Genomic DNA, 144,179 nt, shown 5'->3' with positions numbered 1-144,179 from the left:
TTTGGGGGAGCCTGCAGCATTAGCATGAGACCAGCTAGGCTGTCCTTATTCTTCCCAAGCCCTAGCACACCTAATTCACAGGCACCTGCTACAGCAAAGGAGAAGCTGCCTGGCTAAAATAACCTAGTTACATCAGCCTGCTAAAAATGGTCCTGGGGATAGATTTTGCTCAGCATTGAGTTCTTTGAACAACAACAAAAAAAAACTCAGCAACTTATTCTGCAGTTTTAGGGTTTGCTGACTTTTTTTTACCAGGCGTAACTATGCTTTTATTGCCAAGTCTTACTTTGAAATACCAAAGACAACTTTTCAAAAAGCGGAGGTTGGATATCAACATTTCCTTACCAAAAAAAAAAAAAAAAAGCATTTGTTTTGTTTATTAGTAATAAACCTGAATAGGGGTGCCTTCAGATACTTTCCTTGGAAAAGCTCATGGTGATTTGGCCTTTTTTCTTTTTTTGAGACGGAGTCTCACTCTGTCACCCAGGTTGGAGTGCAGTGGCATGATCTTGGCTCACTGCAACCACTGCTGCCCAAGTTCAAGCAATTCTCCTGCCTCAGCCTCCCGAGTACCTGGGATTACAGGTACCTACCACCGCGCCTGGCTAATTTTTGTAGTTTTAATAGAGACGGGGGTTTCACCATCTTGGCCAGGCTGGTCTTGAACTCCTGACCTTGTGATCCACCTGCCTCTACCTCCCAAAGTGCTGGGATTACAGGCGTGAGCCACTGCGCTGGGCCGATTTGGCTTTTTTTTTTTTGAGTGTACCATTATATAGGCTCTATCATGCCACTGTATTTTAGTTCACTATCACTGACAGAGAATCCCACTGACCTTTCACAGCAACTCACGCCTTGGCCCTTCTTAAGACTGCTGAGCTATGCATATTTTTGTGTGCCTTCAGCAAGACACACTCTGAACAGTAATGCCTACATGTATCACTAAAGTCAATTGAGCCTTTTTGTCCTTTCTCTTGATGTCCCTCCCCTCAGCAAAGCCAAAGTGTACCTTCAAAGTAGCATAAGGATGTCCTTATAAAATTACTGAAGGTGTGAGCATCTCATTGCTCCTCCTGGTTCAGAGGTATTCTGGTTTTCTTATCCTGGAGCTGATATTTTCACACCCAGATTATGTGCTCCTTAATGCCCCATTTTGCTCCCGTGGCTTCTGCCATCTGTTATTTTTACTATTGCTGCACTTTTCTAGCTTTCTGTGTTTCTTTCTCTCTCCTGCCTCTGTCCCTACCGTATCTCCAATATATTTTGACTTTCTTTCCAATAGGCTTGACTTCTATAGTCATCAATAGCCAAGAAGACTCCTGTTGATCTGCACATGATATCCCTCTGGTCTCTGCATGTTGAGTATGGATCTGAATCCTCTCCCTTTCTCAACTATTTCCTCCATTCCGTGCTACTCAGGGGCTGCTTTTGCATGGATGCATGCATTTTCTTTTTTACAGTTTTCAGTACTGGCAAAACTCTAGAGTTCTGTCCTCTGAATAATGCTAATTTGTGTGGTAATGGCTGAGTACAGGTGCCTATGCCTGTAATCCCAGCACTTTGGGAGGTCTAGGAGAAAGGATTGCCTGAGCCTAGGAGTTCAAGACCAATCTGGGCAACATAAGGAGACCCCGTCTCTACAAAAAATAGAAAAAGTTAGTTGGGCATGGTGGTGTGTGCCTGTAGTCCCAGATACTTGGGAGGATGAGGTTGGAGGATTGCTTGTACCCAGGAGTTCGGAGTCGCAGCGAGCTATAATTGCACCACTGCACTCCAGCTTGGGTGACAGATTGAGACCCTGTTTCTAAAAAAAACAGTGTGGTCACTAGCTCCATTTTTAAGTTCATTAAATCCTTCTAAAAAATACCCTAAATATGTTTCCACATCTGTGTTGTTCTGTGTGTTGGCACATCCAATTCTTTTTTTTTTTTCTTTCTTTTCTTGAGACAGAGTCTCACTCTGTTGCCCAGGCTATGGCACAGTCTTGGCTCACCACAACCTCCACCCCCCGGGTTCAAGCGATTCTCCTGTCTCGGCCTCCTAAACAGCTGGGAATACAGGCATGCACCACCATGCCTGGCTAATTTTTGTATTTTTAGTAGAGACGGGGTTTCTTTATGTTGGCCAGGCTGGTCTCGAACCCCTGACCTTGTGATCTGCCCTCCTCGGCCTCCCAAAGTGTTGGGATTACAGGCATGAGCCACTGTGGCCAGCCAGCACATCTAATTCTTAATTTCCTGCTTTAAGGAAGAAGTTGAGTTCTGATAAATAAAAGCCCTATTGGAACATCACAGGAAAAAAAAAAGAACGTGGAGTTTTTCAAGTTCCAAAATTATTGGCTGAGCCATCCTTCTTTCAAGAGCCTATACAAAGTATAAAATGAGTAAAGTTGGTATTGTTTGCCTCTTTCAATTCCACCCTTGCGCTTCTCCTGGGTGGCTGTCAAGCCATCCAGAGAAGACACAAGCACTCTGATGCACACCAACATGTTCCTATCCACCTACTGCAATGTCATCCCCATGACTTCTTCCCTCACTCTCTAAGCAAATTATTCCCAAGATCTATGATCGTGTGGTATACTTTGTTTCCATGTATGTTATTTCATTTAAAACATTTTAATGTAATTTTTGCATAGAGCTACCCCTCTCCCTTCATGAGATCTTTAAGGGCATACACTACTGATTTACTGAATCAGTGAGTGCATGAATAATCAATGAGAACAATTTCATTTACTACATCACACTAGTCAGAGACAAAAATACGTCTTCATTAAGTGCAGTGATATTTAAATTGCCACATTTGTCGATATTACATAAATGGAAGAAAATTAAAGAGTATGACCCTCCCTAAAGGCCATAGCCTTGTGATCCTTTCCTGAATCGTTAACTAGTCTTCATTACCTGAATGTGCTGGAGTGAAACTTATTGGCCTTTCCAAAGGCTGACATTTCTCTTGGTGCCTATTCAAGGGTAAGATGACTTACATGTTCTTTTCAGGGAGTTTGATTTCAAATGTTGGCAGATTGGACCTTATTATCATGGATGGGACTAAAATTTGCACATTGTTATCAAAGATAAATTATATGAATCTGAGGCTAGACACAGTGGCTCATGCCTGTAATCCCAGTGCTTTAGAAGGCCAAGGCAGGAAGATCACTGTAGGCCAGGAGTTTGAGACCAGTCTGGGCAACATAGCAAAACCCTATCTCTAAAAAAAAAAATTTTTTTTTTTTTTTAGATGGAGTCTCGCTCTGTTGCCCAGCTGGAGTGCAGTGGTGCGATCTCGGCTCACTGCAAGCTCCACCTCCCAGGTTCACACCATTCTCCTGCCTCAGCCTCCCGAATAGCTGGGACTACAGGTGCCCGCCACCACACCCGGCTAATGTTTTGTATTTTTAGTGGAGATAGCGTTTCACCTTATCAGCCAGAATGGTCTCCATCTCTTGACCTCGTGATACGCCCGCCTTGGCCTCCCAAAGTGCTGGGATTACAGGCGTGAGCCACCGCGCCCAGCCTACAAAAAAATTTTTTAAAGTAGCAGGGCATGTTAGCACACCCGGTAGTTTGAGCTACTTGGAAGGCTGAGGGAGAGGACTTCCTGAGTCCAGGAGTTCCAGACCAGCCTGGGCAACATAGCGAAACCCCATCTCTACAAAAAATTCAAAAATTAACCAGGCATGGTGGCACGTGCCTGTGGTGTCAGCTACTAGGGAGGCTGAAGTGGGAGAGTCACTTGAGCCTGGGAGGCCAAGGCTGCAGTGAGTTGTGATCACACTACTGCACTGCAGCCTGGGTGACAGAACAAGATTCTGTCTCAAAAAAAAAAAATGTAGCCAGGCATGATGGCATGCAACTGTGTTCCCAGCTACTTGGGAGGCTGAGGTGGGAGGATCACTTGAGTCCAGAAGGCTGAGGCTGCGGTGAGCCATGTTCATGCCACTGCGCTTTAGCCTAGGTGACAAAATAAATAAATAAAAACACAATTTAATATTCATCTAAGTGACAATTGAATCTGGTAATTTTTTTTTTTAGCAATAGAGATCAAAGTAAAAAACCTGACAACGTTTTAGTCCAGTCTGAGTACCCTTTTATTTGATTCCCTGTCAGTCTTATGGAACTGTCGGTAAAATCTAAATCCAGAGCCGGACTCACAAGTACCTAATTATTTTTTAAAAGCTGTTTTCAAATACTTAAGAAAATGCAAACTATTTTTTCCCTACAAATTATTTTCCCCTATTCATTGGGAAAAAAATTAGAGAAAGGGCCAGAAAACATTTTGTTCATGTGATAAAAGCAAATTGCAAAACAACATACACTATATGCTAACATTTATACAAATCTTAAAAACATACAAATCACACACACACACACACACACACACACACACACACACACACACAACAATACTTGGTATTGCTTATGGACAGCTACAATTGCAATAAAAGCCTAAAGACTTGAATGAAAAATACCCAAAACAACTTCAGAATAATAGTTACCCCTGGGGAGAAAGGAAGGGGGAAAGAATTGGAATGGGGAACAAAAGAGCTTCAATTTTGTCCATAACATCATATTTAAGAAAGAAAATATGCGAACAAAATATGGTGAATCTGTGGATGTTTGTAAAATTACTCTGATATTTTTTGCATCTTAGATATATTTCATGAAAGTAACAAGTAAATGCAAATTTTTCACTTGAAAATTTTAGAAGAAATTGTGATGTGAATACCTTTGAGAAGAAAACCAATAAACTTATTAATTACCTCTAGGTAATATTGACATGAAACAAGAAAACCTTAGATTCATTCTTATTTTCTGCTCTTATCCCAAAGCATTTGTGAAACATAGGCACTATTAGCTAAACATTTAAAAGCCTTACTATATAAAACATAATTCTTTGTTAAGTGGAAAAAGTGAAGCTATGATTTCTACCTCTATTTATGGGCATGACTGCTCTATTCTTCCACTGAGAAGACAATAACAGATCCTAGGCATTTATAAGACACGTGGAATTTGAAGTCTAGGGGCAGGCAAATGCTTCTGTAATGCTGTAAAGAGCATACACGGAAATGGCAATGAGACGGATATCAAAGTTCTCCTCTCACCCCTAAATCGTCCTTCTGTCAGTTGCTTTTCTAATTGGTTCCATATTCTTGAAAGGGGAGTTCCCTGACCCCCCTCACTGGACGTGCGACAGGGGTGTGTCTCCTTATGGGAGGGGGAGCACGCAGACAGGCAGGTGCAGGAGCTGGGGTGAGCGCTTTTGGACTCCAGCCCCATTGTAGGATCTAGGGGTGGGTGCCTGCAACTCCTGAAGCCCCAGCAGGCATGTTACAGTGCTCTTTTAACTCTGCCATCCGCAGACAGCTTAAGTGTTAACCAGCTCAGTGCCCTCTTGGTACCCGGGTTCTTGTCTGGCATCCAGGAATAATCAGGTCACATGGACAAACTGAAGGATGGTAAATGCAGGGGATTTTATTGCCAGACGGAAGTGGCTCTCAGCAGAATGAATGGAGAGCTGGAAAGAGGATGGAGTGGGAAGATGATCTTGCCATGGAGTTCAGCCATCCCGCAGCCAATCTCCTATCCAACCATCCCCAGCCGAACTTCTCTCAATGTTTAAACGTTGCTTCTCTTCTCTCCTTTTCTTCCATGCCACGTCACTCTTTTGCTCCTCTGCTCTTCTGTTCATCTGCCCATGGAGCCTGGGGTTTGGGGTTTATATGGGTACAGGATGGGGGGCGTGGCAGGCCAAAAGGCGACATTTGGGCATGAAAACAGGAATGGCTGTTTTCATTTCGGGCCATGGGTTTCCAGGCTTGGGGGTGGGGCCCATCATTTCCCTGGCTCCTGTCCGTATCACTCTCAGAATGTGTACACAAAGCAAAGAGATACATGGCTGACCTGTTACAAAACAGTACCATTCAATGACCAAGCACAGTGGAGGGCCCAGGGAGCCCAGAAATACATAAGGAGAAATGCACAGGATCCCAGCCTGCTTTATGGACATACGGCAAAGTCTGTGGTCATACTGCATCAAGTGCCCACATTCTTGATCCATATGCTTCCTGCAAAATAAATTGCAAATATGTTGTTAGGGCTAATGAAGCCTCACCAGGCTCTAAACAAAAAGCTAAATAATTATTAATTATTTTACTTTTGCCTAAAAAGTGTAAAAGTCTTGTGAAAAAAAAAGAAAAGGCATCACTTATTTTAAAGGAGTGCCAGAGACCTATGTCAAAAGCACCACCCAACATAAAGAAATCATTCTGGGATAATATTAGATACCTGATGAGAAGGAGAGCTAGTAACACCAAAGCACACTCAGAGGGCTTTTGCTAGCTGAGAACATCCTGGGTTCTGTGCAAGGCATTCTACCTTTTCCCATGCTGGTCTTTACTTGCCTCAGGGGAGTAGATGGCAACTTAGAACTCAAGGTAGATTTGTTTTTCCTTAAAGAAATGTTCAGGTAACATCTAAAGGCCTCTTCTACAACACACAGATCAAAGGCTCATTGAAAGCATTTACAGGCAGTGGTTCACAACCTTAGCTGCACTTTACAATCACCTAGGGAGTTTTGGAAAAGTAGGATGCATAGTGACGGCCCCAGAGCAACTGAATTAGAATCTCTGGGAGGAGGAGCCCAGGTATGGGTGATTTTGATGAACAATGAAGAATTACTGCCAAAGGGACAGGGAGTGCTGGCCAAAGTGCTGGTCTTGGGGATGGGGGTGGGCTATGCAGGGAAGCTTGATTTATATCACGTTTGCCTATTTCATGGTGTAAATACTCCCATCGTGGCCAATTTCAAGCTACTAATGTGAAGCTGGGAAGAGATGCGCATAATCTGCTCTCACTAGCACCTGAGCGCCAGCTCCAGCACACCACAGTCAGGAGCTTTTGATGATGAAGTTACAGTAAGGGATGGAAAGGCAACATAGTATGTCCTGGTGCTCTTCTGTCCCCTTTATAACATCTCACCCCTGACAGGAGGATGAGAGAAGAATCAACTGGAACCAGCGGCTCCCAGGTCAGGCAGGAAGGTAAGCCAGAAGATCCCAAGTGTCTGTTAGTGTGAAGGACACCAAGACAAGGTCTCTCTTCCTCTTGTAGAAGATCCACGTTGAGATGGAGTTGGCCTCCCGATGAAGGGAGCCTTTCTCTGGGTTCCTGACCCAACGACGGCAGCACATGATTCATACAAGATGCTGAGCCCTGGATCTCCATGACAGTACAGTTGAATGTTCCTTTTTCCCTGGGGATCTGGTCATCCAGAGGATTCCCTAGTGATCCTCTTGGGCCTCTGCCAAATATCCCATTTGGAATATAAGGATTCTTTTCCAGACATCTGAATGTATGCATTTTCTCCTCTTAAATTATCAGGGTTTCTCTTAACCAACACAGCTCCCAGCTCATTATCCTAAGCCTTTCTTTTATAGGTAATAAGCTAGCTTTGATAATAGCCAGCTTTTCTTTTGGATTTTTCTGAAAGAATTTGGTTTCTATTTTATAGGTGTTCAACTCTTTACATGCGTGACTGATCTTTACATCTGCTTTCAAAAGATTCTTCTCTGTATTTACAGGGCAAACTTTCTCTGAATTGTTTTTTCAGTGAAAATTCATTTTTTTCCTTGATGCAATTCTGAAAGAACTTAAAAGTTTCTGCCAAAGCTTTGGCCTCTCCCTTCCTGTTTTGTTGTTGTTGTTGTTTGTTTCCTGCAATGACACGTACTCATTTGGAGACTTTTAAGATGATCTTTAAGTGTGCCAATTAATTTACCTTCTTTCAGTTAGTGTACGTTTGGTTTCTTTTTTCTTCAAGAGGTTTTTGTTTTTTGTTTTTTGTTGTTTTTTTTGTTTGTTTGTTTGTTTGCTTTGTTTTTTTTTGAGACGGAGTCTCACTCTGTCGCCCAGGCTGGAGTGCAGTGGTGCGATCTCGGCTCACTGCAAGCTCCACCTTCTGGGTTCACGCCATTCTCCTGCCTCAGCCTCCCGAGTAGCTGGGACTACAGGCGCCTGCCACTATGCCCGGCTAATTTTTTGTATTTTTAGTAGAGACGGGGTTTCACCACGTTAGCCAGGATGGTCTCGATCTCCTGACCTCGTGATCCGCCCGCCTCAGCCTCCCAAAGTGCTGGAATTACAGGCGTGAGCCACCGCACCCGGCCAAGAGGTTTTAAATAATTAACTTATCAGTACCAATCCATTTATTCAAGCTCCTTTTTGTTTATCTTCATGATATCCAATTGTAAGTTCCCACCATCTAGGCTTGCTTCTTCAAGAACCGCAGCCTAATCTCCCACTTTTAGCACATGTTCACCCAGAGGCTTGCTTTTTATCATTTAGTGCTTGTCCCTTGTGGCTGGGCCCAGTGGCTCATGACTGTAATCCTAGCACTTTGGGAGGCCGAGGCAGGAGGATCACTTGAGCCCAGGAGTTTGTAGACCAGCCTGGGCAATATAGGAAGACCCTGTCTCTACAAAAAATTTAAAAATGAGCTGGGTGTGTGGGTGCACAGCTGTAGTCCCAGCTACTTGGGAGGCTTAAGTGGGAGGATCGCTTGAACTGGGGAAGTTGAGGCTACAATGAGCCAAGATTGCGCCATTGCACTCCAGCCTGTGCAACAGAGCAAGACCGTGTCTCAAACACAAACAAACAAAAAGCCTTGTCTCATGTGCAATTTAGAGTTTCTAATTTTTTTTTTCTGTTAGATAAGGCAATTTACTCTCCCATTCCACTTTTCGCTTTATGTTTCCTTTTTTTTTTGTTTTGTTTTGAGACAGAGTCCCGCTCTGTCACCCAGGCTGGAGTGCAGTGGTGCAATCTCGGCTCACTGCAACCTCCGCCTCCCGGGTTCAAGTCATTCTTCTGCCTTAGCCTCCTGAGTAGCTGGGATTACAGGTGTGTGCCACCAGGCCTGGCTAATTTTTTGTATTTTTTTTTTAGTAGAGATGGGGTTTCGCTATGTTGGCCAGGCTGGTCTCAAACTCCTGGACTGAAGTGATCCACCCGCCTCAGCCTCCCAAAGTGCTGGGATTATGGGATTACACTGTTAACAATGGATGCCACCATATCCAGCCCTTTATGTTTTCTTGAAAACCAGAATTTTCATCCAAAGCATCTTTTAGTGCTTCTGAATTTGTTTTCATTCTTGTCATGTATTTTGAAAGCCGTTTTGGTTGCAGCTACTTGAAGTTGTATGTGTTTTGATGCATCTTCTAAAGACTGAATCTGTCTTTTAATGACAATCATACCTCAACTTGTTTTAAATGTTCAGATTTCTCTTCTGTCAGTCGTTTTCTCAAACTCTTTAAGCCCAATAAAAGAGTTGAAAATTTCCAACTCTTTATTAATGGCCTCCAGTTTTTCTATTTTTGATCATTTGTTCTCAAATGTGACTTGCGTTAAAATTATTCAAGGTCTCTCAATTCCTTTTTTTTTCTTCTTGAAGTGGATTCTTTATTTTGCCTTATTACTGGGACCACTGATGAAATTTAATGAGCTTTCAGGATTAGATATCACTAATTACCAATGTTAATTCCCTGATTTTTTTTGTGATTAAATAGGAGAGTGTTCTATGTAAACCCCCGAAAATATTTGGAGGTGAGTGATAGGGCATCACAAATAGTGATTACTCCCAAACAGTTTTAGATTTGTTTTGTTTGTTTTTTGGTTTTTTGTTTGTTTTGTTTTGTTTTTGAGACAGAGTCTCACTCTGTCACCCAGGCTGGAGTGCAGTGATGTAATCACAGCTCACTGAAACTTCTGCCTCCCAGGCTCAAGCGATTCTCCTGTCTCAGCCTCCCGAGTAGCTGGGATTACAGGCATGTGTCTCCATACCCAGCTAATTTTTGTATTTTTAGTAGAGACGGGGTTTCACTGTGTTGGCCAGGCTGGTCTTGAACTCCTGACCTCAAGTGATCCGCCTGCCTCAGCTTCCCAAAGTGCTAGGATTACAGGCGTGAGCCACTGCACCCAGCCAATATTTTTTTTTAAAGGTTTCTGGCCGGCACAGTGGCTAAAATACTAAAAATACAAAAAAATTAGCTGGGCGTGGCGGCACGAGCCTGTAGTCCCAGCTACTCTGGAGGCTGAGACAGGAAAATCGCTTGAACCCAGGAGGTGGAGGTTGCAGTGAGCTGAGATCGCACCACCGCACTCCAGCCTGGGTGACAGAGTGAGACTCCATCTAAAAAAAATGGTTTCTGTACTGCACTTGCAACTTTAGTGTAAGTTTCAGGTTAAAAAAAAAAAGATTTTTTTTAATGCAGTTTTTAGGTTCACAGCAAAATTAAGCGGAAAGTACAGAGAGTTCCCATATATCCACATTCCCACATATGCACAACCTCGAGCACTGTCAACATCCCACACTACAGTGATACATTTGTTACAACTGATGAACCTACATTGATACATCATTATCACCCAAGGTCCATAGTTTACATTAGGTCTCACTCTTGGTGTTATATATTCTTTGGGTTTTGAAAAATATTTAGTGGAATGTATCCACCGTTGCAGTATTGTACAGAATAGCCTCACTGCCCTAAAAGTCATTTCTTTGTGCCCTGACTATTCATACCCTTTCCTCCAATCCCTGGTAACCACTTATCTTTTTACCATCTCCATAATTTTGCATTTTCTAGAATGTCATATACTTGGAGTCATACAGTATTTAGCCTTTTCTTTCTTTTTTTTTTTTGAGACAGTCTCTGTCGCCCAGGCTGGAGTGCAGTGGCACAATCTTGGCTCAGTATAACCTCCACCTCCTGGGTTCAAGCAATTCTCCTGTCTCAGCCTCCCAAGTAGGTGAAATTACAGGCGCCTGCCACCATGCCCGGCTAATTTTTGTATTTTTAGTAGAGACAAGGTTTCACCATGCTGGCCAGGCTGGCCTCGAACTCCTCACCTCGGGTGATCCGCCCACCTCAGCCTCCCAACGTGTGCGATTACAGGTGTGAGCCACCGTGCTCAGCCATAGCGGCCTTTTTAAAATTCTTCTGAATGAGGTTAAGATTGTAAAATATTTAATGTCTTTCTCCAGAAGGGCAAAAGTGGCCAGTTATTTGTCTCTACTTGCATAAAGTAGACTTCTAATAATTAGAAATATGACTAGGAATAACACCATTTTCCACAGCAATCCATGAGGACCTGGGCCTGGGATGAGGTACCTGGTTATGCCGCCACCACCTGGCACAGTGTCCCCAGGACAGGTGTGACACAGAGCATCATCACCATCACTCTGAACCCCTCAGGTTGCCGGGACACTGCCAGCCACATCAGATGCAGAGAGCACCAGCAAGCATTGCACCTAGAACCAAACCAGCAGCTGGCAACAGGCACAGACTTCAGTGGAAGCAGGGGAGGGAAGCCCATAAAATGCTGGCCAAAAGCTCCTCCTCTCCTGAGTACATATTTCACTCCGAGGCCATGAGGGCTTTATTCTGCCACAAAGGTCAAAGAAAACTCCCCATTCTCAGCTCCCTCCTTGATTTTTGTCTAGCCTTTGAATGTGAATGGGGCAATTTACTGGAGGAGTCATACAAATTGTTTCAACTTACTTCACTACTTTTAACTTTAAAAAGCTAATGACAAGGTGGGGCGCGGTGGCTCATGCCTATAATCCCAGCACTTTGGGAGGCCAAGGAGGGTGGATCACAAGGTCAGGAGTTCGAGACCAGCCTGGCCAATATGGTGAAACCCCATCTCTACTAACCTGTAATCCCAGCTACTCGGGAGGCTGAGGCAGGAGAATTGCTTGAACCCGGGAGGCAGAGGTTGCAGTGAGCCAAGATCTCGCAACTGCACTCCAACCTGGGCAACAGAATGAGACTCCGTCTCAAAAAAAAAAAAAAAAAAAACACGCTAAGGACGAAGCAAGTGGTACTTTCAAAGTCTTCACATTTCTAGAATGTGGAGTCCAACTGTGATCAAGGAAATAATTAATAATTCTCACATGATTCCTGCATGCGGGGTGAAATGTTTGACGACAGAAGCCCTTCAGGTTGCTACTGTTCAAAATAATAATCTGAGGGGGTATTGAGTGCTGGAGGGATCTCCTCTCTCTCACAAAGGCAAGAGTATTGGGCCAACTGAGTATCTTTTCAATGTGGCACCTGAAAAGTGCCACAGTCTCCAGTCCTGGAGCCACGACTGGTCCAGTTCAATGAGTAGCTCTATCTTGTTAACAATGAAACTGTGGCTCAGCTGGGGATTGGTTGATTTTAACTGGGTAGGGATGAGTAAGTTTGCTGACCTCAGCTGGCTTTGCTCATGTGTCCCAGGGTTACCTGGGGGTCAGCTGATCTGGGCTAAGCTGGGCAGCTCTTCTAATCTCAGCTGGACTTGCTCATGTGTTTTGGGGTCAGCAGAGGGTCAGCTGATGTGGGCTGGGCTGGGCAAGCTCAATGTATCTCTGGGTCTGCAGGGAGTCAGTTGATGTAGGCTGGCCCTAGCTATGCACTAGGACCTGCCTTACCTGTCTCTCATCCTCTTCCTAGAACAACAGGAGAGCTTACTCGTGTCTTCCCTTGGCTATAGCAGAGGCACAAGAAAGCCTTTGGAGGGTAATGATCCAATCTGCATTTTGAAATATTTTCTCTGGCTGCAGGATGTCAGCAACTATTTTGATGGCCTTTTCTCTCCATGAAGTCCTCATCCTCAGAGAAACAAAAAGTTATCTGGAACTGGGATATAGAGTAAGTGCAGATGTGAATGTCCATTGCTTCTTTCGTTTCTGTGGTTCACTTCACCAGCTCCAGAACCACACCATCTTTGCCAGGATCTGCACCTGCAAAATGCAGGCCCTGTACTCTCCTTCCTTCCCCATGTAACTCCATCTTGAAACAAACGCTTGAGTCTAGTTAGTGGAATCTACATCACCCATATGCACCCTAACAAGAAGGAAATCTTGGAAAGGGAGTTTGGGGTTCTACATCGAGAAGGCAGGATTTCTACTGAGGAACTATGATAATGAAGAGAGACTATTTGGAAGATTTTGGGCAGCTGCGAATGACAGATGTTCATGACAGTTGCCGTACTTGTCTCATGTGATCTGGCTACTCAGGGCAAAGCTGCTCATCTATAGACTGGACATAAAGCAAAGCATTGCCATTTAAGACGGCTTGTAGCAGAACTCTGCCCAATAGGAACAGGGAAGGATAAACTGGCCCAATTTAATCCTCTTTCAGGGAATCTGAAAGTGAGACATACAAAGAGGGTCAGCAGTGAGCAGGCAGAGAAAGTCAGGTTACAAGAATGGGAGTCAGACAAAAGTAGGAAGTAGAGCGACACCGTCATCTGAGTCAGATGCGATAGTTACAAAATCTGTTATGGTGTCACTACATTTGCCACAGTATCTGGACTAAGATTCTAATTTTATGTAGAGCCTGATGTAGAACTCCCATCACATCAGACTTGAAAACATCTCTGCTCTTGTAATCTATAAAGATCCAACTCACTGCACCCACTAGAAAAGATAAAAATCAATATAAAGCAGCAAATTCTATGTCCAAATGTTGCCCACCAGATTTGAGCTCCTAAAGGGGCCATGTGTGGTTAATTTGTGTATCATGCCCAAGCATCTAGTACTTTTGGGAAGCACTCAGGAGATGGTCGTTGAAAATTGAAATGAGGGTTTTAGCAATAAGTGCTATGGGATTCAGAGTAGAGAACAATCACTGTTATAACTGTAGTGCACTACATATGCTGGGTTTATCCTCTCACCACAGATCCATCTGCCTTTCCTCTGCCCTCCTCTGTATCTTACAAGGATGATTTCCAAGGACTGCATGCCCTGTCCTCCCTTATTCTGTAGCTTCTTATTGGGAATGGCCAAAGAGAAGCCCTACTCCTGGTAGTGGGAAGAGGGAAAGAGGAATTGGTTTCCTATCACCCTCTATGGCCACAGCTACTGCCAGGTTGCCTCTTTTCCATGGCTCTAGCTGCACAGTCTCTGGTGACACTGTGCCTTTCCCTTGTCTCTTCAGGCCTGCAGTGGTAATAGATTTTAGCTGTCATTAATCCCTGGGTACTTTACTAGCCTTTGATAGGTCTCTCAATCCTGTCCACCCCTCTGAAAATAGTCCCTCTATTAAAATTTTCAGTAAAACCCATTAAGTGTGTCATCTATTTCTAGCCAGCACCCCGACTGATACATTGTATTCATATTCCAAAAAGGAGGGAATAGTTCTGTACTTGTCCCCAAGTAGTCTTACTACCTGGCCTTACCAAGTAGGGCAAGTTCACACAGTCTGAAAGAATGTACAAAACAGCCTTTTGCTTCTAGCACTGGAGATACAGGAGTGATTCCTCTGTTTCTTCTAGTAGTTTCTACTCCCCTAGATTCTCTCACTGTGGCCAGGTCTCAGCCTCTCCTTCTCCCATCCCCTTCACAGAGAAGCCTCCTCCCCTGTAATCTCTCTCTCTCTCTTTCTCTCCCCCTCCCTCCTCTCTCTCTCTCTTTAATCTCTCTTTCTCTTGACTTCAGGGACCCACTACTCCTGGTGCTGACTGTCAGTCTTTGGACCTTGTCTGGTTTTTCCAGATGGGGTTGGGGTTTCCAATACTGGAAGCTCAAGGTAGAAGGATAAAAAAGAGGCCTTCTTGGTGGTCTGCCCTCAGGTTGTGGTGTCTATAAAATAATCAGATGGTTTTAACAGGTAAGATTAAACATCCTGTAGGTATTTCCTGCATTTGCTGGAAGGTGTGCTAGATGGCTGGGTGTCTTTGATTAGGTTGACTCTAGGAAGAGAAAGGGAAAAAGTGGAGAGCTGACCCCCATCTTACCGCCTTAGAAACTGAGGCCGGGTGCGGTGGCTTATGCCTATAATCCCAGCACTTTGGGAGGCTGAGGCGGGCAGATCACAAGGTCAGGAGTTCGAGATCAGCCTTGCCAATGTGGTGAAACCCTGCCTCTACTAAAAATACAAAAATTGACTGGACGGGGTGGCATGCACCTGTAATCTCAGCTATTTGGGAGGCTGAGGCAGGAGAATCGCTTCAGCAGGGAAGCAGAGGTTGCAGTGAGCCAGATCGCACCATTGCACTCCAGCCTGGGCATGGCAGTGAGACTCCTTCTCAAAAAAGAAAACAAAAAGCCAAAGGAAAAACAAAGAAACTGACTGGGGCTGAGCTTTGAAAAAGAGATAAAATTAGGCTGGGTGTGGTGGCTCACACCTGTAATTCCAGCACTTTGGGAGGCTGGGATGGGCGGATCACTTGAGTTCAGGAGTTTGAGACCAGCCCGGGCAACATGGTGAAATTCCATTTCTACAAAAAATACAAAAATTAGCCAGGCATGAAAATTAGCATGGCACAGTCCTGTTGTCCCAGCTACTCAAGAGGCTGAGGTGGAAAGATAGCTTGAGCCTGGGAGGCAGAGGTTACAGTGAGCTGAGATCATGCCACTGCACTCCAGTCTGGGTGGCAGAGCGAGACATAAGACCCTGTCTCAAAATATAATAATAATTGAAAAAGAGATAAGATTAAACATGTAAGAGGACAGAGGGCATTTCACAAAGAGGGAGCAAAGAAGGTGGGCAAATATAGCATTTGGGAAGAAATTGGTACACCACTTTGTCCAGTTGATGTAAACAAGTAGGGGGAGATGGGTTTGGAGAGCTAAGTAAAGAACCAATTTGGGGGCCTTAAGTGCTACGATAAGAGATTTAAGAAGTCTTTAAAGGTTCTTAGCAGGGCTGTTTTTCATAATTCACATATAAAATGAGTTGTAAGGGTAGATAAAATGACAAGTTAAAAAATAAACACACTTATTCAGATGTGAGATTGTGAAGGGCTATGTCCTAGTAGTGGTCCTTGAAAACTTTATAGAAGAAACTACACTTTGCTTATGGGCTAAATGTGGTAGAAAAGGAAAAGTAGAAGATAAGAATGACCTCAAAGTTTTAAAATTGAGAGATTGAGAGAATGACATGCTTAGGTAACAATAGAAAAACTTAGAGACAGCTATTAATAGTTTCGGATGAAAGATTTCAGTTTGAGGTGTACTGCCTTTAGATCACTACAGTGCCTCCTAGTGGAGTTGGAAATGGAGCCCTGAAACACAGTAAGAATTGGAGACAATTGCAAAGGTGATTATTTGAAGTTATGAGTGAGTGACACCTCTGAGAAAGACTTCACATTAAATCTGTGGGTCAAGAACTAAGCTTCGTCATTTGCAACAGCATGGATTTACCTGGAGGACATTATATTAAGTGAAATAAGCCAGGCACAAAAAGAAATACCACATAATCACATTCATATGTGGATTCTAAAAATTTGGAATACCGAGAAGCAGGAGTGTAGACTGATGATTGCCAGAGCTGGGGAGGGAAGTGGAGAGATGTTGGTCAGAGGACACAAACTTTCAATTGCAAGGTAAAAAAGTTTGGGGAATCTACTGTAGAGCACAGTGACTATAATTACTAAAACTGTATTGCATAATTGAATATTGCTAAGAAAGTAGATTTTCAGAGTTCTTACCATAAGAGAATGATGTGTATGAGGTAATGCATATATTAATTAGCCCAATTTAGGCATTCCACAATGTATACATATTTCAAAACATCATACTGTACACCATAAATATATACAATTTTAATTTGTCAATTAAAGAAATAATTTTTTCATTGGAAGAACATACAAGATTTTTTTAAAATGAATTTAAAAAATAAGATGTAAAAAACAAAACCAAAAAACTAGCACCTTTCAGGAGCTGGAGAAGAAAACAGATTTGTGAAGGGAGTCAGTACAGAAACAATTTGAAAAATGGGCAAAGAAAAAGGTAGAGAAATGAGACAGTAGAGAAATGAGACAGCATAAGAAAACCAAGGAGTGATTTTCCAGAAAGGGTAAGCTTCACATTTGAATTTTAACACATCCATCGCAGCCTTTACAAAACCATCCTTCAAGATTTAAAAAATAAAATAAGAGAATAAAGCAATGGGACAAACTGTGTGAAAAAGTTGTGTTAAATTGGGACGGTTTGAACATGAAAATAAATAAGACTGGGTGTGGTGGCTCACACCTGTAATCCCAGCACTTTGGGAGGCCAAGGCGGGAGGATCACTTGAGCCCAGAAGTTCAAGATCAGCCTGGACAACACAGTGAGACCCCATCTCTACAAAAAATTATTTAAAAAATTAGCCAGACACGGTGGCACATGCCTGTAGTCCCAGCTACTTCGGAGGCTGAGATGGGCCCTTGAGTCTAGGAGGTCAAGGCTGCAGTGAGCTATGATTATACCACCACACTCCAGCCTGGGTGACAGAGTGAGACCCCACTCACACGCACACACACACAAAAAAGATAGCAAAAGGTGATCACATACTGAATAAAATAGGAATCCATTACAGTTGTGTTCAACCTGGTCAAAAAAATAAAAAAATACTACCTAAAAATGTCAATCTACATTATTAAACATTGATGTAATCCTGAAGACACTGGAAGGTATATCAGTTATACGACCTTGGATACAATGAACAGAAAACTCAATTGAAATTAGCTTAAACAATATAACTGGATGATTGCTGGCTCATTCTCTGAAAAGACCACAAGTTAGGCAGGTTTTAGGGTTGGTCGAATCTGAAGGAAAACACCCACAATTCTTTTATTTCTACCTTCCTCGACCAGCCAGCCATATCTTCAGCCTGATTTCTCTAAAGCTACATGCTTCCGTGTTTATACCTGGGCTACATCCTTCCCTAAGAGAGGGCGCCTCTCCCAAACCTCCCATGATTTGTATCTTAGGGAACCAGCCACTGGGGCTAGGGGAAGGCTATAAGCTGACTGGCTTAGGCACTCATTGCTGAACAGACCACTACGGCCCTACCCCCTACAATGAAATCACCCTGAGGGGCACTAAATCAATCAGGGCCTGCCTCTGGATGTGGGGTGAATGGCCAGTCTCACTCAACTTTGAGACTGGTTAGGTAGGATCTGCAGATAGATACTGAATGTATACATTAGGTTGTGATTGGCCAAGTCAAAATATCAGTGGCTTAGCTGGGCGTGGTGGCCTGCACCTGTGGTTCCAGCTACTCGGGAGGATTAGGTGAGATCTCTTGGGAGGTGAGGGCTGCAAAGCACTAAGACTGTGCCTGTGAATAGCCACTGCTCTCCAGCCTGGGTGACAAAGCGACATTCCGTCTCTTAAAAACATCCAGTGGCTTTTGAGTTTTCTGAAGTCTGGACTTTTGCAGTCCGGATAGATATGGTAGCTCTGCCCCATAAAGTTATTTGGACCCAGGAGCCTCCTTCTAGCTCACCACCCTGATGACATTCCTTGGGTAGAGCCCTAATTCTCATTATACAAGGCAGGCTTTCTGCTCCAGGAAGCAGGATGGAGGAAGTGACAAAAAAGGAGTACAGGGGGCACATTTGAAGGAAGGTTCCCAGGAGCTGTCAGCATCGCTACTCTTTATCACATGGCCATACCCACCTGACAAGTAGGGTAGGAAATGAACTTTTTTATTTTTTTCTTTTTCCTTTTTTTTTTTGAGACAGAGTCTCATTCTCTCGCCCAGGCTGGAGTACAGTGGCGCAATTTCAGCTCACTGCAACCTCTGCCTCCTAGGTTCAAGTGATTCTCCTGCCTCAGCCTCCCAAATAGCTGGGATTACAGGTGTGCCCCACTACCCCCTGGCTAATTTTTGTATTTTTAGTAGAGACAGGGTTTCACCATGTTGGCCAGGCTGTTCTTGAACTCCTGACCTCAAGTGATTCACCCACCTCGGCCTCCCAAAGTGCTGGGATTACAGGTGTGAGCCACTGCTCTCGGCCGGAAATGAACTTTTTTCTGAGGTGGCCATTTGTCTGGCTAAACATTCTATTACTACGCAATGCAGGGGAAATAAATACTGGGGGACAATAGGCACTTTCGGCAACTTGAATAAATGAACCTATTAGAGTTGATTGATCTAAGCCTAGGTGACAAAATTAGTAAATTACATAGGAGAGTAGTTATTCATTTATAATCTGTCAAACAGGACAGGCGAGATGAGAAAAAATCCCGATTCAGAGGAATGAAATAATGAAAAGAGAAGAATAAATGGTAAGTTAAAATAACTCTGTTTATATACCGTTTCTGCCACCTAACAGTTGGGCAATCTTTAACAAGTTGCATAGCTTCAATAAGCCTACGATCTGTCTGTAAAATGGAGATAATATCATCTACTCCACAAAGCTGGGAAAAAATTGAGATAATATTTATTAGGTGCTTTGTAAACAATAATGCTCATACAGATCAAAGTTATTATTAGTAATAACAAAGCTTACAATGATGTAGTAAATATTTTAGAAAACACTGATTGAGTTAAAAGTGATATGAGACTTTTGTTATCTTTTAAAATCACTTTTTTAAAACATAACTGAACTTGTAGTTAATTTTTTTTAATTCTCACTAATTTTTTTCCTGCTGGTCAGGTCTCATTTGTTAAATTGTGTATTCAAAAAGCAGTTGAGCAAATATTCTCGCTGTATCATAACAAACTCATGAAACGCAAAACCAGAAACTTCAGATTAAAAAGAAATTTTAATTCCAATATTACAATATACATTCATTTCTATAGAAAAATAAATTTCACAAAATTATAATAAATTAAATAAATGGAGTCCCAAATTTCATACACACTCTCTTTTGCATAAAGAATAGGAATTAGTTTAGAAAAGGGTCTCACTGGCTTTGTGTAGTGCATTTACAAGTTATAGTGGGAAAAGCAAAGGGGCTAGTCTCATTTCTACTACACAATGGCCTCCATGTAAAGTGATGTCTTGGTCTGCAAGGCAGCCATAAGGTCAGGAGATTGGTTACATACAGGGAGATTAATTAAGTGAGTGTATTGAGATGAGAGCCAGAGCCGGGTTTTTCTCTGTCGCAGAAGGGAATTAACATTTCGGAAAGGGTGAAAACTAAACCTGGAAGCAGTGATCTCCTAGTAGCAATGATCACACCCAGCACCCAGATGGAGGCTTCTGAATACCATTCTCCACTAACAGAATCCAGAAGTCCTCGAAGAAATGGTTGATTTTAGGACTGGAACAAGGACAGTACAAAACGTTTCTGGAACATCTTGTTCGTCACAGAAGTAGGAAAGCAATCAAAGAATGATGAGGACATGTTAGAAGGAGAAGTCCTAATCTGAAGGGCTCTCATTAGCTAAATCTGGAAAAATTTGAATATCAAAATAAATGATAGCAACAGATTATCATCCATTGAATAAAACAGATAAGGGAGAAGGGAAAGCTTTCTTTTTTTTTTCTTTAAGAGACAGTCTCACTCTGTCACCCAGGCTGGAGTGCAGTGGCACAAGTACGGCTCACTGCAGCCTCGAACTCCTGGGCTCAAGTGATTCTCCTGCCTCAGCCTCCCCTGTAGGTGAGACTACGGGTATGCACCACCATTCCCAGCTAATCTTTTGATTTGTTTTCTTTTGTAGAGATGAGGTCTCACTATGTTGACCAGGCTAGTTTTGAACTCCTGGCCTCACAAGTGCACCTGCCTTTGCCTCCCAAAGTGCTGGAATTACAGGCATAAGCCACTGAGCTAGGCCAAGGAAAACTTTACCTTATAATAGAATGCCAACTAATAAATGTAGAAATAATAATGGAATTAGAATAGCATCATTTGCCAACTATTATAGTAAAATTGATTTAGGTAAGAACCAATAATGGATGCTAAAGCCAGTGGCGGGGGAGCTGGGGAATGTGATGAAGAACACGATATGCATATAACATAAAAGTAGCTCTCGCCGGCCCCCGCCAGCTGCGGAGCAAACCGCGAGCTCACACCGGTTTCTCTCCATCCTCAGCTTGTGCGCCACCATCGCCGTCGTGCTGGGGCAGCTCTCCGCCGCTGCGCGGTGACTGCAACCGCCCGGGCCGGCCCTCGGGGCCTCCTGCATTCCGCCCAACCCGGCCCCGCTGCGACTATCCACTCAGTTCACTGCTGTTCCCATGGGTCACATGAGACAGATGAGGAGTTTGATGCTCGCTAGGTAACATACTTCAACAAGCCAGATATAGATGCCTGGCAATTACGTAAAGGAATGAACACACTTGTTAGCTATGATCTGGTTCCAGAGCCCAAAATCGTTGATGCTGCTTTGCGGGCATTCAGACGGTTAAACGATTTTGCTAGTGCAGTTGGCATCCTAGAGGCTGTTAAGGACAAAGCAGGACCTCATAAGGAAATCTACCCCTATGTCATCCAGGAACTCAGACCAACTTTAAATGAACTGGGAATCTCCACTCCAGAGGATCTGGGCCTTGACAAAGTGTAAACCCCATGGATGGGCTTCGAAAGGATTTATTGATATTGCTACTTGTGTGTGAACAGTTACCTGGAAATACTGGTGATAATATATTACCTTATTTGAACAAGTTTTCCTTTATTGAGTACCAAGCCATATAAAGGTAACTTGGACTTTAATAAAAGGGAAATGAGTTTGAACTGAAAAAAAAAAAAGTAGCTCTCCACAAAATACCTATTAATAACTTTTAACCTAGTAAGTACAAAATACTTATTAATTAATTTTGCAGTGAAGAAATTCAGCAGACACCATCTTAACCAAGTGATAAAAGTCAACCCTAATAGAAATAGAACAAATTACATTGTTGCCTTCTGATGCTGCAGTGAGAACATAGCATCACTTCTGTGGTACGCCTCCATAAAAACCCACTACCAACAAATAACCTGAATCTAACCATGAGAAACTTAAGGCAAACTCAAGTGTAGGGATAGTCTACAAATTAATTGCCTGTTCTCTTTTAAACTGTCAACATGAAAGACATGGAAAAACTGAGGAATCTCCAAGTTGAAGGAGGTTAAAGAGACATAACAATTAAATTCAACACATGATCTTCTTTTGGTTCCTGGGTCAGAAAGGAAAGGGTGATTATAAAGCACATTATGGAGACAATCAGTGAAATATGAATCTAGTCTGCAGATTGGATATTAGTATTGTATCAATTTTAATTTATTGATTATAATGATTTTACTGGACTTTTATATGTTTTATATACAAAATGAGAGAGAAAAAGATAATATGGTAAAATGTTAATTGATTAGGGAATCTAAGTAAAGGATAAAGAGAAGTCTCTGAATTATTCCTGCAATTTGCTGTAAGATTGAAATTATTTTAGAATTATTTTTTAAAAGCATAATGTATCATATAAAATATATTAAATTTCAGTTCCCTGAAAGTTACAGGGCTTCTAGAAACATGACAGTGAGAGCATGGTTTTGGATCTTCTCAAACCCCCTACATATAAACAGAGAAACTAGACAACAAAATTAAAACTCATGGATAACATTTACAGCAAAAGAAGATGGCAAGGCATCCCCACAAACCACAGAATACAAGCATATGGGGACACACCATCATCAGCCACAAGACCTGCATGATGTTGGAGTGTGTGTAAGAGATAGGAAAGGGAGCCCATGGGACATTTGATAGACTGAGAACAGGATAATCCAAAGAGCAACAGCATTCACTGGAAAGCACAATGGGTCAATCCATGATTGGCAACTGAAAACTGGTAGGGGTTTTGCCCATTTTAATTGCAGATGAGCACAAGGAAACCCAGTAAGACCTAAAGGGGTGGGGACATTCTAGCCCCTCTGAATTTACAATACTGACTGTCCAAATCTCACTTCCAGGTCACAGGTCTGAGAGAAACTGCTGGGTGTGGGATCAAAATTGATCAAGATAGACACAACACATAAAAAGGAGATCCAGGCCGGGCGCGGTGGCTCACACCTGTAATCCCAGGATTTTGGGAGGCCGAGGCGGGTGGATCATCTGAGGTGGGAAGTTCAAGACCAGCCTGATCAACATGGAGAAACCCCGTCTCTACTAAAAATACAAAATTAGCCAGGCGTGGTGGCGCCTGCCTGTAATTCCAGCTACTCGGGAGGCTGAGGCAGAAGAATCACTTGAACCCGGGAGGCCCGGAGGTTGCAGTGAGCCAAGATCGCGCCAGTGCACTCCAGCCTGGGCAACAAGAGGGAAACTCCATCTCAAAAAAAAAAAGGAGATCCAGATAAAAAGTAAATAAGGAGAGCAGAGCCAGGAAATCTCAAAACTGCAGACAGCTATATATTTTAAACTTTACACAAAAGCAAAGAAGTACCTCAGTGATGTTAGCAAGATCTATCTGAACCTAGCCACCATTAGAAGTTCAGAAAAACTAATTTTACTTAAGAACGAACAATAGAAAAATACTAAGGTCAAATTCCAAATTTAGTAAGAGAAAAAAAGAGAATACGGAGCAGAATAACATTCCTACAAAAAATGACAGTACACCATAAAGACATATTCAAGAAGCAGATCAAAACTATAATGCGAAAAAAAAAACCCAAAAATTATAATGTGGCCAGACGCAATGACTCATATGGCTCATGCCTATAATAATCCCAGCACTTTGGGAGGCCAAAGTGGGTGGATCATTTAAGCCCAGGAGTTCCAGAACAGCCTGGGCAACATGGCGAAACCCCGTCTCTACAAAAAATTAGTTGGGTGTGGTGGTGCACGCCTATGGTTCCAGCTACTTGCGGGGCTGAGCCAGGAGGATCGCTTGAGCCCAGCAGTTCGAGACCAATCTGGGCAACATAGAGAAACCCCATCTCTAAAAAAGAGGAAAAAAGAAAAAAAATTATAGTAACGATTAACACTAAACTAGAAGAAAAAAGGGAAACACACTCACACACACACACACACACAAAATGCCTTAAGAGAAGTAGTAGATGAAAGGAGGAAGTTGCCTGTAGAACTAAGACAAAATAAAATTTAAAAGGGAGGCAGATGATAGAATATAAAGGTTATGTGATCTGACAGGGTAGCTATGATACAACAATTTAAAACTGGGGTAAGAATGGGGATAACATATGCAAAATTGTTTACCATTTTCAGTAGTTGGTGGTGATTGTATTATGAATATTAATTGTCAGTAGTAACATTGTTATTCTAAAATAACTACTATTATTATTCTGAGACTGCTGGTTTTATGTGGGAAAAAGTAAATGAAAGTCATGAAATTTTCAAATTCTATCATCCCCTGTTACCTTGAGAACTAGGGTTCTTGGCATGGAGGAAAGGAGATATAGATGTAATATAGAAGTTAACTAAAAACCTTGTAGTTATAATTTAAAATGGAAATGTTAGTATAAACTCTGGAAAGGAAAATAAATCTCTGGGCCCCAAAATCACTCAAGCTGGGAACTGCTTAGGGAAAATCTGCCTCCCCTTCTATTCAAAGTCACCCCTCTGCTCCCTGTGATAAATACATACATATCTGATTGCCTCATTTGGAGAAGCTAATCAGAAGTTCAAAAGAATGCAACCATTTGAATCTTATCTACCTGTGACTTAGAAGACTCCTCCCTGCTTAGAGTTGTCCTGCTTTTGCCTCAAGTTGTCCCACCTTTCCAGACTGAACCAATGTACATCTTACACACATTGATGTCCCATGTCTCCCTACAATGTACAAAACTAGGCCAGGCACGGTGGCTCACACCTGTAATCCCAGCACTTTGGGAGGCCGAGGCAGGCGGATCATGAGGCCAGGAGTTGGAGACCAGCCTGATCAACATGGTGAAACCCCATCTCTACTAAAAATACAAAGATTAGCCTGGTGTGGTGGCACATGCCAGTAATCCCGGCTACTTGGGAGGCTGAGGCAGGAGAATCATTTGAACCCAGGAGGTGGAGGTTTCAGTAAGCCGAGATGGCGCCACTGCACTCCAGCCTGGGTGACAGAGCAGGTCTCAAAAAAAGGACAAAAGCATGCTGTGCTCCTACCACCTTGGGCCCATGTTGTCAGGACTCCTGAGGCTGTGTCACGGGTGTGGGTCTTCAGCCTTGGCAAAATACACTTTCTAAATTAACTGAGAACTGCCTTAGATTTTTGGAGTTCACAACTCATAAGACATTATACCTATTATATGTAGTTCTTTCCACTGAAAAGACCTAGAAACAGTGACTCCATTGTGGTCTTGAAATATCATTTCCCATTAGAAGAAACCAGGGTTTCTTGGAGAAATGGCTGATTCCAAAATTCCAAGGTTTGGTTTTAATTTTATTTTATTTTTAATTGACAAGTAATAATTGTATATATTTATGGAACACAAAGTGATATTCCCTTTTTTTTTTTTTTTTTTGAGTCTTGCTCTGTCACCCAGGCTGGAGTGCAGTGGCACCATCTCAGCTCACTGCAGCCTCCATCTCCCAGGTTCAAGTGATTCTCATGCCTCAGCAAGAGGTTAGCTCTGTCACCCAGACTGGAGTGCCGTGGCCTGATCTCTGCTCACTGCAACCTCCACCTCCCAGGTTCAAGCGATTCTCTTGCCTCAGCCTCCTGAGTAGCTGGGATTACAGGCATGTGCCACCACGCCAGGCTAATCTTTGTATTTTTAGTAGAGATGGGGTTTCACCATGTTGATCAGGCTGGTCTCCAACTCCTGGCCTCATGATTTGCCTGCTTCGGCCTCCCAAAGTGCTGGGATTACAGGCGTGAGCCACCGTGCCTGGCCCCAAAGTGATATTTCAATACATGTATAAATTGTGGAATGATCACATCAGAGTAACTAGCATATCCACCATCTCAAATATCTATTGTTTCTCTGTGGTGAGAACATTAAAAGCCCTCTCTTTTAGCTCTTTTGAAGTATACAACACATTATTATTAGCTATAGTCACCTTGCCGTGCAGTAGAACACCAGGACTTACTCCTCCTATCTAGCTGTAACTTCGTACCCATTGATAAATTATCTCTCCTTTCTGGTTCACCCCCCGCCCCTTCCCCAAGACTCTGGTAACGACGATTTTACCCTCTACTTCTAGAAGTTCAACTTTTTTAGATTCCACATATAAGTGGATCATACTGTATTTGTCTCTCTGTGCCTGGCTTATTTCACTTAACATAATATCTGCTAGGTTCATCCTTGTTGTCACAATGATAGAACTCTCTATTTTTTTAAAGGCTGAGTAGTACTCCATTGTGTGTATACATCAATGGGTTTAAAAACCCATTCATCTGTTGATGAACATTTAGATTGTTTCTATACCTTGGCTAACATGCATACTGCTGCAATGGACACGGGAGTATAGATATTCTTTCAGCATACTGATTTCATTCCCTTTGTGCCCACGCCCCATAGTGGGATTGCTGGATTTTATGGTAATTATATTTTTAGTTTTTTGAGGAACCTCTATACTGTTTTCCGAAATGGCTGTAGTAATTTACATTCCCACCAACAGTGTACAAGTTTCCTTTTACTGCACATCCTCACCAACACTTGCTGTCTTTCATCTTTTCGATAATATACAGTCTAACAGGTGTGAGGTGACATCTCATTGTAGTTTTTATTTGCATTGCTCTGATAATTAGAGATGTTAAACATCTTTTCATATATCTATTGGCCATTTGTATGTCTTCTTTTGAGAAGTAGCTATTCAAGTCCTTTGCCCATTTTTAATAGGGTTACTTGATTTCTTGTTATTGAATAGTCTGGGGTCCATGTATATTTTGGATATTAGCTCCTTATGTCATGTGTAATAATGAGTTCTTACAGCTTAGTATTTTCTAAAAATGACTTCTTGAAACATTCATTCACAGGAGGTTAAGAAGCACTATTCCGGCCAGGCATAGTAGCTCACGCCTCTAATCCCAGCACTTTGGGAGTCCGAGGCAGGTGGATCACGAGGTCAGGAGTTCAAGACCAGGCTGGCCAACACGGTGAAACCCTGTCTCTACTAAACATACAAAAACTAGCCGGGCGTGGTGGCGGGCATCTGTAGTCCCAGCTACTTGGGAGGCTGTGACAGAGAATTGTTTGAACCTGGGAGGCAGAGGTTGCGGTGGGCTGAGATCGCACCACCGCACTCCAGCCTGGGTGACAGAGTGAGACTCTGTCTCGAAAAAAAAAAAAAGAAGAAGAAGAAGAAGCACTATTCCAAAAGAGAAAAATGAAGTTTAAGTAGTCAAATAAGTCAAACAGATTCCTTTATTGTGTAATATCTTTAATAAGCTATTGCTATTCAAAATAAGCTATTGCCATTCAAAATAAGCTATTGTGTATTTTGAAGCATTAAAAAGGGACTATAATTGCATTATTTCCCAAATTTATTTGACCATAGTTTTTTCTTTTTTAAGGACACAAGTGTAATATCTTTATTAAACAGGATGTATGCCTATCTTTAACAGCAGCAAAAAAGGGTTCTATTATGCTTATTATTTTCTAACACATTCTGTTCAATGAGGTCAGAAACTTTGTTCTACTTACTACCCTATTCCCAATGCCTAAAACAGTGCCGGATTCACAGCAGCTTAACAACTATTTTGTGAATGAATGAATGAATGATTTAATTCTCAACATGGAAAGCAGGTAAGATTAAAGACCGTTGGTCAGAAATCAAATGAAATTCAGTTGCAGGTTTTGTGGAAACTCGGAGTAATGGCTTCATTAACAGATTGCCAGTCTGTAAAGTAATTGTCCATGCTGTCCTAATTGCAGCCTAATGTGTATCTCTCACATTAATGCATTTCCAGCAATAAAACTGCAGGGACGGTTATTTAAAGAAACGTATAGTATACAAGTGCTAAATTAATATTACTCTGATGAATAATGTGTAAGTTAACTGCTTCTAGAAATTTGCTTAAACTTTTATTGTACTGTCTGAAAGTTTACCTTTGCACCTTACAGATCTGGTGAGGCAGTCAACGTCAGAGTTAATTAAGATCACAGGCTTCGGGAGTTAGGCAGTGACACCCCATTCTACTTATTTCCTTCTATTCTCTTGGAGGAAATTTTAATCCCACAACATACTGTGACTTCATGGCAGAAAAGGAACCAGAGATTGTTGGCTGAATTAATATATGAACCTCAGCCTCCACCACAGCAACTCTGCTTCCATGGTGTCCCACTCTTCTATTTATTTCAATGTGGCATTTTGACAGAAAAAATAAATCTCATGAGTACAACCTTGGACTAAAATTAGAGTACTATATTTCATTTCCAGCACTACCTCTGATAAGCGCTATTGCCATGGGAAAATTATTTAACCTGAAGTGCATTTATTTCTTTGTTTATAACAATGACAAAAGTCTGATACTCAGGGAAACAGATAAAATGAGAAAAAATAGCAGAATGTGATATTTTAAACATCTCAGCATATTAAGGAAGCAGCAGGGCATGGTGGAAAGTGCAGTGGGCCAAAAGAAAATTTGGATTGTAGTTCTGATACGTCACTAGAAGCCTGGGTAGCTTTGGACACATTACTTAACCTCTATGAGTTAGAATCTAGCTGCTAGATTATCTCCAGGATCCCTTCTGACTCTTAAAAATGTCTAAGAATTTAATTATTACTTTGGGCATTATTATTGCACATGTCCAAAACTTTTTTGTAAATTGCTGCTTCTCCTGTCTCATGCTGAAGTCTTTGAGGGGGCCAATAACTACCATGCCTTTCAAATTCTGAATCAAACGATAAAGTATGAGATAAAATATAGCCTGGATGCAGTGTTTCATGCCTATAATCTCAACACTTTGGGAGGCTGAGGTGGAAGGATTGCTGGAGGCCAGAGCTCAAGACCAACCTGGGCAACCTAGTGAGACTGTGTCAGTACCAAAAATTTACTAATTTAAAAATTAGCCAGGCATGGCGGTGTGCACCTGTAGTCCCAGCTACTTGGGAGGCTGAGGCAGGAGGATCACTTGAGCCCGGGAGTTTGAGGTTGCCATTAGCTATGGTCACACCACTGCATTCTAGCTGCAAGACTCTGTCCTGCCATCCCCCCAACCCCCTGCAAAAAAAATAAAGTCTAAGACATTAGGGATTGAGTGGAGGCCATATATCATCTTTATTATTAATAAAGACTTGAACAGATAATATGACAGTATGAACAGATAATATGACATTAAGAACAGATAATATGACGATCTGTAGGCAGATCGACTTCTTAAAACAACTTCACACTTACAAGACTGTCTTGCCTGTGTAGGTTCAGATATTTCTGGCCTAACCCAGCCCTCTTCCCATGGAGTCAAGTACAGCAGGTCCTTGAATAATGTCCTTTCATTCAATATCATTTTGTTGTAAAGTTGATTATGAAAAAAAATCAATTCCTAGTGGGGCTAGTCTCTGTGTGGAGTTTGTATGTTCTCCCCACATCTGCATGGGTTTTCTTCTGCATCACAAAGATGTGAGTGTGAAGTTCATTGGCGTGCTACATGGTCCCAATCTCAGTGAGTTTGGGTGTGTGTAAGCTCACCCTGCGATTGGATGGCATCCTGGCCAGGGTGGGTTTCTGCCTGGTGCCCTGAGCTACTGGGAGAGGTTCCAGCCACTCACTACCCTGAACTGGAATAAGACGGTTGGAAAAGGAATTAATGAATAATACAAATCATTGTCAAGTAAAAATCTGTAAAGTCTGCAAATTTGTATGATTGTCATGTAATCATACAAATGCCTGACAATAATGCCATATAAAAGCACTTGGCAAGCCCACCATATCTGTTATTTATTTATTTATTTTGAGGCAGGCTGGAGTACAACGGAGCAATCTCAGCTCACTGCAACCTCTGCCTCCTAGGTTCGAGCGATTCTCATGCCTCAGCCACTCGAGTAGCTGGGATTACAGGTGCGTACCACCACACCTGGCTAATTTTTGTATTTTTAGTAGGACGAGGTTTCCCCATGTTAGCCAGGCTGGTCTCGAACTCCTGGCCTCAGGTGATCCACGCGCCTCAGCCTCCCAAAGTGCTGGGGTTACTGTCATGAGCCATCGTGCCTGGCCTAATGTTTTTGAACTTTGTGGTGGTAGTAGGTGCTCCTTAAAATTTCCACTTTGTAAACATTTATTCCTAGATTTCACCTCCACCGCAATGACTGCCATCACTCACTGATTCATCAAAAATTGGGTAAATAATTACCTTGCTTGTCTTTATTAATCTTTCTTTAATATATGATAACCTCACATTTATTTTAATGTTTAATGTTAGAAGTGTTTTGGGTCTTTATTTAGAAGTTTAGTGATGTTTTGTGATAGAAATATGCTAAGAAACTTAACTCTTGTTATATCAATTAGCCCATGGTAAAACTGGTTTCATTATGTATCATTTTGCTTAAAGTCAGTTTCCAAGAACTTATCAACAATGTTACGGGAGGACTTATTGTATAAGTAAAATTTATAGAATGGAAGAGCAAAGGAAAGTGTGGGCTCCCTGCAGAAAGCTCAGTTCCCAGAGAAAGAAAGAAAGGATGTGGCTAGGTTATGCCTGCCCACTATCTTCTCCAAACTCATTAATCAATTACGGTGTGTGAGAGGAGTGAGAGCATGCATAGAACCAAGGGTGTTAAAATAATGCATGATTCTCCACAGCAGGGGAAACATCAAGTTAGTCAACAAATGTTCTCTGGCCCCCCAAAATACTCAGCTTTTTGTTCGCTTTACCCATTGAGCTTAAAAATTAAGCTCATGGTCAAGAAGAGAGCGAGCTCTTCGCCTTGGAGGAAGAATCAATATGATTTCACTAGAGGCTGCTCTTCCAATCCCAACTACTGCTATTCCCTCTGACCAAAGCCTCATCAACAATTATTCTAAAAGTGAGTGGTGATTTGATATTTGGCAGAATCCATGACCCCTAAATCCTCAACCAGATACCTACCCCAGGTTCTTGAGATAAATATTTAGAGAAACTCTTGACCACTGGTTTCCATAACAGGTTTCAACCAGTAGGCAGAACAAGTTTGTTTGTTACAAGGAATTGGCTTACACAATTGTGGGGCTGGCTAAGCGGGGCTGGCTAAGCAAGCCTGAAATCCACAGAGCACGCAGTCAGCAAGGGAAGATCATGAGCAGGCTGGAACCCTATGGGAACGGGCTAAAGCCTGTTGTGTGCAGGCAGTCAGGAAGGAAGATCCAGGAGGAAGGGAGTGCAATTGCAAGCACAGCTGCTGTTTGGAGTCTCTGAGTTCAGGGGAGATGTAACCCTTCCCTCCCTGCCTTTTAAATAATGGCTTTATTAGGATATAATTCACATATCATACAATGCACCTATTTAAAGTATTCAGTTGATGACAGTCTATTACAAAAGTTGTGCAACCATCATGACAATCAATTTTAGAACATTTGCATCACCCCAGGAAAAAATCTGTATCCATTAGCATATAGTCCCCATTTTCCTATCAGCATCCTCCAACCCCCACACCTCCAGCCATAGACAACCACTTTCTGTCTCTGTAGATTTGCCTGTTCTGGACAACTCATATAAATGGACTCATAGAATATGTGGTCTTTTGCATCTGACTTCTTTTACTTAGCAAAATGTTTTCAAGGTTCATCTATGATGTAGCATGTATCAGTGCTTCATTCCTTTTCATTGTTGAATATTCTATTGTGTAAATATATCACATTTAAAATGGTATTTATTCATCATTTGATGGATATTTGAGTTGTTTTCACTTCTGGACTGTTATAAATAATGCTGCTCTGAACTTTTGTGTAAACGTTTTTGTGTGGACATATATTTTCATGTCTCTTGGGTGTATACCGAGGAGTGGAATTGCTGGGTCATATGGTAACTCTATGTTTAATTTTTGAGGAAGTGCCAACCTGTTTTCCAAAGTAGCAAGACTATTTTACATTCCCACCAGCAACTAATAAGGATTCCAGTTTCTTCACATCTTCATCAACACTTTTTATTGTTTATTTTATTTTATTTTATTTTATTTTATTTTTGAGATGGAGTCTCCCTCTGTTGCCCAGGCTGGAGTGTAGTGGCTCAATCTTGGCTCACTGCAACCTCCGCCTCTTGAGTTCAAGCGATTCTCCTGCCTCAGCCTCCCGAGTAACTGAGATTACAGGTGATTGCCACCACGCCTGGCTAATTTTTAAAATATTTTTAGTAGAAACGGGTTTCACCATATTGGCGAGGCTGGTCTCGAACTCTTGACCTCAAGTCATCCGCCCGCCTCAGCCTTCCAAAGTGCTAGGATTACAGATGTAAGCCACCATGCCGGGCTTGTTACTGTATATTTAAAAAAATTTTTTTAGCCATCCTAATGGATGTGAAATGGTATCTCACTGTGGTTTTGATTTGCATTTCCCTAATGACTAATGATGTTGAATACATTTTCATGTGCTAACTGGCCATTCATATATCTTTTTTGGAAAATGTCTTTTCAAATCCTTTGTTCATTTTGTAAATGGGGTTGTCCTTTTATTGTCGAATTGTAAGAGTTATTTATATATTGTAAATACAAGTCCCTCATCAACTACATAATTTGCAAATATTTTCTCCCATTTAGTAAGCTGTCTTTTCACTGTCTGGATGATATTCTTTGAAACACAAACTTTTTAAATTTTGGTGAAGTCCAATTTATATAGATACATTCTTCTTTTGTCACTTTGGTTGTTAGTGTTGTATTTAACAAATCATTCCTTAATCCTAGATCAAGAAGATTTACTCCTATGTTTTCTTCTATGTGTTTTATAGGTTTAGCTTTTATATTTAGATCCATAATCCCCTTAGAAATAACTTTTCTATACAATGTGAGATTGAAGGTTTAACTTCATTCTTTTATATGTGAATATCCAGTTGTCTCAATCACACGTGTTGGAAAGAGTATTCTTTCCCTCGTTAATTATCTTGGCACCCTTATTGAAAATCAGTTGACCATAAACATAAGAGGGTTTATTTCTGGACTCTCAATTCTATTCTATTGATGTATATTTCTGTCTTCTGTCAGCACTACAATACCTTTATTACTTCAGCTTTGTAGTAAGTTTTGCAATCAGGAAGTATAAATTCCCCAACTTTGTTCTTTTTAAAGATTGTTTTTATTACTCTGGGTCCCTTACATTTTCATGTAAGTTTTAGGACTAGTTTGTTAATTTCTGTAACAAAGGCAGCTAGAGGTTTTTTGTTTGTTTGTTTGTTTTTTGAGAAGGAGTCTCGCTCTTGTCGCCCAGGCTGGAGTGCAAAAGCACGATCTCAGCTCACTGCAACCTCCGCCTCCCAGGCTCAAGCGATTCTCCTGCCTCAGCCTCCCAAGTAGCTGGGATTACAGGTGCACACCACCATGCCCAGCTAATTTTTGTATTTTTAGTAGAGACGGGGTTTCACCATGTTGGCCAGGCTGGTCTTGAACTCCTGACCTCAGGTGATCCGCCTGCCTCAACCTCCCAAAGTGCTGGGATTACAGGTGTGAGCCACCACGCCCAGCCAATTTTTACTTGTTTCTATTCAGTCTGGATGCCTTTTATTTAATGTTTTTGTCCAATTGCCCTAGATATAACCTCCAGTAAAATGTTGATTAGAAGTGGTGAGACAAGACATTCTTGTCTTGTTCCTAATCTTAGGAAGAAAACATTCAAACTTTTACCACTAAGTATGATGTTAGCTGTTGGTTTTTCTTTTCTTTTTTTTTTTTTTAGACTGAGTCTCACTCTGTCACCAGGCTAGAGTGCAGTGGCACGATCTCGGCTCACTGCAACCCCTGCATCCCGGGTTCAAGCAATTCTCCTGCCTTAGCCCCCCAAGTAGCTGGGACTACAGGTGTGCGCCACCATGCCCAGCTAATTTTTGTATTTTTTTTAGTAGAGATGGGGTTTCACCATGTTGGCCAGGATGGTCTCGATCTCTTGACCTCATGATCTGCCCACCTCAGCCTCCCAAAGTGCTGGGATTACAGGCATGAGCCACCGCACCTGGCATGGTTTTTCATAAATGCTATGCTTTTTATTAGGTTGAGGAAGTTTCCTTCTATTTCTTGTTTGTTGATTTCTTTTATTATGAAGAGTTGCTGAATTTTGTCAAATACTTTTTCTTCATCTATTGAAATGATCATATGGTTTTGTCCCTTATTCTACTATATAGTATATTACATCAATTGATTTCAGGTGTTAAACCAACCTTGCATTCCTGGGATACATTTTACTTGGTCTTGGTGTATAATCCTTTTTTTATTATGCTGCTGGATCCAGTTTGCTAATATTTTATTGAGAACTATTGCATTTATATTCAAAACAGATATTAGTCTTGTTTTTTTCTTGTGTTGTCTTTGATTTTGGCATCAGGCCTTACAGAATAATTTGGGAAGTGTTTTCTCCTCTTTTACATTTTGGAAGAATTTGTGAAGAATTGGTTCTTCTTTAAATATTTGACAGAATTCACTAGTAAGCCCTGGCCTGGGAAAAGCCCTATTTTAAAGGGCTTCTAACTGATTAAATCAGGGCCACCCTGGATAATCTCCCTTTTATCAACTTGAAGTCAACTAATTAGGGACTTTAACTACAACTGCAAAATCCCTTCATGATAACACTCAGATTATGTTTGATTGAATAACTGAAAGAGTGTGTATACTATAATACAAAACATCTGCTGCCTCCCTTTCATCTTCCGACTCTTGCAAGAGATCTGTTGCCATTCACTCAAATGGGAAATATACTAGAAAGGGACTTCTGGGAACTGTAGTTCAGCCTAGTCAAGTTTATACATCACAAAGCCATCAATTTCCAAACCCACAAATGCATTAGAATCATCTAAGAATTCTTTTTTTAAGAGGCAGAGTCTCTCTGTGTTACCCAAGCTGGCTTTCAGCTCCTAGGTTCAAGCCATTCTCCTGCCTCAGCCTCCTGAGTAGCTACAACTCATGCTACTTCACCTGATAGGTAGATTTTGGGGGGGCCACAAACCTACTGAATTAGAGTCTCCAGAAAACTTAATTTTTTATGTATCCAGAAAATATAATTGGACTGGGATTTGAGAATCACTGCCTGATAACAATTATAATGGTGCAAATGATAACTAATATATACTGAATCTATGTGCAAAGCTAAGCACTTGTATCAATTATATCATTTAGTTTTTACAACAAATAGGTATGCTATTATTCCCATTTTACATATGAGAGAACTGATACTCCAAGTTACACACTCAAGATCACATGGTTGAACTTGAGATTACAAAAAGGGTGAAGGTTTTTAGTCTCTAACTCTAACCACCAGTTTATAGAAAATGCATGGGGCAGAAGAACATGTTTAATGACACCACAGGAATCAATCAGTAAAATCCAGAATGTGGGAAATTCTGTAAGACAAATGACTTGGTTTTTTCAACAATTAAATTGAAGGGAATAAAATAGAGGAAAGGAGAGACTTGTAGAGTAGCACTGTCCTACAGTGCTTTCTGCAATGATAGAGATATGTATCTGTACTATCCATGTGGCTATTTGGCACTAGAAACATGGCTACTGCATCTGAGAAATGGAATTTTTAATTTGATTTAATTTTAATTAATGTTTGAATTGAAATAATTACATGTAGCTAGTGGCTACAATGTTGGACAGTGCAGTTACAGATTAAATTAGACTAAAAAGACAAATCAGCCAAAAGCTACCTGTAGACCTTATTTAAATCCTGAGTCAAACAAAACAATTTTTCTCTTTTTTTTTTGAGGTAGGGTCTCGCGCTGTTGTCCAGGCTGGAATGCAGTGGCATAATCATAGCTCAATGCAGCCTCAATTCCTAGGATCAAGTGATCCTCCTGCCACAGCCTCCAGAATAGCTGGGACTACAGGAACACACCACCATGCCCAGATAATTTTTATTTATTTATTTATTTTTTGAGACAGGCTCTTGCTCTCTCACCCAGGCTGGAGTGCAGTGGCACGATCATAGCTCACTGCAGCCTCAACCTCCTGGGCTCAAGCAATTCTCCCACCTCAGTCTCCTGAGTAGCTGGGACTACAGGTACATGCCATCACCCTTGGCTAATTTTTTTTAAATTGTTTTAGTAGAGATGAGGTCTCGCTGTATTGCCCAGGCTGGTTTCAAACTCCTGAGCTCAAGTGATCTTCCTGCCTTGGCCTCCCAAGGTGCTGGGATTATAGGCATGAGCCACAGTGCCTCAACTGTGGTGAAGTGAAAAAAAAAAAATTGTAGAGACTGGGTCTCATATGTTGTCCAGGCTGGAAGTAAAATAATTATTTAAAAAATTTTGTGAGACAATTAGGGAAATAGACACTTACTGGATATTTGTTGAATTTTTAAAGTGTGATAATGGTTTTATAGTTATGCCTAAAAAAATACTTTACCTTTTAGAAACACGTACTAAAATATTTAAGCAGGGAAATGACATGATGTCTGGAATTTGTTTTATATTCCTTTTGAGAAAGGAAGGGGAACTGGGTGGAGTATAGATGTAACAGGATTGGCCATGAATGGATGATTGTTGAGGCTGGGTGATGGGCACACGATGGTACAAGATAATTTTCTCTTGACCTAAGAATTGAAATTTTCAATAATTAAAGTTTTTTTCAAAAGGTATTTGCGTGATGCTTTTCCCATGCATTACATCATTTAATCATAACTACTGTCTTGTGAGGTAACTAGAATGACTGCATGCAGACTAATAATCTAAGGCTCAGAGAGATTAGGTTACATGACTAGGATCACACAGCTAGTTAGAGGCTGGATTCAAATCCAGGCTCTCCACCTCAAAATCTCAATCTTCTATCAACCCTTACTTTGTATGATTAACAGTAAAGTTATTATGGATTGCTTTATGGAGAATAGGGTGAGAAGAATCAGAGGAATGGATTTAACACCTTTGCTCTCATGCAGAATGATAAATTTGTGGCATCTGCTTCTCTAATTAGGAAGAGAGTAATACCAACCCCCAGCTGCTATGAGTTATCATCAAGCATGGAGAAAGCATGCTACTAATGAGGATTGATTTATAAGTTCCAGATGTGAAAAGAGAGGATCTATTTTTTCCATATAGCATCAAAGACGATAGTAAAAATAATTTACGCTATTAAATTCATTGACTGAAATTCCTCTTTGCAGGACTAAAAGCTTTTATTATCTTCCTTTTCCTTCAAAATATAGTCAATAGGTGCTGAGAAAATTTTTTTTTACTAGGATAACATCTGAGACTGGGATGAATAATGAACTCATACTTGAATCTTGTTAATACATCTATTGTAAAATTAAATGACTTTTGGCCAGATGCAGTGGCTCACACCTGGAATCCCAGCATTTTAAAAGGCCAAGTCAGGAGAATTACTTAAGCCCAGGAATTTGAGACCAGCCTAGCCAACAGAGTGAGACCTCATATCTACAATTCTTTTTTTTTTTTTTAATTAGCCAGGTGTGCTTGTGTGTGCCTGTAGTCCCAGCTACTTAGGATACTGAGGTGGGAGGATTGCTTGAACCTGGGAGGTCAAGGCTGCAGTGAGCTGTGATTGTACCACTACACTCCAGCCTGGGCAACAGAGCAAGACCCCATCTCTAAATAAATAAATAAATAAATAAATAAATATTTTTTGTCCTTGATCACTTATGATTTCCTAAAAGGCCTATGCCTATGGGGGTATGATGTATGTTTACATTTCATACATAAATGATTTTACAAAGCATAACTTTGCCAATGCTTTTAGCAAAGATTTTCACTCCTTGACAATTATAATACAATGAAGTGTTTTTCTTAAGCTAATAAATTTACCACTTAATATCTTGTAGGAAATACAAAGAAGGTATATTAATATACTAATTATTACTCTTTGTATCTAGATCTTTGGTCTTAGGCCTCACTACTTATAGGTGATATCCTATTATAATAGTCAAACTCAGCAATTGAATGAAAAATTACATGTAGCTTCATATCCTCTGAAAAGATTTGCAAAGCTTTGACTAGTTCTGTGTCAGAATATAATAAAAGAGACAAAAAACAATGGACCATTAATGATGAGACTTAAATAGTAAGAAAGAAAGCTTGTGAAGTCAATCCTGAAACAAACCAAGTGTCCTGTGGAATGTTATTTCTAGGCCGAGATAGTAATGGCCTTGAAGAACCTTAGCCTTCTTATCTAGCACAAATGCCTGCTTCCCAAGCAGCTGCTTTAAATCCAACATCTCCATCATCAAAATCAGCGGTCATTTCCTGCTTCACACCTGAGTTTATCCATTTCACCTGAGAGCTGAAGTCGGAGGAAGGCAGGAATCAGGGATCAGCGAGTCAGGTAGACGCTAAATGGCACACACCGATTTCTGGAACAGTGAGTGCCAATAATAAAAGAACAAAACACAAATGAGAGATGTTGCAGCACAAGATGTAACCAAGAGTGCCTTGGAGTTTCCTTGGAAAGAATAGAATATAATACTTTATCATAAGAGTGTGAGAAGGCTTCATCAACTAGAGATGTCTCTCCATGTGTCTTGAGTGAAGACTTATGTGTTTTCTTTAAATGCTTTTTATTTAAAAACCAAGGTCTGGCCAAAAGGGTTTAAAGATTTTCCTATCTTCTAAAAATTGTGAAAACTGAAAAACAAAATCACTATCCCTATGCAGGACAAACTTTTTCTAAAAGTTTTCTAAAGAAAACTTTTTTTTTTTCTTTAAGAAAAAGAAAATTCACACATAAATTGGGAGAATAGTCATCTCAAGGCAAAAATTCTTCATTTAGGCACATATACATGATGAATAAAGTAATCCTTACCCTCACAGTCAGGAATAGTATAGAAAACTGTTGTTAGATCTTATACTGTTACGAAATATCTTTTACAAAAAGGGTTGAATGTGTAAGATAAAACACCTCTTTGTTTCAGAAGTAAGCACACCATCAGTTTATGTCAAGAAGCCATTCCTGATTTACCACACCTGCTACATTCCTGCCTTACTCTGTAATTTATTGTTTTTTTAAATACAGGACAGCTCAGCAGATGTCACATCTAGGTATCCTACAGGTTGGAGTTTTAGTTTGTTTTTAGCTGGATGGCGTGACAGAGTTTAATGCCTTGGATAAGCTTATGCTGCAAACATTTTTAGCTTGAACTATGTTACATCTAAGATTTTCCTGAGACTTTAAGACTGACCTGATAAGGAAGAAAAAGTCAACACTATTTCAAAAGGAGGAGGAGGAAGATGGGGGAAAGAAACAATAGTTTGGGACCTACCAGATTAACTGTGTACCCTGGACCTGATACGATAATTAATGCTCCATTAGATAACCCAGTTCTGTGCAATGAGCAAAAACTGTCAATGAACAATGTCTGGCTATTACACACAGTATTTAGTGCAGTCTCCCAAACATGGTTTTCTGAATTTAATTTGATTTAACTTTTGGCCCCTCTTAATACTTGGCAGGCAAAGCATTGTACAATATAAATAAAATCCTGTTGTAGGATTACCAGATTTGTGGGCTATTAGCACTATTCTCTTTTCTTTTCATCATTGTGAAACAAACTGTACTTGCAACTTAAACTGGAATAACCATTAATAAATGGCTACCAAATGCCAGTAGTAAATATACTACCAAAACTAAACAAGACAAAAATAATCTCTAAACATGACCACACACACACACACACACACACACACCCCACAACACACACAGGCTAGGAGTCATAAAGCAAAGTTTGATAAATTACACTACTGTCAAAAACACACAACCTCAAAACAAAAATACCAGAGGCAGAAAGGATGTGAGTAAACAGTAATCTTCACTGCTGACTGAGTAGCAATTATATGACGTAGCCTTTTTTTTTTTGAAACGGAGTTTCCTTCTGTCAGCCAGGCTGTTGTGATCTCAGCTCACTGCAACCTCTGCCTCCCGGGTTCAAGCAACTCTTGTGTCTCAGCCTCCCGAGTAGCTGGGATTACAGGCGGGCACCACCATGCCTGGCTAATTTTTTTACTTTTAGTAGAGACAGTTTTTCACCACGTTGGCCAGGCTGGTCTCGAACTCCTGACCTCAAGTGATCCGCCCACCTTGACTTTTCAAAGTCCTGGGATTACAGGCATGAGCCACCGCACCAGGCCTGATGTAACTGTTTTGAAGAGCAATTTGGCAATATCCAGTAAAGAGGTGTGCAAACCTTATAATCCATCAGTTTCATTTGTAAATAGATAACCTAGAGAAATCAGACATTTGCATAAGGAGGTATGTTCAAAGCAGCATTGTTTTTACTAATGAAAAAAAGGAGAAATAATCTAAATGTTTATTAATTTTAGAATAGAAAAATAAATTCATAAAACGTAATAATATTCATTAGCTAAAATAAATAAACTCCATCTACATGTATCACCATAGATAAGTTTTGAGGTCATGTTGAATAACAACGGTGAATTCCAGAATGATAGGCAAAGTAGATGCAATTTATATAAATGTTAACATTTTACAAAAATATATTATTTAAAAATGTTAGGGTCAGCCATCATGACGCACACCTGGAACCCCAGCACTTTGGGAAGTCGAAGCAGGAGGATCACTCGAGCCCAGATGTTTGAGACCAGCCTGGGCAACATAGTGAGACTCCATATCTACAAAAATAAAAATAATTAGCTGGGTGTGGTGGTGTGCATCTGTAGTCCCAGCTACTTTGGAGGCTGAGGTGGGAGGATCCCTTGAGCCTGGGAGTAGAGGCTGCAGTGAGTCATGATGGTGCCACTGCACTCCAGCTTGGGTGACAGAGCAAGACCTTGTCTCAAGTAATAAATAATTCAAAATTTAAAAAACATGGATCTGTGGAAGGAAGTATAAAACCATAGAAGTATTGCAGGACTTCAAATAGTTCATGAAAACAATGGAATTAAAATATAAAATAAAAACTATAAACTTTATTTCTCAACATAAGTTCCATCATGTTCAAAACACTTTTGTAAGAGATAATACTAGCCATTTAGTCCATCCCTAAAGAAGTGAGTGTTCTGGAAATTTATGCAGTCTTTTTTACATCATTAACTGAAGAAAAATGGGTGCCCATTAAAGATTTTTTTTAAGATTAGGAAACAAAAAAAGTCAGAAAGAGCCAAGTGAGGACTGTGAGGTGGATGTCTAATGGTTTCCCATGGAAACAATGACAAGATTGCATTGTTTGAACGAGGAATGAGCAGGAGCATTGTTATGGTGGAGAAAGACTCTCTGGTGAAGCTTTCCCAGCCATTTTTCTGCCAAAGCTTTGCTAACTTTCTCAAAATACTCTCACGATAAGCAGAAAGTCAACCAGCAAAATGCCTTGAGTATCCCTGCAAACTGTTACCATGACCTTTGTTGTTGACCAGTTTACTTTTGCTTTGACTGGCCACTTCCACCTCTTGGTATCCATTGTTTTGATTGTGCTCTGTCTTCAGGATCATACTGCTAAAGCCATATTTCATCTCCTGTTACAATTCTTCAAAGAAAGGCATCAGGATCTTGATCCCATTTACTTAAAATCTCCACTGAAAGCTCTGCTCTTGTCTGCAGCTGATCTGGGAGCAATGGTATTGGCACCCATCAAGTGGAAAGACTGCTCAACTTTAAATTTTCAGTCAGCATTGTGTATACTGAACCAATTGAGATGTTTGTGGTGTTGGTTTTTGTTTCTGTTGTTCATCACTGGTACTCTTAAAGTATAATTTTTTCCTTGCAAATTGATGTGGATGGTCTGCCACTGCAAGCTTCATATTCAACACCATCTCGTCCTTTCTTAAAATGAGCTATCCAGTTGTAAACTGCTGATTTCTTTGAGACATTGTCCACATAATCTTTTCATAAAGCATCAGTGATTTAACCGTTCTTCCACTCAAGCTTCACCATAAATATGATGTTTGCTTTTGCTTCCATTTTAGCAGAATTTATGTTGCTCCAAGAGGGGCTCTTTTCAAACTGATGTCTTATTCTTCTTAGTGTCTTAAACTAGATTCTGTTCAGACATGTTATGTCTGATAGTGTGAGTTTCCTTTGGTGCCAAAAAATTTTGAAATCCATTCTTAGTTTTTTTCATAAAAGGCACTTTCCAAAAACTTTTTGAAGACCCTTCCTATAATGCTTAAGGTACTTGTCAAAATTGGAGGTGACTCACTTGTTTAGTCTAGGCCTAATTTGGGTCCTTTAAAAAAAAAAGTGGCCAGACATGGTGGCTCATGCCTATAATCCAAGCACTTCGGGAGGAGGACTGCTTGAGCCCAGGAGTTTGAGATCAGCCTGGGCATCAGGGTGAGACCCCAGCTCTAAAAAAACAAACAAACAAACAAACAAAACTTTAATAGAAAAAAAAGCAATGAGGTAGAAGTTTCAGCATACCAAATAACTGGAGACCATTCAAAAGGTTTGTGGGTTTTTTAAAAACTGTTTTAAAATTCATTCTTAAAAAATATTCAGACATGACCACATTGGTTTCATCACAGTGCTTATGAAGTTTCTTCATTTTCATGTGTCCAAGCAGGCCTGAATACCCCTAACTCCCTCAACCATGACCTTTTACAGAAGCAGACATGGAGGGCTTTGATGCCAACTAATATATGCTTCAAAGTGGACAGAAAGAGATATTATGACCTTAAAAAAATAACCTCTTCTGAGGTTGAAATAAATTATAATGATGCCATCTGATCATAACTCAATGACCTCATTTGAGGAAAGTTTGATGGGCAGATCCTTCTCTGTTCTTTATCAGCAACATCTGTCAAGAGGCTAGCACAGTTTGAGAATAGCTTCTCACACCTGGCTAATTTTTGTATTTTTTAGTAAAGATGGGGTTTCACCATGTTGGCCAGGCTGGTCTTGAACTCCTAACCTTAGGTGATCCTCCCGCCTCGGCCTCCCAAAGTGCTGGGATTACAGGCGTAAGCCACTGCACCTGGCCCCATTTGTTATTTCTGTCTTTTTAACATTTTCTTTTTTTTTTCCTGAAACACAAAGGAAAATATTTAAATAGTTAGTTCATGTGAGGGGGATTTGAGGGGTATGAAGGGTTTCCAAAAACACAGGCACATTTCCTTCAGGATGCTAGTTATTCTGGGGAGGGGTGGAAAGGAATGAAATTGGAGAGGGTATGAAAGAACTTCAGTTGTATCTGTAACATTTTTTCTTTTAAAAAAAGGCTGAAGTAAATATTACAAAATGACAACATGTTAAAACTAGGTAGTGGCTGTATGAGTGCTCATTATATAATCCTCTCCTGTTTTCTCTCTACTTAGAACATTTAATAGAAAAAGAAATTCAGAAATAAATTACCAAAAAGACAAACAACAAAACTGAAAAGAATATTCAAAATATGTATGGGAAAAGAATCTATTTTCTTAATATATAAAGACAAACAAATAAGGAAAAGATAAATGACCCAATAGAAAAATCAGCTAAGGATATGAATAAAAAATTTACATTAAAATAGTTAATGAAGTTATAAAATAGCCTAAATATGTATGTGTTGCTCCATGTATGTCTCCACGTATATGTATATATATGCACTCACTAAACAAATGCAAATCAAGAAAACAATACTGCTTTTCATTATCATACTGGCAAACTTTCCTAAAGTTTATCAAACACAGTTTTACCAGTGCTAGGAAACATAGCCTTATGTTTCTGAAAAGAGTATAAATTGCTGTAATAATTCTGGAGGCCAAAAATTTTAAGTGCACATTCTCTTTGAGCACTTTCACTTTTAGGATTTTTTTTCCTTTTATAGCTGCACAAATGCACAAAGATATACGTATAAAGGTAATATTTGTCAAAGTAAAAAATTGAGGAAAACCTAAATTTCTATCAAGGGAAGAGATTAAATTGATGATGATACATCTAATTTATAGAATTTTATGCAACTGTAAAGAAAAAGTGGTAGATCTATATGTTGGCAAAGGAAGATGCCCATAATACAACATAAGTTTTAAAAGAGCAAGTGGTGGAACTATATATTTAATACAATCCTATTTGCATTGAAAGGCATACATTAGATACATGTTTGCAAACATATGTCTGTAAGAAACAGTGATTATCTCTAGGAGATGAAACCAGAGGTTGAGAATAGGAAAGAAATCTTTTATTTCCTCCTAGACTTTTATTAAACCAGATCTTTATGCTGCAAATGACAGAAAACTGAAGCCGCCCTAAGAAATGAATGAATTTATTAGCTCAATTTAAATGAATTCTGTGAGTAGTTTCAGGTTCCTCTTGAATCAGGGCTGCCCAGTGTCACTAGGATGCTTCTTCTGGGTGTTGAGTTCATCCTTTGCACATATGAATGGTTCTCTCTGGGGGTATCTGACAGCCTTGGTTACCTGGATGGCTCCACTCAAGTTAGCTATATGGCGACTATTAACAAGATTTACCACCTTGCAAAACTCAAAGGCAAGAATGAATGCCTCTCTTTTCCAGAAATTTCTATTTATTGGCTCTCAGGCGTTCGTCAGTTCTTACTGGATTATACGACCATTCTTGAATCAATCATCATCAATGGTAGTGATTGATTTGGAGTCAATTTCACCCAAACCAAATAACAGAATGGGGTCTGCATGGTTTCCCAAAAGAAGGTGGGATGTTATGCAACAAACAACAGATATTCACTGTTGCTAGATAATGCTTTACCAAGTGCATCACACACACACACACACACACACACTTTACAGTCTTCTAGGGCCTAGAATCTGAGCTCCATAGGAAGGGACTGTGTCGGTATCATACATTATCCTGTCCTTTGGGCCTAAGTCAGTTCCTGGTACATGATCAGGAGAATACATGTATTAGCAGAAGAAAAACAAAACAACCTACCTTGCAACTTCACTTCTAAGCATTGGCTACAAATTAGAAAAAAACATTAGTTATAGAATAGTATCATCAAGACTATCATCTATAATATCTTCATCCAAAGTAAATGGAAGAGAGGCTGATGCAGTGAGAGAGTTTTTTTTAAGGAGAAACACTGATGGCTCTTTCAAACATTTGCTTTTTGTTGATAGAAATTATTCAATGCATTATGGAGATTCATTACTATGAACTATTGCAATAATGGTTGAACTCAGCAAATTCTTTTTTTTTTTTTTTTTTTTTGAGATGAAGTTTCGCTCTTGTTGCCCAGGCTGGAGTGCAATGGCACAATCTCAGCTCATCGCAACCTCTGCCCCCCGAGTTCAAGCGATTCTTCTGCCTCAGACTCCCAAGTAGCTGGGATTACAGGCATGCGCCACCACACCCTGCTAATTTTGTATTTTTAGTAGAGACACGGTTTCTCCATGTTGGTCAGGCTGGTCTCGAACTCCTGACCTCAGGTGATCTGCCTGTCTCGGCCTCCCAAAGTGCTGGGATTACAGGCATGAGCCACCACACCCGGCCAGCAAATTCATTTACACCGTTATTTAGATAGGAACTTAGGGTCAGGCTAATTTACTTTAAGGTTTTTCTTCTTCCTCCTCTTCCCTTTCCTTGAGCCTCCTCTGGGTACTCCTTACACTGGGCCACCATGAACTGCTTCTGCTTGTGCAACCTGCCATATAAATAGGGTCACCAGATAAAATACAGGATGCCCAGTTACATGTGAATTTCAGGTAAACAATGATTTGTTTTTTATTATAAGTATGTCTCAGATATTGCATGAGGATATGCTTATACTAGAAACTTGTTCTTTATCTGAAGTTAACATTCAACTCACAACCCTGAATGTTTATTAGCTGTAGTTCTGTATTTTTATTTGCTAAATCTGGCAACCTTACACATCATTCTAAGGGCCTGTGACAATTTTTAGTTTGCTAAAGGGTAATACCATGGACTTTCCGGACTACAAAATACCTGACTGTTGGAATTTTACTTTTAGATCTGCCTCTTTTATACTTAAAGAGCAATTATAAAGTAAGACCCTGTGTAACCACCACTCTAGTTAAGAAATTTGTATATTTTTATTTTATTTTATTTTATTTTATTTATTTATTTATTTATTTGAGACAGTCTCACTCTGTCACCCAGGCTGGAGTGCTGTGGCACGATCTCGGCTCACTGCAACCTCCGCCTCCTGGGTTCAAGCGATTCTTCTGCCTCAGCCTCCCAAGTAGCTGGGACTACAGGCGCGCACTACCATGCCCAGCTAATTTTTGTATATTTAGTAGAGACGGGGTTTCACCATATTGGCCAGGCTGTTCTCAAACTCCTGACCTTGTGATCCACCTGCCTTGGCCTCCCAAAGTGCTGGGATTACAGGCATGAGCCACCGCGCCCGGGCAGAAATATAGTAATAGAAGGACAATGCCAGTACGTTAGAAGCCATCTGTGTTCCTCTCCTCGGATGGCATCATTCTCCTTCCCCTCAAGGGGTAACCACTATCCTGACTTTTATGATAATCATTCTGTCTGGTGTTTCTTTAGGCTTGCCACCTATATATGCATCCATAAACAGTATAGTTTATTTTGACTATTTTTGAACTTTATACAAAAGTTTCTATGTAAGCGATCTTTGTGACTTGTTTCTTTCACCCAACACTGTGTTTATAAAATGTATCCTTTTTTTTTTTTTTTTTTTGAGACGTGGTTTCACTTTGTCGCCCAGGCTGGAGTACTGTGGTATGATTACCGCTTACTGCAGCCTCAACCTCCCAGGCTCAAGTGATCCTACCATCTCAACCTGCAGAGTAGCTGGAACCACAGGCACATGCCACTACACCTGGCTATTTTTTTTTTTTTTTTTAGAGACAGGTTCTCACTAGGTTGCCCAGGGTGGTCTTGAACTCCTGGGCTCAAGCAATCCTCTCACCTCAGCCACCCAAAGTGTTGGAATTACATGCATGGGCTACCGTGCCTGGCAGTTTATCCATGTCAATGCATGCAACTGAGGTTCTTTAATTCTTCTTTTGTATAAAAATGTTCCAATATGTGATTGTGCCCATAATTTATTCATCCATTGTACTGTTATGCTGCTGATGGTACAGTTTCAACTTAAACTGACAATTTTTTAATGTTTTAAATGTATAGAAATGAGCCCAAATAACTATATCATGTGTAAAATGGGAATAATAAAAGAAAAAATAAAATAATAAAATAACTATCATAAAATAGTTTCATACTATGCAGAAAAATTGCTAATATTTAGTACTCTCTAAAATTTGTTGTTATTGTTTTCAATAATAGGGAAAAATTTAAGATGGCTTATATAAAATGGTTCTCATTTATAGACATTTAATTTTTTTTTTTTTTTTTTTTTTTTTTTTTTTTGAGATAGAGTCTTCCTCTGTCGCCCAGGCTGGACTGCAATGGCATGATCTCGGCTCACTGCAACTTCTGCCTCCCGGGTTCAAGCGATCCTAGTGCCTCAGCCTACCGACTAGCTGGGATTACAGGCACGCGCCACCACGTCCAGCTAATTTTTGTATTTTTAGTGGAGACGGGGCTTTACCATGTTAGCCAGGCTGGTCTCAAACTCCTGACTCAAGTGATCCGCCTGCCTCGGCCTCCCAAAGTGCTGGGATTGCAGGTGTGAACCACTGTGCCCGGCCTAAATTTTTTTATTGTTGTGCAACATACAAATAATAAAATGAACAAATCTTAAGAATACAGCTTTATGAATTTTTACATATACACCTATGTAATCACCACCCAAATCAAAATGTAGAACATTTCCAGCACCCTTTTAAGATGACTGTCTTACGACGCATTATTTCCTGTTGCTACCTACTAGAAAGCTGACTGCCTACATTTTTGAACACATGTCTAATACTGGGCCATATGATATTGGTTTCTGGGCTTTTGGGTGCCACCATATGGTAAGCCTGCTGTACTGCAATAGATTTCCAAAATAAAAAGTAATAATACAGATTCTGATGTGGTTAACAATGAAAACAGAGAACCTAATATTTCTACTAAAAAAGAAGAAGACTCATCTTCCAAAAGGATAATTTAAGATCATGTACATAATGACATTACATGTTTACAGTTAAATTGATTATATAACTTTCTACTTGTATATTTAGCATATAAAGAAAAAAATGATTGCAGCCTGGCATTGACATGAGAATACTGATAGAGGCAGGAGGCAGAGAACTCTCCTAAGCAGATAGAGGAGGGTCCCTGGAGAACCCCCGACCCACCAAGGTCATTGTGCACAGAAGGCTTGCCCAAACATGCCCGCAATGAAAAATTCCGTCCCTTAACACATGCGCAGTAAGGAAATAAATCAATGTGGAGTGGCTCAGACTAAGGACCCGCACACGCACTGGAAGGATGGGGTGGAGCCAACCAAGAATTGATGCCCTATGCAAATAAGGAACCCAGCCCCATCAGCGGATATAGAAGCCCTTGTATCCAACTGTGAAGGAAGACAACCAGCAACCTGCTTTCAGGACCCCTCTTTTTCCCGAGAGCCTTCCTTTTCGCTTAATAAATTCTATTCCACTCACTCTTTGATGTTCCCGTGCCTAATTTTTCCTGGTCATGAGACAATAACTCGGATCTGGCTGATTTCAGGAGTAAAAAATCCTGCATCAATATGAATTTTATTTAAACACTGGATTTTTGTAAAAGTCATGGTGTTCAAGCCCAGCAGGCCACCTTTAATCTCTGAAATATGGTACAATCCAATGGTAATAAAGGCACAACATATTTCTTAAACATTGGAAAGGTCAATGTTGATTCTTTGTGTAAGACTTTCCCCAAAAAGATATTATTTGGATTCAGTCTTGAAAAAAGAATAAGTGTGTGTAAGGCAACAAGAGGGAGGAATAACTCCTCAAGTAGAATGAACATAATGAGAAAGGTATGGGGAATGGAAACTTGACTTGTCCGTAAGCAGACAGAAAGCAGCTCAATGTGGTTAGAACGTGGCCAACAGGACAGTAACTACTAGGAAATAAAGCTTAAGAGGAAGATGGAATCCAGATTACTACCGGCTTTCCATAAGCTGGAATTTGGTTATCACTCTGAAGGGCAGATAAAAGGGGTCCTCTGACTTAAGAAGGAGTTGGTCAAAAGCTATGGTGAAAACTGTTCTTGGTGTCTTTTTCAAAATGTGAAATCACTACTTTGTATCTGTTTAGAATAGACAGTATTGTTGTCTTTTGTAGCACTGGCTACCATCTGTCAGTGTTATTTTCCTTTCTGCTTTGTGAAGAGAATGGGGTAGTTAAACAGCTTCAGAAATCCAGGAGTATCTTATTATTCTGTTTTAGACAGCTTCAGCACTGGGTTTGCATCTCCATTTATATATCGTGGTCTACTATATAACAGCCTATGTTAATTTTCCTTGCATTTTAGGTTGGCAGATATTTCAAGTATTATTAGCCACTAGCTGTAAAATGTCTTGAGGCTGGTAATGTATAGAAAGCATGAGAATAGGCTGGATGGGCTTGCTCATGCCTGTAGCCCCATCACTCTGGGAGGCCAAGGTAGGTGGATTGCCTGAGCTCAGGAGTTCAAGATCAGCCTGGGCAACATGGCGAAACCCTGGGAAAAAAAAAAAAAGGGAGAAAGAAAGGAAGAAAGGAAGAAAGGAAGAAAGGAGGAAAGAAAGAAAGAAAGAAGGAAGGAAGGAAGGAAGGAAAGAAAGAAAGAATAAAATTACATGCAACTAGTTTATTCAAATCTTTGAACTTACTGGTATATTTTCATTATAAACTGTATTCTGACTATAAATTACTGTAATTCCCTTTAGAATTATGGCAATCTATAACAGCTACATAACAATAACAATATATCTTAAATTGTACACTGAATTTTTTTTTTTTTTTTTTTTTTTGAGACGGAGTCTCGCTAAGTAGCCCAGGCTGGAGTACAGTAGCGCGATCTCGGCTCACTGCAAGCTCCGCCTCCTGGGTTCACACCATCCTCCTGCCTCAGCCTCCCGAGTAGCTGGGACTACAGGCGCCCGCCACCATGCCCATCTAATTTTTTGTATTTTTAGTAGAGACGTGGTTTCACCATGTTAGCCAGGATGGTCTCGATCTCCTGCCCTCGTGATCCACCCGCCTCGGCCTCCCAAAGTGCTGGGATTACAGGCATGAGCCACCGCGCCCGGCTGTATGCTGAAATTTTTTAATGCTCATTAGGGATACATTATTCAAATACGTCTTTCCAGTATTTTACATTTTCAGGATAGGGAAAAAAGAGAACCCAAGCACTGATAGCTTAATGAATATATATATATATATATATATATTCATTATATATGTATATTCATTATATATATTCATTATATATGTATATTCATTATATATTCATTATATATATATATATAAATAAATTTTTTTTTTCTTTGAGATGGAGTCTCGCTCTTTCGTCCAGGCTGGAGCGCAATGGTGCGATCTCAGCTCACTGCAATGTCCACCTCCCCAGTTCAAGCAATTCTTCTGCCTTGGCCTCCCAAGTAGCTGGGACTACAGGCACATGCCACCACTCCTGGCCAATTTTTTGTATTTTTTTTTTTTTTAGTAGAGACAGTGTTTCACCGTGTTAGCCAGGATGGTCTCAATCTCCTGACCTCGTGATCCACCCTCCTTGGCCTCCCAAAGTGCTGGTATTACAGATGTGCGCCACTGCGCCCGGCCAGCTTAATGAATACTAAGGAAAAGTATAAAAAGGATTAAATGATTTAGTGTGCACATATAATGCATGTTGAAGACCCAGAGAGGGAAGAAATAAATGGATGGGCCACTAAATTAAGTTTTATTCCTATAGATGCAGAGCTTATTATTAAGAATCTGCCTCTGCCTCTGCCTCTGCCTCTGCCTCCTTCTTTCTTCGGTCCCTCTACTTCTTTCTTCGGTCTCCCTCTGTTGCCAAGGCTGGACTGTACTGCTGTGATCTCAGCTCGCTGCAGCCTCCCTGCCTCCGGCTCCTGTGATTCTCCTGCCTGGGCCTGCCGAGTGCCTGGGATTGCAGGCACGCGCCGCCACGCCTGACTGGTTTTTGTATTTTTGGTGGAGACGGGGTTTTGCCCTGTTGACCGGGGTGGTCTCCAGCTCCTGGCCTTGAGTGATCTGCCCGCCTCGGCCTCCGGAGGTGCTGGGATTGCAGACGGAGTCTCGCTCACTCAGTGCTCAGTGTTGCCCAGGCTGGAGTGCAGTGGCGTGATCTCGGCTCGCTACAACCTCCACCTCCCAGCCGCCTGCCTTGGCCTCCTAAAGTGCTAAGATTACAGCCTCTGCCCCGCCGCCACCCCGTCTAGGAAGTGAGGAGCGTCTCTGCCCGGCCGCCCCGTCTGGGATGTGAGGAGCGCCTAGGCCCAGCCACCCGGTCTGGGAAGTGAGGAGCGCCTCTGCCCGGCCGCCCCGTCTGGGAGGTGAGGATTGCCTCTGCCCGGCCGCCACCCCGTCTGGGAGGAAGTGAGGAGCGCCCCTGCCCAGCTGCCCCATCTGGGAAGTGAAGAGCGCCTCTACCTGGCCGCCCCGTCTGGGAAGTGAGGAGCGCCTCTGCCCCGCGGCCCATGGTCTGGGATGTGAGGAGCGCCTCTGCCCTACCGCCCCGTCTGGAAGTGAGGAGCGCCTCTGCCCGGCCGCCCCTTCTGGGAAGTGAGGAGCGCCTCTGCCCGGCCGCCCCGTCTGGAAGTGAGGAGCGCCTCTGCCCGGCCGCCCCGTCTGGGAGGTGAGGATTGCCTCTGCCCGGCCGCCCCGCCTGGGAGGTGAGGAGCGCCTCTGCCCGGCCGCCCCGCCTGGGAAGTGAGGAGCGCCTCTGCCCGGCCGCCCCGTCTGGGAAGTGAGGAGCGCCTCTGCCCGGCCGCCCCGTCTGGGAGGTGAGGATTGCCTCTGCCCGGCAGCCACCCCGTCTGGGAGGAAGTGAGGAGCGCCCCTGCCCGGCTGCCCCATCTGGGAAGTGAGGAGCGCCTCTACCTGGCCGCCCCGTTTGGGAAGTGAGGAGCGCCTCTGCCCTGCGGCCCATGGTCTGGGATGTGAGGAGTGCCTCTGCCCGGCCGCCCATCGTCTGGGAAGTGAGGAGCGCCTCTGCCCGGCGGCCCATGGTCTGGGATGTGAGGAGTGCCTCTGCCCGGCCGCCCCGTCTAGGAAGTGAGCACCTCTGCCCGGCTGCCCCGTCTGGGAAATGAGGAGCGCCTCTGCCCGGCCGCCCCTTCTGGGAAGTGAGGAGCGCCTCTGCCCGGCCGCCCCGGCTGGAAGTGAGGAGCGCCTCTGCCCGGCCGCCCCGCCTGGGAGGTGAGGAGCGCCTCTGCCCGGCCGCCCCGCCTGGGAGGTGAGGAGCGCCTCTGCCCGGCCGCCCCGCCTGGGAGCTGAGGAGCGCCTCTGCCCGGCCGCCCCGCCTGGGAGGTGAGGAGCGCCTCTGCCCGGCCGCCCCGTCTGGGAGGTGAGGAGCGCCTCTGCCCGGCAGCCCCGTCTGGGAGGTGAGGAGCGCCTCTGCCCGGCCGCCCTGTCTGGGAGGTGTACCCAACAGCTCCGAAGAGACAGCGACCAACGAGAATGGGCCATGATGACGATGGCGGTTTTGTTGAAAAGAAAAGGGGGAAATTTGGGGAAAAGAAAGAGAGATCAGATTGTTACTGTCTGTGTAGAAAGAAGTAGGCATAGGAGACTCCATTTTGTTCTGTACTAGGAGAAATTCTTCTGCCTTGGGATGCTGTTGATCTATGGCCTTTCCCCCAGCCCTGTGCTCTCTGAAACATGTGCTGTGTCAACTCAGGGTTAAATGGATTAAGGGTGGTGCAAGATGTGCTTTGTTAAACAGACGCTTGAAGGCAGCATGCTCGTTAAGAGTCATCACCACTCCCTAATTTCAAGTACCCAGGGACACAAACATTACGGAAGGCTGCAGGGACCTCTGCATAGGAAAACCAGAGACCTTTGTTCATGTGTTTATCTGCTGACCTTCTCTCCACTATTATCCTGTGACCCTGCCACATCCCCCTCTCCGAGAAACACCCAAGAATGATCAATAAATACTTAAAAAAAAAAAAAGAATAAATAAATAAATAAATAAATAAAAAATGAAACCATATATGTGCAACCACTTAACAAATCCTAAAATTGAAATGACCATAAACCACTAGTTTGGAGATGTGCAAAAAAAAAAAAAAAAAGAATCTCTCATAGGAAAGGTTCTAGGTCAAGCTGCAGTAGACTGTACACACGTGATTAATTCTATACCTCCCATGGAAACTTCAAGACAGTTTTTTGTTTGTTTTGCTGTTTCTCCAAAATTTTATTTTAGTGTAAATTACAGGATCAGCCAGATATTCTGATAGGAAATTCACTTTTCCTCAGGAGAAAGAAAATGCTTTCATGGCATTGTTAACAAATGTATACATCTCCACTTTTTTAAGGATTAAAAGTCACATTAAATAACCAAGACAATTTTTTTTTAAAAGCACAGACATATAATAGTGGAAAACAATTAGAGTATCATCAATATATCAGAAATGTTGATAACTATGTGGAAAGAAAAACACAGATAGGTTTGAATTTCCAGAAAAATCAAAAGAGAGAAAATTGCATCTCAGAACACCAAAGACAAGCCAGGTTCTTTCCAAGAAAGCCTCAGCTCCAGGTTCAGCATCAGCAAATTCAAAGGGAGGAGTGGGCTATAAGAGAATTGGGGCCTGAGAGAAAAATGAAAGCCAGACTTGGAATAATGCGAGAATCTGGGCCAAAAAAAAAAAAAGAAAGAATTAAACTAGAGGCCAGGCGCAGTGGCTCACACCTGTAATCCCAGCACTTTGGGAGGCCAAGGCAGGCGGATCACTCGAGGTCAGGAATTCAAGACCAGCCTGGCCAACATGGTGAAACCCTGTCTCTACTAAAAATACAAGAAATTAGCCAGGCTTGGTGGTGCGGGCCTGTAGTCCCAGCTACTCAGGAGGCTGAGGCACAAGAATCACTTGAATCCAGGAGGCAGAGGTTGCAGTGAGCTGAGATTGTGCCACTGCACTCCAGCCTGGGCAACAGAGGGAGACTCCATCTCAAAAAAAAATAAAAAAAATAAAAAATAAAATGAAAGAAAGAAAGGAAAGAAGAAAAAAGTATTAAACTAGATAGTCACAATGAAGTTATAACATCTATACACTGGCCTGGCGCAGTGGCTCACGCCCGTAATCCCAACACTTTGGGAGGCTGAGGCGGGTGATCACAAGGTCAGGAGATCGAGACCATCCTGGCTAACACAGTGAAACCCTGTCTCTACTAAAAATACAAAAAATTAGGTGGGCGTGGTGGTGGGTGCCTGTAGTCCCAGCTACTCGGGAGGCTGAGGCAGGAGAATGGCGTGAACCCGGGAGGCGGAGCTTGCAGTGAGCCGAGATCGCGCCACTGCACTCCAGCCTGGGCGACAGAGTAAGACTCCGTCTCAAAAAAAAAAAAAAATCTATACACCAAATAACAATATCAACACTCAGAGCAAAAACTGTAGGAGTTACAAGGAGAACTAGAAATACCATAGAGGTAGACTTCAATTAACCCCCCTTAATCAATGTTACAGCAGTGGACAAAAAGTAGGTGAGAATATAGGGAAAAAAAGAGTAATATCTTCAAAGGTCTAAGGAAAAAATTTTTGAAACTCAGTATTATTATTAACTAAGCATGAGGACAAAACAAAGACATTTCAGAAGTAAAAAAAGTTACCATTTAAGCTCCCTATATGAAAAAGCATGACTTGAGGAAGTTCTTCAGTGCGAAAGAAGGAATCTAAGGTATCAGGTTATGCGATTAAGCTGGCAGCTAAGTAGAACCAGAAACAAATGAAGGAAAGATTTCAGCAGCAAAGTTTTAATGTCATAAGATTAAGTTTCCTTCTAGCTTAGTCCAATCACAATATTTGTTTATAGTGAATAATACTTATGCAATTATATTATCATAAGTGCTATCTATTGATTTTCAATTTCAGGTGTAACAATACCCAAAGCTCAGGATATTTAATAATTATATTAAAGAATCGCATGTAAAATCTCAACAAATTCAAGTGTGCAAGAAATACCACCTTATTTTTTATACTTCAACTTAATTTCTGCATCTAGGAAATATCCTCTTTCTCCCCATACCTCTCTCATAGGTCCTGCTTGATGGGAAATGTAATCACAGACATTCCTGGGGTTACTCTGCCCTCCCTTGGTCTGGTCAATGGCACACAGTTACAAAAGCATCAGAGAAAAGGGAGACTCTCCCATCATGAGTGATCTCTATACCCAGGTAACAGAGCCTCAACGAATGATTGTTTCCCATGCTGCAAATCTTTGCTCTTTTGGGACTTTTGTGGCCCTATGTGAGGCATGAGAGTCTTAGCTAAGCTTGGGAACCCTGTACTAGGGTCCTTCCTTCCCCAGATATCTAACACGTCTAACCCTTCTGAGCCTCCTCCTTGGAGCTCCACCATGGAGCAATGTTTGAATCCTATATACCTTTTCACCACCACCCACCCTCATGGAATCTCTAGGGGAGAAGCCTCTCCCCACCTCCTGTATCTCCCAGTCACCACGCTGCTTCCCTTCAATCCTGCGCTTCTCAGTGAATTTAGTTTTACAGAAAACAAAATCCAGGAAAAATTGCACAGACTAATTCTGCTTTCCTCCCTGTCCCATACCTACCTGATCTGATAAAATTTAGAGGCTGTTACTTGCTTGAATGGAGAAGTGGAAAGGGAGAAATACAAATATCATAAATATTATTCAGACACATATTAATATAACTAAGAAAAATTGAGAAGCAGATGGAAGAGAAGTAGAAAGAAAGATAGTATTTTTATCTTTCATTGTGGTTATTCAATCCATATTAAATTTGATAAATGAAGAATTAAACATTTTAATACATTGTTTAAAGTGAATAAAGCAACATTTAAACATTTAAGTACATTGTTTAAAGTGAATAAAGCCACATACAGTGGCTCACATCTGTAATCCCAGCACTTTGGGAGGCTGAGGCAGGATTGCTGGGGCCAGGAGTTTGAGACCAGCCCAGGCAACATAGTAAGACTCTGTCTCTACAAAAAAATTAAAAACTAGCTGGGTGTGGTGGTACGCACCTGTAGTCCCAGCTACTTAGGAGGCTGAGTTAGAAGGATCAGTTGAGCCCAGGAGTCTGACGCTGCAGTGAGCCATGGTTGTGCCACTGCACTTCAGCCTGGGTGACAAAGCAAGACCCTGTCTCTGAAAAAAAAAAAAAAGAAGAAGAAGAAGAAAAATATAAACTATAAATAAGTCCAGAGGTGGAGGGGTAGGTAGGTCATGATAAATTCTTAATCTTTCATAGTGGAAAGTGAATAGATTTTGCGTAAACTTGATAAAACTTGAAGTAGATAAGTATGGTTAAACTAAAAGCAGAAACTTAGCAGGGGTGATTTCTGGGAAGTGAATTAAGGATTGGGGAGGAGATAGTTGAGCAGAGGAGGGAGATTCTATTTTTCACTTCAAGTTTTTTATCCTTATCTTTATATTATACAAATGTAATACTTTTCTAACAACAATTAGTTTAATTAAAAATAAATAACACTACCTCCTTTCCAACACACTACCTCATAAATATTTATAAGATATAGTTAATAAACATTTCACGTTAAAATATATATTGTTTTGTCACTCTTTTTTTTTTTTTTTTTTGAGACAGGGCCTCACTCTGTCAGGGCCTCACTCTGTCATTCATGCTGGATCACTGCAGCCTCAATCTCCTGGGCTCAAGTGATTCTCCCTCCAGCACAATTGGCTAAATTTTAATTTTCATAGAGATGGGGTCTCACTACATTGCCCAGGCTGGTCTTGAACTCCTGGGCTCAAGTGATCCTCCTGCCTCAGCCTCCCAAGGTTCTGTGATTACAAGGATGAGCCAGTGTACCTGGCCTGATGAAGCAATAGTAACGAGCATGATTTTTTTCAGAAAACGAAATTATTCAAACCTTTCATTATCAGAATCACAAAAATAATCATGTCATTTGATCTAGTAAAACTATTTTTAAGAATATATTCCAGGCTGGGCACAGTGGTTCATACCTATAATCCCAGCATTTTTGGATGTCAAGGTGGGAAGATCACTTGAGCCCAGGAGTTTGAGACCAGTCTGGGCAACATAGTGAGACCCCATCTCTCTCTATATTTTTTTTTTATTTAGCCACGAGTGGTGGCACTTGCCCATAGTCTCCACTACTCAGGAGGCTGAGGTGGGAGGATCACTTGAGCCCAGAGGTTTGAGGCTGCAGTGAGCTATGATTGCACCACTGCACTCAGACCAGATGACAGAGTGAGACCCTGTCTTGAAAATAATAACAATAATATATTCCAACATTTTGCTAAAATAAATCACAGTTCCTATATGTAATCTCTATCAATGTATATTACATGTAATCTAAACTTTATGTAGGAAATTTGCATAAATCATAAATCTTGAATAAAAGAATGTATAAGATACTATAATCATTAACTACATAGGCCTAGCAGACTTATGGCAGGGTAAATTTCATCCCTAGCTCTGATTCTTCTCCCTTGTAAAATATTTACTTATCCATTGAATACTAGTTATGTTCCAGAGAAATGTATCTTCAGTTATCTATATTAGATACCAAACTTCTGTCTGTAATATTAACTGCACTCTCTCATTTCCCCACTCCGTTGGTGTTCTTTTTTATTTCTTCTGTGCAAATGTTTCCCTCTTTTTTTTTTTTTTTTTTTTTTTGAGACAGAGAGTCTCACTCTGTTGCCCAGGCTGGAGTGCGGTGGCGTGATGTCAGCTCACTGCAATCTCTGCCTCCTGGGTTCAAGTGATTCTCCTGCCTCAGCCTCTGGAGTAGCTGAGATTACAGGCGTGCGCCAACACACCTAATTTTTGTGTTTTTTGTAGAGACGGGTTTTCACCATGTTGGCCAGGATGGTCTCGAACTCCTGACCTCAAGTGATCCTCCCACCTCAGCCTCCCAAATGGTGGGATTACAGGCATGAGCCACCGCGTCTGGCCATTTTTCTTATTTTATATAAATATATCTTGTTGTCAACGATTTTCTTTAATGTTTTTATAATTTCTAAATTATCTGATTCCTTATTACTCAGTAATTCCCCATCTGGGGTTCTCTCTTGAAAAATGATTGGAAACTTGGACACCCTGAAAGGGATCACAAGTTAGGTGGAGATGGTAGTGGTGAGGAGGGAAGTGGGGATTCACTTTCTAACATATACATTTTGCATTGTTTGATAGGTATTTTTACTTCTTTCCATTTTTAAAAATTGTTTGTTTTTTCGTTGTTGTTTTTTGTTTTTTGAGACAGGGTCTCACTCCCATCACCTAGGCTGGAATGCAGTGGCTTGATCACAGCTCACTGCAGCCTCAACTTTCTGGCTCAAGTGATCCTCCCACCTCAGCCTCCTGAGTAGCTAGGACTACAGGTGCATGCCACCATGTCTGGCTAAGTTTCGTATTTTTTGTAGAGAGAGGATTTTGCCATGTTGCCAGGCTGGCCTTGAACTCCGAGGCTCAAGCAATCCTCCCGCCTTGGCCTCCCAAAATGCTGGGATTATAGGTGTAACCCACCATGCCCAGCCTAAAAATAGTTTTTTAAAAAATTACAGTACTCCCCTCCCTCATTATAAAGACTTTAAAAATGAGGAAATACTTTAGTGATATAAAAAAGAAGCCTCAACAAAAATCAACATTTTAAAGTATGTTAATTAGAGGATTATTTATAATAGGAAAATGTAAAATAGCTAACAAAAAGAGATTGATTTGTAATATATAATATGTTTAAAACAACAAATTGGACAGATGTTAAAGAAAATGATTTTAACAAAATATTTTTTAATAACTGGAAAATGTAACATTTAATTCATTCATTGGGGACTTATAATTAGATTCAGCTATTTGCAGTCATTTTTAAGCTATTATTTATTGTACAAAAACCATTATTAGAACACAAAGAAGAAATTAAAATACAAGAAAGGTTCATACAGTCTTGTCACATTACATGGTAAGTTCCAGGCTTTGTCAGCATGTGCACGTAACTTTTAAATAATTGTCATTTAACAACTTTGTGCTTACATATTTTCAGAGGTGTTTTAGGAGGTGTGAGCTTAAATTTTAGAGATGTTCAATTAAGAAGTGTTTTCAATCATATTACGTGAGTTTACAGCATCATAAAAATATTTGCCACTTTATGTATAACATCTACATAATAAAAATATCAATCAGCATATTTATTGCATTTCTGCTATGCTTACTCAGATGGTTCCTAAGGGAAGAATTATTAACAGCCTTTGATGATTGGTGGAAGAAAGCAGCAATAAATGGATGAATAAAGAAAAGTTTAGATGAGTTCTACTTTGTTAAAATCTCAAAATGAACATGTAGGGGGGATAAAAGCTGATTCAAAGCAATGGCTCACAATGTTGTGAATTAAGTGAAATCTTATCCATGTTTTAAGCAAATGGTACTGATTAGGAAACATCCTTTTTTTTTTTTTTTTTTTTTTTTGAGACAGGATCTCGCTTTATCACCCAGGCTGGAGTGCAGTGGCGCAATCATGGCTCTCTCCACCCTTAACCTCCTGGGCTCAAGCCATCCTCCCACTTCAGCCTCCTGAGTGGCTGGGACTATAGATGCATACCGACATGCCCGACTACGTTTTTTGCACTTTTTTTTGTAGAGACGAGGTTTCGCCATGTTGCCCAGACTGGTCTTGAACTCCTGGCTCAAGCAGTCTGCTGCCTTGAGCTCCCAAAGTGCTGGGATTATAGGCATGGGCCACCACGCCTGATGGGAAACATGTTTTGTTTTCTTGATAGACTCCACCAGTTTATAGTTGTGATCAATTAACATTAAAATTTTTCATTCATATTAATTGTGTGTGTGTGTTTGTGTGTATTTGTGCGTGTGTGTGTGTGTGTAGAGATGGCATTTTGCCTTGTTGCCTGGGCTGGTCTTGAACCCCTGAGCTCAAGTGATCCTCCTGCCTTGGCCTCCCAAAGTGCTAGGATTACAGGGATGCACCACCATGCCCGGCCATTCTTACTAATTGTTGGCAGCAAAACTTCTTGCTCTTTATTTTTCAACATTTTAATTAAAAATGCATATAGTTTCTTTTCTTTTTCTTTCTTTCTTTCTTCTTTTTTTTTTCTTTCTACTCTCCTGTTAACTCACAAAACAACATAGAGTTTCTATTGGTAACAATTCAAGGACATTGTTATTGTTGTTGTTGAAAATCTTTATTTTCCAGATGAGGAAACCAAAGCTCAGGAAAGATTAAGTCACCTGCCCAAGGCCACATAGATTAAAACATGGCAAGATTGGTATTTGAACCAGTCTGTGGGGCCCAAGCCCACACCCTCTCCACACTAATTTTCACAACAATCTGATAAAGTAGATGTTGATATGATCTGCACCTTACAGATGAAGTTTGAGAACAAGATTTGAGCAGCTCCACGACTATAGCTCAGGGTGGACAAACTAAAACTCCACTCTCAACCTTTATGTTATCAGTATTTCTTGAATGAATGAATGATTCCTTTTGCTCCTTTTGTAACCAAAAGACAGACTCAGTCACTCACCACTTGCAGAGTCCAATTAAGAGTGAGGCCTGTTATAAAGTGACCTTTGTTCCAAAGCTAGCTTAGTGGAAGAAGTACAGGCTCTTGCTTTTAAGGGTACCACTTTGCTTTTGGAGCAGAAAGCAGGCACTTTTTTTTTCTTTTTTTTGAGATGGAGTCTCTCTTTTGTTGCCCAGGCTGGAGTGCAATGGCACGATCTCGGCTCACTGCACCCTCCGCTGCCCGGGTTCAAGCAGTTCTCCTGTCTCCGCCTCCCGAGTAGCTGGGACTATAGGCGCCCACCACCACGCCCAGCTAATTATTGTATTTTTAGTAGAGACGGGGTTTCACCATATTAGTCAGGCTGGTCTCAAGCTCCTGACCTCAGGTGATCCGCCTGCTTTGGCCTCCCAAAGTGCTGTGATTACAGGCGTGAGCCACTGCCCCCGGCCAGAAGCAAGCACTTTTAAAGGGAGACTTGGCACGAATGGCATGCAGAGAGGAAAATGCACATGGGAACCTGCATAACTTGATTTGGTGCCTCCACTGCTATGGGCAGTGGAGCTGGTGCTTTTTGTGGGCAGAACTAGGTTGTAAAATGGCTGAAACTCTCCAGGTGGGAGAGAGTTTCATAGTAGGTGTACTTTGGATTGTAGATTGACTGTTGTCTCTTGAGGGAATCTCCTGGTGGGAGTTCTGCTCTGAAGCTTCTAAGGACATAGATGACCTTGCCCTGTAGGGAGCATCTGGTGCAGGGGAGGTAAACAATTATAATTACATGATAAAGAGCTATGTAGGAAGTGGAGCACAGGGGAAAAGAAGGAAACAGAAAAAAATAATTAAAAAATAACTCATTTTGTATCTCTTAGCAAATGGGGGTACTCGGTTATACTTTTGGCTCCAACTTCAAGATTTTAAGACAAGTACCAATTTTACTCCATTTCAGTATGTTTATAGGTAGAACCCATCAGATGAAGACCACCAGGAACACACTTGTCGTTAACGTTTGGTTTATTTGCTGTCCTGGGGTTTCTGGGCAAGAGAGACTTGGGAGAGGCTTATCATGGGGTTTGGGCTTGTGCCGAATGATTCTGACGAGGGACCGGGAGAAGTAGGGATCAGCTCTGGAATGGTGCTGTCATGAAGCAGGGGCAGTTTAGCAATTGAGAGTTCTCAATAATCTTTGTTCTGGAGCTGGCAGGAACAAAGCAGAACTGGGGATGTCACTGGTAAAAGAGCAGTAATCACTCAAAAGGAGAGGGGCTGTATGCCCAAGAAGAAACATTGTTTACATGGTCTTGGCCTCCTCTCATTAGAAACATTTTTTTTTAAGGTTCTGTTGGGAACATGCTAACATGCTGTTTCCTTGGAAACTACAGTTTAAAAACCTTTTATCTGAAGCTCTGGGTTGGAAATTGAGGCAACTCTCCTATGTCAAAGTGACCCATATGGCTCAGATCTTTCAAGTAGGAGTGAGATATTTCATTCTCATTGATATAATTTCAAACAGCAAAGTTTCTCATAAATTATGATGTTTTCCAATAGAAATGTAATGTGAACCATCCACGTAATTTAAATGTTTCTAATAGCCACATTAAAAAGTAAATAGAAACAGGTGAAATTAATGTTAGTAATACATTTTAACTCAATATATTCACAATATTAAACATGAAATCAATATGAAAATATTAAATTACTTTATTTTTTTTTTGGTACCAAGTCTCAGATATCCAGTATACAGCTGGGCGCAGTGGCTCATGCTTGTAATCCCAGCACTTTGGGAAGCTGAAGCAGGAGGATCAAGGCTAGGAGTTCGAGACCAGTCTGGGCAACATAGTATGACCTTGTCTCTAAAAAAAGAAAGAAAGAAAAAGAAAAAAAGTAAATCCAGTATAGCAGATATCAATTTGGGCTTTAGATTTTCATTGGAAATACTTGCTTTGTATTTAGAAAATCTGTAGTTGAAAAAGTGAACTTACAGTTGGAAATGTAGATTTACATACTCTAGTTGTTCCAACATATTCAAGAGTTTTCCAATAACTGAATTTAAAACACATACCAGTTTTATATTTAAATTTAAATGATAGCTGACCCTCAAATAACATGGGTTTGAACTGCCCCATCCCCTTATACATGGATTGTCTTCTGCTTTGGCACCTCTGGACAGCAAGACCAAACCCTCCTCTTCAGCCTACTCAATGTGAAGATGAAAAGGATGAAGATCTTTACGATGATCTACTTCCACTTAATGAATAGTAAATATATTTTCTTAATAACATTTTCTTTCTCTAGCTTACTTAACTGCAAGAATATAGCAAATAATACCTGTAACAGGGGAGGCTAAGGCAGCATGATTGGTTGAGCCCAGGAGATTGAGGCTGCAGCAAGCTATGATCACATCACTGCATTGCAGCCTGGGCTATGGAGCGAGACTCTGTCTCTAAAATAAATAAGTAAGTAAACAAATAAAACATAGGAAATATGTGTCAATTCACTGTTTATCAGTAAGGCTTCTGGTCAACGGTAGGCTATTAGTAGTTAAGTTTTAGGGAAGTCACGAGTTATACTCGAATTTTCTACTGCCTGAAGCGCACCTCATCTTCGTGTTGTTCAAGGTCAACTGTACTGAAAGTAAAATGTAAAATTCAGTTCCTCAGTCACTCTAGGCACACTTCAGGTGCTCAATAGCTATGTGGCTGGTGGCAACCATGTTGGATGGCTCAGGTCTGTGATTTTAGAGAACAAGTTTTCTCATCAACTGCCTTCGATGTCTAAAAACCAGACTTTGCAGGTCCATACTATCTTTAGTTCTCTTTCTCCTACCTTACCTTTTTTGTATCCATAAATTCTCTGCCACATTACATGAACTCTCAATTTTATTATATTTCATTTTTTCTTTTCAGCTTGAAGCTCAGGGCTGCTGTCCAGCCCTGTCCACACCCCTGTCAAGGGATTGTATCATCATTGTGAAACAAGGATATAATCTTCTATGACTTCCAAGTACACACATAATGGCACAAAGGAATTACAGAGTTTTTCAGAGCTCTTCCCTGAAACCAGATGCTATGACAAGTAAGATACATTACAAGTTTCTTGATACAAAAATAATGAGGTTCCTCAAGTTAACAGTAAAGAACTTTGGCAGACTACAGACAATGCTCCTGCCTGCATCGATACTTTAAAATAGGGTTCTGTGCCCAGTTCCAGAGACAAAACATGTTTGTGCCCAATGATGATCTAATAAAGGGAAAAGTGTACCCATATTCATGATTCAGTTCTGCCATTAACTAACTATGAATCAATGGGTAAATAATTTAAATCAGTATGTTTTCCAAGGTGTACACTGATACTTGCTTCAGTATTGTGAGAGAATTTTTAATCTATAGAATAAAAGAAATCTGGCCAGGCACAGTGGCTCACACCTGTAACCCCAGCACTTTGGGAGGCCAAGGCAGGAGGATTGCTTGAGCCCAAGAGTTTGAGACCAGCCTAGGCAATGTAGTGGGACCTCATCTCCACAAAAAAGTTTTTAAAAAATCAGCTGAGCATGGTAGTGCATGCCTATAGTCCCAGCTACTTGGGAGGCTGAGGTGGGAGGATTGCTTGAGCCTAGGAGATAGAAGTTTCAGTGAGCCAGGATTGCACCACTGCACTCCCAACGTGGGCAACAGAGCAAGACTCTGTCTCAAAAAAAAAAATTTTTTTTAAAGAATAAAAAAATCAAAGAGAAGCAAAGTGACATAATCATTTTAAAAGGGAGCTTGTTGTTCTAGAAAGAGCATAAATAAACACTGAAGAGTTATCTCTCCTCAGAGAGATGTGGATTCAAATTAGGAGCCAAGTAGTCAAGACACCAAGATGTAGCTAGGGCCACTGTTTAAAGTGAGAGTTGGAGTTAAAAACCAGCTACTATAGCAGTACTGCTGACTCTGCAATGCACTGTTTTGTTAGAATTTGATTGGATTAATATGTGTATATTAGATTCATTCTGTAGAACTTTTGTGTAAAGTTACTTTTTTTATATAGCATGTATTCCCATGAAGAGAAAAAAAACGCAAGCCCAAGGATTTTCACACTCAAAAAGGAACATTCTAACTTTATCAATGTGCCTCCTAAGTCACTTCATTTCCCTATTCAAAGCTGCAAGAAAATGTCATCAAATAGTCAATACAAATGCTCTTTGCATGTTCAACAGTAAAGAACCGTATGCTCATATTGAAATATGCTGGCATGGGCACGGTGGCCCACGCCTATAATCCCGGCACTTTAGAAGGCCGAGGCGGGTGGATTACGAGGTCAGGAGATCGAGACCATCCTGGCTAACACGGTGAAACCCCGTCTCTACTAAAAATACAAAAAATTAGCCAGGTGTGGTGGCGGGCACCTGTAGTCCCAGCTACTCTGGAGGCTGAGGCAGGAGAATGGCGTGAACTCGGGAGGCGGAGCTTGCAGTGAGTCAAGATCGCGCCACTGCACTCCAGCCTAGGCGACAAAGCAAGACCCCGTCTCAAAAAAAGAAAAAACAAAACAAAACAAAACAAAAAACAAAAAAAGAAACGAAATATGCTGGCACCCAGCACTCCATTTACTCCTATTTTATTGAGCAATATTACTGATCATAAAACTTGGATGTTTTGTTGTTAAAAATTTTATAATTGCAGAACATATTAGGTGCATATGGAAAAACTAGGAAAATATGTAACCATAAGAAGAAGAAAATATAAATGATAAAATTATACTCTCTAGATCAAATAATTAATTAAATATTTTTTATTTGTCCACTTTCCTTGTGTGATCTTGAGTAGGTTACTTTAAGGCAAGTTACTTGCCAGGCTTGGTGGTGTGCACCTGTGGTCCCAGCTACTCTGGAGGCTGAGGCAGGAGAATCACTTGAACCCAGGAGGCAGAGGTTGCAGTGAGCCAAGATCACGCCACTACACTCCAGCCTGGGCAGCAGAGCAAGACTCAAACAATAAATAAATAAAATATAAATAAATAAATAAATGACTCGTGAATACTGCCATCATTCCAGATAGCAGCAGAATCCTTTTCTGGGAATAATTATTTGGGGATTTTTATGGAGGATACAATTTGCTGGCATCCTAGTGAAACTGTACTCATTTTAAAAATGTTTAGTATACAATATAAAAGACTGCTAAGATTTGAAAGACTGAAAATTGTACATCGTTCAGAGGTTATCAGTGTTCATTAAAATGTCACTAATTTTATGTTTGTCATTAATATTAGGCATTCAATAAGCAGTTGCTAGTTGGCTGATCAAGCGATTGCTCAGGTAACAGTTGATTAACAGTGAATGGGGTTATCATGGCTCCTCTGGACTTGAAACAAAAAAATTGCTTTCAACTTCACCATTAGAACTATTTGAGGGCAGGAACTGTATCTTCTTCAATTGTGCTTAAATACAGCACTTGGTATGTAGTAGGGCTCAATGCATGTTGAATTAAGCTCCACAGAATGATTTAAATGATTTAACCACTTATCTAAGTTTCATAGGTTCTCTAACTGATTTAAAAAACACAAGTAAGTAAATAAATACAAATTAATGCTACTTGGAAAAATGTTGATTTTAGTACTGTGGCAGGAAAACTTATAAGATGAGTTATGAGCATCTTGTGGTATCAAAGAGTAAGGAAGTGCTAAAGCAAATAAACAGAAACAAAAAAAACTACAATGATGGGAATATGTCAAAGTGATAGAGGAACAAACTGAAAGAGCTGCCAATGGCTATAGCTGGAACAATTTGAGCAATAAAATAAAGTAGTATGGGAATATAACCCAAAGTATAAAATAAATATTCTAAGAATCCATCCTGATATAGGCAAATGATTAAATAAATAAGTAATGAGGGGAAAGGAAGCAAGATGGCGAAATAGAAGCCTACACCATTCACCTCTTACTGGAACATCAAATTTTAATGACTATCTGCACACAGAACCAAAAATCAGGTGAACAATCATGGTACCTGGTTTTGACTTCATATTTCCAAAAGAGGCATTGAGGAAGTCAAGAGAAATAGTTTGAGTTGCTGACACCATCCTTCCCCCATCCTCCACCAGTGGCCATGTGGTGTGGAGAGAGAATCTGTGCACTTTGGGGAGGGAGAGCGCAGTGACTGATGGACTTCACATTATATTCAGTGCTGCCTTGTCACAGCAGAGTTAAAGCTGTGCTGGGTTCAGCCAGCACCCACGCATGGAGGGAGCATTTGCACCATCCGTAGCCAGAGGGCAACAGCCTAGCAATTGGAACTTGAGCTTCTCAGCAAGGCACACCACAGCAGGCTGAAGTGCTCTGGGGTCCTAGGTAAACCTGAAAGGCAGTCTGAACACAAGGACCACAAGTCCTAGGCAACTCCTAATGCTAGGCTTGCTTTACAGCCAGTGAACTAGCGTGGTAAGTGACCTAGAGTGACACCAGCTGGCACAGCTTGTGCCATACCTCCCCAAACCCCAGGCAGTGCAGCTCTCTACAACAAAAGTGACTCTTTCCTTCTGCTTAAGTAGAGGAGAGTGAAGAGTAAAGAGGACTTTGTCTTGCATCTGGGATACCAGCTCAGCCACAGTACGATAGGACATTGAGCAGGATGATGAGGCTCCCCTCCCAGGCCCTAGCTCCTAGACAACATTTCTAGACACACCCTGGGCCAAAAGGGAACCTACTGCCTTGAAAGGAAGGACTCAGTCCTGGCAGGATTCATCAGTCCTTGGGCCCTGAATAGTAGCAATACCAGGGAGTATGCTGTGGGCCTTGGGCTCTGAGATATGCTGGCTTAAGGGGTGACCCAGCACATTCCCAGCTGTGGTGGCTACAGTGAAAGACTCCTATTCGAGAAAAGCAGAGGGAAACGTAAAGGGGGCTTTGTCTTGCACCTTAGGTACCAGTTCGGCCACAGAGGGGTAGAGCACCAAGAAGGTTCTTGGGGGAGTCCTCGAGTCCAGGCTTAGGCTCTTGACAGCATTTCTGGATCTGCCCTGGGCCAGAGGGGAGCCCACTGCCCTGAAGGGTGAGTTCTAGGCCTGGCAGCATTCACCGCAAGCTGACAGAAGAATGCTTGAGCTTTATGTGATCATCAGCCGCGCCCTGGCAGAAAACCCCATGAACAGGTGGTGATGGTGGCTATAGGAGAGGCTCCTCTGCCTGTGGAAAGGGAAGGGAAGAGTGGAAAGGGCTTTGTATTATGGTTTGAATGCCAGCGTAGCCACAGTAGAATAGAACATCAGGTAGGCCAGGCGCAGTGGCTCACACCTGTAATCCCAGCACCATGGGAGGCCGAGGTGGGTGGATCACGAGGTCAGGAGTTCAAGACCAGCCTGGCCAACATAGTGAAACCCTGTCTCTAATAAAAATACAAAAATTAGCCGGGTGTGGTGGCGGACGCCTGTAATCCCAGCTACTCAGGAGACTGAGGCAGGAGAATCACTTGAATCTGGGAGGCAGAGGTTGTAGTGAGCCGAGATTGTGCCATTGTACTCCAGCCTGGGCGGCAGAATGAGACTCCACCTCAAAAAAAAAAAAAAAAAAAAAAAAAAGAACATCAGGTAAATTGCTAAGATTTCTGACTCCAATCCCTGGCTCCCAGACAGCCCAGCTCTGGGAACACCCGGGGCCTAGGGGAACTCACTGCCATGATAGGTGGTGACTTAAGGTCTGATCCAGCACAATCCCAGTGGTGGTGGTCACAGTGAGCCACCACCCTCAGTTCCAGCTGGCTCAGCAGAGAGAGAGATTCCATTTATTTCGGAGCAAGTAAGTGAAAAGAACAAGAGTCTCTGCCTGTAATTCAGAGAATTCTTCCAGATCTTTTCCAAGACCATCAAGGTGGTACCTCTATAAGTCTGAAAAAACCACAGCATTATTAGGCTTGGGGCACAAGTCCCTTCAAACACCCTGAAAGCCTTCCCAAGAAGGACAGCCAAAAACAAGCCCAGATTGTGAAGACTACAATAAATACTTAATTTTTCAATGCCCACACGCCAATGAACATCTACAAGCATTAACACCATCCAGGAAACATGATCTCATCAAATGAACTAAATAAGGAACCAGGGACCAATCCTGGAGAAACATAGGTATAGGAACTTTCAGGCAGAGAATTCAAAGCAGCTGTTTTGAGGAAACTCAAAGAAAATCAACATAACACAGAGAAGGAATTCAGAATTCTATCAGATAAATTTAACAAAGAAGCTGAAATAATTTAAAAGAAGCAGAAATTCTAGGGTCAAAAAATATAATTGACATGCTGAAGAATGCATCTGAGTTTCTTAATAGCAGAATAGTTTTGTTTTTGGCTTTTTTTTTTTTTGAGACAGGTTCCCACTTTTTTGTCCAGGTTAGGGTACAGTGGTGCGATCATAGCTCACTGTAACCTCAAACTCCTGGGCTCCAGTGATGTTCCCACTTCAGCCTCCCAAGTAGTGGGACTAGAGATGTGTGCCACCATGCCCAGCTAATATTGTATTATTATTATTATTATTATTTGGTAGAGATGGGGTCTTGCTATGTTGCCAGTGCTGGACTTGAACTCCTGGCCTCAGGTGATTCTCCCATCTTGGCCTCCCAAAGTGCTGAAATTACAGATATGAGCCACCATTCTCAGCCTCTTTTTTTTCTTTTTGAGACGGAGTCTCACTCTGTCACCCAGGCCAGAGTGGAGTGGCGCGATCTCAGCTCACTCAACCTCCACCTCCTGGATTCAAGCGATTCTCCTGCCTCAGCCTCCTGAGTAGCTGGGACTACAGGCGCGCACCACCACGCCTGGCTAATTTTTGTATTTTTAGCAGAGACGGCGTTTCACCATATTGGCCAGGGTGATCTTGATCTCTTGACCTCGTGATCCCCCCGCCTTGACCTCCCAAAGTGCTGGGATTACAAGCGCCAGCCACAGTGCCTGGCCAGAAGGGTGAACATTAGAGACTGACAACCCCATATGCTGGAAAGCATGTGAAACAAGTGGAACTCTTATACATGGCTGGTGGGAATTGTAAAATGGTACAACCACTTTGGAAAACTGCTTGGCAATTCCTTACAAAGTTAGACATGGGTGACGGTACCCGCGTACAGTCCCAGCTATTCAAGAGGCCAAGGCTGCAATGAGCTATGATTGTGCCACTGCTCTCTAGCCTGGGGGACAGAGAGACCCTGCTTCTAAAAAAAAAAAAATTTAAGTTAAACATACCCAGAATGACCCAGAAATTCCACTCCTGTATTTCCTCAAGATAAATAAAATATGCCCACAAGGACTTGTACGAGAATGGTTATAGCAACTTTGCTCATAATCGCCAAAAATTGAAAGTAATACAAATCCATCAACTGGTGAATGCATAAAGTATTCAATGGAATGCTTCTCAATAACAAACACTACTAACTTCTGGTTCACGCAGACCCAAAACAGTACCTATCACCTTCATTTTTATAGTGCTAGAAATAACAGGAGTGGTTGCTGATGCGGTGGGAGATGGACAGGAAAGAAACAGGCCACTCTACTGAGTGATGGAAATGCTCTACGTCCGGACTGATTGGGTGGTAGTTACACAGCTGTTTACATTTACCAAACTCATCAAATTGTCCACTGGGGGGAAAGAAACTATTATTTTCACTGTACGAAAACTTCGCCTCAACAAAAAATGAACTAGAAAAGAAAAAAAAGGGGAGGGGGGCTGGCGACGTTGAAAAGTAACGCTAAACTATGTAAGGATTTGATAATTGGGGTAAGCCTTTTCTTTAAAACGTCTAGTAAAGAAAACATTCCAAGAAGGTCTGCTGGATTCTGTGACTAAACAAGGACATTAAAAAGCCCTGAATCCAGCTTGGTCAACGTAGTGAGGCCCTGTCTCTACAGAATTTTTTTAAAGTTAGCCAGGCGTGGTGGTGCGCGCCTATAGTCCCAGCTACTCGGGAGGCTGAGGTGGGAGGATGGTTTGAACCCAGCAGGTCAAGGCTGCAGTGAGCAGTGGTCGGTGCCCACTACACTCCAGCCTGAGGGACAGAGACCTTGTCTCAAAAAAAAAAAAAAAAAGAAAAGAAAAGAAAAAAGAAAAAAAAAAAAGCCCTGCGAGCTCTGGGGGAGATTTCCCGCAGCCCAGCTTTTCCAGGGACCCAGCATCACCCCTCGGGCTCCGCCGCCCACTCCCACTCTTCACCTGACGTGAGCGCCCCCACCGCTCCAAGCCTTCTCATCCCGCGTCGCGGTCCCGCCTATTTTCCCCTCTCTCGCCCATCTTTTGAACCGTCCCTTCACCTTTCAATCAATTCAAATATCGCACGGAGCAAACCAATCGCAAGCCTCGTTGAGTGGAAGGGGTGGGATCTTCCCCGGAAGTGTTGGTTAAAGCCCTTCCAATCAGCGGCTCGGTGCGGCAAGTTTGAATTTCGTGGAGGCTCGGGTTGTGAGGGTTCCTGCTTCGGAGTCGGCGGTGGTCGTCCAGACCGAGTGTTCTTTACTTTTTGTTTGGTTGAGGTTTCACGCTAGAAGGTGGCTCAGGTAGGTGGGTGGTGGAGAGCTGGACGGAGAACGCTGGCCCGCTTCCGTTGAAGGTCTAGAAGGGTCTGAGGACCGGGGGCTGAGAGTGGGAGCAAGTCAGAGGCAGGCTCCTTTAGGACCGTGTTACCTGCCCTTCCCGAAGCTGATAATGGGAGCCTTTAGAAGAGTCCGTATGTTTGCCGTGACCTCTGTAGTAGTCAGCGTTTCATCACCGGGGCGTAATTGGCCTTTGGGGTGAAACTGTTCTTCACTAGGTCCGACATTAAATTCCCGTAGCTCTTCCCAGGTCCCATGGCAACTAAAAACGCCCGGTTGAGAACCTCTAGTCAAGCAAGATTAACGCATTCTAGACTTTCAAGGTGGAGGAAACGCCACTCAGCCAAACAAAATTTAGGTGTGTTTGAAGAGCCAGGGCTGCCTGGCTTGGGATCCCAGCTTCACCACCTTTTAGATATGCTAATGTGAGCAGTTAATTGACCTCATCTGTATGAGAGCGATAATAGTTAACTACCTTTCAGGATTATTCTGATAATTATACCTTTAATGTTGTCCTCGCTCGCTCTTTCTCTTGCTGTGGATAGTGCTATCTGTATTTAATACATAAGTCTTAATTTTTCTTCAATCTTTAGCGAATTAATATTGCAGGAGATAAATAGTAGAAGACAGTTCTTTATGAAAAGCACAGTCCATTGTCACTTTCCTTGAGGACAATGTTATTAGCATGCAGGTCAGACAGATTCTCGTTTTTTATATTTTGTCGATTGCTTAGAATCATGTAACAATTTATTGCATTACTTGTGCCAATTTTTCTATTATCTGCAGTTTTCTAGTGGATTTAGTTAATTCTTGTTGAAGAGTATACCATAGCGTGTCTATCACAGAGCCTCCCCCTTACCTTTTTTTGTTTTTGTTTTTTAACTGCCAAGACTTCTGAGAATCAGTATCCTTTCTCCAGTTTGGCTTGGTAGTTCTCTATACCAGCTACACAGGTGACCCCCTCAAACTTTCCACTTTTCTTTGTTCTCCCCAGTTGGATCCACTGACGTCGTCTTTATTGTCCTCTTTTGTTTTGCTTGAAAAAATTCTCAAAGATCTTTCCAAGAAAAAGGCATGTGCCAATTAAACTATATGATTTCGTGCGTGTGTGTGTGTGTGTATGGCTTTTCTTTTCTAAAATTTATAGAGACGGGTCGTGTTATGTTACCCAGGCTGGTCTCAAACTCCTGGGCTCAAGCAGTCCTCCTGCCTCGTCCTCCCAAAGTGGTAGGATTACAGGCCTAAGCCACTGTGCCGGCCTAAACTGTATGATTTCTTGTATGGATGAAAATAATGGAGCAAACTGATAGGGTTATTGTGAACTATATATTTGGTCTTGTTCTGTTTTCTGGCAAACAACTACTAAAATCCTTGGAGTCTTCAAAGTGGTATCTTTTTGTATGCTAATGACTGACTGATAGCTGGATGCCTCTAAATAGCTTCAGGATTGGGGCTGGTCACTAGACAGACCAAGGCAGGATTAGAGAGTTGGGATTTTCAGCCCCACCTCACAACCTCTGGGGAGGGGAGAGGAGCTAAAGGCTGACTCGATCACCAGTGGTCAATGATTTAATCACTCATGCTTATGTAATGAAGCTGCCATAAAAACCAAAAAAAAACCTGTGTTTGGAGAGCTTCTTAGGTGAACACATGAAAGTTCCTAAACGGTGGTGCTACCTGAGAGAGCATGGAAGCTCCTTGTTCCTTTCCACATACTTTGCCCTGTGCCTCTCTATCCAAACTCTATCTGTATCTGGTTGCCGGTTGATTATCCCTATATGACTAATAGGTACCTGGTGTGGGCTTTTTGTTTGTTTCTGGTTTTCTTTTGGCTTTAGAAGAAATGTTAGACTACCTGCATTCGTCATCATGGGTAAGGAAACCATTGTGTACATGGTCCTTCACTTAACCTATTTTCACCTTTAGTTCATGCTTTTCTTTTTGCAGTGTTCTCTGTGGTAAACCCAGAGCCTCTTTAATTCTGGACTATCACTTCCTGGCTTTCTCCTCACTGGTCAAGCAAGTTCCTATTTAAAACCCCCAAATAGGTAGCTTCTTATTCTCTGATAATCTTCTTCCCACTTTTCAGTGTTACATATTTATTTCATTGCACATTTTATATTTTTATTTCAGAAGGCCCTGAAGTGGGACAGGAAATGAACTGTAATCTTAATTTTTTAAATAATGAAAATTCATGTAAGTTGGGTTTTGTCCTTTTCCTTGACAGGATGTCTTCATCACATTTTGCCAGTCGACACAGGAAGGATATAAGTACTGAAATGATTAGAACTAAAATTGCTCATAGGAAATCACTGTCTCAGAAGGAAAATAGACATAAGGAATACGAACGAAATAGACACTTTGGTTTGAAAGATGTAAACATTCCAACCTTGGAAGGTAGAATTCTTGTTGAATTAGATGAGACATCTCAAGAGCTTGTTCCAGAAAAGGCCAACATTAAGCCAAGTAAGTAAAGGTCTGTTGTAATTTTAAGTACTTTGAAGAGTGAATAATAGTTGGTTTAATGCCTGTGTGAGTAAAACACTCTGGCCAGAAGAGTTTTGAAATACCATTCTATAAATAACTTTTCTTTTTGGTCTTTTTCCTTTTTTTTTTTTTTTTTAATTACAAGAGACAGGGTCTCACTGTGTCACCCAGGCGGGAGTGCAGTGGTGTGCTCACTGTAACCTCAAATTCCTGGGCTCAAGGAATTCTCTTGCCTCAGCCTCCCAAAGTGTGGGGATTACAGGTGTGAGCCACCATGCCTGGCCCCTTAACAACCTGTTATCTACAACTAACTACTGTCTTTAAGGCAAAGGCATTTACCTGTGGAGTATTATAACACTTTATTATCTATATTGCTTCATAGAAATCCTAAAGTTCTTATGGAGCTTGGGTAGGATAAGTGTTGGCAAGATAAATTGATAAGAAATTTAAAAACAGAATAATTAAAGAATCCATGAAATGAGAGTACTTTGTCAATGGAAACATTACTAAGAATAGAGCAAAGAATTCATCCTTGCAGTTTGCCCAGAAGGATTGGGACCATTAGGATGGAAAGAACCAACTAAAGAAGAAAGGAATAATTTCAGAAAAAGATGAAAATAGAGCATCTTAGAAGGCAAAGGATGCCACAGAAAAGAGAAAGGGAACTGAGAAATGACTTGTGTTTAGTCAGGAGTCACCCTACTCCTATTTGTTGTGTTCGTATAGCAGGCGTTAGGAGCTAGATGGCATTGAAATAATGCTAGGATAAATAGGGAATGGCAGAAAGAACCAAACATTTTTTATCTGAGAAAGGGTGGTTCCTTTCTCATCTTGTCCTCTCCAATGCTCCATTTCTTAACCAAAAATCTTTCAAATTAAAGTCTAACTATGTCAGTATGCTATTAAAATATCCTTTATTTCCCGTTTGCAAAGGCTTAGAGGTAGGAGTGTGCCTGATAGGTTTTAGTGAATGCAAGTAGGTAACTGGGTAGAAAAGAATGAGCAAGGGAGATAGATTACATAGAATCCTAAGGACCATCATTATAAGGACATTGGCTTTTACTCTGAAATGAGAGGCCATTAATGGGTGTTTATGTAATCTGATTCATGTTTTAAAAGGATCAGTTTGGAGTCAGGCCTGTAGCCCTAGCTGCTTCAGAGGCTGAGGCAGGAAATCTTGAGCTCAGGAGTTTGAAGCTTCAGTGTGCTACGATGGTGCCTGTGAAAAGCCACTGCACTCTGGCCTCGGCAACATATGGAGATCCTGTCCCCTAAAAAAAAAAAAGAAAGAAAAGGATCAGGTCGGGCACGGTGGCTCATGCCTGTAATCCCAGCACTTTGGGAGGCCAAGGCGGGTGGATCGCGAGGTCAAGAGTTTGAGACCAGCCTGACCAACATGGTGAAACCCCATCTCTACTAAAAATAAAAAAATTAGCTGGGTGTGGTGACACGCACCTGTAATCCCACCTCAGGAGGCTGAGGCAGGAGAATCGCTTGAATCCAGGAGGTGGAAGTTGCAGTGAGCTGAGATCATGCTATTGTACTCCAGCCTGGGCGACAGAGCGAGACTCCATCTCAAAAAAAAAAAAAAGGATCACTTTGGATGCTGTGTTGAGAATAGATTATAGGGTAGTATGTATGACATCAGGGAGAGCAGTAAGTAGACTATTGCAATAATTTAGTTGATATTAAAGTATTAAAAGACAAGGGGCCAGACGCGGTGGCTCATACCTGTAATCCCAGTACCCTAGGCTAAGGTGGGTGGATCACGAGGTCAAGAGATCAAGACCATTCTGGCCAACATGGTGAAACCCCGTCTCTACTAAAAATAAAAAAATCAGCTGGGTGTGGTGGCGCGCGCCTGTAGTCCCAGCTACTTGGGAGGCTGAGGCAGGAGAATCACCTGAACCCAGGAGGTGGAGGTTGCAGTGAGCCAATCATGCCACTGCACTCCAGGCTGGGCAACAAAGTGAGACTCCATCTCAAAAAAAAAAAGACAAGGGAAAACTAGTAAAGAACCAAGGAACAATGCAAAGTAATGTAAGAGGATAACCAGAAGAACGTGCTATCCTAGAAACTGAGTAGAAAAGTGCATATCGAGGAGAGACTGATTAACTATGTTAGTCAGTACTGCTTGTTAGATCAAGTATAATAGAAGTGAGAATTTGGACTTCACTACTGTGGAGGTCACTGGTGATCTTGAATAGTTTTGGTGGAGTGAGGTTCAGGGAGTGAAAGTCAGATTGGAATGGGTGAGTATAATCAAACCCTTAGATATAATTTGTAGTCTATAGAAAACATGGGGCCTGGAGGAATGAGTAAACAAATATAGCTTGCAAGGACATTCAATAGGAAAACTGACTACCTTTTGTCAGTAAGACAGTGGCATGAAAAGAAGAGTGGGGAGGAGGATCTGTTTTAGATGAAGAGATTTAAAAAGACATCCAAATAAAATGTGTTGCTCTTACTTTGTTCTTGATTTAAATAAATAGATGGTTTAAAAGACCTCTTTGAAACAAATAGAGATGTTTAAATCTGGACCCTGTAATAGATAACAAGGAATTACTGCTGATTTTGTTAAGTGTGATGATGATATCGTGGCTATGAAAGGAAATGTCTTTATTTTATTTAATTTTTATTTTTTGAGACGGAGTTTTGCTCTTCTTGCCCGGGCTGGAGTGCAATGGCACGATCTCGGCTCACCGCAACCTCTGCCTCCTGGGTTCAAGCGATTCTCCTGTCTCAGCCTTCCTGGGTAGCTGGGATTACAGGCATGCACCACCACGCCTGGCTAATTTTGTATTTTTAGTAGAGACAGGGTTTCTCCATGTTGGTCAGGCTGGTCTCAAACTCCCAACCTCAGATGATCCGCCCACCTCAGTCTCCCAAAGTGCTAGGAGTACGGGCGTGAGCTATCGCACCCTTCCGGAAATGTCTTTATTTTTTAGAAGTATATACTAAAGTATTTAGAGATGAAATCTTCTAAGCATAATTTGTTTTAAACAACAGCAAAATGTTCATAATTATTGAATCTTGGTAATAGGTATATGGGGTTCATGATAATTGTGTGTACATTAGAAGTTTTTCATAATTTTGAAAAGAGAGGGAATGTAAAGAGTGTTGGAAATAGGCTGGGCTTGGTGGCTCACACCTGTAATTCCAGCACTTTGGGATGCCAAGGTGGGTGGATCACCTGAGGTCAGGAGTTCAAGACCAGCCTGGCCAACATGGTGAAACCCCATCTCTACTCAAAATACAAAAATTAGCCAGGCACAGTGGCGCATGCCTGTAATCCTAGCTACTAAGGAGGCTAAGGCAGAATTGCTTGAACTCAGGAGGTGGAGGTTGCAGTGAGCTAAGATTGCGCCACTGCACTCCAACCTGGGTGACAGAGTGAGACTCTGTCTCAAAAAAGGCCAGGCGCGGTGGCTCACACCTGTAATCCCAGCACTTTGGGAGGCCGAGGCGGGTGAATCATGAGGTCAGGAGTTCGAGACCACCCTGTCCAATATGGTGAAACTCCGTCTCTACTAAAAATACAAAAAATTAGCTGGGCATGGTGGTGGGCGCCTGTAATCCCAGCTACTCGGGAGGCTGAGGCAGGAGAATCGCTTGAACCCGGGAGGCCAAGGATGCATTGAACCGAGATCACGCTGCTGCATTCCAGCCAAGGCGACAGTGTGAGACTCTGCCTTAAATAAATAAATAAATAAAAGTGTTGATAGTAGAGATACAGGTAAGTCTCTTGAAGAATTTTGCCTTAAATGGGACTAGAAAAATAAGTGCTAGATGAGGATGTAGGTTGGGAGAAATTACTGCATCTTTGTAACTTCATAATGGCAACAATTCAGTAGAGGAAAAAATAGATGAGTAAGAGGATAAGTTGCTGGAAGAATGTCCTTGAATAGGTGAGAAGGAATAGAGTACATCTATTATAATAAATAGCACCTATAATTGTATTAGTTATCCCAAAACTTAGCAGCTTAAAACAATAAACATTGATTATTTCATACAATTTTTGTGGGTCAGGAACTTGGGTATGGCTGAGCTGGGTGATTCTGAAGGTAGCAGCCAAGATGTCATCCAGAGATATATCTGAAGCCTTAACTGAGACTAGAGGATCTGCCTCCAAGATGACTGACTCACATGAACAGCAAGTTGATGCTGGCTTTTGGAAGCAGGCTGTAGTTCTTTGTCATGTGGGCATCTCCATAGGACTGCTTGAGTCTTCTTAAGGCCCCACATGGCACCTGGCTTCTCCCAGAGCAAGCGATGCTTCAAGAGAGAGCAAGGCAAACACTACCCTAGTTTTAGAAGTCATATTCCATTATTCCTGTAATACTCTCTTGGTCACACAAGTCAGCTCTATTCAGTGTGAGAGGGGATGACACAGGGCAAGACTATCAGGAAGTGAGGATCAGTAGAGGGCAGCTTGGATGCTGGCTATCATACAAGTTAATTAATTTAAAAGTGAAGTTATACATGCCTAGTACATGGCAAACAGTTAATATTTGAACACATGAAGGCAAAACGAATACAAATTTTAAAAGACTAGGGGTTGAAATAACTTGTGGCTAGAGTGCTAAAGAATTAACAAGAAATATTAAAAGCATTTCCCTTTGTGCGGAGAGGTCTTGCTGTGTTACTCAAGCTGAACTTGAACTCCTGGGCTCAAATGATCCTTCCACCTCAGCCTTCCTAGTAGATGGGACTACAGGTGTGTTACTGTGCCTGGCTTATTGAAAGCTTTTTTTTTTTCTTGAGACGGAGTCTTGCTCTGTCGCCTAGGCTAGAGTGCAGGGGCGCGATCTTGGCTCACTGCAACCTCCATATCCTGGGTTCAAGCAATTCTCCTCCCTCACCCTCCCGAATAGCTGGGATTACAGGTGACCGCCACCACACCCAGCTAATTTTTGCATTTTTAGTAGAGACGGGATTTCACCACGTTGGCCAGGCTGGTCTCAAACTCCTGACCTCAGATGATCCGCCCTCTTCGGCCTCCCAAAGTGCTGGGATTACAGGCGTGAGCCACCGTGCCTGGCTTGAAAGCATTTTTTAGCAGCAGTTGAAATGACACAAAAATAATTGTTTATACATTTGCATAACTTTTCATCTGAAATGTTTTATATACTATGTGGTTTTGGTTTTTTTCTGCCTAGGGGCAATGAAAACTATTCTAGGTGATCAACGAAAACAGATGCTCCAAAAATACAAAGAAGAAAAGCAACTTCAAAAATTGAAAGAGCAGAGAGAGAAAGCTAAACGAGGAATATTTAAAGTGGGTCGTTATAGACCTGATATGCCTTGTTTTCTTTTATCAAACCAGAATGCTGTGAAAGCTGAGCCAAAAAAGGTAAATTTAGTGTCTTAATATAAAGGAATAGTTTCTTTTATTTGGTTTTTTCTTCAAGACATTAAGTGACTAAAATAACCCCTTTCCCTTAGTCTCTTTATTAACTGGTTGGTAGAAGGTGGGAATGACATAATAGTAGCTCAGAAGAATGAAAATCAGGTCTCTTAAGATAGCTGTAGGTAAGTTGAGATAGGATAAAACTAGGAAAATTGGTAGAACCAGGCTGAACAATGTTATGCAAAGGATTTGGTGTTTATCCTGTAGGTTATGCAGAATCAGGAGAAGTTTATAAATAAGGGTAGTGCCATTGTCAAATTAATAATTCAGGAAAATACCATAGCCCTAAAGATTTTAGTCTGGAAAGGGAAGCATTTATAGATCGGGAGACCAATTGTGAGACTATTGTAATAGAATAGCTGGAAAGGGGCAGTGGGTTTTAAAAGGAAAAAATAGGTGTAAGACATCTAAATAAAGGCATTTGACAGGACTGGTGGCCAAGTAGATGGTGAGGGGTAAAGGAAATTGAAAAAGCAGAGAGAAGCTCTGCTGCTAAGAGATAAGGAAGATAAGGAACAAGCTTAAGTGGGTGCATGTTAACCTTTTTAAAAATCTTAAACTTCTGTGGGCCACCTAGATATTAGTAAAAATTTGGAAAGCAGGATGGAAATTGGTGCTAAGATGTCGATTTAGGATATAATATTGGGAATATGGATGGGTGTTTAAGCTGTAGGACTAAATGAGACCATTCCAATAAGGATATACAAAATTATGAAAAAGTGGGCTCTAGAGAGCACCTTTAGGTAGGCAGAAGTCAGGTACCAGGCTGAGGACTGGTCAGAGAGGCAGGAGAACTAAGAGAGGATAGAAGCTCATATTAATGATGATTCCAATACCTGGAAAATACGGTTTGAAATTTCTTTCTCACTGAGAAATGTGAGTAATTTTTGAAGTTACTAACTTAATTTAAATCAAGCTAGAACCAGAAAAAGGAATTTAATTATCTTTTTGCTGTAAGAGATTAAGGATAAAATTTAACTTTAAAATGGGAACTTTATTTTGTAATAAGATATGGAAGTAAACCTTTACCAGTTCATTTTTTAAGTTCATCTTCTTTTGACTGTTCTAAGGCTATTCCATCTTCTGTACGGATTACAAGGTCAAAGGCCAAAGACCAAATGGAGCAGACTAAGGTATGGTTGATAGTAGATAATTGTTACTAAAATGATAAATTGCACTTTTTTAGTAAGTAAATTCATTTTAAATCTAATATCAGATTCAAACATAATGATTAATTTACTAGAGTTAACAGGTACCAAAGTCACTGTTTTTGGTATGGTGATGTAGAGCAATTTCACTTAAAATATTTGCTCCAACATTACTTATGAGATCCGTGGCAAACTGTCTTTGTGTCACACTCTTGTTTTGTTTACTGGGCTCCTATTATGCATTCCAAGTTACCTGCATGAAATGCAGATGGGGAGGAAAGCACACAGGGTAGGTGTTATAAACTTATGGGTCTTCAAAATACTGTAATAGAGATATTAGGAGGGTTACTAAAAAAATGAAGTGGGCAAGAAGGGAAATAATATGCCCCTTTATCAGGTGAGGAAGCTAAGTTCCACGTATGCATATATATTTTGCATTGCTATGGTGTTCCTGGTGTTGTCGGCTTTTGGATATAATAAACTAAATTCTCTTTGTGGAACTTACATGTAAGGCATTAAAAAAATACGTAATATGTCAGAAGATAAGTATTATGGAAGAGATTTTAAAAAGGGGTGATGGGGTGTACTAGAAGTAAGTATGGGGTAGAATTTTGATTGGGCAGTTAAGGAAGGCCTCCCTGAGATGAAAGCCTTTTGAGTGAAGTCATTATGGAAGTGGAGAAGAGAACCATGGGAAAGCGCTTTTTATCCAGGAGAAGTATTTTCTAGGCAAAATTAAAAGGTCTTGAAGTGAAATGTCTAGGAGTGTTTAAGGACCTTCAGAAGGCAAGTTATAGTTAGCTGTTTTTAATAGCTTGGGTTATTAGCATTTTCTAAATTCTGTGATTCTGAAAAAGGATGTAAGCTTTTTTAGAAGCTTAATGGAAAGCTTTTCTTTATCTCATTTTATTTGGGGTAGTTTTTTTTTGTTGGGTCATTTACAATGATCAGATTTCATATGAGGAATCAATTTACAGATTAAAAATATGATGGTTTGATTCATTATGCAATTAAATCACATAGCACCTAATCTCTTAAATAGATTGATAATGAGAATGATGTTCGAGCAATCCAACCTGGTCCAAGACAAACTTCTGAAAAGAAAGTGTCAGACAAAGAGAAAAAAGGTAAGAATATTAGCAATTACTATAAATCCTCTGAGGCTACCACAGCCATAATTTTTTTTAAGTGTCTTGAAGGTCAACTGGAATTTGTTTGTTTGTGACAGAGTCTTGCTCTGTCACCCAGGTTGGAGTGCAGTGGCACAATCATAGCTCACTGGAGCCTCCACCTCCTGGGCTCAAGTGATCCTCCCACCTCAGCCTCCTGAGTAGCTGCAACTACAGACTTGCCACCATGCCCAGCTGATTTTTATATTTTTTGTAGAGACAGGGTCTCACTGTTGCCTAGGCTGGTTTCGAACTCCTGGGCTGAAGTGATCCTCCTGCCTCCCGAGTAGCTGGGACTACAGGCATGCACTACCATGCCTGGCTTCACAGCAATAATTTAATAACTACAAGGGACATTTGATTTGGTTATTTTTTTTTCCCCACAGTTGTGCAGCCTGTAATGCCCACGTCGTTGAGAATGACTCGATCAGCTACTCAAGCAGCAAAGCAGGTTCCCAGAACGGTCTCATCTACCACAGCAAGAAAGCCAGTCACAAGAGCTGCTAATGGTGAGAACTATTCCTTGATCAGTGACTGAACTAGAATGTTTGGTCCTTGAGGTTTTTGTGTTCCGTTTCAAAAATCAACAAGTACTTCTTTGAGTAGGAGAGAAGGAAACAGGAAATTCTAATACCTGAAAATAGATTCTGTGCCCTGACATCTGGTTAGCACACAATGGGTGCCCAATCATTGAAGAACTTAATTAGTATAAGCAGTGTTTCAAAGTGAAAAATTAATGGTCCGAGTAAATCACAGTTCATTTATTTGGTGCAATACAATGTAGCCATTAAGAATAATATTATTAAAGAACACTTAATGACATGGTTCATGATATATTAAGTGGGCAAAGAAAAGCACGTCAAACTCTGAACGGTAGGATCGCAGTTCTAAAAAGCAGTATGTGAATATGTGGACATAGGACTGGAAAACCATACCCGGAAGTGACAGCTGAGTAATGGAATCCTGGGTGATTTGTCATTATTGTTGTTTGTAGTTTTCTGTTATTTTTCTAATTGTCTGTAATAAATATGTACAGGCTGAGCAACCCTAATCAAAACATCCAAAATCCTGAGCATTGACATGAAGTTCAAAGGTCATCCTCAAAGGAAATGCTCTTGGAGCATTTCAGATTTTAGATATTTGTATCAAGTATGCTGAACCTGTAAGTATAATGTAAATATTCCAAAATCTGGAATCTAAAATATCTCTGGTCCCAAGCATTTTGGATAAGGGATACTCAATCTGTATTTGGTATTCAGATGAAAAGGGTAAAACACTCTGGTTTTGAAAAGAGATGGTTTGTATTTGGCAGGAAATTCCATGACCCTTTTTATAATAGGGCTTTTAATAAAAAAATCTTTCAAGACATATGTCCTACTGTTGCTTCTTTTCCTTTCCCAAGTTACCTAGTATTTTCATGTAGCATTTCTATCTAGTAAAATAAATATGTTATTGTTGTTTTAGAAAATGAACCAGAAAGAAAGGTGCCAAGTAAAGGAAGACCCGCCAAAAATGTAGAAACAAAACCCGACAAGGTAGAGAATAAACATCTTTTTACTTCTAGATGCTTTGAAAATCTAATTGCTACTTTCATAAAGTTGAAATTAAACATAAAGAACTGCTTTAAGAGGTTAACCCACATGTGTGTTAAAACTTTGTGAACCGTAAGAAAGCATCAAGAGGATTTACTCTTGTTTTTCAGGTATCTTATTTTCAGAGCTTTATAGGTAGAGAAAGCATAATTTGGTTAGAAGATGGAGAAAAATAATAAAAACACAGCTGAGAGAAACCTGTATGTGGGAATTAGCCAAGACATAGGGTGAAGTGGGGTGAAATGCATTGACTTTGGATTCATTTAGGCCTGGGTTTGAATATTCTCTCTGCTTCCAATTAGCTGCATAACCCTGGGCAAGTTATGTAGTTTATGAGCTTGTTTTCTTATTCCTAACATGGAATACCTGCATAGAGTAGTTGTAAGAATGAAATAAACTAAAATTTCTGCCTGCATCTAGCATGGTTTCTAATAAGGTCTTCAAAAAAGATGCCCCATTTGAGGACCCAACTCCTTGGCCTATAATCTATGGTATAGTTTCTTTTCTTTTCTTTTCTTTTTTGAGACACAGTCTCACTCTCACCCAGGCTCGAGTGCAATGGCGCGATCTTGGCTCACTGCATCTTTCGCTTCCCGGGTTCAAGTGATTCTCCTGCCTCAGCCTCCCAAGTAGTTGGGATTACAGGCGTGCGCCACCACGCCCATCTGATTTTTGTATTTTTAGTAGAGACGAGGTTTCACCATGTTGGCCAGGCTGGTCTTGAACTCCCGACCGCAGGTGATCCACCTGCCTCGGCCTCCCAAAGTGCTGGGATTACAGGCGTGAGCCACCACGCCTGGCCAGTATAATTTCTTAATTTTAAAAAAGTATTAAAGATTAAGTAACCTGGCTAGATTCTTAGTAAAAAATCAAACACAGATCAAGAAAGGAAACACACAGTGAATCTTCGCAGATAAAGCAGCTGGACCTTATAGGTCCTCCCTTAAGATTAACCCTTAAGGATTATCACTAGTTTTTGCTTTGACTGCTATGCTGGCTTCAACAGTGTTACCACTTAAACTCTTGTCCAGGTTGAAATACCTGGGTTTGAGTTCATATCTTATTAAAAATCAGAAACCTGGAAACCTCTAGAAATTATTTAAATACCAAGTAACAAATTGACTTGAAATAGTAAATATGCTTTGTATTTTATATGGTTAATCTTTTGTGTCACATTGAAAGTATTGCTTTTGCATTAAGGTTATTTATAATCTAAGGTTATTTAAGTTAAGAATTTGGTCCTTAATGATAGTCATTCCATAATGTTAGATTTCTGATTTTAAACCATTGTAATTATCAACATAATTTTTTTTTTTTGAGACAGAGTCTCGCTCTGTCGCCCAGGCTGGAGTGCAGTGACACGATCTCGGCTCACTGCAAGCTCCACCTCCCGGTTTCTCACCATTCTCCTGCCTCAGCCTCCCAAGTAGCTGGGACTACAGGCACCTGCCACCACGCCCGGCTAATTTTTTGTATTTTTAGTAGAGACGGGGTTTTGCTGTGTTAGCCAGGATGGTCTCGATCTCCCGACCTCGTGATCCGCCTGCCTCAGCCTCCCAAAGTGCTGGGATTACAGGCATGAGCCACTGTGCCTGGCCGTAATTATAAACATAATTTAAGTAAAAAGATACGTATTTGTTGAATAAGTTTTTCCATATTAATTTTCCATTATCTTTTAATTTGTTGTAATACCCAAAAGGTATTAGTTAGTCTTTAAATAAGAATTGGTTCGGGGTGGGTGTGGTGGCTCCTGCCTGTAATCCCAGCACTTCAGGAGGCTGAGGCTGGCGGATCACCAGGTCAGGAGATTGAGACCATCCTGGCTAACACAGCGAAACCCCGTTTCTACTGAAAATACAAAAAATTAGCTGGGTGTGGTGGCGGGCGTCTGTAGTCCCAGGTACTTGGGAGGCCGAGGCAGGAGAATGGCGTGAACCCAGGAGGCGGAGCTTGCAGGGAGCCGGAGCTTACAGGGAGCAGAGATCGTGCCACTGCACTCCAGCCTAGGCGGCAGAGGATGACTCCGTATCAAAAAAAAAAAAAAATTGATTCTATTCCCAGGTAATAGCAATGGGTTTAGTGTAACTGGTCTTCGGATTCCATGTGTACACTTAATTGTATCTGTTTTTGTCTCTCAAATTATGTACATAGAACATATATTTCTGTTGTCATATTTTCAGACCTATAAAAATTGGTTGAATATATCCTCAGAAGAGAGAAATCTTACTCTACTTTGTTAACTCACATCCTAGGGTGTTTCTTGTAAAGTCGATAGTGAAGAAAATACTTTGAATTCACAAACTAGTGCAACAAGTGGAATGGATCCAGATGGAGTCTTATCAAAAATGGAAAACTTACCTGAGATAAATACTGCAAAAATAAAAGGGAAGAATTCCTTCGCACCTAAGGATTTTATGTTTCAGCCACTGGATGGTCTGAAGACCTATCAAGTAACACCTATGACTCCCAGAAGTGCCAATGCTTTTTTGACACCCAGTTACACCTGGACTCCTTTAAAAACAGAAGTGTAAGAATATGATCTTAATAATAAGTCCCTTGCTAAGATGGGTAATAAATGCCTGCCTTTTTTTTTTTTTTCCTCTCAGACAGAGTCTTGCTGTGTCGCCCAAGGCTGGAGTGCAGTGGTGTGATCTCCCCTCACTGCGAGCTCCGCCTGCTGGGTTCATGCCATTCTCCTGCCTCAGCCTCTCAAGTAGCTGGGACTACAGGCGCCCGTCACCACGCCCGGCTAATTTTTTATATCTTTAGTAGAGACGGGATTTCACCATGTTAGCCAGGATGGTCTCGATCTCTTGACCTCGTGATCCGCCTGCCTCGGCCTCCCAAAGTGCTGGGATTACAGGCGTGAGCCACTGCGCCCAGCCAAATGTCTTTCTTATATTTGGTCTACGCTCTTAAAAAGTTATTATTAGTGAACTGTGTTAATTAGGAATTGTGCAATTTTTTCTTTAAAAAAATTCTTCAGAAGGTACAATAATGTAATTGACAGTTTTTATATTTCCTATGCATTGTTATTTTCACTATACAATTTGGGGTTTTTTGTTTTTAATAAATGACTTAATTATAAAACGCATACATTTTTCAAAAGAAGAAAATTGCTATACTGCTTTTGCTCAGGTATGACTTTTTCGTCATTTTCTTCTGGCTTAGTATTTAGAAAAACTGCCTCTGAAGACAAAAATGATTAATTTGCAAAACAAGGGAAAAATCAGTTGGAACCTTTAAAAGAAAAGGCAAGATCATTTTGCAAAGACTGGCTGGCAGCAAATATACTAAAAACTGCTCAGCAGCATCTAAGACTGTTAAGCGTTTATGTTCCATTAAGAAATCTTCAAAATCTTTGAATCTCATTACAATTAATTAGTAAAAATGGACATTCACACTATAGGTGTTTACATTTTCTCCCCTCCAGAATACACATTTTAAAAAAATAGAAACATTTCTATTTTAGCCCAGATCTACGACAAGTGACACAATTTTGAAACCCTTTATATGGAGTTCATGTTTCATGAAGTATATTTTTGCTATTGTTTTTAGTGATGAGTCTCAAGCAACAAAAGAAATTTTGGCACAAAAATGTAAAACTTACTCTACCAAGACAATACAGCAAGATTCAAATAAATTGCCATGTCCTTTGGGTCCTCTAACTGTTTGGCATGAAGGTATAGTATTTAATTAATTTATTCATTTTTTAGAATAATGTTGTTAATAATACAAAAAATATTTTGCTTTCAGGTATAGTAATTAAATTTTTACTTTTCTGGATTATTGTCAGATTTGTTTGGAGCTCTTTTTCACCATATCATTTGGGGATATGAACTCAGGGTCAGGAAAGACAGGAAAGCATGGGTAAAGATATCTGAAGAGATAATTGGAATGAAGAATACAGACAGAAGAGGGGAAATAAATGTAAATGTAAAGAAAAAAATATTGAGAGCTACTTTAGAGGAAATGTGAAGTGATTGAGGCAGAAATAAAATTTTAAAATTAAACATTGAAAAGAAGGATTTTTAAAATGTCTTTTTAGGGGCTGTCATTTTAGGAATTGTTGCTTTGAAATTTATATGTAAGATTTTCTTTAATTTATAGAACATGTTTTAAATAAAAATGAAGCTACTACTAAAAATTTAAATGGCCTTCCAATAAAAGAAGTCCCATCACTTGAAAGAAATGAAGGTCAAATTGCTCAGCCCCACCATGATGTGCCATATTTCAGGTATGTCTTTGTGTTTCTAGTGTAAGAATTTTGTATTAATATCTAGACATTTAAAACCAAAACTAAAAATTTTTAACCTTAATATAGTGGGGGAAAACTGATGTTAGGTGATTTTCACGTTTAAATTTTATTTTTTTGATAACTAGTACATTCATGCGGTTCCTAATTCAAAGGGTAGGAAAAGGTACAAGTGAGAAGACTCCTTCTCAGCACTGTGACCCCACCACATAGTTTGAACCTTTCATGAAGGCAAGTGTTAACTCATTTCTTGTGAATACTTCCATGGATAGTTCATGCATATGTAGACAAATATAACATGTACATTTTTTTCTTTTTTAAAAAATATAGACAATAGGCTGGGCATGGTGGATCACAAGGTCAAGAAATCGAGACCATCCTGGCTAACATGGTGAAACCCCATCTCTACTAAAACTATAAAAATTGGCTGGGCATGGTGGTGCACACCTGTAGTCCCAGCTACTCGGGAGGCTGAGGCAGGAGAATCGCTTGAACCTGGGAGGCGGAGGTTGCAGTTAGCCAAGATTGCACCACTGCACTCCAGCCTGGCAACAGAGTGAGACTCCATCTCAAAATATATATATCTATATACATATATATATTGGGGAATCTGCCCTGATGTTCACATAGGTTCTTTTCTATTTTCCTTAATCGTCGGCCAGCTTGAGAAATAAAGGGACAGAGTACAAAAAGAGAGAAATTTTAAAGCTGGGCGTCCGGGGGAGACATCACATGTCGGTAGGTTCCGTGATGCCCCACAAGCTGCAAAAACCAGCAAGTTTTTATTAGGGATTTTCAAAAGGGGAGGGAGTGTGCGAATAGGTGTGGGTCACAGACATCAAGTACTTTACAAGGTAATAGAATATCACAAGGCAAGTGGAGGCAGGTCGAGATCACAGGACCGGGGCGAAATTAAAATTGCTAGTGAAGTTTCGGGCACCATTGTCATTGATAACATCTTATCAGGAGACAGCGTTTTGAGATCAACCGGTCTGACCAAAATTTATTAGGCGGGAATTTCCTCTTCCTAATAAGCCTGGGAGCGCTATGGGAGACTGGGGTCTATTTCACCCCTGCAGTTTTGACCGTAAGAGCCATGCCCAGGGGGGCCAGTTCAGAGACCCACCCCCAGGTGCGCATTCTCCTTCTCAGGAATGTTCCTTGCTGAGAAAAAGAATTCAGTGATATTTCTCCCATTTGCTTTTGAAAGAAGAGAAATACGGCTCTGTTCCGCCCGGCTCACAGGCAGTCAGAGTTTAAGGTTATCTCTCTTATTCCCTGAACAATCGCTGTTATCCTGTTTTTTCAAGGTGCCCACATTTCCTATTGCTCAAACACACATGCTGTACAATTTGTGCAGTTAATGCAATTATTACAGGGTCCTGAGGCAACATACATCCTCCTCAGCTGACAGGATTAAGAGATTAAAGACAGGCATAGGAAATCACAAGGGTATTGATTGGGGAAGTGATAAGTGTCCATGAAATCTTTACAATTTATGTTTAGAGATTGCAGTAAAGACAGGCATAAGAAATTATAAAAGTATTAATTTGGGGAACTAATAAATGTCCATGAAATCTTCACAATCCACGTTCTTCTGCCATGGCTTCAGCCAGTCCCTCCGTTTGGGGTCCTTGACTTCCCGCAACATATATATATATATAGAGAGAGAGAGAGAGACAACATATATAGATATATATATTCCCACAACATATATATAGAGAGAGACAATATCATACAATACACACTATTCTGTTTGCAAATCAAGTAGATGAGAAGTATCTCACTATAGTTTTACTATTCATTTGTTCTATTATAAATATACTTTTTGAGAGTGACTTCATTTCTTTCTTTCTCTTTTGTTTTGAAATGGTTGCACTCTGTTGCCCAGGCTAGAGTACAGTGATGTGATCTCAGCTCACTGCAGCCTCTCTGTCCTGAGCTCAAGCCATCCTCCTGCCAGTAGGTGGCTAATTTTGCTGTGTGGTTTTTTTTTTGTTTTTTTGTTTTTGTAGAGACGGGGTCTTAGGATATTCCCCAAGCTGGTCTCGAACTCGCAGGCTCAAGCGATCCTTTTGCCTCAGCCTCCCGTACTGTTAGGATTACAGGCATGAGCCACTATGTCCAGCTTAATTTCTTTTTTGGAGCACTGGGTTTTAGAATTATAAGGGATTTTAGAGGTAGCTAATCCATTGTGTCGTTCCACTGAGTTATTGAAATATTAAGCAATCTACCTAACTAGGTAATGTCAGAGCTAAACCATTTCTGCTATCTCTTTTTTTTTTTTTGGAGACGAAGTCTTGCTCTGTTGCCCAGGCCGGAGTGCAACGGTGTGATCTTGGCTCTTTGCAACCTCTGCCTCCCAGGTTCAAGCAATTCTCAGGCCTCAGCCTCCTGAGTAGCCGGGATTACAGGCATATGCCACCACACCCGGCTAATGTTTATATTTTTAGTAGAGACGGGGTTTCACCATGTTGGTCAGGCTGGTCTCAAACTCCTGACCTTGTGATCTGCCTGCCTCAGCCTCCCAAAGTGCTGGTATTACAGGCGAGAGCCACCGCGCCCGACCCTTTGCTTCCTTATTAATCGTCATGTGTCATTGAATATGAACAACTCAAATTTTTTGTTTTTGTTTCTGTTTTTTGAGACAGGGTCTCACTCTGTCACCCAGGCTGGAGTGCAGTGTCTCGATCTTGGCTCACTGCAGCCTTGACCTCCCGACCTCCCACCTCAGCCTCCTGAGGAGCTGGGACTATGTCTGTTTCTAGCATAAGAATTTTGTGTTTAAAAAAATAAAAATAAAAATAAAGAATTTTGTACTAATATCTAGACATTTAAAACCAAAACTAAAATATTTATAACCTTAATATAGTGGAGGGAAACTGATGTTAGGTGATTTTCATTTATCTTTTAAATTTTTATTTTATTTTATAACAAGAGGATACTACCATGCCTGGCTAATTTTTTATTTTTTTATTATTTTTTTAAGTAGAGATTGGTTTTCGCCATGTTTCCCAGGCTGGTCTGGAACTCCTAGGCTCAAGTGATCTGCCTACCTCAGCCTCACAAAGTGCTGGCTGGAATTACAGGCATGAGCCACTGAGTCTGGCCCTAAATTTTTTTTTTTTTTTTTTTTAAAGAAACAAAACCTGCCGGGTTCGGTGGCTCCCACCTGTAATCCCAGCACTTTGGGAGGCTGAGGCTTGCAGATCACCTGAGGTCAGGAGTTCAGGACTAGCCTGGCCAACATGGTGAAACACCATCTCTACTAAAAATACAAAAATTATCTGGGCGTGGTGGTAGGTGCCAGAAACTCTGTACCTACTAAACAATAATTCCCCATTCCTCAGCCATTCCCTCCCAGTCCCTGGTAAATACCATTCTACTTTCTGTCTCTGATTTTGACTCCGCTAAGTATCTTATTTAAGTAGAATTCTGTAGTATTTGTCTTTTTTTTACTGGCTTATTTCACTTAGCATAATGTCCTCAAGGTTCATTCATTGTGGCATGTGTCAGACTTTCCTTTTTAAGGCCGAATAATATTTCATTGTATGTATATACCACATTTTGCTTATCCCTTTGTCAGTGGACACTTGGGTTGCTTCCATGTTTTAACTGTTGTGAACACCTATGAACATGGGTGTACAAATACCCCTTTGAGACCCTGCTGTAAATTATTTTGGGTGTATACCCAGAAGTGGAATTGCTGGGTCATGTGATAAGTCTATTTTTAATTTTTTGAGGAGCTGCCATACTGTTTTCTATAGTGGCTTTGCCGTTTTACATTCCCATCAACAGCATACAAGGGTTCTAGTTTCTCTACATGCTAGGATACTTTTTCCATAGACACAAATTAAACTTCTTTTAGGCCTGGGTTTCTCAATCTTAGCATTATTGACATTTTAGATTGTATACTTGTTGTGGGTATATATCCTATACATCGTAGGATGTTTTGTAGCATCCCTGGCCAGTAGCACTCCTCCAGTCATGACAATCAAAAATATTTCCAACCACCACCAAGTGTTCCCCAGAATGGGGCAAAATTGACCCAGTTGAGAACCACTACCTTTAAGCAAGCAAAACCTAATAATTAGGATCTGTGAGGCCCCATCACTGTAATCTGGGATTAACAGTTTTTAGCTTTAATTTACTCTTGACAGTTGAGTTGGCTTTAGTTTCATAGACAATGCAGAGAATCTGATGCACATTTAGGAATGTCTGACTTTGATCAGCCTCTGAAAAAGAACAGAACAAACTAGAAATGTTAGCTTAAAAAGTAGGTTCTTGGTATTATCCAGCCACATAAGTTTTAGGTGTAAAAGGATGTACATACAAAGGGTATCAACTTGTATTTATGGATTTTAATATATCACAGTTTATAAATAATTCAGTATCAACTTTGGGAAAATATTGTGGCTCCCTTTTATAACTTCCTAATATTATGTATCATGATGTTATGCTAATACTTAGCTACTAGTGTAAAAACCACTCGTAGAACTGAAATGTATGTCATAATTTTAGAAATATCCTCCAGTCAGAAACTGAGAAATTAACTTCACATTGCCTCGAGTGGGACAGGAAACTTGAATTGGACATTCCAGATGATGGTGAGGCAACATTTGTATTTTTTGTTTGCTTTGTTTCTTTTACTATGGTTACGTTTATCTGAAACATGAAAATATAGCATTGCCTAACTTTATAGTTTCATTATTATTCAAAGTAGCAAGAATTATTTCTTTTTTAACTTGATGTCTACAATAAAGTAGCAAGTGTTTTTCATATCTCAACATATGTTCTCTAACATCTGTGCTAAAATGGTATATAACTTAAAAGATGTAAGTATTTAGAATATTGACTGTCATTCCTTTGACTTAGACATTTTTCTAACCAACCAAACAAGTAACAGTGAATATTATTAGCTTTTTTAATATGACTTTATGGGTGATATCAATATCTGATATTGTTTACACAAAAATATACTCTGAATGAAAATTACCTAAATCAATATGGAAAAGATTTTCTGAAGAGTTTCTTAATCTGATTTATTTGGGGAAGCTGTTTAGAAAAAATTATGTGCTGTCAGTATGAAGTCCTTCTTAGATAATCATTTGCAGTGAGTTGTTTGACGTTGAGTTTTGTTTTGTTTTTAATTTATTTATTATTATTTTTTTAAGATGAGTGTTGCTCTTGTTGTCCAGGCTGGAGTGCAATGGTGCCATTTCGGCTCCCTGCAACCTCCGCCTCCTGGGTTCAAGCGATTCTCCTGCCTCAGCCTCCCAAGTGGCTGGGATTATAGGTGTCTGCCACCAGGCCCAGCTGATTTTTGTATTTTTAGTAGGGATGGGGTTTCACCATGTTGGCCAGGCTAGTCTCGAACTCCTGACCTCAGGTGAGCTGCCCACCTTGGCCTCCCAAAGTGCTGGGATTGCAGGCATGAGCCACCACGCCCGCAGGCATGTGCCACCACACTGGCTGATGTTGAGTTCTTATAAAGTACAAGAAGAAGTAGAATGCTATTTAGTATATAGCAATACGTATGAGAAAATATTGTTAATTTTGAGCAGGAATTGAAGCAAATAGTTAATACTCGTATTTGTATGACAAAGTTTTGTGGTAGATATTTTTTGTTTTGCTTAACAACCTGTAGGCCCTAGAATGTTTGGAGTGAAGTCTTATCAGTGGGCTGACTTACAATGAATGTCCTGTTTTGTCCTTTAATTTTAAAAAACCTCTTATTTCCTTCAGCTAAAGATCTTATTCGCACAGCAGTTGGTCAAACAAGACTCCTTATGAAGGAAAGGTTCAAACAGTTCGAAGGACTGGTTGATGATTGTGAATATAAACGAGGTATAAAGGAGACTACCTGTACAGATCTGGATGGATTTTGGGATATGGTTAGTTTTCAGGTATGTGGTTCAATATTTCAAATATATTAACTTTGGACTTTTTTTTTTTTTTTTTTTTTTTTAGGTAGCAGGAGTAAAATGGGGTAATAGTAGCTGCTTAGGTACCTGTAATATTAAATGAGATGTTATAAAGCACTTTTATAAACTGTAAAACATGATCTAAATTTTATGACTAATGTCCTCTTCTCCCGTATATTCTCAGGATAATTTCTTTTTTTTTTTTTTTTTTTTGAGACAGAGTCTCACTCTGTCGCCCAGGTTGGAGTGCAGTGGCGTGATCTCGGCTCACTGCCGGCTCTGCCCCCGGGTTCATGCCATTCTCTTGCCTCAGCCTCCTGAGTAGCTGGGACTACAGGCGCCTGCCACCTCACCTGGCTAATTTTTTGTATTTTTAGTAGAGATAGAGTTTCACCATGTTAGCCAGGATGGTCTCGATCTTCTGACCTTGTGATCCACCCACCTTGGCCTCCCAAAGTGCTAGGATTACAGGCATGAGCCACCGCGCCCGGCCAGGATAATTTCTATATAGGTTGCAAACTGAAATTATTTTCAACTCTTTAATAGTCTATAATGATTCGACCTGTGAGAAATGAGTCAACTGGCCTTTGGTAGTTGAGTTCAGCTAACAGTTACTGAGTTCCTGTTGTGTGCCTGTATTGTATTAATCTCTTATTGTATTAGGAGTATTGTATTAGGAGTTGATAAAATAGTGCATTCCCTGTCCCAGAGGAGTTTGTAATTTGATTAGTGACTGAGATACAAAATTTAATTCTAACGTAGAAAGTGCTGTGATAGAAGAAATTACTAGGAAGATCAGTTAAAGTATGGGGGAAGATGACTCTAGCTTTTTGAACTTATTTTAGAAATAACCATATAAAATAGCATTTCAAGAACCAACAGCCAACAATAGACATCGAAAAAAGCTTCAAACCTAAAAGAAAAAGGCCAAAGCAAACATCTAGGAAGAAAGCTATTTGGATGGACTTTTAAATGCAAGTATTCATATTCTCAAAGAGACCAGACATTTCATCTGTCAAGTAAAAATACCTGTTAAAAAAAGAACATTCAGAGAATAAATAGCTCTTTGAAGTTAAGCAATATGAGAACAGAAATGTAAGATACAGTAGGTAGAATATGAAGTTAAGGAAATCTCAGACAGGCACAGTGGCTCAAGCCTGTAATCCTAGCACTTCGGGAGGCTGAGATGGGAGGATCACTTGAGCCCAGGAGTTCAAGACCAGCCTGCGCAACATAGTGAGAGCCCATCTCTACAGAAAATAAACTTAGCCAGGCATGGTTGCACGTGCCTGTAGTACAAGCTGTAAGACGGAAGAGATTAGATAAGAAAATTACATGGACCAGTCCAGGAAATATAGCCAAATTATAGGAATTCCAGAAAAAGAGAACAGAAAAAAAAAATTGGGGAGCAAGTGAACAATGAAGGAGCCTGTTGAGTGTTTAGCACTGAGTAGACCCACAGCAACTTACATGATTAAATACTGTTATATAACTCTGGGATAAAGAGGGTAGGCTAAAGCATCCAGGGAAAGAAAACAAATTTTATACAAAGCATCAAGGGTTAGAGTAGCATTGATCTCTCAACAGCAATATTATGAACTAGAACAATACTCTGAAAATTCTGAGGGAAATTAACTTCCAACCTGGAGTTCTATACCGAACCAATCAAGCATGAGGGTAGAAAGGAACTTTTCAGACACACAAGAGCTCAAAGTTCACCTCCTTCCATGTACCCTTTCTCAGGAAAATGAGAATGTCCCTCACAAAGATGAGAGAGTTACCCAAGAAAAGAGGAGAGTGGGCTCCATTCCCAGAAAGAGGCGAGACCCTGTCTCAACCAAACCAAAACCCTGAGCAAACAAAAAGCAAAACAATTATTAAGTCTAAAGAAAACGTTGTGAGGAAGGAAACGGGATCTTAGCAGCTATATGACCCAGACATGAATAGTGTTTATGTAGTCATAATTAAGCATTACTTTATGATCAGTTTTTATATATTTACCAGTTTTCATAATAGTTGGTTCACTAGCCCCCTTCAATTCTGATTGTTTGATTCTGTGGCGATTTTTGTATCATTATTAGTTGCAGATTTAAAAGTATGATATGTTTACATTGTTTATAGTCTTTTTTTTTTTTTTTTTTTTTTGAGACAGAGTCTTGCTTTGTCACCCAGGCTGGAGACCGGTGGCGTGATCTTGGCTCACTGTAACCTCTGCCTCCTGGGTTCAAGCGATTCTCCTGCCTCAGCCTCCCGAGTAGCTGGGATTACAGGTGCCCACCACCACGTCAGGCTAATTTTTGTATTTTTAGTAGAGATGGGGTTCACCATGTTGGTCAGGCTTGTCTTAAACTCCTGACCTCAAGTGACCTGCCTGCCTCGGCCCCCAAAGTGCTGGGATTACAGGTGTGAGCCACCATGCCCAGCCTATAGTCATTATCTTGACTGATGATCATTTCCCAGCTTTGGCTTAGTGGGAACCGCTTCAAGTTGGCCATTGGGGCACTTTTTTTTTTTTTTTTTTTTTTAAACACAAAAGAGCTATATGAGGTATAATTTACATATGATAAAATTTATTCATTTGAAATGTACAGTTCAATCATTTTTAGTAAATTTACAGAGTTGTGCAACCATCACCACAATCCAAATTTAAAATATATATATATATATATATATTTTTTTTTTTTTTTTTTGAGATGGAGTTTCACTCTTGTTGCCCAGACTGGAGTGCAATGGCACAATCTCGGTTTACTGCAACCTCCGCCTCCTAAGTTCAAGCGATTCTCCTGCCTCAGTCTCCCAAGTAGCTGGGATTACAGTCATGTGCCACCGTGCCTGGCTAATTTTGTATTTTTAGTAGAGACGGGGTTTCACCATGTTGGTCAGGCTGGTCTTGAACTCCTGACTTCAAGTGATCCACCTGCCTCGACCTCCCAAAGTGCTGGGATTACAGGTGTGAGCCAGTACACCCAGCCAGAACATTTTCATCAGTATAAAAAGATGTCTCCTGCCTGTTTGCAGTCAATCCCCATTTCTACTCCTAGACCCAGGCAACCATTAATCTACTTACTGTCTCTGTAAATTTGCCTTTTTTGGGGTATTTCATATAAATAGAATCATACATTATGGTGGTCTTTTGCATCTGGCTTCTTTCACTTAGCATCTTTTTGAGTTTTATCCATATTGTAGCTTGCCTTGTGTACTTCACGCCTTTTTATTGCTGAGTAGTATTCCATTGTATGGATATATCACTATTCACCAGTTGATGGTCATTTAAATTGCTTCCACTTTTTGGGGATTATGAATAACCTATGAATATTTCCACACAAATCTTAGTGTGGATGTATCTTTTTAAATTTCTCTTGGGCAGATACCTAGATATTGGTAGGTCATATTGTAAATTTATGTTTAACTTTTTAAGAAACTGCCCAAACTATTTTCCTAAGTGATTATACCATTTTACAGTCCCACCAACAATGTATGAGTGTTCTGTTTTTCGACATCCTCACTAATACTTGTTATTGTCTTTTTTATTATAGTTGTCCCCCCTTATCAGCAGTCTTGCTTTCTGTGGTTTTAGTTACCTGAGGTATAGTACAATAAGATATTTGGCAGGGAGGAGAGACCACATGCACATAACTTATTACGGAATATTGTTATAATTGTTCTATTTTATTGTTGATTATCATTGCTAATCTCTATGCTTAATTTATAAATGAAACTTTATCATAGGTACATATGAATAGGAAAAAACATATATATAGGGTTCAGTACTATCTGCATTTCAGGCATCCCCTGGGAGTCATGGAACAGATTCCTTGAAGATAAGGGGGAACTGTTGCATAGCCATCCTAGTGGGTATGAGGTATCTCATTGTAGGGTTTTTTTGTTTTTTTGTGTGTTTGTTTTTTGAGTTAGGGTCTCGCTCTGTCAACCGAGGCTGGAGTGCATTGGCACAATCTCACCTCACTGCAACCTCCACTTCCTGGGCTCAAACAACCCTCCTGCTTCAGCCTCCCAAGTAGCTGAGACTACAGGCATGTGCCACCACGACTGGCTAATTTTTGTATTTTTTTGTAGAGGTGGGGTCTCATCATGTTACCCAGGTGGCCAGGTCTTACTCCTGAGCTCAAGCGATCCACCCTCCTCAGCCTCCCAAAGTGCTAGAATTACAGGTGTCACTATGCCTGACCTCACTGTAGTTTTGATTTGAATTTCTCTAATGAGTAATGATATTAAGTATCTTTTTGTGAGCTTATTCGCCATTCATGTATCTTCTACTGAGATATCTGTGTAAATCTTTTGCACCCATTTTTAAATTTGATTGTCTTTATTATTGAGTTTTAAGTATTCTTTATGTATTCTGGATAAAAGTCCCTTATGAGAAATATTATTTGCAAATATTCTTTGAGTTTGTAGCTCGACTTTTAATCCTCTTAATGGCATCTTTTGAAGTGCAAAATTTGTATTTTAAAGTAAAATTTATCAAATTTCTCCTTTTCTTTTTTTTTTGAGACGGAGTCTCACTCTGTCACCCAGGCTAGAGTGCAGTGGCATGATCTCGGCTCACTGCAGCCTCTGCCTTCCGGGTTCAAGCAATTCTCGAATTCTCATGCCTCAGCCTCCTGAATAGCTGGGATTACAGGCGCATGCCACCATGCCTGGCTAATTTTTGTATTTTTAGTAGAGATGAGGTTTCACCATGTTGGCCGGGCTGGTCTTCAACTCCTGACCTCAAGTGAGCCACCCGCCTTGGCCTCCCAAAGTGCTGGGATTACAGGGGTGTGCCACCATGCCTGGCCAGTTTTTTTTTTTTTTTCTTTCTTTTATGTTGTGATTTTGACACCATGTGTAAGAACTCTTACCTAACCACAAGTCACAAAGATTTTCTCCTGTGTTTTCTTCTAACAGTCTTACGGTTTTAGTACTTACAGTTAAGTCTGATCCATTTAGTTAGTTTTTGTATATGGTATGAGATTGTGAGTCCAAATTCATCTTTTTGCTTATGGATAACCAATTTTCCCAGCACTGTTTGTTGAAAAGACTGTCTTTTCCCCACTGAATTGTATTGGCACCTTTGTTGAAAATCAGTTGGTCATGAGTGTAATTCTGAGTTATTTTGACATTTACTTTTTATTTTTTTCCTTTGAGATGGGGTCTTGCCTTGTTGCCCAGGCTAGTCTTGACCTTCTGAGTTCAAGCAATCCCCCTGCCTCAGCCTCCCAAGTAGCTTGGATTATAGGCATATGCCACAGTGCCCAGAGACATTTACATATTTTTAAGGGAGAGCAAAGAGGATATGTGTGTATAAGTGCGTAGCATGGAGACTAAAAGCATGATTACCAAACTGTTGTCAGTGGCTCTTTATAGGAGACCGGAAGTATCAAAAAGATGGGAATTATATTTCCATCCTATTAAATATACTTGTATCTTTTAAAATGAGATTATGTCAAGAAAATGAGAAGACAAGGCACAGATTGGGAGAAAATATTTGCAAAAGATGTATCTGATAAAAGACGGTTACCCAAAAGATACAAAGAGCTCTTAAAACCCAGCAATAATGAAACGAACAACCCAATTAAAAATGGGCAAAAGACCTGAACAGTTACCTCACCATAGAAGATATAAAGATGGCAAATACGCATATGAAAATATGCTCAACATCATATGTCATTAGGGAACTACAAATCAAAACAACAGTGAGATACTACCACATACCTACTAGGGAACAGTGAAAATTCAAAACACTGCCAACAGCAAATGCTGGGGAGGGCATGGAGCGATACGAACTTTCCATTCATTGCCTATGGGAATGCAAAATGTTATATCCACTTTAGAAGACAGTTTGGCAGTCACTCGCAAAACTAAACATACTCCTACCATACGATCTAGCAATTGCGCTCCAAATGAGTTGAAAGCTTATGTCCATATAAAAACCTGCACACGGATGTTTTTAGCAATATAGCAGCTTTATTCATAATTGCCAAAACATGGAAGCAACCAAGATGTCCTTCAGTGGAGGAATGGATAAATAAAAAAAAAAATTAGATTGTGCAATTTAGGAAACAACATTTAGGATGTCTTTTCTACCATTTTAGCATTTTAGTCAAAAATAATCTAGGAGAGTTATTCATATATGATATTCTTTACGTAGATTTTGGAGGTTTGTAAGACAAAAAATAATGAAAAACTTTACCATAAAAATTATTTGAACACTAAGTTGAGAATAACTCAGTCCAGTTTTAATAACTCATCATTTCTGAACCACTATTTTTAATTTTTTTTAGTCTTCAGCTCATTTGTTTATAACTTTAATATGACTAGCATTAATCTGGTAAACTTGTGCTTTATTAACAGATAGAAGATGTGATCCACAAATTCAACAATCTGATCAAACTTGAGGAATCTGGGTGGCAAGTCAATAATAATATGAATCATAATATGAACAAAAATGTCTTTAGGGTAAGTTTGTGGGTTTTATATCTAAATTTTTTTTTTTTTAGTTAAGGAACTTATACATACATCCAAATTTCTAATATAGATTCTTCTATTTCTTGTTTTTAAGTTTTAAAAACATTTAGGTTCAGATTTCTCATCATTTTACAAAGTTAAGTCTGTATACTACTTACAGTGTACTGATCGCCTTTGAAGAAAGAGCAAGGAAATCGATCAACATAAAATTTAGGATAGTTGTGTCTAGAGAGAAGAAAGGAGGGGCTGTGATTGAATTAGGGTACCCAGAGGGCTTCTGAGTTACCACATAGTGGATATATGAGTGTTGGTTTTCTTCTTCTTTTTTTTTTTTTTGAGATGGAGTCCCGCTCTGTCACCAAGGCTGCAGTACTGTGGCGTGATCTCAGCTCACTGCCAGCTCCGCCTCCTGGGTTCACGCCATTCTCCTGCCTCAGCCTCCCAAGTAGCTGGGAATACAGGCGCCCACCACCACACCTGGCTAATTTTTTGTATTTTTAGTAGAGACGGGGTTTCACTGTGTTAGCCAGGATGGTCTCCATCTCCTGACCTCATGATCCGCCCGCCTTGGCCTCCCAAAGTGCTGGGATTACAGGCATGAGCCACCGCGCCCGGCCTAAAGGTTTTATTCTTTAAACTGTATTTACACATTTTGTTGTAATAATAATAGTAGTAGGTAATTTATATAATGCTTAGTATGTGTCAAATATTATTCCAAGTACTTTATATATATTAACTTAATCCTTACAACAGTCGTATGAAATGGATGCTGTTATTCTTGTGCTTTGTTAACATGATAGATTTTGTTCTTGTTTCTAGTAATTATCTTTCTAGTAATGTTTTTGAATTCAAAGTTTTTGGTTTGGGTGGACACTTTTCAAACTAAGCATTGTCAGTTTTTCTTTATGATATGAGAAAAATGACTAGTTATAAACTCGGGTTGTCTAGATTGGTATTTTATTATACTATGTAATCCAAATAAAAACTGTCTTGAATCCTATCTTAAGAGTTTAACTTGTTAAAGTATTGTTTTTTAAACCTTATTTAAAAAAAATTTTTTTTTTTTTTTTGAGACAGGGTTTGTTTGGCTCTTGTTGCCCAGGCTGGAGTGCAGTGGCGTGACCTTGGTTCACCACAACCTCCGCCTCCTGAGTTCAAGTGATTCTCCTGCCTCAGCCTCCAAAGTTCTGGGATTACAGGCATGAGCCACTGCACTCGGCCTTAAAAAATATTTTACTAGGCCAGGCGCAGTGGTTCACATCTGTAATCCCAGCACTTTGGGCGGCTGAGGCGGGCAGATCTCCTGAGGTCAGGAGTTCGAGACCAGCCTGACCATCATGGAGAAACCCTGTCTCTACTAAAAATACAAAAATTATTTGTATTTTTTATACAAATAATACAAAACTTTGTATTATTTACACCTCGCTGGACGAGGTGGCGCATGCCTGTAATCCCAGCTACTCAGGAGGCTGAGGCAGGAGAATCACTTGACCCTGGGAGGCAGAGGTTATGGTGAGCTGAGATCACGCCATTGCATTCCAGCTTGGGCAACAAGAGCAAAACTCAGTCTCAAAAAAAAAAAAAAAAAAAAAAAAAAAAAAAATTTACTAATAAAGTCTCATGACAAGGACCCTGAGAACAGTGACTAAATTGATTGGTTTTCAAAACGACTAAATAGTGAAGGATGCTACTTCATTATTAAAGCTACTGTGGGTATTTCTTGTTAAGGATTTAGTCCTGGAAATATTAATATCATCAGTGATGCGGATCATGGCTATGTCCTATAGAGATTTGTAATTCTTCCTGTTATCACCAGGTGTCTCTCTCCTACTTTATTTTATAGGCTACCGTTAAGATTATCAAACAAAGTAAAGCTAATCTTTTATACTATACTTGGATACCACTCCCTACTACTTCTTATTTATTAATCCTTCATTCCATCAGTTAGTCTTGTTTTCCTTTCCTCCCTTTTTTCCATCAGTCTTTAAACATGTTTAAGTGTCTTATCATTGCTTACATTAAAACAAAGAAACCTGTGGTGTCTGCTTCTCCCTTTAATTACTTGTACCCTCTGATTTTTCTCTTTCTATCCAGTCACTGACAAGCATCCTAAAATGTTGTCTATACTCTACTATTTTTGTTCGTTTATTTCTCCAACTCACTGCAATTCAGTTTTACCCCCTCTATAACTTTAGAATAGTTATCTAAATTATTAATCCACTAGTTGCTTAAGTTATTAGTCACTTAATTTTAAAATCTAACTCTTCTAGGCCAGGTGTGGTGGCTCAAGCCTGTAATCCCAGCACTTTGGGAGGCTGAGGCAGGCAGATCACCTGAGGTCAGTTCGAGACCAGCCTGGCCAGCATGGTGTACCCTGTCTCTACTAAAATTAAAAAATTAGCCAGGCATGGTGGCGGGCGCCTGTAATCCCAGCTACTCAGGAGGCTGGGGTAGGAGAATCACTTGAACCTGGGAGGCAGAGGTTACATTTAACCGAGATGATGCCACTGCACTCCAGCCTGGGCGACAGATCAAGACTCTGTCAAAAATAAAAATTAAAAAAATAATAATAAATAAATCTAACCTTTCTGCAGTATTAAATATGGTCTACTTTTTTTTTTTTTTTTTGAGTTAGAGTCTTGCTGTGTTGCCCAGGCTAGAGTACAGTGGTGCCATCTCGGCTCACTGCAACCTCTGCCTCCCAGGTTCAAGCTGTTCTCATGTCTCAGCCTCCCAAGTAGCTGGGATTACAGGCGTGTGCCACCACGCCAAGCTAATTTTTTTTCTTGTATTTTTATTTTTGTATTTTATTTATTTTTTGAGATGGGGTCTAGCTCTGTGGCCCAGGCTGGAGTGCAGTGGCACAATCTTGGCTCACTGTAACCTCTGCTTCCCAGGTTCAAGCGATCTCCCACCTCAGCCTCCTGAGTAGCTGGGACTACAGGCATGTGCCACCATGCCCAGCTAATTTTTTGTATTTTTAGTGGAGCTGGTGTTTCTCCATGTTGGCCGGGCTGGTCTGGAACTCCTGGCCTCAAGTGATTCGCCTGCCTCAGCCTCCCAAAGTGCTGGGATTACAGGCGTGAGTCACTGTACCTGGCCTACTTCCTTGTTTTTGAAATTATATTTCCTTTCTTCTTCTTTGCCTATTCTTCAGTCATGTTTGCATATTTGTTTTCCATTTATACCTTAAATGTTTTTGATATTTAGAATTCCTACCTCTACTCTCTTCTTTCCTTCCGTAATTTTCCTGTGCAATCTTACCCAACCTGTGATGATTCTCAAGTCTGTATTGCAGACCACACTTACTAAGCTCTAATTCTATATATCATGACTCTATATACCTTAAAAATCAATATATCCCAAACTGACAGCATCTCCACACACACCGCTGTTGCCCTGTCTCATAATGCTGTTACCATCCCACCAGGTGTTCAAGATAGAAGTCTCAATATCTCTTTTGGTCCTTTGCTTGCTTTATTTCACCATCTCCACCCCACACACATCCAATAGATGAGTAAGTCCTCTCAATTCTACCTTTCAAATATTTCTTGAATCTGTCCACTTTTTTCATCTCTTACTCCTTAGTCTGAGTGATCTTTCTAAAACACCAGCTTGGTAATGTTAATCTTCTGCTTAAAAATCACCAATAACTCTCTATTCCCTTGTCCTCTGTATAAATGTGACTTTCTTAAGACCATTACATGCAGGTGCTTTTATTATAATCTAGCTATTGTTTAACTCCATTTTGCTTTGTTTCATTTCTGCTTTGGAAACATCACTCTAGCCCTTGCCTCACCCCATCTTTTAGTTTGATGAAATATGGTTTCAGCATAGGTGCTACTTCCTACAACCTTTCCTGATGTCTGAAGATTGGTTTAGGTGTCATCCTTATTTATTTTCTTTTAATGTTTTACTTTTTTTCTTTTTTTATTTACTTTTTTTCTTTTTTCTTTTTTTTGGGGGGCTGTCATGGTTATAATCTAAAGGATGTCCCTTAAATTTATTTCTAACAGGACATTTATCCTTCTTACTGTCCTTCCCAGATCTTCTACTAAGCTGCAAAACTCCTTGAGGGCAGCAACTCTGTCCTTTACCTTTTTACCTTTTAGCACATACTAGGAACTTGATAAATATATGATGAATGTGAAATATTTTATGTATACTTTATTTTTAAAAATTAAATTTTTAAGTGATGAATTTGTGTTTGTTGTGTGTTTTTCTTATACGATGGTAATGGGCAGCTTTACTATATGTTAGTTTCTCTTTGCAGAAAAAAGTTGTCTCAGGTATAGCGAGTAAACCAAAACAGGATGATGCTGGAAGAATTGCAGCGAGAAATCGCCTAGCTGCCATAAAAAATGCAATGAGAGAGAGAATTAGGCAGGAAGAATGTGCTGAAACAGCAGCCTCTGTGATACCAAAGGAAGTTGATAAAATAGTGTTTGATGCTGGATTTTTCAGAGTTGAAAGTCCTGTTAAATCATTCTCAGGTTAGTTGTTTTTGTTTTTTTGTTTTTTTTGTTTTTCCCGAGACTACTTAAGAGAAATATTTGGGATAGATGGGGGCTTGTGTAAGGTGAAAAATAGTTCTTATATGAAGAGACGTAAGTTTTTCTGTGATTTTTAGAAAATAGACTATGCTCGCTCACAAACACATGTAAATCACAGTTTGATGGGTATGATCAGATTAGTTTAAGTGTGATATGTCTTCTTAGATTGCTTTTCTACTTTCTAAGTGATTTCACATCTGTAATGTAATTACCATGTAACCCTACAGTCTATGAGAAAGGTCACAGGATCCCAAGAGGTAAGAGAAATGACGGAAGCATGAAGAAGTAAACTGATTTTCTTCAGGTCAGTTAGAAGTTTGGTTAGAATTTATAATGCAAAGGAAACTTGAGCATCCAGCTATCACACTTGTCTAGCTGTGCTTTAAAATGAAGCTTATGTGCTGTGTGTATTGGTTCATGCCTATAATCCCAGTACTTTGAGAGACCAAGGCAGGAGGATCACTTGAAGCTAAGAGTTTGAGACCAGCCTGGGCAATTTAGTGAGATCCCCTCTCTACAAAAAAATAAAATATTAACCGAGCCTGGCAGTACATGCCTGTAGTCCCACCTACTCGGGAGGCTGGGGCAGGAGGATCACTTGAGCCCAGGAGTTCAAGGTTACAGCGAGCTTTGATTGTGCCCCTGCACTCTAGCCTGAGTGACAGAGCAAGACTCCATCTCTAAAAAATAAAAGGAAGTTTATGCAAAGTGGATTTGGTTTTATTTGCATTTGTATTAAAACTTTTGCTCAGATCTTTTTGAAAGTCAGTAAACGTACTAATTTTCCAGTTTAAAAATATTCCATTAAAAGCAGTTTTTAATACTTCAGGAAATCTTTTTTTATGATTTTTAACTGTATTTGTCAATAGCTTTTTTTTCCACAGACTGTTTTTCTTGAATTGAATTTATCTCAATTGAAATTATTTATTTATAAGCCATAGATGTCCACCAGGAAGTTTTTTCAAAGTAAACGTAAATTGTTCTCTAATAACCTGCTATCTGATATTTATAGTGATCCTCAAGTATATTATTATAATCTTGGTAGTTTAGGTGTCAAATCTGGTGCACTTTTGTTTGTTTCCTTTAAGCAGCTACACTCCCTGGATACCCAGGAATCTCCTACTACTGCTAATAACATGGCCCCATTCTACTACTTGTCAAGGATCTTCGTGGTTTTTACAGCTATAAGCTCGTCATTCTGTTCTTTCATATACTCAACTCAGTCCTTATAGATAGGGAGATTAAGGTTTATGGCAAAAATTGGTCATTTAAAATTGAGTTTTAGTTACAGAGCACATAGTTTATATGAGGCTAATTACAAAACAGTAGTCCCTGAAGAAGCCCTTCTCATTCCATTTGCCAATCCCTAGAAGCAACTACTTTCAATTCTTACCGGAGTCTTTTGCACTTACTGGAGTCTTACTGGAGTTTTGTTGTTTACCACCATCTCTCTTGACAAGGTTTGATCTTTTTCAAAAACACATTTTTCTTCTGGTAGACTTTTTAATCTTTCTTTCCTGTACTTACTGTTTTCTTCTACTTCCTGGAGATTTCCTCAACTTTCATGCTAGCTATCATGCTTTTAATTCCCAAGAGCCCTTTCTTACTCTCCAAATGTTCATTTTATAACATTCTGCACTTGTTTCATCAGTATGTTGTTTTATCTTTCCAAGGATATTAATGATAGCTTTTACATTTTCTTCATCCACTATAGACAGTATTTGTTTCAGGGTACTTTCATCTAGTTGTTTTTGGTTTCTGTCTCTTGTATTAGAGGCTTTCCTCGGGAATCTGGTGATCTCTCACTGCCTGCACATGGTTAAGAATAGGGCACTAAAAAGCTGACTGGAAACTCTTTGCACATGGGTAGGACCTTTACTTTCGGGGCCCTACTGTTAGCAGGGCCATTATGCTGGGAACCTACACATCACTGCATTTAAGACTTTTCTCATAGTCTACTCAGATTCCCCAGAGAAGATGCTTTCCATCTGCTTCCTGGAAGGTATCATTCTGGCTGCCAGTCTTTCAGGAGCCATGTAGGGGAAGAAAGCTAAGTGTCTCAACACTTCATGTGTAAATATTCACTTATTTCCCTTATTTTCCGTGTAGTACCCCGTCTCTCAACTGTATCTGGTATCCTCTAAACCAGAGACCCTTCTGTTTTTGGTGATGGGGGTGGGTGATGACAGTTGCTCTGCTGTGCAGAATGAGGAAAGGAATCCGAGCTCTTCTTGTTTAAACCGACTTTGAGCCGGTCCTGCTGTGTTTAGCTCCATTTTCATCTCCACTTGCAGAGGTACTTGGAGCCACCAGTTCTTTTGAGGGGTTATGTGGTAGAAATTGGGTTGATTCTCGTTTTTCTTTTTTCTTTTTTTTTGAGGCGGAGTCTTACTCTATCGCCCAGGCTGGAGTGCAGTGGCACGATCTCAGCACACTGCAAGCTCCGCCTCCCAGGTTCACGCCATTCTCCTACCTCAGCCTCCCGAGTAGCTGGGACTACAGGCGCCCGCCACTACAGCCGGCTGATTTTTTTTGTATTTTTTTAGTAGAGACGGGGTTTTACCGTGTTAGCCAGGATGGTCTCGATCTCCTGACCTCATGATCCACCCGCCTCAGCCTCCCAAAGTGCTGGGATCACAGGCGTGAGCCACCGCACCTGGCCGATTCATTTTTCTTGATTGGTGGCTTAGAATTCGTTTTCTTGAATCTGCTAAGTCCCACTCAACAATCTACATTATAGCTTCCAAAATGTTGTTACTGTTGCTGTCTCTTCTTTAGTTTCCTTTGTCCTTGTAGAGTTCTGCTTTTTAAGATTATCTCTGTCCAGGCACGGTGGCTCACACCTGTAATCCCAGTACTTTGGGAGGCTGAGGCAGGTGGATCACCTGCGGTCAGGAGTTTGAGACCAGCCTGGCCAACATGGTGAAACCTCATCTTTATTAAAAATACAAAAAATTAGCCAGGCGTGGTGGCGGGTGCCTGTAATCCCAGGTACTCGGGAGGCTGAGGCAGGAGAATCGCTTGAACCCAGGAGGTGGAGGTTGCAGTGAGCCAAGTTCATGCCATTACACTCCAACCTGGGTGACAAGAATGAAACTCCATCTCTAAAAAACAAAAACAAAAAAAAAGGTTATCTCTGTTCAGGCCTGGCGCAGTGGCCCACACCTGTAATCCCAGCACTTTGGGAGTCTGAGGCAGGTGGATCACCTGAGGTCAGGAGTTCGAGACCAGCCTGGCCAACATGGTGAAACCTCATCTCTACTAAAAATATAACAATTAGCCAGGCGTGGTGGCATGCATCTGTAGTCCCAGCTACTGGGGAGGCTGAGACAGGAGAATCATTTGAGGCTGGGAGGCGGAGGTTGCAGTGAGCCAAGAGATCACACCACTGCACTCCAGCCTGGGTGACAGCGTGAGACTGTCTCAACAACAACAAAAAAATTATCTCTGTTCATGTAAAAGTAGTGGGATGTCAAAAGGAAGCAGCATCTAATATGCATTTAAATACTATCTTTAACAGAAAGTCCCAGGCATTTGTCTTTAACAGACATTATTTGACAGGAGACAGAGGCTAATTGATAGGATTTTCACCATATTGCTAGTTATAATGAAAAGCAAAAGAACTATTTGGTATTGAGGCGATTTCTCTCATCTTCTAGGACTTTCTGTCTCTTCTGAAGGCCCTTCTCAAAGACTTGGAACACCTAAGTCTGTCAGCAAAGCTGTATCTCAGAGTAGAAATGAGATGGGCCTTCCACGACAAACTACATCACCAGAAAATACGAGTCCTCAGAATACGAAAAGTGAACATGTGAAGAAGACTTTGTTTTTGAGTATTCCTGAAAGCAGGTATTTCTTTAACATGTTAATAAGAGTTTAACAGTTGCTGATACTAAATACCATTTCAGATTGCTAAGATGGTAACAGGTGCCAGACATATATTTTTAATAAATTTCATAATGACCCTGCAACATATAGGCAGTACTTCCTTTTTATAAATGAGGAAACTAAAGCTTAAGGTTTCAGGATACTAAATGGTCACGTTTAGATGGGTAAATTCTGTAGCACTAAGAAGAAAAGAAGCAATATGGTATCCTTTGGTGCTAAACATACTACAACTTTGGTGCTCAACAGTTCTGAGCTGAGAAGAGCTCTGTGACTTACTAGCTATGCAACTTTGGGGCAAGTAATTAATTCTCTTTAGCTTCACTTTCATCTACAAAGCAGCTGTGCTAAATGCCTCCCCAAGGTGGTTGAGAGATAGACACTTTTTACCAGCCTTTGTAGAAAGTACCTTGAGATTGTTGTCTTGACAGATGGCAGAGCATATTGAAGGGGGAGTTAATGTTTACTGAACAACTGTTATGGGCTAGATTGATTCTAGATTTTGTTTGTTTGGTGGAGTCTCACTCTGTTGCCTAGGCTGGAGTGCAGTGGTACGATCTCGGCTTACTGCAACCTCTGCCTCCTGGGTTCAAGCGATTCTTCTGCCTCAGCCTCCCGAGTAGCTAGGACTACAGACACACGCCACCATGCCCAGCTAATTTTTGTATTTTTAGTAGAGACAGGGTTTCACTGTGTTGGCCAGGATGGTCTCGAACTCTTGACCTCATGATCTGCCAGCCTTGGCCTCCCAAAGTGCTGAGATTACAGGCGTGAGCCACTGTGCCCGGCCTAGTTTGTATATCTTGTAGTTTACAATTGTTTGCTAAGAAGATTCATAATTGCATTTGAGTCATAAGTACTCTTTAAAAATGTTTTGGATTCCCCAAAACATCCTCAAAGGGCATCATACAAGTAAGCAACTTTGTGCAATAAAGGCAAAGTAAAGCTGGACACTAGAAAAATAGAGCATACCTTTTTAAAAAAGTAACTTGAAAGAAGTGGAAATAACTTTTTTTTTTTTTTGAGACAGAGTGTCACTCTGTTGCTGAGGCTGGAGTGCAGTGGCACGATCTCGGCTCACTGCAACCTCCGCCTCCCAGGTTCAAGTGATTCTCCTGCCTCAGCCTCCAAAGTAGCTGGGACTACAGGCGCGTGTCACCACACCCAGCTAATTTTTTGTATTTTTAGTAGAGGCGGGTTTTCACCATGTTAGCCAGGATGGTCTCAATCTCCTGACCTCGTGATCCACCCGCCGCTGCCTCCCAAGTGCTGGGATTACAGGCGCGAGCCAAGGCGCCTGGCCAAAACAGGTATTTCTAATAAGATACAAGCTAATAACTTCAGGATTAGAATACCTTGTATTCTAACTCAGTTATTGTCTAGCTGGAGTTAGCTACCTTTACTTGTTAACAAGCAACAGACTTAAGAACATTGTAACTCCTGTTCTGCTTTTTGAACTTTCAGATAAAATTATAGAAATAGTATGACTGAAGGCAAGTTTCTTAGCAGGTACCTGGATTAACAAGTAACAAATAAATGTAGCTAACTCCAGCTAGACAATAATTGAATTGTTGCTTCTATCTCCAGAAGTCACCTTCTTTTTGACTTTTCTTTAATATATAGCTCTGGATTTGGCTGAGATTCAGAGTATTGCTGGTAGAGCCACCTGAGCCTGACTGACCACCATGGTAACAGACTTGTGAGCTTTCTGGGGAAGAATACATTTAGTTTGTAAGGCCATCCCGCAGTAGCTATAGTCCAAAACTAATCTATCTGGATCAGGCCTGATCTTGCACCAGGCTCCATGTTTGATCCATTCCCTAAACTAATTGCCATCATAAAGGAAAGACTCAAAACACAAGTGAAACAATAACAATGTGTTTATGAGTGTAATGCTGCTTTTTTTCTTCTTTAGGAACAGCATGGAAGATGCTCAGTGTCCTGGATTACCAGATTTAATTGAAGAAAACCATGTAAGTACAATTCCAGTGTGGTTAGATAGCCCAGTATGTCATATGTAGAAAGTAACTTCGTAAAGCATCTCCAGAATTTCCATTGGAAATCTAAATCAGTCATATAGAATGGTAGTTCTTGTTTCAATGACATTTGGGTCGTTTAAAACCATAGTGTCATTTTGTATTCTTCAACTCATATCAGAATGAATATGGAACCAGTGAACTAGAGCAGAAATCAGCAAACTTTGGCCCCTGTTTTTAGAAATCATATTTTATTGTAATAGCCACACATTTCTTTATGTATTCTATCTGGCTGCTTTTGCAATACAGTGGTAGAGTTGCGTACTTATGACAGAGACCCTGTGACTCACAAACCTAAAATATTTACTATTTGGTCTTTTACAGAAAATGTTTGCCATTCCCTGAGCTAGATAGAGTATAGGTACTTGCTGAGAAACTTGCCTTCAATCATACTATTTCTATAATATTATCTGAACTAATTGTTGAAGAAGCAGGATAGTAGGATTTATAATGTTCTTAAGCCTGTGTCCGGGATGTCATCCTTCTGTTTTTCTTGTATTTAATAGCAACAAGACTTTTAAAATTTGTTCCAAGTAATTAAATTGATAATTAAATATCCCATTTTTACTTCCAGGTTGTAAATAAGACAGACTTGAAGGTGGATTGTTTACCCAGTGAGAGAATGAGTTTTCCTCTTCTTGCTGGTGGAGTAGCAGATGATATTAATACTAACAAAAAAGAAGAAATTTCAGATGTTGTGGAAGGAATGGAACTGAATTCTTCAATTACATCACAGGATGTTTTGATGAGTAGCCCTGAAAAAAATACAGCTTCACAAAATAGCATCTTAGAAGAAGGGGAAACTAAAATTTCTCAGTCAGGTGAGATATTTAAAATATATTTAAATGAGAATTTATTAAAGAAATGAACTTGGATTAAGGTATAAATTATCCTATAAGGTCCGTTTTACGTTAGATCTAACTATTTAGGATCCTTCATTGTTAGTGAAGACCCTGAATTAGAAAAATTCCCTCAAGCTTTTTTTTTCTATTTTTTTGAGATGGAGTCTCACTCTGTTGCCCAGGCTGGAGTGCAGTTGCGTGATCTCAGCTCACTGCAACCTCCACCTCCCAGGTTGAGGCGATTCTCCTACCCATGTACCACCACGCCTAGCTAATTTTTTTATTTTTAGTAGAGACAGAGTTTCACCACATTAGCCAGCCTGGGCTTTTTTTTAGTTCTCCTTCTTTTCAACACATATCCCCAAGTCTTTCTTCAAAATATCCTATTTTTCTTCCCTACTGCCTAGTTCTACCTATATTGTTGTGATGGTTCTGCAATAGGAAATGGCTCCTATATTTTTGTTATAATGTGTGCCAGTTTCACCTGCTATTTTCATCAGTTAGTCTGTAGCTGGTCTAACTGGGGCCTATGGTAAAACAAAAGGTTTTAACCTTGGCCAGACATTTAATGTCCTCCAGCTGTTCTTCATCAGCATCTCCTGGGTACCTTTAATATTACAAGCATGAGATTTGTTTACAGAAGACTCCTTTTATACCAAAGTTAAGGACAAGAATTTAACCAAGAAATTTAACTACTTTCAAAAAACATCATAACATAAAATGGTCTATATTTTTGTCTTAGCATTTGATATGTGGAACTTTTCATATATTTCAAGGCTTTGTCCATTTCTGACAGCCCTTGAATGTGAGAATTTTTTTTTTTTTTTTTTTTTTTTTTTTTTTTGGAGATGGAGTCTCGCTCTGTCGCCCAGCCTGGAGTGCAATGGCGTGACTTCGGCTCACTGTAAGCTCCTCCTGCCAGGTTCACGCCATTCTCCTGCCTCAGCCTCCCGAGTAGCTGGGACTACAGGCGCCCGCCACCACGCCCGGCTCATTTTTTTGTTGTTGTTATTTTTAGTAGAGACGGGGTTTCACCGTGTTAGCCAGGATGGTCTTGATCTCCTGACCTCGTGATCCACCCGCCTTGGCCTCCCAAAGTGCTGGGATTACAGGCGGGAGCCACCACTCCTGGCGAATGTGAGAATATTCTTTAAAAAGTTTTTTTTGTTTGTTTTTCAGACCTATTTGATAATAAAAGTCTCACTACTGAATGCCACCTTCTTGATTCAGTAAGTTTTCCAACTTGACAAGTCCCTTTATATTCTAGATTTGTTTTATAAAATGAATATTGCTTTTCTATTTGTGTACAAGGCTTAAAATGTATATCTTGTCATTGTTTTGCTTACTCACTATTCATTTTTCACAGAATGAAAAATTTGGTGTTTATATACTTTAAAATATAGTATGTTTTAATATTAACCCTGAAGATAAGTTTCTCTATATGGTTTTTCTATCAAATTTGCTCTGACAAACTGGGTACTTGAATATCTGAATATATTTCTAAGTGATTCAAGAAAAATATAAGGCAAAGTTTCTGCCCTTCTGGGGAAATAATGTCTATCCCACCTTCAGTCATCATTGGTTATTTATGTCCTGCTATTTTAGTGGCTACTTCCGTGCTTTTATTTCTGGTGACCTCTTGCCTCTAAATCTAATTCAGACAGCCCTTTTGTGAAGCCTTCTGTAAAAGCTCTTATCTCTCCCATGTTAATTTATATATATAGGTACAAATGCACATAGGCATACAGTGTTTACATTTCATCTCTTATTCCGGGTATAATATAAATGCATTCCAAAAATATAACTTCAGGAATCAAATTCCTTGTTAACTGTAAATTCCACATTAGGTAGAGCTGTCTGATTCATACCTTTGATACTGGCACTATGGCACGAATTAAATAGTGCTCTCTTTCCTGCTGTTTATATATAGCATTGGTTTCAGCCCCATCCCAGACATTTTTTTTTTTTTGGAGACAGAGTTTCACTCTTGCACCCAGGCTGGGGTGCAATGGTGTGATCTTGGCCCACTGCAACCTCTGCCTCCTGGGTTCAAGCGATTCTCCTGCCTCAGCCTCCTGAGTTAGCTGGGATTACAGGTGCCTGCCACCACACCTGGCTAATTTTTGTATTTTTTAGTAGCGATGCGGGGTTTCACCATGTTGGCCAGGCTGGTCTCGAACTCCTGACCCTCAGGTGATTCCTCCTGCCTCAGGTTCTCAAAGTGCTGGGATTACAGGCATGAGCCACCACGCCCGGCCGATATTTTTATTTCAATGATCTGGAGTTAGGGATTTGTCATTTTTTTTCTTCATCAAGTGATTCTTATGGTTTACACCTGTGGTTTACAGCCTTACCTTGGAATTTTCCAGGACTAACTACTAGAATAGATCAGAAAACGGTCTTGGTTTTATTCTTCTTTAATCTCAGAATATAAGAAATTCATTCATAAAGCAAGTATAGGATCAAACAGCCACAGTTTTAGTTAACTTCATGAAACCTGGCAAATACTTAGCTTCCATAAGCCGTGAATTCCTTAAAGACCCTTGTATATCTTGTCTTTCATTATTTTTCAAAGCTGCCTTTTTGGTGGTCAGGCTCTGGGCTGCCCTGTGTCCCAGGAGCAGAATGAAATGTGTTACTGTGACCCACGTACCCTTCTTTCTTGGTTTTAGCCTTCTTTAATCATAAACTGAGACCTAGAGGATCAAGGCTTTCAGCATAAGGCCAAATTATGTAAACCTGATTTAACCCTGTTCCCAGATCAAACGCTGAATGATTGATTCTGAGAATGTATGTTGTTATAAGTAAATCCAGAGATTACCAAATCATAATATTTTAATAGTAATGTGATTAAAAGTACATCACAATTATATGTTCTCATTGATAAATCTTAATACCTTATCATTTAGCCTGATATTTTTTTCACTTCTGTAAATATTAGTATTTAGATGTCTATTTTAGACCCAAATTATTGGTTGCCCCAGTAGCATAATTTGAACTTGAAGCAGGGCTTGAGAGAGTAAAAAGATCCCAGCAGGATCACACAGTATTAAAAGGCCTATTAAGTGCTATTATATGGTTTAGGATTTATGGAATCTATGTAAGTGGCTTAAGATACAGCCTCACTTTTATTCATTCTGCATACACTGTTTGAGTCCATTAACATATTCACATTTTTATACATATATTCTGAATATACCTTTCTAATAGAAAACCTGTAATATACATTTGAAATAAGATCTGCTGGAAAGTAGCATAATCATTGTTTATAATTTTATTGTTATATAGGGAAAATGTTTACGTGTTTCTTGTTTGTTTGTTTTTGAGATGGGATCTTGCTATGTTGCTCGGGCTGGTCTTGAAGTCCTGGGTTCAAGTGATCCTACCACCTCAGCCTCCCGAGTAGCTGGGACTACAGGTGTGCACCACCGCACCCGGTTTATTTATGTTATTAATTAATCCACTATAGCAATGTTGAAAAATTAATTGGTGAAACTCTTGATGGATACTTTACTGACTTCTCTGGATTTGTTCTCCAGCCAGGTCTAAACTGCAGTAATCCATTTACTCAGCTGGAGAGGAGACATCAAGAACATGCCAGACACATTTCTTTTGGTGGTAACCTGATTACTTTTTCACCTCTACAACCAGGAGAATTTTGAATTTAAAAATAAATCCAAACATTTTCCTTCATATTATCAATGCTTATATATTCTTTAGACTATTGAAATTTTGGAGAAAATGTATTTGTGTTCACTTCTATAGCATATAATGTTTTAATATTCTGTGTTCATCAAAGTATTTTAGATATACTCTTTCTCAAGGGAAGTGGGGATATTTTGTATTTTCAACACAGAATAAAAAATGTACTGTGCCTTGCCTCTCTTGTTTAAAAGGAATAAGCTTAAGGCTAAGTATACTTATTAGCACTTATAAACATTCTTTAGTTTAATTGAAATATTAACCTGTGACAAATATTTGCATCTTTTTACACTTTATTCTTAGTTTGAACTCCTAAATTTGTTGACGTTGAACAGCTTTGGGTATCACATATTCCAGAGTATTCTGAGTTTCTTTAGATGAGCTTTTTGGATTCCGAAGTCAGTTTGACATGCTGCGGTTTCAAACAATTCAATCATTAGAGGTGCACATTAAATCCTTACTTTTTGTTTTCATTTTCCCATTGGCATGGCCAAGAGCCATTAAGGAAATGCTTTTTTCTTTTGAAAAAAATCATATCAGTCATATAACATATCAGTCACATGAACATTTAAAAGATTGGTACAAAGAAAGCCAAGATTTACAGTTTATACAAAGCAATATGCAACACAACAATATTTTGCTCTCAAAAATAAAGCAGATCATAATAAGACAATGTCAGTAAATGTGGTCTTTAATAAGATGTATCACTAATTGTTTTGAAAGCTTTCAGCTGTTCATGGCCCTGGGCCATTAGAAAACTCTACTTTATGTATATTTCTTTTTCCTACATGGCTTATTTGAATTACCCAAACAAGCAATCAACTCAAACTGGCTTCACAATAAGGAAATTTATTATTTCACAAGTTATCAAAGTGATTCCAGGTACATAATCAATAGCTCAGTGATGACATCAAGGTCCAACTTTCTATTCCTAGTTCATTCTGTTATCCTTGATGTCGGCTTCTTCTCTATGGCTGGGTCTTTTTGGGGTCATAAGATGGCTGCTAGTGGCAGTTAGAGTTATGTCCTTCCCTTTGGCCTGATTAGACCAACTAATGCCACATCCCCATCTGCAGATCAGTGATCCAGCAGGGGACTGACTTAAATGAATCAGAATTCCCTGTTGAATCTGGGATCACACCTGAATAAAACCATGGCTCTTAGGAAACAGGGAATGGATATTGGGTAGGCAACCATCAGTGTCCCTTACTAGATAATGTGCTTGGCTATTGGAGTCTAGAATTAACAGGTATTAGGAAAATTTTTAGAGACGAAAGAAAACTGCTTTGGACAGAGCAGGAGTTCTTAATGCAGTGTATTGTCAGAGAAAAAAAGAGTTCTACCAAAATAGAATGAGAATTTCTATTTATTGAGGATGTACAATTTGACAGTCCCTTTGCAAACAATATTTTACTTAATGTTACAGTAACTCTATAAGAGCTGTGTGCATTTTATAGACACAGGAACCAAGGCTCAGAGGATTTAAGTAATTTTGTATAAACCAAGTTCTCTCTTTTCTCCAAAGCTATATTCTTCCATTTATTTAATAAGAATAGAATAGTCAAGACCAGAATGTTAGGGGAAGGAATTTTTTGAAATATGCTATGATATGCTGCCCACATCCCTCTTTAGTGATAGAAGACTTATTCCTTGAGCTACAGGAAGTGCTGCTGGCAGGCAGCCCTCAGTTGACATCCCTTGTGAGGATTATGTTGCCTCAGCTGAAGACAGCCACTTCATCTCAGGTCACATTCTCTTTCCCAGGTGTCCTATAATCAGTGACTGATCAAAGTGGGGGTATAAAAAGGCCTGGCCCCCCTTGCAGCTCTGAAGAATCATCCCAGCTTCAGAACTCCCCCTAGGGTAGGGTAAGTTATTGCTGCTCAACTTCTCCCTCAACCCAATCACATCTTTCCCATCCCCACATGTATTTATTGCAAGTACACTCCCTCACACGCTTCTTGAGATCTAATCTCTGCTTCCTGGGAGACCAAACCTGTGACAATTACTGATTTAATGGATTTGAAAAGATAGTATTGTATAAAATATTTTGGGCCAGGCGTGTTGGCTTATGCCTGTAATCCCAGCACCTTGGGAGGCCAAGGTGGGTGGATCACGATGTCAGGAGTTCAAGACCAGCCTAGCCAAGATGGTGAAACCCTGTCTCTACTAAAAATACAAAAATTAGCTGGGCATGGTGGCAGGTGCCTGTAATCCCAGCTACTCAGGAGGCTGAGACAGAGAATTGCTTGAACCTGGGAGGCGGAGGTTGCGGTGAGCTGAGATCATACCACTGCACTCCAGCCTGGGCGACAGAGTCAGATTCTATCTCAAAAAAAAAAATGTTGGTCTTCTATAAGATGAAGTGGTTTTGCCACATCCTAGTTTTGGAATTTTATTAATCTTTGGGCTTGCTGCTAATAAGGGTAGAAAGGCATGGGTAAGAATGTTGACGATGGGAACAATTAAATTTTGAAAGTCAACTATATAAGATACCTTTTTTCTCTATAAGAGATTTCATAAAAACCAGGGAGATGGTCCTATATTGGTATCAAATTACTGATTTGAAAGCAGTGAACTACAGAAGGAGAAAATAGGATTAAAAAGCTGTCAAGAAATATACCAGAATCCTAATAATAATTGTCTATGGGTCATAGGTCATCTATAGGTTAACTTTTTCTTAATGCTGTTCTCATTTCCTGAACATATTATATTTCCTTAAGAAAATGAGAGAATAATTTCCTTGAAACATCTGATTTTTATGAAATTCTGGAAGAGATAATTTTGTGGTAATATTTACTTTCTCCTTAAGAAAAATATTTTAACAAGTATAGGAAACCTTGAGGCCCCAATGCAGTATTAATATTACTACATATTTTTTCCATTGTGCATTATCTAGAATAAACCACTCCAATTAAATGACATATTCAGACAGGTAATTCACTGTAATATTTATTAAGTAGATGACTTACAAGAAGGATATTGATGAATAAAAATTTTCACTCACAGTGAACATGAAACCTTTACACATGTAAGGTTTAGATTCTTTTTTTTTTAATCTGCCCTTTCAGATTATATCATGGTATATGAAGCACTGGTGAGGTCTATGTCACCAGAAATTCCCAGTTTGCTGATTTCATTGAGTTTTTTAACCCGATGATTGTACTGCAACAAGTGAGCATCATTCACTGCAACCTTGAAGTGGTCAGGTTCAACCAGTACTTGTATCTGAAATGGCATATACATAAACTGTTACATGAGGTAATGCACATGTCAGCTGGATTTAGCCATTCCACAATATGTACATATTTCATGTGCACGATAGAAACAATTTTTTGTCAACTGAAATAAAGGGAAAAAAATGTCCATTAATTTCAAACCAGTCTGGCCTGAGCCCAGGATGTCCAACATTTCATCCTTATCATTTGTGGGACCAATTAAGATCCAGAGAAAGTAACTTTACAGCAAAAATTCCAAGTTATGCCGGGCGGGGTGGCTCACGGCTGTAATCCCAGCACTTTGAGAGGCTGAGGCGGGTGGCTCACAAGGTCAGGAAATCGAGACCATCCTGGCTAACACAGTGAAACCCCGTCTCTACTGAAAATACAAAAAATTAGCTGAGTGTGATGGCGGGTGCCTGTAGTCCCAGCTACTTGGGAGGCTGAGGCAGGAGAATGGCATGAACCCAGGAGGCGGAGCTTGAAGTTAGCCGAGATAGTGCCACTGCACTCCAGCCTGGGTGAAAGAGTGAGACTCCGTCTCAAAAAAACAACAACAAAAAAAAAATTCCAAGTTATTCAGGTTTTTTTTTAAAGCAACAAATTTATTAGAAGGATACATAAGTGAAGCCATAAAGGTGAAGGCTAAAGATTTGCCTGCATAAAAACTTAAAAGAGCCTGGGTGTGGTGGCTCACGCCTGTAATCCCAACACTTTGGGAGGCAAAGGCAGGCGGATCTCTTGAGCCCAGGAGTTTGAGACCAGCCCAGGCAACATGGTGAAATCCCATCTCTACAAGAAAAATACAAAAATTAGCCAGGCGTGGATGGCATACATCTGTGGTCTCGGCTACTAAGGAGGCTCAAGTGGGAGGATCGTTTGAGCCTGGGAGGTTGAAAGGCTGCAATGAGCTGTGATCGTGCCACTGTACTCCAGCCTGAGTGACAGTGTGAGACCCTGTCTCAAAACAACCAAAAGTTCTGGTATGGTCTAAAACACCTAAAAGAAAAACACGAAAATAGGATTCCTTTGGCAAATGTTGTAAAGATTGATGATAATCAGTTTTGGCAAGGGTAGGAGAAATCTATTCTTCCAATAGTGGATGTACATTCCTACATCTTTTTGGAAGTAGCCATTTGACAATATCTAAATTGTAAACATGTATATTTAAAGCAAAGATTTCTAGAAGATTTGCTTCTAGGAAGCAAAAATTTGTAAGGATAGTTATTACAGTATTTTAGTAAAATCTTTCCAGGTTGGAATGTTTCTATTCTGTAAATTTTCATCAGTAGGGTACTGGTTAAATTATCACGTATCTAAAAATGAAATACTATTGGCCAGGCGTGGTGGCTCATGCCTGTAATCCCAGCACTTTGGGAAGCTGAGGCGGGCGGATCACAAGGTCAAGAGATCGAGACCATCCTGGCCAACATGGTGAAATCCCGTCTCTACTGAAAATACAAAAGTTAGCTGGGCATGGTAGCGCACGCCTATAATGCCAGCTACTTGGGAGGCTGAGGCAGGAGCGTTGCTTGAACCCAGTAGGCGGAGGTTGTAGTGAGCCAAGATCGTGCCACTGTACTCCAGCCTGGCAACAGAGCGAGACTCCGTCTCAAAAAAAAAAAAAAAGTGCTATTAAGTAACAATATTCTGATATGAAAAGATATCCACCAAATGTAGACTGTGGTCCTTATTTGTCCCTGTTGTTGAAGAGTTTACACTCCAGCTGTTTTATTCACCACTCTATAGTCAACCCTAACTCAATGCTGTGGACCTAATTTGTTGAAGCAGTGCTTACAAATAAAAAGCGTGCTGTATGTCAGAAAATACTGGGAAGATACTCATGGAATTGCAACTTTGTGAGGATGGGGGAAGGAGTAAAAGGAAACTTTGTTAATTTAAAAATTTATAAACTTTTCATAAAACTTTAATTTTAGAATAAAAAACATTTAGTTTTCATCTCTATGCCAACTGTGTTGTTTTAAGCAACAAAGTCGCAGTACAACTGTACCATAAAGACTTTTTGCCTTTTTTGTTAAAGATTATATTCTTTTCATTTCTAGAAAGGCTTAAACTCAGAGGGGTGGCAGCAGTGATGATGGTGAGGTGCCTGAAAGGAACTGGGGAGTGTGCCACTCCTGGCCATGTTCTCAGCCTGCTGAGCCTGGTCCCCTGGGCAGGGAGAAGATAAACTGGTTAGGCACCTTAGGAGAGGTGATAAAAACTCTCACTTCAAGTGCTTTGTGGTTTTAGAGTGATTCCTCATGAGAAATATACATTATCAATATATAATAGTAGCAATAACTTACTTTGAATGGTTTCCCACTTTCAAATGGGAAAACCGACTGTCTTTCTTCCCTTCCCCAGTTATTATCCAGCTTTGTATTGCAAACAATGACTCTCCTGTTGTTCTCATTGAAGCGTGGGTTAAAGTGGAAGGCAACATCATTCCCTCTTTGGAAATCTAAAGCAATTCTGTTTTAAACCAAAGACCAGTTATTAAAATGATTAAAGCTGTACATTTGCACCGTGTAAAGAACATATAATTTTCTAAAAAGCAAATAATTGCATAATACAGTACCTAGGAAATTTTTCTGAATGGAAAGCAAATAAATCAGAATGGGTTCAAACTGGAAAGTATCCTATGCCCGAAATTCTACGTACTATCAGAAAATCTAAAGGTAAGCAAGACAATAGATGTTGAATTTTTTTGCCTCATTGTCTTCGATCATATTTCCATTCATCTGTAATGCCCCTACAGACTCATGAAAACCCTTCGAGGTTTTCTTACAGAGATTTAGAGCCACTCTGAGGACACTTTATCCCTTACTATAGATAATGGTTATCTCTTTCCTGCTCTTCCAGTTTGTTTCAATACCTGGTAAAGGCAAGCTAGCTATATAGTTAACAGCCATCAAATACCTGGCTTCCTCATAATTAACCAGAAGCCCTAGTTCCTCTAAAACAGCAAGAATGAGATAAGGTAGTTAATATTCAGTATCTTGTTGCTAAGTTGTAAAGTCATGATAGTAAATGTGATAAACATTCTATGATGTGAGCCGGAACCAATGAAATTGCTAATTTAGCTTTTTGACCCTGTTCCTTCTCCCTGGATGTTAATGCAAACACAAGTCCTCTTTGACTAACCCCATCCCTGAGTTTCTCAAAGTGTGCTCTATAAAGCAGTAACACCAGAATCATCATTAGGTATTCATATTTTAAAGCCAGGTCTGCACTCTAGACCAACTAACAAAGATTCTCTGTATTTTGATTCACCCAGTAACAGTCACATTCAACCACAAATGATCTTCCAGTGATTAAATTTGTAAGGAAAAAACAGCATAGAATTTGTATTTGACTAAATATACAATGTTGTCATCTCTGTCACCTTAAGCACTTTTTTTTTTCTATGCAGTTCGTCATATAGAATTTGCAGGACTAAGCAACAGTTTTTTTTAAGTTTACTACCATTAACCATTTCAACCAGAATTAGTTTTGATCTGCCAGTCTCAATCTACATCTCTAGCATTATTAGAACTAAACTTAGTGAAATGACTCTAACAAGACAAGGATACCAAACTGGGTATTCAGTGTGCGTTAGAGGTTGTGGGAGGATGAGAGCAGATATTTAATAAATCATGAGTGCTGTGTGCACAGGATAAGGTGTGCTGGGTTCTATGTGATGTTGGGAGGAAATACGGATAAGGACATAGGTAGAGGATGTATATATTTTGTAATTTGCTATGAGACGGGCATTATTGTACGGGGAAGTTCTGTGCTTACAGAAATTGTCCAGGCTGTGTGGAAAGATGGGTTGGCTTAGGATAGTGATTACCATTGCAGAAGCAGAGGAGGCTGGCTGAGGTGGAGGGAATGAGCATTTGAATGTGAAATTATCAGATCAGAAGTGAAGTCCATCTCTTGATTGCAGGATGTGGAGCAAGGTGACAGACACTGAGACTGTTTATGGATTCTTGCATAAACCTGTGTACATGGCTTGAATTTGTGCCATTTAGGTACTGTCCATAAGACCTAGAGACAGTTCCACTAACCTCAGGGGCAGGCATCTCAGATGGTTTCAGGACATGGCCAGCTTCCTTGTATGGTATGTAAGTACTGCATAACCAGTGGTGACAACCAGGGCCAAGCGGCCCAGGACAGCCATAATTAGCATGTATTTTCCTAAATAAAGCCTCACCCCATCCTAGCCCACCTCATCAATCAAACCACTTCCAATAGCAAAGGTTGATTTATTATGATGAAGTTTTTAACTTGTAGAATCTCTTCAAACCCATAAGCAAATAGTATCTACTCAAAAGACGGGTTCCCAGGCCTGCCACTGTCATCTGTAGAACCTGAGCCTCAGTTTTGTCTATAAAAAGGGGAGAGCAATATTCCTTATCCTGCCTTCAACCATGAAGATTAGCTGACATAATACATATCAAAGTATAGAATAAGGTGTGTTACCATTTACTATGAGTGCCCCGATGCTTAGCAAAGTTATATGGGAATATGTATGGATTTATGGGATAATCCTATATGATGGTATAGCCAAGATTCTAAATATGTAGTTTTTTAAATTTTACTAAAATTCAAAATAGCACTGTAAGACAGGACAAGAAAAAGAAAATCAAAACAGGCCATTCTTTATTCAAAAACCAATCTACAAATAGGGTAGGCTTGTTAATTTTGCTCTCCTTACCTGTTTGCATTGGGCTTCACCGTGCCCAGAATTGTTATCAGCATGCGAGGCACCACTCCCCCAGGCAAAGGCAGGTTATAAGGCACAATCTGGGAATGAACAAGTACATATGTGTCAATAAGGAGTCATGTTTCTTTGGGGAAAAAAAACGATGTTGCTGAAGTTCCATCACTATTAATATGTGTGAAAAACACATAACTCTAGTATATGCCATCTGTCCAGACTCTCAGGCCTCTTTGCCCAGGGGCCAAAGAGATGAGGCTCCCTAGATGTACAAATAATAATTGAAAAGAAAGCCATCAGTAAATCTCATTACTATGGCCATCCCAATTTGTACTCATTCATGTTGACTATTTCTGGAAAGGCTTAAGCTAGATCTTGTGATCAACATTAACATTTTTGTATCACTCTTAAGGCCCTGTCATGGTACATGCTTCACTGTGGTTATTCTGCTTCCTGGGGGCAAGCAGCATATCACATTCTGGGCTTGTGGGTTCTCATATGCTTTGTACTCACATGGCTCCAGCAGAGTGCTTTGCATGTGGCAGATACTCAATATTTATGGAATGAACACTGTTAATACTGTGAGGTTCATTCCACAAATGTTTATTGACCAACTACATTCAAGGTACTGTGAATATCCCCAAAGCTCTATTTATTTATGGCCTCTTTTCTTTCCCTTTTTAAGACTTCCCCTGGGTTTAACTATCACCCAAACCTTTTTATTTTTTGAGACAAGTCTCAAAAATCCGGGTCTCAGTTGTTGAGGATGGAGTGCAGTGGTGTGATCATAGCTCACTGCAGCCTCAATCTCTTGGACTCAAGTGATCCTCCTGCCTCAGCCTCCCACAGTGGTGGGATTACAGGCATGAGCCACCACACCCAGCCTATCCAAATATTTTCTTTCTAGTCCTGATGTGTACTAATCCTGTACTTCCTCCCACCTAGATTTGCTGCTAGTGCCTCAAATTCAACAAGTGTGAACTAGAATGGTCTTCCCTACCCCCTCCCCCATCAGTTCCCCTTCATGAGTTCCCAGTTTGGGCTAAAGCTTTGCTGATGGCTCTAGTTGCTCAGCCTTGAAAAGTCAGAGTCCTCTCTGACTCCTAAGACATAATCAGTAGATTCTGGGGGTTCTTCCTCTGTAATCTCTCTTACATCTGCCTGTTCCTTTCCACAGCCTTCATGTCCCCCTCTCTCTGCAACTGACTAACCATCTCTGGTATAGGCCCTCTCAATGCCACCTACTCCCCCAAGTCTTTCTACTCTAAACTGACCTAAAAAGAGACAGTGCTACCTTGTGCTGTCTTCTGCATAGTCCTGAAATGGTCTAATCTCACACTGGTACTTAGCTCTTTCCTCATATTTATTATGTGTTTTATCATCCAACTAGATTATAAATCTGGAAAGGAAGGATCCTGTGGCTGAGATGTATCTGGATCCCCCATGGAGTTATGTTTTACACTTAGAATTCACTTGCTAAGACATTTTAATTTGCATGAAAATTCAACCCTTAGATCACAAAATTATCTTTAGAAGGTTTTTCAAAACCAGATTACCCTGGTTCCTCTACATGTTTGCTCAATGACCCTGGACAAATTATATCACTTCTCTTGCCCCATTTTACACATGGTTATTAACAGTATCTTATAGGGTGGTAATGGGGTTAAATGAGATTATCTATGTAGATGCATACTATTGACATGTACTCAGTAAGTGTTAATAATAACCAAAATGTTCTCCATTACTACAATCTTGATTTATATTCATAAGCAGTTTTATCAGTACCTTCAAAATATTCATTACCTTCTGTTTATACTAACCACACACAATAAGCTCAATATGAACACTTAATTTTTTGACTTTACCAACATACACCCATGGCTGGCCCTTGAGAAGTGGCTCTAAGCAGCAGGTTTAAAGCTCAGGGTCTCCCTGAAGCCTTCTGCATGTCAAGTACATGAAAGAAGGAATGCCATCTCACCAGTGGCCCAGCAGGGGCGCCATAGGGGCCAGTGGCAGGGTAGGCTCCGGGAGCACTTGGCTGTCCAGGAGGTGGGTAGGCCCCAGGGCCGCTGGGTGGCCCTGGGTAGACTCCAGGTGCAGATGCTCCGGGATAAGCTCCAGGTGCTCCAGGGTAGGCGCCTGGAGGTGCCTGTCCAGGATAAGCCCCTGGGGGTGCCTGCCCGGGATAGGCCCCAGGATAGGAAGCCCCTGGGTAGCCCCCTGCCCCAGCAGGCTGGTTCCCCCATGCGCCAGGCCATCCTTGAGGGTTTGGGTTTCCAGACCCAGATAATGCATCATGGAGCTGGAAAGAAAGACATAAACAATTACAGGACAGAAAGCATTCTCAAAAGCAGAATTTTCAGGAAAACAGGAATATGTGATCTAAGAAGGAGAGGAATATGGCAAAGGCATTACATGCATATCATTAAACTTTTTCCACTTATTAATAGTTTGAGTTTCTAAGACTAAAATCAGATGTTGGGATTACATATACTTTTTCACTTTATTCTTGCCTCGCAACGTCTCAGATCAGGGAGGGCTGCATTTTCATAATTAGCTCAAGTCAGGAGTTAGCACTCCTCTACTTACAGCACATACTTTTTAATCACCGTGAGAAAAACAATCACAAACATCAGAATGCCCAGACTGTACCGCGCTTCCCGCTACTCAGAGGATTTCTCAGCTCCTGCCGGCAGAGTCCACTTGCTCTGCCTGGCTTTCTTCCCATATCTGCTGCTGGAAAAACAAGGCTCCAGCTTGCAAGCCCTCATTGGACAAATGAGTCCAGGGGAAGCCACGCAGTGGGAGAGTGAAAAGGGAAAGTCATGGTAAAAACAAAACCCCCAACCCTCAACCATGTGGAGCTGATCAAGGATAAGAAACAGGCATAAAACACTTACCGAAAAATTGTCTGCCATTTTCCTGAGAGAAAGAAAAAGACAAAGATTATCATTTGATCCTGAAAGCCTTCACCGATTTCCATTAAACTGAACCTCACCACTAGTTCATTGTGCAGTTCTAGTCCATCTCTAGGCATTATGCCTAAGTCAGTAGTGTGGGGCCACAAAAACGTCTCTTCAAGGGGCAGGGATGCTATCCAGCTAGATTGCCAAACCCTATTTAACTCACGAGTTTAAACTTCCATCACACTAGCCTGTGCTCTGAATCTTACCCATCTGCCCTCTGTCCCCACTAACTGCCCCATCCCCTCCTCTGGGTTTTTGAAGATAAGCAGTGATTGATTACTACTGAGACAGGAAAGATAATGACCTCCAGACATAGTTGCTGCCCTGTTATTTATTCCTCTATTTGCACACACTTATGCCTGCTCTTGGCCAGGCACTGCGCAGGCTTCTATCTAGGTGTGAAGATGAATAGGCCATGATCTGCATGGTCAAAGGGGCCACAGGATCTAAAACTCAAAACAATTGAGCTCACAGAGATATAGAATAGAAGGATGGTTACCAGAGGCTGGGAAAGGTAGTGGGGGAGGGTGGGAGGGAGGTGGGGATAGTTAATGGGTGACAAAAATAGTTATAATGAATGAATAAGGCCGGGTATTTGACAGCACAACAGGGTGACTATAGTCAATAATTTCACTGTACATTTGAAAATAACTAAAAGTATAATTGGATTGTTTGTAACACAAATAAATGAGAAGACGGATACCCCATTTTCCATGATGTGATTATTAGGCATTGTATACCTGTGCCAAAACATCTAACGTACCCCATAAATATATATAACTGCTATGTACCCATAAAGATTAAGAATTAAAAAAAAATAAAAGCCGAAGGGCCCACAGTCCAGCAAGGCAGATGAGATGCATCCATGGAAATGTGAAATAACAAGTCACAGATGCTATGAGTCAGAATGTGTGCTGTAGGAATTCAAACCCAGAAAGCTTACTTCTAAGAAGGAAAGGAAAGGTGCTGTTGGAGCTAAGCCTCAAAGGGCAGCTGAAGTTTGTATGTGCTTTTTTTTTTCAAAGGTACTTGTTATTCCAAATAAAATCTTCGGCAGTACAACAAACTAAGGTGAAAAAATTCAGGCAACGTGAAGTGAAGGAAAAAAATATTTGGGTGTAAGATGCTACCAAAGACGGTTTGCCTAAGGGGTGGTCTGGAGACATCAGTCCTGCTTTCTCCTGTTCCTTCCCATGTCAAGGCTCCAAAAGCACAAGATGCTTCACAGCTGTTGTAGGTGCTCCAGCAGTGAGGGGAGGAGGGCAGCTGGGCCCCTGAGGCATGGGTGAGTTCTTCCTAAGCTCAGGATCACCTGTACCATGGCCTGAATTACCTGGACCTTGAAACAACCAGAATATCCTTCTCTTTGATTTGCCCACCTGTGATATTTACTCAATCACTTTTAGAAATGGCATCGGCCCCAAGGGATCCAATAAATGTCCACTACTTGATTCAAATGCAAGATATTGGCTGGGTGTGGTGGCTCATGCCTGTAATCCCAGCATGCTGGGAGGCCAAGGTGGGCAGATCGCTTGAGCCCAGGAGTTCAAGACTAGCCTGGGCAATATGGCAAAACCCTGTCTCTATGAAAAATACAAAAATTAGCCGGGGAACGCATGCCTGTGTTCCCAGCTACTCGAGGGGCTGAGGTGGGAGGATCATTTGAGCCTACGAGGTCAAGGCTGCAGTGAGCTGTGATTGCACCACTGCACTCCAGCCTGGGTGACAGAGCGAGACCTCGTCTCAAAAAAAAAACCCATAAAATGTTACATTTTTTTTGGTAAAACTCAAACAGGCAGAGCTCCTCCTAGGGCTTAACATATGCTTCATTTACACACACTGGATATTTTATACAGGTTGAGTATCCCTTATTTGAAATAGGACCAGAAGTGTTTCTGATTTCCTTTTTTTTTTTTTTTATTTTGGAATATGTCCTTATGCCCAGTTAAGCATCCCTAATCTGAACAGCCAAAATCCAAAATCTCCAGTGAGCATTTCTTTAGAGCATGACCTCTGAGCATCATGCAGGCATGCAAAAAGTTTGGGATTTTGGAGCATTTCAGATTTCTGCATTGGGGATGCTCATCCTGTACTATACTGCTATTATTTATATCATAGTCAGACATTACCTTTGACTAAAATATTTTTGCACATCTTTTTTTTTTTTTAGACAGGGTCTTGTTCTGTTGCACAGGCTGGAGTGCAGTGACATGATATCAGGGCTCAATGCAGCCTCCACCTCCCAGGCTCATGTGATCCTCCCACCCCAGCCTCCCAAGTAACTGGGACTACAGGCACACAACACCACACCCAGCTAAGTTATTTTTTTTTGTAGACATGGGGTCTCACCATGTTGCCCAGGCTGGTCTCAAACTCCTGGGTTCAAGTGATCCTCCCACCTCAGCATCCCAAAGTGCTGGGATTACAGGCATGAGCCACCACATCCAGCCACACATCTCTTTTTGAACATGGTCATTCTGAAACCTATTCAGAAGTCGTTAGGTTATGACCATGCCCATTTTCCAACCTAGGGAACTGCTAGCAGCTTGACAGGGAAGTCACAGTGACTCCAGACGTTACTGCATCTTTCATTTACGTTACATCCCGTAGTGCTTGGCTTTTTAAAGCAAAAGTTGTGAGCTCCTCTGCATGTGCCTCCTTCCCCAAAAGGCTGCCACACTACCATATAAGAAACTATATAAGTTGCTACTGCAGGGGGAACTTGAGAGAAGAGTTGCTACAGAAAAGGAAAATAAATGAAAATTTTTAATTCAGAAAAAGAAAATCTCCCTCATTTTGGATGCCAGTAGGAAACAATCTTGAACTTCAAGGTGGGCAGAAAGCTTAGTTCCTTTAATTACACATACTTCTTCCACCCTAAGGCAACATATCAAAGACCCAGCAATAACGTTATCAACATTGTGATTTCTTTTAAATGTCCTCATTGCACAGGAGCTTATTGTGAACCTCAGCACCACTGACACTTCAGGTCAGATGCTTTGCTGTGGGGCGCTGTCCTGTGCACTGCAGGATGTTCAGCAGCATTGCTGGCTTCAATACATATGCTGCCAGAACTCCAGCATACCACACTCCAACTTGTGACAACCAAGTGTCTTCAGGCGGGGTGTGGTGGCTCACACCTGTAATCCCAGTCAGTTGGGAGGCTGAGGTGGGAATATTGCTTGAGCCCAGGAGTTCAAGACCAGCCTGGGCAATACAGCGAAACCATAGTCTCTACCACAAAAAGGAAAAAAAATGTCTTCAGACATTGCCAATATCCCCTGGGAGCAAAATCATGGCTAGTTGAGGACCGCCAATCTAGCTAGTTAGCAGTGTATCCCTACATGAATGTACACACATGGTTCAATAAAAACCAAAAAGGTAGTTTCAATTGTTAAAACTAGCTGAATTTGCCTTATAAAGGGTCCTAACATAACTCTATTCAAATTAAGATATGTTTAAAGGCTGATTCCAACCAGAAAGTCAAATAAACAAAGCATTTCCACAATTTAATATTTACTCTTTTCAAAGCCTCCGCTCAAGCATGTTTAGTTTATTTTCCAATCTAACCAAATCCAGTTTGGGAAACAAAGCAGATCTCACTGCATTTCCACTGTTTCAACACCACTTCGGAGGGCAGTATAGATTGTGTCTCAACACATTAGACAGGGCCACTAGAACAAAACCTGGCATTTGTGTGGTGCTTTTCAGCTTATGAAGCATGTTCACATACCTTATCTATTTTAGTTATAATGACAATCTTTGTGGTGAAATCTTGTACTGTCCTGCCATCTCACTGTCCAGCCTGGGACATGAGTCATTCCTATGTCCAGCCTATCCACACTGTAGATGCTACCCACCCACAAGTCACTTAGTAGCAGGCTTGCTTATCAGATCAAAAAAACAGTATATATAGGGTTTGGTACTATCCATGGTTTGAGGCATCCACAGGGGGTCTTGGAATGCATCCCCTGAAAATAAGGGGGAGACTACTGTGTTCTCACCATAAAGAAACTGAGGCTCAGAGAGAGAACATGGTGGCCCAAAGTCATCTGTCATTGGCAGATCAAGGAGTGGGGCTCGTGTCTTTTTACTCCTTATTTAGGCTCATTCTACACCAATAGAAAACATCACACTTTGAAATGTTAAAGTACAGTCCTTTGAAAGTTAATTATTTCATTGGGAAATTAATTCTCTGACTTACTCATCTAACTACATAACACTGAAACTAAACAAATTTTTTAAAAAGGATTGTGTTTTGGTCAGAAAACTAACTGGGTGATTCAAGCACAAAATAATATTGAATATTGAATAAAGAATGCCATTTTGTATAGTCACTTGCTAATTATAACCACATTTTAACCAATAAAGTGCACTTTTCCAAAAATTGGGTCTGCCCCATTTTGATTATGTCAGCTTCTAACCATGAGATTTCTTTTTTGAAAAGCATTATATGCCGGGTACAGTGGCTCACGCCTGTAATCCCAGCACTTTGGGAGGCCAAGGCAGGAGGATCACAAGGTCAGGAGTTTGAGACCAGCCTGGCCAACACAGTGAAACCCCATCTCTACGAAAAATACAAAGAATTAGCTGGGTGTGGTGGCGGGCGCCTGTAATCCCAGCTACTCGGGAGGCTGAGGCAGGAGAATTGCTTGAATCCGGGAGGCAGAGGTTGCAGTGAGCCAAGATGGCACTCCAGCTTGGGAGGCTGCAAGCCTCCATCTCAAGAAAAAAGAAAGAAAAGAAAAGCATTATAACTGATGCTCTTTTGAAATCAAGATTATTAACCTCAAAACTTTCAGGAAAACAAAAAAGACATCTATTCAGATAAATATCATCCTTACTTGCCTGAAATTTTTTTTGTTTTTCCTTTCAGATGAGTAATTTAGAGAGAGAGACATACAATCAAATGTCAGAAATCTTCCCACTCTATAGACACTATAGATATGTGAACCCCATCCTGGTGTTTCCAGGATCAGAGAATTTTGAAGAGTCAGAGGGGAAAAAAAAAAAAAAAACTTCAAAAAATAAACTAAAAGTAGAGAAATACTAGCTGGGTCTCCACATTTGTAAACACCTACAGTAAGCAGTTCAGTGTAGCTTCGGAATAAGGAATTTAAACATGAGTTAGAATACAGACCATTTTAATCATCTGTTAATTGGTAGCTTTTCCCTTTAACAAAGAGTAGCTATCCGCTGCACTATGCTATTCTAGGCCCACCCAGCAATCAGTCCGGTTGTGTGGGTTCCCAAGAACACTTCTGAAATGTGTGCTCATAAAGGTCCCTGACCTGTGTGCAAGCCGTCACGGAAGAAGACTACTTCCTGAGCCCCTAGGCACTGCCCTACACTGCTCCTCAAGTAACACAAGAGGCAGTCTACTTCCTGTCCTTGCTGAAACAGAGCAGGACTTGAGGAAAGCCCATTTGCCAAAGACAAATTCAGTGATGCTAAGTTGGAATAAGGGGAACTGGTCCTTTCCTAGGATTTCTTTCTCATCATAGCTCCCTGGCATCAATGAAGGTAGAGTTACTTTCTGCTTCTCAGTGACTGATTTTCCCCCCTATGGAAAAGCTGAACAGGTCAAAAGAGAACACATGACACTTGGTCAATAGCGAACTGAAAGTATACAGCAAGCACAGCCTAGACTGGCTCTTAAGTTACCCACTCAGAATTTAATGAGAAGATCCAGTTCAGGCACCAGACACAAGGAGCTACCCTTGAGTGGGAGCCTGTGTCCCAAACGATCACAGGAAAGAAGAGCTATGTTTGAGATCAGTTACCACAAGTATCAAGTACATAAGTTTACAAGCCACTTGGCATTTAAGGTCAACACGAGATTCTGAAGGCATACTACATGAACAAAGGTCTCGGCTGCAGTTAAGGTTTAGAGTCTGGCTAATGAGGGTTCTATGTAAAAAGGTATCTAAATTATACATGAGACCAGCATTAGCCTCTTGACCTCACTAAGTGAAAAGTCTTTATAAAGCACCTATGCATATTTGTAGTACAGCGAACTATCATAGATTAAAGACCACTTTTAACAGAGGAAGACACCTATTCTACTTGGACACAACTAGTTTTTGGGGTCAATCCATCAGGCAGTACTCGTCTTCTTCTGCTTCTTATGTAACTTAGTGAGGCATCCTCCTAGCACTTCTAAGTGCTAAATAGTCAAGGACCATCATCAAACTTCTCCCCAGAATCTGGACTAAGTGCTGATTTTAAACATCACCTCTAAATATTATAAATTTAGGAAGTTGCTTAAGTCCCCCAAAGATCAAGGATGGGGTATGATCATCTTTAGAATGAGAGACCCTACCCTAAGGATTGAGAGTCAATGTCTAAAAGGGAGACTATTGTTGTAGAAAAGTAAATGATCATTATTCAACCTTACTTTTTATGGAAACACACAATTTCCTAGTATGAAATGTTTATAAACTTGAGGTAGGCCAGGCGCAGTGGCTCACGCCTATAATCCCAGCACTTTAGGAGGCCGAGGCAGGCGGGTCAACTGAGGTCGGGGGTTCGAGACCAGCCTGACCAACATGGAGGGACCCCCCCCCCCCCCCCCACCACCACCACCACTAAAAATACAAAATTAGCGAGGCATGGTGGCGCATGCCTGTAATCCCAGCTACTCGGGAGGTTGAGGCAGGAGAATCGCTTGAACCCGGTAGGCAGAGGTTGCGGTGAGCCGAGATAGAGCCATTGCACTCCAGCCTGGGCAACAAGAGCGAAACTGCGTCTCAAAAAAAAAAAAAAAAAAAAAAAAAAAAACCTTAGGTAAACAAATCAGAACTTTGGAAGCTGACGAAAGCTTTTTCTTCTCAGGCCCTGTGCCCAAGTGGTTAATTGTATCAGTCTTATTTTCTTCAGAATTAACTGAGACTTCTCCCATTTCTTCCCCAGAATCCTAGAAACAGCCTGAGTCACTGAGGTCCAGGTGTCCTCATTGTGTAGCAACCCAACTCCCAGAGTCACTTTACAAACATTCCGCAGTCTCTGGAACCCGCATGGCGAACTTGAAGGGTAAGGCTGAAACCTAAGTCCCAGCCTCCACCATGCGTCCCCGACTCCCTGGACCTGAACGCCTACTGCTCAGAAGGCAATCGTTTTAGTGTTTCTATTTGAGCACCCGATAATTCAGAATAAACTCTCAAACATGTTGTGAAAGCCCCCCCGCTAGGGCCCTGCACAGTGGGACCAACATTCTGCCACACCCACCACTTCCTGGGCACAGACAGTCTGGGCAGGGAGGCACATTTGATTCGGAAAAGCTTAGAGTTTGCAGTCTTTGCTAAGCCGGGTCATGCCCACTCAGGCCATGGGGCAAGCACCATTTTCTGTGGGATCAGCAACCAGACAGCGGCTGCAGCCCGGCCGCGGCTGGTCCTGGTGGAAGAACTCATTCGCGCTCCACAGCGAGATCTCCTCCAAGTCCAGCCTCAGCTGATGCTCAAAAGGGGCCGGGCCAGCCAAGCTGTGGGTCCCGGGAGGCGCCCTATGCAGTCCCGGGAAGTCCCTTCGCTCCCCCGCGGCCGTGATCTGGGGAAGGGTGACGGGGCTCCAACCCCAGTTAGAGAAACTGGAGCGGCCGTCTGGTTTGCTGAGCGAGCCCCTCCAACTCCCCTCACAGCTAGACCTGGCGAGACTGGGGTGACCAGACTGCGGCTCGTCACCGGATGGGGCTTACTCCGGGGCCGCAGAGCGCAGCCGGCGGAGGTGCGACGGTGGCGAAGCCCCCGAGGCTCCGCAGAAGGTGGCCCCGTGCCGCCCCGGGGACGTGTGTGGGTCTCGTAAGGTGCTGCCAACCTTCCCCGAACGCCAGCGCCCTCGAGAATCAAAGGCGACTGCCCCGGGCCCAGATGGCTGCCCGCCGCCCCGCACCCGGAGGGCAGAGCACAGGCTGTGGGGCTCTCCGCGCGCGCCCCGGCCCGGTCCCGGGGAGCCGAACCCTCTCCGGAACGCGCCCCGAGCAGCGCCCGGGCGCCCTCACCCCTGCCCGGCCGGAGCCGCGTCCCCCGCGCCCCGCGCCGCTCACCGCTCGTGGCTGGCTCCGGACGGCTGCTGGCGAGGAGGTGCGGGCGCCGGCGGGGCGGTGGCTCCGAGCCTCAAATACTCCCAGCCCCGCCCGGCCCGCCTCTCCCGAGGCGGGGCGGCGCCCCTGCCCAGCCAGTCCTCTCCCCGGACCAGGCTGGGCGAGCCCCGCGCCCGCCTGACACCCCGAGCCACCGCCGCAGGGGCGACCAGGAAGCTCCCGACGGGGAGAGCGCGGGCACTGAGGGGCGCGACCTCCGCCGCCACCGTTAGGTTCCATGGCGCTCCCGGGGCCTGGGCTGCGGCCGCGTCTGTCCCCCGCCCTCTCCAGAATCACCTGAGTGAAGAATTCGCTGAGAGGAATTCAATTAATAGGTTGCTTTATTTGTAGAATACAAAACCAAAAATCTTTTCAATGTCTATTCCCTAGGGAACTGACTACAAATTGACTACTTATTCGAGATCAATAGGTCTAGTCTCAAAGCAATTCCCTTATGAAGCAATTAATCAGACAACTCTTTAACACATTTTACACAGGAAATTCACATTATATATATAGACCCTCCTTTTAACTTCACCTTATCTTTTTGTTGGAAGAAAGAGATAAGTATTATTATCTCATTTTTACTGTCAGGGTGCTATAGCTGAATGTTTATATCCCGCCAAAGTTCGTATGTTGAAATCCTAACCCTCACGGTGATGTATTAGGAAGTGGAGGCCTTGGGAAGTGATTAGGTCATAGGGGCAGGGTCCTTATGAATGAGATTGGTGCCCTAATAAAAGAGGCCAGAGAGAGACCCCTTGCCACTTCAACCTTGTGAAGACACAGCCAGAAGGCGCCCTCTGTGAACCAGAAAGCAGGCCCTCACCAGACATCAAATCTGCTGGCCTGGATCTTGGATTTCCCGACCTTCAGAACTGTGGGAAATAAATGTATATTGCCTATAAGCTACCCAGTTTATGATATTTTCTTACAGAAGCCCAAACAGACTAAAAGAGAAAATGATTTACTTATCCAAGCTCACTCATGTCTAGCAACAAAATCCAGAAATCCTGGCTCTTACACTTTATCTGGAAAAGCACCAGGCCAAAGAATCCTTGAAGGTTGGAACAAGGATCTCTGAGGAAAAAAACAAAACAAAACAAACAAAAAAAAAAAAAATTAAGGGGGTGGGGGAAGAATCTTTGCAGGGACTGGCTTATGTAAACTATGGAGAAAACCAGGTATCATCTGGTTCCTAAATAATTCCTGTAGCCCTTATAGTAACCAATTAATAACATAAAGATAAATTATTTCCTGCAGTTTTTCAACTTAGGGAAATGTCCCTGTGAAGGACTCACTTGCTGGAATTGAGAAGCTGTCTTGGCATTCTCTGAGATAAATTTGAAAGTGTCTTAGTGGCTGGCACTGTTCCTGCAACATCGTCCCCTCTAGGCTTGCACATAGAAGTCACAGTGTGGCTGGGGATTATTTATGAAAGTATGAACTCTTATCTGAAGAGGTAGCCTGGCAACCAATTTATTTGAATGGATCACCCACAGTAAATGACTAACCTCCGGGTAGTAAAAAGGTGTCACCCAAAGGAATGCCCTTGGTCTCCAGGGAAAATGCTATAAATCTTAAGACTTTGAGTCATGAGGCCTCATGGCCAGGCGTGGTACCCTTAGAGGGTTAGCCATTGGTAATAAGAAAAGCAGATAGCCAAATGAATTGCTGTGGAGGCAAGGGATGAATCATACTCTTGCCTTTTCTTCTGGTCATTTCGGAGATAGACAAAGTTCATGCCCTGGCTACTTAGGGGGCTTGCTTACACCTGATTGTATGATCAGACATCCTTTTGGCTTCACTTCCTTACTTGTACGTCCCCATGAATACTTTGGTGCCAACTTCATGCCCCATAAAGCTAACAAAAGGATCCTGCTATGATCAGGGTGTGCCTGGGAATTTATAATTTGTACACATGCAATAAACGGCTCTTTATTACCCAATCCAAAGTCATATCCCTTTTCTAAGATAAGCATAAAAAGGAACCCAATAAAATCAATTAAGATATCATTGAGTAACTTCTATGTACAGCTCACTGTGTTATTTGAAATAAGGGACAAGGCAAGTGTTAGCCCTCAAACAAATAGGCTGGCTGGTTTCTACAGATGCAGAGATTGTAGGCCCCTGATAAAAGCAAGGATTCTAAGAGAGGCATCTCCACAGGAGGGAAAGGAGGAACCTTGGAAAAGCAGGTGGCTGTCCAGAAGGTCAGGAGGAAAACTGGGTAAGAACTTCGGTTAGAGCCAGAAGAGAGTAGGAGATGAAAATGAAAACAAAAAGGGAAAGTCTTTAAGGATAAGCAGAAAAGAGAAAGGAAGACAGTAATTGGAGGAGAAAGCAGAGCCAATTATTTATTTATTTATTTATTTTGACACGGAGTTTCGCTCTTGTTGCCCAGGCTGGAGTGCAATGGTGCGATCTTGGCTCACCGCAACCTCTGCTCCCGGGTTCAAGTGATTCTCCTGCCTCAGCCTCCCCAGTAGCTGGGAATACAGGCATGCATCACCACGCCCAGCCAATTTTGTATTTTCAGTAGAGACGGGGTTTCTCCATGTTGGTCAGGCTGGTCTCAAACTCCCAATCTCAGATGATCCGTCCACCTCAGCCTCCCAAAGTGCTGGGATTACAGGCGTGAGCCACTGCGCCTGGCAGCAAAGCCAGTTTTTTAAAGTCACCTTTTAAATAGGAAAATAGAAACAGAGAGAAAGGAAAAAGAGAGGAGAATAGAAGAATTATGAAAATATAAAAAGTGAGTGAACCTGGCACAAGCCAGAAAAGAGGAGAGAAATTTCCCAGAAATTAGCACTACAGTGGGCCAGATAGGGAAAGAATGTCTCACAAAAGCTGAAGTTCTTATGAAATATAAACAAAAATGTTGATATTAAGTCATGTAGACAGCAGAATACAGGAACAGCCAGAAAAGAGCAAAGCAGCTGCTTTCCAGTTTTCACATTTGGACCCTGGGGAGCCCAGGCAAGTTTGGCGATTCTGTGTCCACACGGTGTTAACGCATCTGGGTGACAAGTGAAGAGTTGAGTCGGGCCTCAGGGCGCTTGGTCTTTCTGGTGCCAACAACTAGATTCTGGGTGGCTGGCAGACTTAGGGACTGAAAGAGAGGCTGAGTGTTCTGGAGAACCATTTATGCCTTGAAGACAAAGTAATTTCCAGTTCCAGAACGAAATGACTGTGGCTGTCTGCTGTTTCTAGTCCCAGTTATCTACATGTACTTACTCATATCCAAGGCCTTTAGTGGGGGCCTAATATATGCCTCAACTATTTTGCAAAATCCATCCCTTCTAGCTCGCTGAATGAGCAGGCTCACCAAAACCTGGTCAACAAATGAAATAGGGTTGGTGGCAGTAATGTGCCCAATGATGGTTTACAAGGTCTTACCACCTGGGTTGCAACTAGAGCCCCTTGGGGACAGAGTGAGAGCCAGAACCTGCTTAGAAGGGAGCCAGCCCCTCCTGCCTTGGATGGGCAGGCCAACAGTATCAGGAAGAAGAGGTGTCCCAGGTGCCACCGCAGGTGCAAAGCCCCTTCTCCAGCCCAACCTCAGCCCTGGCCACCTCAGCCTAACCTTCCTTGTTTGTCCCTCAAGCCTAATCCAGGCCTGTCTTCAGCACTAGCCACCATCAAACCCACATTCCTACCAGTCACTTCTGTCTATAGACAGGAAGTGGTTGCTGCCACTACTACTGCCCTTATTGCAGCCACACCCAGGGCTATGCTCTTAACCACGCTACAGCATTAACCTGCCTCTTGAGGAAGTATAAAACCAGGGAAAGGGATAGAGAGTGTGCGAGCTTGCTAAGGCTGCCATAACAAAGCACCAGGAACTGAGTAACTTAAATAACAGAAATTTATTTTCTCCCAATTTTGGAGGCCGGAAGTCCAAGATCAGATGTTGGAAGGGTGGGTTTCTTCTGAGGCCTCTCTCCGTGGCTTGTACGTCTCTCTATGTCTTCACATGATCTTTCTTACATGCCTGTCTGTGTCCTAATCTCCTCTTTTTAGAAGGACACATTCGTATTAGATTAAGACCTCATTTTAAATTAATTTCCCCCTTAAAGGCCCTATCTCCAAAAACAGTCACATTCTGAGGTATCCAGGGCTAGGACGGTACTGATATAAATGTTTTTGCAAAGAGAGAGGGACACAATTCATCCCATATCAGAGAAGGGCAGGAGAGGAGCTGGTTGTCAGTTCAGCAAGTGTGGTCAGCAGAGATTTCTCCAAGGAGGTGGAATTTGAGCTGAGACCTAAATAAGGAGTAGGGGCAGGCTTGTAAAGGTCCGAGAAAGTGAGAATGGCAAGAATAACACTGTGAGTTGCAACAGGGACCTGTGCCAGCATAGACACCCGTGGGGCACCTCCTGCCCACTCCTCTCAGAATCCCCTCCCTGCCATCCTCATAAAGCGGCCCGGCAGCCAGGCTAGCACTTCATGACCTCTCACCTTAAGTGGAGTTGGGAGAATTATGGAGTCCTAACTGGGGGCTGGGGGAAGTGGAGAATTGGGCTGGTGGGATCAAAGGAAAGCAAAAAGAGAAAGCAGGCTGGGCGCGGTGGCTCACGCCTGTAATCCCAGCACTTTGGGAGGCAGAGATGATGGGTGGATTGCTTGAGGTCAGGAGTTCAAGAACAGCCTGGCCAACATGGTGAAACCCCATCTCTACTAAAAATACAAAAATTAGCCAGGCATGGTGGCAGGTGCCTGTAGTCCAGCCTGGGCAACAGAGTGAGACTCTGTCTCAAAAAAAAAAAAAAAAAAAAAAGCAGATAAGCTATAAGTCTGCCTTTCTTCATGGTCCAGGACACATAGCCCTCTTGCACAAATAACTCACAATCTTCCTGCTCCCAGCTCTCTCCAGACCCTCAGCTGATAGAAAAAATGTAAGTTAGCTCATTGCAACCTTGGCATCATCAGTACTGCACAAAACCCTCTTCAGCACGCAGCACAAGCTCCGTCCTACAAAATCCCTAGCAAGCCTTTGTCTCCTTTCACTCAGCTTCTCTTTTGCCAGCCTGCCCATTGCTTCCTTGCAACATATTTTTATACTTTCTCTAACAAATCTGCCTTTCTTTACCTACAACTGTCTTCATAAATTCCTCTTATCCCCCACGCCACTGGCCCCAATAGTCACGGCTCACCTGCAGCAAGAATCAGAAGGAACTCCTAACGCAGCTGAGTATTTGGTTTCTCTCACCTGAAAGCTTGAGTTTGGGCCCCTGATGGATTGTGAGTCAGTTGGTATGTGTGGCTGCATCTGCACCATGTCAGCCTGGGAGCCATGCACATTCTGCCATGATAAAGGAAGAGTAGAGAAAGCCAGTCTGCAGAGATGAGTTGAGAAGCTGTACAGAGGGAAGGGACAAGACAGAGAGAGTCCTGCAGTATTTAAATTCCTGAGGCCTGGTCTCACATCTGCATCTGGATTTTGTGTATTTCTCTTGCCCCCACACCCTTCCTCTTTTTTTTCCTCGGATTCTAAATCCAAGGAATCCAATCCCAACTTCCCCCAACGCTTTTTTTTTCTTTCTTTGTTTTGGAGACAGGGTCTCACTCTGTTGCCCAGGCTGGAGTGCAGTGGTGCGATCATGGCTCACTGCAGGCTTGACTTCCTGGGCTCAAGTGAATCTCCCATCTCTGCCTCCCACATAGCTGGAACTACAAGCGTGTGCCACCACGCCGGGTTAATTTTTGTATTTTTTGTAGAGATGAGGTTTCGCCATGTTGTCCAGGCTGGTCTTGAACTCCTGGGCTCAAGCAATCCATCCACTTCAGCCTCCCAAAGTGCTGAGACTGCAGGCGTGAGCCACTGCGTCCAGCCCACCTCCCTTTTTCGCATCCTTTTTCTGTTCAGGCTTGCAGACGCTGGTCTCTGTCACTTGCCACCAAGGAGCCCTCATACAGAATACAGACCCAAATGGGGCCTCACTGGAGGCCACCTGACTGTGGAGGGCTGGGTCCTGTGTGTGTGCTGGTGGAGACGTGAGCCAGAGAGAGCTGGCTTTCAGTGTTGTCACCATGGTTACTGTTACTGCTATTTGACTCATGTTGTAGGATTTCCCCACTGAATCCCACACTGCCCACCCACTGATTCCCACACTGCCGGCTTACAACTCAGGGGGAAGTCTTTCCTGGGAAGCTGGGGTTGGGCTGCACCTTCCCTGCGAGGCAGCTCATCCTGGCCCAATGTCAGCTCAGATTTGCCCAGATCCACCATGTTCTGGCCTCCACCTGTGGCATTCTCCAGGACTGTCATCCTGCCTCCTACCTGTCCCTCTGCAGATTCTGTCCTCTTTTTTCTACACCAAAGTCATACTCTTTTTCTCCCCAAGAAAAATAGGCTTGCTTATATGGATTTCCCCCAGTCTTTTACCAAAACTGGAATAGTCAAAATCCTCTCTGGGCGCTGCCAGCCTGTTATGTTATAGACAGCAGAGGGAGGAGGCCAGGGCCGCTATTGATAAGCATCGCCTGCAATGAAGTGGGAGCGTTCACAGCTCAAACTGACCCATGAGGCTTGCCAGGGCTGTGGCAGGGTGGGGTGGAACAGGACTGACAGGCTCCTGTTTCTTCCAGATCTGCACATTGGCAACGTGCCATGCATATTTTCAATATGTCTGCTAGCCAGCAACCATAAATATCTCTGTGGAATGAGCTGGGGAGATCTAGTTTGTGCAGAAAATCAGGGAACATGGAGGAGGATTTGCCCCTCTCTGCACTTTTAAAGGGCGTGCCACGTGCTTCTGCCAAGGGCAGAACCAAGGTTGCAAACTTCACAGAGAAGCTCAGAGACGTGTAGTTAGGTCTGGTTGTTTACTATAAACTGTGGAAGTCTATTGACTACAAATGCACAATCTAAATCATAGCAAGAGCATGAGGCAGGTAGTTTTCAGAAAAGAGCTAATTCTTTCTCATCCAGGTTGCAAGTCAGAGCTCTCCAAATGCCTCGTTATCATTAGCAGCAATCATGAAATCCTCAGCACTAATGGCCCCTGGTGCCTTTGAGAGTAAAGGTCAGAGGTCTTACAATCAAGTAAGAAGTTTCTGCTTGTTCTTTACCTAGCATAGAATTACAGATGGGGGAGGAACTAGGCCATATAGGCCATAAAAAGTGCAATTTGTGTTTATAGAGATGAGAATGAGCACGATCACATTTAAGTTAACAAAAGCCCTTTCTAGGGGCAAAGGAAAAGTCCGAGCTGGGTAACTGATTCCTGGAGATGTACTGGTATTCGAGAAAGAATTTACCTGCTATAGAGATAGTATTCCAGGAGGTAAACTTTTGTTTATTATCTCCCTTTGAGATAAACAAGTTTCCACTATAACCATTATTAGCACCCAGTGCTCGTTCTGTCTCTGCTGCCAATTCATTCCTTCATTCAGTTATTTAACATGTCATCATTCACACATTATCGTATCTACTGTCCTCCAGACTTCTACTCTGGTAGAGGTAGAGGACACAGGCTGGGCACGGTGGCTCACGCCTGTAATGCCAGCATTTTGGGAGGCCGAGGCGGGCGGATCACAAGGTCAGGAGTTCGAGGCCAGCCTGGCCAACATGGTGAAACCCTGTCTCTACTAAAAATACAAAAAAAAAAATAGCCAGGCGTGGTGACAAGTGCCTGTAGTCCCAGCTACTAGGGAGGCTGAGGCAGGAGAATCCCTTGAACCTGGGAGACAGAGTTTGCAGTGAGCCAAGATCATGCCACTGCACTCCAGCCTGGCAACAGAGCAAGAGTCCATCTCAAAAAAAAAAAAAAAAAAAAGAAGTAGAGGACACAAAAAATAGGAAAGACATGTTCCCTGCCCTCAAGGATCTCCCAACTGTTGGATCAGACACACACATGAACAACTAACCCCAGTGCAATGCAATAACTGCTGGAATAGAGGAATATTACCTGTGCTACGGAAGGACAATGCAAGGAACAGTTCGTTCTTCCTGAGAGTTGGGAAAGGTGGGGCAGGGCCCGTGGAAGCAGCCTGACCAAAGTCAATGAGGATTAGGGTGCGGGTGTGGTAGCAATAAGACTGAACATTGACATTCGGTTTATCATATGCCCGCAGATATTCTGGGCATTTTCTATACTTTAACTCATTTAATGCTCACAACAACCCTATAAGGTAGATCTTCTCATTTTGCTGCTGAGAAAACAGAGGCACAGAGAGTCAAATAACTTAATCAGAGTCACACAACTGGTAAGTGTCAGATTTGCGGTTTGAAACCAGGCAGGAAGGCCTCAAGACCAAGCTGCAAACCACAATGCTCTACTACCTGATCCGGGAGCACACGGGACGTTTGGAGGAAGGGAGGGGTGCTGTAGTCACATTCGCAATGGCCTTTAATGCCATCTGCTTTAACCTAGTATGAGAAATTTGCCCTAGAGGGATAATGCAAGGGCTGGGTGGGGAAGGGGAAGAGAGACAGAAAGGAGAAGACCAAGAGAGGTTATTGCAACACTCTAAGAGAGAACCCAGGGCAGTGGCGATGGGACCCGGAGGAGCTTATCTCCATTTGCTTACTGGTGAAGTTTGCAGCCAGATGGCAAATGCCTCGCATGCCTTCCATCACCCAAGGCAGAGGTGATAACAAATCACGCTACTTTTTCTTGCTGAGGTCAGATGCTGCCTCAGAATCTTTCTCAACACAGTGATCCAGGCAGCCACTTGCCAGTCAGTCACAGCTGGTACATTAGATGAAACCTATTTGTCATCTCTCATTGTGACAGACATTTTCGGGTGAACACGATGGCAGACAGAATGTCCCAATAAGGTGAAAAAAAAATGTAGTCACAGATAACTTGGAAGTTTCTGCTGTGGGTCCCTGAATGGAAAGCCATGCTGTGGATGGTGACGGAGAACAGAGAAAGACTGGGTTGGGAGGGAAAACCATGAGGTTTGTTTTGCACATCTTCAGATCTGAAGTCCAAAGGGCATTTGAGAATAATGGCTGACGTGAAAACATGGGTCTGAGCTCAGGAGAAACTCAAATTGGAGGTGTAGGGGAGAGTGTCATTGAAGGCTTGAAACTCAGTGCCTTCTCCCAGAATGGACGGAAGACAGAATAGGGCCAAGACTGGAACCTGGGGAACACCAGTCCCTATGTGGTGTAAGGAGAAAGAAGAGAGGCTTGTCTGATGGGGGAAGAATGTTTCCAGGTGGAGGTAGTCAGGGCGTTAGACACAGTGGAGAAATCAGGAGCAACAATGAAGGCTGCGGTGAGGATTCAGTAATGGCGAGGTCTTTGTGGCCAGTCCTGAGACAGCATTTCCAGTAGGTTGGAGAAAGCCAGTGGGCACCAACTTACACGGTTTGTCGGCTAAAAAGAAGGTGAGGAAGGTAAGACTATTTGGGGGCAGGGTTAAAAGGGGAAACCAGAGCATGTTGCTCTGACTGGGAGGAAGGATCAGGTGAACAGGTTAAGGCTGCAGTTGCAGAGGGACAAGAGGGTTAGGAAGGGATGAGTTAAGAACAAGGAGGATTTCTCCTTGGAAAGAATAGGATTTGTCAGAGTGTCATTTCATATTTATTGGTATGATTCTTACCACTTAATAATAGGGCTCCGTCCTTTTTTGGTCAGTCTTTTATCCCCAGTGCCTAGCAAAATACCAGGCACTAAATGAATACATGCCAAATAAAGTGAATAAATGCCAGAACATCTCCTTTTCCTAGATATGAAGGCGTCACCAGGGCCAATGTTCTATTTATTTAGAGACAGGGTCTTTCTCTGTGGCCCAGGCTGGAGTGCAGTGGTGTAATCATAGCTCACTGCACCCTCAAACTCCTGTGCGCCACTTTGCCCAGTCTGCCAATATCCTTGATGGCGGGAGATGGAGAAAATCACCTTTAGCTGGTGAGAAAGAGGGTGGTGGGAACAGGAGTGAAGGAACTGCTATAGTCACGATCAAATTCCCCAGAATTCATATAAAAGCTACACCAGAATTTTCATTCTTAAAGGCAAAGTAAGGAAGGGAAAGCCATGGTCATTATTTCCTTTAGAAAGACACACTAGAAGTCATGTGACAGGATTTCTGAAGCTCAGTAATTAATAATAGACAGGTACTTCCATTATAATTCTCTCTTTTTTCAAGAGCTAACACCTAAGATAAACACAAAGTAACTAGCCATAATTTCTAGCATTTCTCCTCGGGGGTGGAAGCTTCCTAAGATAAATATGTTAAGAGATGTGCTACCTTTTAAAATGCAAGTGTGATCTGGTCTGAAGAAAAAAATGTTCCTTCCATTTGTGTCTTTTTTCTCCTTGAGACTTAAAATTTTTTTAACGTTTTTTCCTTTGCTACAAGCCTGTAAGGAAACAAAATAACATAGCTGTGTGCCAGGAAACACGATAGTGGCAGCTACATCATCACATTCATGCATCTTTGTAATTAAGATGAAATTGATGTGAAAAAAAGTATTTTTATTCCTTTAGCAATATTAGAGACACTGTTATTTTGCCTGCTCCTTCTTATCGGCTTTTTCTGACGGGTAGGCATTTTTACACACGAAGAATTTCTGGGTTACCAAGTTCTTTAGAGAGCTCTCTCTAACTGCGTCACTCCCTGTTCCTCAGCGTCTCTTCACATTTTCCGCTGTCAGTGAACCCTGGGGCAGGAATCAGTCCACCACCAAGGACACAGAACAGGCCACGGGGCTCAGATCTTCTACTTCCAGAAGAAATGGAAGCCCTTTTCTTCTTAAGTGTTGTCAGGGAAGTGCTAACTCCTTAACTCTCTCAAAACAAATTTGAAATTCTTAGAGAAAAGGTCTTAGTAAGGAAATCCAGCAAGGTTTTGCCTCAGTTTGGGTCCCCCCAAACTCCAAGCTGTAGAAGAAGCAGATTCCAAAGAAATGAGTCCCTCAGATCCATTGTTTCCTAAAACCAAAATCTGGTAAATGTATTCGTATTGTGGGTTAGGTCTCTTTGTTGTTTTAAAAAAGGGCGCTGGCAGTTCCTCATATTATCACAATGGAAATCAAATCATGTGCTTCTGTGTTTGGACATCACGGCACCTCCTGTTCCTGA

The 144,179-nt window shown here is 41.3% G+C and overlaps 2 protein-coding genes, 1 long non-coding RNA gene and 1 pseudogene across 5 annotated transcripts; 2 read left to right on the top strand and 2 right to left on the bottom strand.

Annotated features, from left to right (window-relative positions):
- The first annotated feature begins 6,586 nt into the window (after positions 1 to 6,586).
- On the top strand, positions 6,587 to 21,271 carry LOC129012341 (cytochrome c oxidase subunit 5A, mitochondrial-like; annotated as a pseudogene).
- A 40,561-nt stretch (positions 21,272 to 61,832) lies between these two features.
- Positions 61,833 to 70,439, bottom strand: LOC129012257 (uncharacterized). Its single transcript, XR_008493589.2, has 3 exons — positions 70,319 to 70,439; positions 62,484 to 62,598; positions 61,833 to 62,008 (listed from the first exon to the last, which is right to left on the bottom strand). It is a non-coding gene; the product is annotated as an uncharacterized LOC129012257 (long non-coding RNA).
- Positions 70,440 to 70,530: 91 nt separating this feature from the next.
- Positions 70,531 to 114,344, top strand: DLGAP5 (DLG associated protein 5). Of its 3 annotated transcripts, XM_054447820.2 has the most exons (20): positions 70,531 to 70,659; positions 72,923 to 73,161; positions 78,342 to 78,535; positions 79,663 to 79,725; positions 80,783 to 80,867; positions 81,296 to 81,418; positions 82,374 to 82,444; positions 84,754 to 85,028; positions 86,060 to 86,184; positions 86,612 to 86,738; positions 91,278 to 91,363; positions 92,502 to 92,662; positions 99,035 to 99,139; positions 103,422 to 103,641; positions 107,361 to 107,550; positions 109,502 to 109,559; positions 110,197 to 110,443; positions 111,644 to 111,693; positions 113,792 to 113,882; positions 114,004 to 114,344. In XM_054447820.2, exons 2-20 carry the CDS (start codon positions 72,924 to 72,926, stop codon positions 114,021 to 114,023), a joined length of 2,529 nt encoding a protein of 842 aa, XP_054303795.2. In that variant the 5' UTR covers positions 70,531 to 70,659; position 72,923; the 3' UTR covers positions 114,024 to 114,344. The 3 variants fall into 3 exon arrangements, with proteins under 3 accessions (XP_054303795.2, XP_054303793.2, XP_054303797.2); XM_054447818.2 differs by lacking the exon at positions 113,792 to 113,882; XM_054447822.2 differs by lacking the exons at positions 111,644 to 111,693; positions 113,792 to 113,882.
- A 2,761-nt stretch (positions 114,345 to 117,105) lies between these two features.
- LGALS3 (galectin 3) lies at positions 117,106 to 133,282 on the bottom strand. Its single transcript, XM_054447823.2, has 6 exons — positions 133,103 to 133,282; positions 124,993 to 125,014; positions 124,071 to 124,394; positions 122,087 to 122,175; positions 119,694 to 119,859; positions 117,106 to 117,394 (listed from the first exon to the last, which is right to left on the bottom strand). Exons 2-6 carry the CDS (start codon positions 125,008 to 125,010, stop codon positions 117,239 to 117,241), a joined length of 753 nt encoding a protein of 250 aa, XP_054303798.1. The 5' UTR covers positions 125,011 to 125,014; positions 133,103 to 133,282; the 3' UTR covers positions 117,106 to 117,238.
- Between the last annotated feature and the right edge of the window lie 10,897 nt (positions 133,283 to 144,179).

Source organism: Pongo pygmaeus, chromosome 15, assembly GCF_028885625.2.
Source record: "Pongo pygmaeus isolate AG05252 chromosome 15, NHGRI_mPonPyg2-v2.0_pri, whole genome shotgun sequence".
Classification (NCBI taxonomy): domain Eukaryota; kingdom Metazoa; phylum Chordata; class Mammalia; order Primates; family Hominidae; genus Pongo; species Pongo pygmaeus.
Note: the sequence above shows the minus strand (reverse complement) of the source record. Positions and strands in the feature narration are given on the sequence as shown.

Excerpts from the sequence above, each read along its gene's own strand:
- DLGAP5 (XM_054447818.2), top strand. The coding sequence starts at position 72,924 with ATGTCTTCATCACATTTTGCCAGTCGACACAGGAAGGATATAAGTACT. Across the intron at positions 78,536-79,662 it reads TGAAAGCTGAGCCAAAAAAG|GCTATTCCATCTTCTGTACG; the intron begins GTAAATTTAGTG and ends GACTGTTCTAAG. Across the intron at positions 86,739-91,277 it reads CATGATGTGCCATATTTCAG|AAATATCCTCCAGTCAGAAA; the intron begins GTATGTCTTTGT and ends TCATAATTTTAG.
- LGALS3 (XM_054447823.2), bottom strand. Across the intron at positions 122,176-124,070 it reads GCGCCCCTGCTGGGCCACTG|ATTGTGCCTTATAACCTGCC; the intron begins GTGAGATGGCAT and ends GTTCATTCCCAG. Across the intron at positions 117,395-119,693 it reads AAAGTGGGAAACCATTCAAA|ATACAAGTACTGGTTGAACC; the intron begins GTAAGTTATTGC and ends ATGCCATTTCAG.